The sequence below is a fragment of the Vitis vinifera genome, chromosome 16, assembly GCF_030704535.1.
Source record: "Vitis vinifera cultivar Pinot Noir 40024 chromosome 16, ASM3070453v1".
NCBI lineage: Eukaryota > Viridiplantae > Streptophyta > Magnoliopsida > Vitales > Vitaceae > Vitis > Vitis vinifera.
The window spans coordinates 13,610,266-13,754,444 of NC_081820.1; the positions used below are offsets into that span (position 1 = coordinate 13,610,266).

Here is a 144,179-nt window from a genome sequence, read left to right on the forward strand (position 1 = left end):
ACTGCTATTGTTTCAGTACTGATCCAAAATATGCTAGGCTCCTTTGCTACAAACCCAGCTGTGAATTGGAAGGATAAGGATTGTGCTATATTCTTGGTTGTCTCGCTTGCCACTAAGGAGGTTGGGGGTAATTCTGTCTTGACTAACCTAGCCAATGTTGAGAGTTTCTTTGGGTCAATTATTGTTCTAAGAGTTGGAAGAGTCAGAATGCGAATGGGTTCCTGATGCTCAGGACCAATTGCATAGACTGGATGGATCAGATTAATGTTGCATGCAGTATACACATGGCTTGGCAGACGTCATGGGCAATCAGTGCCCAGGTAGCATATGGTTTCATCACGCAAAACAGTCTCCTTCAGTTCAGCATTCAACTCCGAGTGTCCCTGCTCACGGAAAAGAAGAACTAGCTAAAGATTCTCTGGCTTTATTATCTATGCCTAGTAACGAAGTCGAAGACAGGATCTGCAATTCCTTTGAGCAGGACAATTCTTCCCAGGGCCACCTTCAATCTCAAGCTGTTGGCGAGAGTTGGCCTATAAATTATAATCAGTGGGTTGGAAACTAGAGGCAGATTGGAGAAGCTATAAATTTCAATCTGAAGAATCTCAATGTACAACAATTAGATTCTACAGTAGGACCTGGCAATGAGTCTTTGCGAGTGTCATTTGATCAAAACCATGCACATGTAATTCTGAGGCCTCAGTTCTCAAAGAGTTACAGTAGATACCAACAATTGAATTCAAATGACCTTATATTTGGGCACAAGAATCTGCAAACAAGCATTTCATCAAGCCCCAACAGCGAGTTATGCCATAACCTCATCAGAGACAGCCATCTAGGTTTAACGATGTTCAGTTGGAACAGCAGCACATCATGTTCAAACAGCTATAAGAACTTCAGAGGCAGCAGCAACTTCAGCGGCTGGGTGATACCAAGCAAAATAATTCTATAAACCAGCTGTCTACTCTTGCAAAACAGCGTGGTGCCCCCTCCATCTGTGCAAAGACTTCCAAACATACTGCCAAATGCACAAGAGCAAGGTCAGGCTGTGCAATAAATGGGTCTGGTTCCGCTACAGCTTGATGTATATTTGTAAGGTACTCTTATCACGGATGCATGAAGCAACGTGAGCCCCTATATCCATCTTCGAGGGATGTCTCATAATTCCACCAGTTTCTCGACCAATGATAGTGCTAGCCAATCGCAGAAGTCCCTAATGCAGCCATCTGCTTTCAGTAATCCCTTTCTAGGCATTGCTTCTCAGGAGCAGGCTTGCATGCCCGATGGAACTTTCATAGCCGAACATGGATTTCAGGGAAGGAATTTGTTTGGCCAAATTCCCATTCAAGATTTAAATAGTGGAGTTATGTCAGAAAAATTCCATCAAAGGAATGCATTAGTTCAGGAACTTAATGGGAAGCAGGAGTGAACATATTGGCCTTGGTTTACTAGCAGCAAGATAAATCCCCACATATGGAAAAGAATTCTAAAATGAGGCTACAGCTTCAGTGGACACGACAAAAGATAATTTGATTCAGAAAAAAACAATAAGAGAAGAAACAAGCAAATGCACAGTCCAGCTTGCAAAATTAGCTAGAAATGCAGTCATTGCAACCTGTGGACGAAACCTGAAGCTACTGGCAGTCAAAGGGGTAGTGGAATCAGGTCCGGTTTGCAGCAGGAAAACCTAGGGTTTTTCAAATGGGGCTTTGAATGGTGGGCTTGTTGGGAATAATATGTAACTGGTGAATGGACCCAGCATTTCTGAATGGTTATTTATCTGGCACACCGTATGGTAATTCATATGAACCTTTACTCTGACATCCACTATTTACCAGAAAGACCTGTCCCAAATCCGTCCAACAGAAGCTGAATCAGTTGAAACTTGAATCACCATATCCCTTTCCTCTGCCATGGCTACTGAGAGCGTGCTTAGAAGGTCACTGTTTTGGCTAGGAAATGCTAATCCCCGAGCTGTCAGATGTGAAGATGAAATACAGAGTAGCCTAAGCACCATTCTGGCTTCAGTTGACAGTAGAAGAGTTGTATACCAGCTTGCTCATGATGATGAGCAGCAAAATGTGGTTGAAAAATGGATGCACTTGTTTCGCACTTTGATTGATGAGAGAGGTCCATGGTCTACTAATCCTTTTCCAGATAGTGTTGTAAGACATTGGAAATTTGATAAGACAGAAGGTGCATGGCGGCGCAGACTGAAATTAAGACATAGTTACCATTTTGATGAAAAGCTTTGTCATCCTCCATCCACTTCCCCAAGCAAAGAAGCTACCGTTCCTATTAATGAAAGCAAATCTGGTTTAGGGGAACATATTCCAGAGCAAATGAAGCAGTTTCTACTGAAAATGGTGCATAGGATAACTGATGAGCCGACCTTAATGACCACTGAAAACAATGCTGACCTAAGTGGACAGAAGGCCTTTGTCTCGGTGGATCTTTTAGAGAGTCAGCACCCTGAACTGGTAAAAGACAATAGTGATCAGTTCAAGACAGGAGATTCTTCTTCCTCTCCACCAGAGACATAAGCTAGTGAGGTTCTTATGTCTGTTGCATGTGTTCTTTTAACACCGAAGCGAAAATTAGCTGGGTATTCAGCAGTCATGAAAAATCTCTTGCATTTCCTTGATGAATTTTCAGTAGAAGGAACTAGTAGACAACCTGATTTTTTTAAGAACTTGAATACTTCAAGCAATTCCGACCTGACCAGCCTGATCAATTGGGAGGAGTTCAAAAACGGAGGTTTCATAAGTGGCCCATAAATTCTGAATTTTGAATCTGAGAAAGGGATCATTAGCATAGATGCAAATTCATGAAAACAGGCTCCAAAAATAGCCAAAAGAAATATGAAGCAAGAGCCTGAATAATCGGTATCCATTTGATCTTCACGTTTTTGCTAGAAAGCCAATCCAAAATCACTTTAACATTCTGCATCTATAACCATACAACAGAAATGCCCATAAGAACAGTTGATCTTGTTGATTTAGATGCAATGGGCACATCATGCTTATTTCTGAGAATATGTCTGGATCTGCTAGAAAGAAACTCATCCTTCAAATCAGAAAACAGTTCCATCTAATTCAGACGATCATGGCTCTTCTCCCACCAAACTAGAGACAATGGGCAAATAAAACAGTTTCTGAAAAGTCTGTCCAGCCTAAGGAAGCTCACCTTCATCAGTTCATGGACATGAAAATGGCATCTAAAGACCTTGATATACCTCTTTTGTATCCAATTAACAGTTCAGGTAAGATTTGGTAGGACTTCAAGGAATAATAAGCATGAAAGAAGGGTTTTAGACTTGGAATTCTAGGCAAATAAAGAAATTGTTGACGAGCAAGGGAACTTTTCATCCACCAACGTGAAATATCTTTCGCATGGTTCTACTTATGAATGCCATTAAAGCTTTCTGGCATTGATATCTCAAATCTCTAGATTTTTTCCAAAGTTTTGATCTGATCTGCAGCTATCCGTGTTCACCTACAGAAGTTCAGATTGGCGGTTGACATTTAATATCATGGATCTTAACTAGACAAGGTGTTGGAATACGCTACAGAGTACACTGTATCAGTTTCTAGCCTGAGCTAAAACAGAATGTGGGCCACAACATATAGCCTAAAGATATCAGACTAAAGATGCAACCAAAACAAGGCTATTGATGGATACATGGAGCAATGAAGAGTTAAGGCTTGCCACTGCCGGTAACTCTAATGATGCTGCTGATTCTGAATCTAGGTTACAAAATTCAGATTTGAGGGTCAATATAGTGTTGCTCAGTTCGACAGAACATACCAGTAGGTTAACATCTGACCAACATGAATACGAATCAGTTGGCCCACTTTGCCTTGATCGCCCTCTTGTTGATGATCTCCAAGCAAATCAGAAGTGGCAGGTCCAGGTATCTGAAAGAATGGGATAACTTAGTGACGAGAGCAGGTGAAGAGCCTACAGATTGCCCGAATTTTTCCAAGATTGCTCACAGATATATTTCAGATTTTCAAGAATTCCTTCAACACTGTCGAGCTTATCAGGAAGCAGGAGGAATTGTAGCAACTTCAGACCCTTGCACAGAATGAACACCGACAATTTGTCCGAACTGAGATGACTCCCTAGAACTTGCAGAATTTGTACTCTCAATTGCAGTAGGAACAAAAAGTTCTACCTTCAGATATGGAATTGGACCTCAAAGATTGAAATAGGTGGTGATGTCCAAGCTTGACTTAGAGAATGAAGCAAAGGGGTTAGAGAATTATAAAATAAACTGCAGTTGGAAATTTCTGAATTGGCAGAAAGGTTAGAATCCACTCAATCCTTGCAAGTTCTGTTCTGGGATATCCAGAAATAGAAGAAATAAAGAAACTGAACCACAGCCTCAGACACAAAAATGAAGACTTGTCAAAGAAAATTGAGATATTACAAGCAGATCAGTGCACCGACGTAGAAGAGCTATTCTACCTATGGTGGCTTAATGCTCTTTAATGACATGAATTGAGGAATTAACAGCCCGGTGTTGGTTCATCTGATGCAAAGGACCCAAGCAATTCTCTTGAGTCCCAAGTTTGAGGAGGAAGTCAAGCTGTTAACTTTCGAATATGGGCATGTAGAAAGACTTGACGAGAAGGAAATCGACTTCATGGATTTTCATTGTGACCTAGGGTCATCTCCAGAAGCCGACTCCAGTTTCAGAGACTCATGTAGGGGAGTTTCAAGAAATTGGAAAGAGCTCGGGAACACAGGGATGCAAGGCACTTGAATGCATACAAGGAGAGTGGGAAGAGAAAATTCAAAGAGAATAATGGCAGCACCAACACCATCAGTAATGCAGTCTCAGTCACACTCAAAGGCCCCTCTCCAGCATGGTCGGCTTGATTCACTTATCCTCTTGATGTTTTTTTCTCTTCCTTATGAATTTACACATTTTTAATCTGGATTTCAAAATCTTTTCCATTAAATAACTCTTGTTTCCTTTAAAATCTCATCCTTAGGAGTTCATAGACATTAAAATCTAGATTTTTAATAAACTCTTTGCTGCCATTTCCCTTCCGGCAGGCCTTTTCATCATTTTCAACTAATTTTCACGGTTTTCTCGTTTTTTTCAAAGCATGAATAAACTTCATAATTCCAAACAATGGGATTCATAGAATCAATTCATGCAAAATCAATTAGGGCTTTCGTGAGAGCCCGACATCCATGATATTTTCTTCAATATTTTTTGTTTGATATTTAATTAATTGTGCTTCCTCTTTGTGATATATATGAGATTATTTTGAATCTGTTATTTGGCTAACTTCGTTTCCCATAGAGGAGTATTGGCTTGCTATCCAGGTACGCTCCTCCTCACCTATTTTCGAGAATTCTATAGACACATATGCTATTGGTGATTATATCCATACATGATATGATTCTTGGGTGTTCAAATATATGTTTGATTTGCTTAGATAAAACAAATGTTGTATCACATTTTCAAACTAACCTTCGATGTCTTTTGATAGCGCTTAAGAAGCGGTTCAGACACACACCCTGACTCTCTCTTATGATCAGATTTTCTTGGTTGACATGCTATTTTTTGAAGTCACCTAGCCTATTTAGGTATCCATGATCAACCATTTAATTGCCACATTTAGTCAGTAGAGACCTTTATGGGGCTTAGAGGGGTGCTACCTCCTAGAGGTACCTTTCCAATAGGTAACCTGATCCTCGAACCTAAACTCAGGTTTTTCAAAGACGTACTTTTTCCAAAACTATGGAGTCGTTTTTTTTAGGGTTTTACTTCTTATTTTATTTTCCCTTTTAAAAATAAAATAAAATAAGTAATGACTCCGACTTTTCCAAAAATTATTTTTTCACAAATAAAAGTGAGTCTCGTCGATCGAGTGGGGACGCACGTGAAAAATGTGGGTCCACAGGTATTCTCTTCAAAAAGGGAACTGAACGAACCCTTGAAGCCTACACAGATGCAGACTGTGTAGACTTGGTGGTAAACAAGAGGTCAACATCGGGATATTGCACTTTTGTTGGTGGAAACCTGGTCACTTGGAGGAGCAAGAAGTAAACTATGGTTATAAGGTCTACTGTTGAGTCTGAATTTAGAGCAATGGTACATGGTGTATGTGAGTTGTTATGATTGAAGATTATTCTTGATGATTTGAAGATTAGATGGGATGAACCAATGAGGCTTTACTATGACAACAAGTCAGCTATTAGCATCGCCTATAATCCAGTGCAATATGATCGGACGAAACATATTGAGGTTGACAAATGCTTTGTCAAAGAAAAACTAGATAGTGGCTTGATCTGCACACTTTACGTGCCTATAGGGGGTCAACTAGCAGATATTTTAACGAAAGGGCTAGCAAGTACCATATTCCAAGCAATCATGAGCAAGCTGGGAATGGAAAATATCTATTCACGAGCTTGAGGGGGAGTTGTGGAATTCCGGGTTTATGGATGATTGTAGGATGAAATTAGAAGATATTATAGGTTGTAATTAGAGATTTGCTAGCTGTAAATAGCTGTAGATTATTTTTCTATAGATAGAAGATAGTTTCCTCTCTTGTGGGATCTGATAGAGTTTTTTAAGGAATTATCAGGTTGTTGGTAATCTCCTATTTCCCTATAAATGTATATTTCTGCAGAGTAAATAATATGAAAGAAAATTCTCACAATTTTCTTCATGGTATCAGAGCAATTCCGCCTAGACCTATCACTTCTTTCTCGGTTTTAATCCAGAACCAATTTTCTGGGTGCCAACCAATTGTTTTTAGCAACAATTGGATGTGTTTGAGACCATGGATTGGGAGTGCCCAGGAGATGCTAGTCGATACAAAAGGATTATTGAAAAAGAAAGGGTCTTTAAGTTCCTATTGGGATTAGACAAATCCCTAGATGAAGTAAGAGGGAGAATCCTTGGAACCAAGCCTCTCCCTACTATTCGAGAAGCTTTCTCAAAGGTTAAAAGAGAAGAAAGCAGGAAGAAGCTAGTGATGGGAACAACGCCATTCTCCAATGTTCAGGAAGGATCAACACTCATCTCCCAAGGCTCCACAAACATTCAAGAAGGAACTGCCCTTGTTTCCCAAGGATCTACCTATGATGCAAGGTAGAAGGAAGACCATGGTGTGATCATTGCCGCAGACCAGGTCACATCACACCAAAGAAACATGTTGGAAAATACACGGGAAGCCCGCTGACTGGAAGTCAAACAAGGAGAAGGAGGCATGAGCATTTGTGGCAGACCCTGAAGGGAAAGAAAGAAGTACCAATGATTCTGCTCTCTTTAACAAAGAACAAGTAGAGTGGCTGCAAAAGATGTTTAGCCAAGGATCATCCACTAACCCCGTTATCTCAACCGGATCCGCTGCTCAGAGAGGTAACTTCCTAACTGCTTTACACACAAAAACTGAAGATTCATCAGGTTGGATCATCAATTCGGGTGCCTCCGACCACATGACAAGTGATATATCAGTACTCCATGATTGTAGCCCCTGCCATGAGAATTACAAAGATTTGGCTTCGGGGATGATGATTGGCAATGCTAAGGAAAGCAAAGGACTCTACTGGTTAGGGCAGTTGGAAAACAAGACTCTCAAGCACATCATATATCTTTCTCTACTCCTGATCCTAGGTTAAACCTGTCTTTAGATTCAAATAAAGAAAGTACCATCATGTTACTGCATTATCGCCTAGGACACCCAAATTTTATGTACTTATCAAAGATGTTTCCAGCACTATTTAAAAACAAAAATCCCAAACTTTTCCAATGTGAGATTTGCCAATTTTCTAAGCATTGTCGTAACACTTATCCATCCCAAAATTAAAAACCATCAAAACCTTTTTCCATTATTCATAGCGACATTTGGGGACCCTCTCGTGTTCACAATATCTCTGGGGCTAGATGGTTTGTTAGCCTTGTTGATGACCATACTCGAGTTACATGGGTATTTCTCATGAAGGAAAAATTAGAGGCAGGTTCTATCTTCAAATTCTTTCATTCCATGATTCAAACACAATTTCAAGCTAAGATCTAAGTGTTTAGAACAGACAATGCCAGGGAGTACTTTAATGTTATACTCGGAAATTATCTTCTAGAAAATGGGATTATTCACCAAAGTTCTTGCATTGATACCCCACAACAGAATGGGATAGAAAAAATCGACACCTTCTAGAGGTAGCTCGATCTATTAGGTTTACCACTCATGTCCCAAAACAATTCTGGGGAGAGGCTGTTTTAAATGCTACATACCTAATAAATAGGATGCCTTCTAGAGTCTTGAAATTTGATACTCATGCCAAACCCTTTCCAAAAACTTTCCTCTAAATCGGATTATAACGGATATACCTCTCAAGGTCTTTGGATGTTCTGCATATGTTCATCTCCCTCCGCATCAGCGAAGTAAACATGATCCCAAGTCTGTTAAGTGTATCTTTATCGGTTATTCCTCTTATCAAAAGGGGTATAAGTGCTATTGTCCTTCCACTCGGAAAACCTATAACACTATGGATGTGACCTTTCTTGAGAATGTACCTTTTTACACCAAAACTCATATTCAGGGGAAGAATCCAATCAATCAGCAAGCAGAATATTAGTTTTGGGATGTGCCCGTGCCTGACTTTGGGGTGCCATAACCTAATTTTTCCAGTGAACCATCTATGGCACTAGATGGACCACCATCAGAGTCACGTCAGATTCAAGGAGACAAGGAGTCCATTGGCAAAGAACTTCAAGTTTACTTAAGGCGTCAGAAGAACCCTAAACCGGTGGACCTACATCCTGAGCTTCCTCCTGTGCCTTATCAAACTGATGACCCGAAATCAAATCCCACCGGAGTCATTCAAGGTAATATTGATTCTCCTGTTATTACTGATGACATTGACTCTATGGATGATCTTAATAGGCCCGTGGCCCATAGAAAGGGAGTAAGATCTTGTACTCAGCATCCCATCTCAAAATTTGTGTCCTATGAGAAGCTATCTCCTAATCTTCGAGCTCTCATCACAAATCTGGAGAGTATTGCTCTCCCAAACTGCATACAAGAGGCCTTACAGCATCCTGAGTGGAGAAAGGCAGTGAATGAAGAAATACAAGCACTGCAGAAGAATGACACTTGGAAGATTACGAAATTACCGCAAGGAAAACGCCCCGTGGGTTGTAAGTGGGTCTTCAATGTCAAATACAGGGCAGATGGGAGGATAGACCGGTACAAGGCAAGGTTGGTGGCCAAAGGATTTACACAAACCTATGGGATTGATTTTCAAGAAACTTTTGCACCAGTTGCAAAGTTAAATACAATCCGAGTCTTGCTATCCTTGGCAGCCAACCTTGATAGGAATTTGCATCAACTAGACGTAAAAAACGCATTTCTCAATGGCGATCAAGAAGAAGTCTACATGGAGATTCCTCCAGGCCTAAAACTCTCCAGTAGCAACGACCTAGTCTGCAAACTTCAGAAATCACTCTATGGGCTTAAGCAATCCCCAAGAGCTTGGTTCGAGAGGTTTACTAAGGTGATTAAAGGAGAGGAATTTTCACAAGGGCAATCTGATCACACTCTTTTCATTAAGAGATTGCCTAGTGGCAAGATTGCAGTTCTTATAGTCTAGGTTGATGATATAATTGTTATCGGGAATGACGAAGAGGAAATTTCCCGACTTAAAACAGTTCTACGTAAAGAATTTGAGATTAAAGATCTAGGAACTTTGACGTATTTTCTTGGCATGGAGGCAGCAAGGTCAAACAAGGGTATCTTTGTATCACAACGAAAGTATACTCTTGAATTGTTAAAGAAAACAAGAATGCTTGGGATGCAAACCCTCTAATATTCCTATGGATCCATTAAACAAGATAGGCTCAAAAGAAGATATGGCTGCTGTCGACAAGGGAAAATATCAAAGACTAGTTGCTAGTACACACATACAAGAGAAAATTGAAGAACAACGAGAAATTTGACAGAATAGGGAATACGTAGGAAACTTACCCAAGACCTATTTCCAAATAAACTTCTCTCGTCCCCTATAAACCTGAAAATTCCACTTTTCTGCCTATAGAAGGTAGGGAAAAGAGCAAAAGATCAAATGTAACAACGAGAATCAGAAAATTACCACTTAAGTCAAAATAGCATTAAAAGCAAATCAAATTATTCAGATAGGAAACGAAAGAAACGAGCATTAGAAAACGCAACATGAAGCTCTGAAACAAACAAATAAATCAAAGGATCGAAAATTAAATCTCTAATACATATATGCAGTCAACAAACAACACCCAAAGATAAAAGACAAGAATGAAGAACAGTGCGAAATGGAGGATAATAGGGAAGACGAAATAAACATACTAGAGAAGTATCTCCGACGAATCTTCTCTTATCCCCGGAAAACCTGAAAAATTCCACCCTTACGCTGATAGATGGTAGCGAAAAGAGTAGAGATCAAATGTAAAAACGAGAAGAAGAAAATTACCTCTTGAGAAACAATGTCGTTGAATGGAATTAAAATTGTTTTCACACAAAAGTAAAGAAATTTCTAATAGACAACGGAACATCAACATTAGAAGAAAACAAAGAAATCAACATATTGAAAATTAATTTTGTTAGTACACACATACATTCGACATATAACACCCAAGCATACAAGAGAAAATTAAAGATCAGCGAGAAATTTGAGAGAATAGGCAATACGGAGGAAACTTACCCAGGACCTATTTCCAAATAAACCTTTCTTGTCCCCAGTAAACTTGAAAACTCCACTCTTACGCCTATAGGAGGTAGAGAAAAGAGCAGAGATCAAATGTAACAACGAGAATAAGAAAATTACCACTTAAGGCAAAATGTCATTAAAAGCTAATCAAATTACTCAGATACGAAACGAAAGAAACGAGCATTACAAAACGCAACATGAATCTCTGAAAGAAACAAATAAATCAAAGGATCGAAAATTAAATGTCTAATACATATATGCAGTCAACAAACAACACCCAAAGATAAAAGAAGAGAATGAAGAACAATGCGAAATGGAGTCATAGGGAAGACGAAATAAACATACTACAGAGGTATCTCCGACGAATCTTCTCTTGTCCGCGGGAAACCTGAAAAATTCCACCCTTACGTTTATAGATGGTAGCGAAAGGAGTAGAGATCAAATGTAAAAACGAGAGGAAGAAAATTACCTCGTAAGGAACAATGTCGTTGAATGGAATTAAAATTATTTTCACACGAAACTAAAGAAATTTCTAATAGACAACGGAACATCAACATTAGAAGAAAACAAAGAAATCAACATATTGAAAATTAATTTTGCTAGTACACACATACATTCGACATATAACACCCAAGCATACAAGAGAAAATTAAAGAACAGCGAGAAATTTGAGAGAATAGGAAATACGGAGGAAACTTACCCAAGACCTATTTCCAATCAAACTTCTCTTGTCCCCGATAAACCTTGAAATTCCACTCTTACGCCTAGAGAAGGTAGAGAAAAGAGTAGAGATCAAATGTAACAACGAGAATCAGAAAATTACCACTTAAGGCACAATGTCATTAAAAGCAAATAATATTATTCTGATACGAAACGAAAGAAACGAGCATTACAAAACGCAACATGAAGCTCAGAAACCAACAAATAGACCAAAGGATTGAAAATTAATTCTCTAATACATATTTGCAGTCAACAAACAACACCCAAAGATAAAACAGAAGAATGAAGAACAGTGCGAAATGGAGGATAATAGGAAAGACGAAATAAACATACTACAGAAGTATCTCCGACGAATCTTCTCTTCTCCCTGGGAAACCTGAAAAATTCCACCCTTACGCTGATAGATGGTAGCGAAAAGAGTAGAGATCAAATGTAAAAACGAGAAGAAGAAAATTCCCTCCTAAGGCAAAATGTCGTTGAACGAAAATCAACTTATTTTCACACGAAACTAAAGAAATGTGTAACAGACAACGGAACATAAACATCAGAAGAAAACCAAGAAATCAACAGACTGAAAATTAATTTTGCTAGTACACATATACATTCGACAAATAACACCCAAACATACAAGAGAAAATTGAAGAACAATGAGAAATTTGAGAGAATAGGGAATACGCAGGAAACTTACCTAGGACCTATATCCAAATAAACCTTTCTTGTCCCCAGTAAACCTGAAAATTCCTCTCTTATGCCTATAGGAGGCAGAGAAAAGAGCAGAGATCAAATTTAACAACGAGAATAAGAAAATTACCACTTAAGGCAAAATGTCATTAAAAGCGAATCAAATTATTCAGATACGAAACGAAAGAAATGAGCATTACAAAACGCAACATGAAGCTCTTAAACAAACAAATAAATCAAAGGATCGAAAATTAAATCTCTAATACATATATGCAGTCAACAAACAACACCCAAAGATAAAAGACAAGAATGAAGAACAGTGCGAAATGGAGGATAATAGGGAATACGAAATAAACATACTACAGAAGTATCTCTGACGAATCTTTTCTTCTCCCCGAGAAACCTAAAAAATTCCACCCTTACGTTGATAGATGGTACCGAAAAGAGTAGAGATCAAATGTAAAAACGAGAAGAAGAAAATTCCCTCCTAAGGCACAATGTCGTTGAATGGAATTAAAATTATTTTCACACGAAACTAAAGAAATTTCTAATAGACAACGAAACATCAACATTAGAAGAAAACAAAGAAATCAACATATCGAAAATTAACTTTCCTAATACACACATACATTCGACGTATAACACCCAAGTATACAAGAGAAAATTAAAGGACAGCGAGAAATTTGAGAGAATACGGAATACGGACGAAACTTACCCAAGACCTATTTCCAATCAAACGTCTCTTGTCCACGATAAACTTTGAAATTCCACTCTTACGCCTATAGAAAGTAGAGAAAAGAGCAGAGATCAAATGTAACAATGAGAATCAGAAAGTTACCACTTAAGGCACAAGGTCACAAAAAGCAAATAATATTATTCTGATACGAAACGAAATAAACGAGCATTACAAAACGCAACATGAAGCTTAGAAACCAACAAATAAATCAAAGGATTGAATATTAATTCTCTAATACATATTTGGAGTCAACAAACAACACCCAAAGATAAAACAGAAGAATGAAGAACAGTGCAAAATGGAGGACAATAGGGAATACGAAATAAACATACTAGAGAGGTATCTCCGACGAATCTTCTCTTGTCCCCGGGAAACCTGAAAAATTCCACCCTTACGTTTATAGATGGTAGCGAAAGGAGTAAAGATCAAATGTAAAAACCAGAAGAAGAAAATTACCTCTTCAGGAACAATGACGTTGAATGGAATTAAAATTATTTTCACACGAAACTAAAGAAATTTCTAATACACAACAGAACATCAACATTAGAAGAAACCAAAGAAATCAACATATTCAAAATTAATTTTCCTAGTTCACACATACATTCGACGTATAACACCCAAGCATACAAGGGAAAAGTAAAGAACAGCGAGAAATTTGAGAGAATAGGGAATACGGAGGAAACTTACCCAAGACCAATTTCCCATCAAACTTCTCTTGTCCCTGATAAACCTTGAAATTCCACTCTTACACCTATAGAAGGTAGAGAAAAGAGCATAGATAAAATGTAACAACGAGAATCAGAAAATTACAACTTAAGGCACAATCTCATTAAAAGCAAATAATATTATTCTGATACGAAACGAAAGAAACGAGCATTACAAAACACAACATGAAGCTCAGAAACCAACAAATAAATCAAATGATTGAAAATTAATTCTCTAATACATATTTGCAATCAACAAACAACACCCAAAGATAAAACAGAAGAATGAAGAACAGTGCGAAATGGAGGATAATAGGGAATCTCAAATAAACATACTACACAGGTATCTCCGACAAATCTTCTCTTGTCCCCGGGAAACCTGAAAAATTCCACCCTTACGTTTATAGATGGTAGCGAAAGGAGTAGACATCAAATGTAAAAACGAGAAGAAAAAATTACCTCTTAAGGAACAATGTCGTTGAATGGAATTAAAATTAATTTCACACATGCTAAAGAAATTTCTAATAGACAATGGAACATCAACATTAGAAGAAAACAAAGAAATCAAGATATTGAAAATTAATTTTCCTAGTACACACATACCTTCGACATATAAAACCCAAGCATACAAGAGAAAATTAAAGTACAGCGACAAATTTGAGAGAATACGGAATACGGACGAAACTTACCCAAGACCTATTTCCAATCAAACGTCTCTTGTCCACGATAAACCTTGAAATTCCACTCTTACGCCTATAGAAAGTAGAGAAAAGAGCAGAGATCAAATGTAACAACGAGAATCAGAAAATTACAACTTAAGGCACAATCTCATTAAAACCAAATAATATTATTCTGATACGAAACGAAAGAAACGATCATTACAAAACGCAACATGAAGTTCAAAATCCAACAAATAAATCAAAGGATTTAAAATTAATTCTTTAATACATATTTGCATTCAACAAACAACACCCAAATATAAAACAGAAGAATGAAGAACAGTGCGAAACGGAGGATAATAGGTAATCAGAAATAAACATACTACAGAGGTATCTTTGACAAATCTTCTCTTGTCCTCGGGAAACCTGAAAAATTCCACCCTTACGTTTGTAGATGGTAGCGAAAGGAGTAGAGATCAAATATAAAAACGAGAAGAAGAAAATTACCTCCTAAGGAACAATGTCGTTGAATGGAATTAAAATTATTTTCACATGAAACTAAAGAAATTTCTAATAGACAACGGAACATCAACATTAGAAGAAAACAAAGAAATCAACATACTGAAAACTAACTTTCCTAATAAACACAAATATTCGACATATAACACCCAAGCATACATGATAAAATTAAAGAAAAGCGAGAAATTTGAGAGAATAGGGAATACGGAAGAAACTTACCCAAGACCTATTTCACATCAAACTTCTCTCCTCCCCGATAAACCTTGAAATTCCACTCTTACGCCTATAGAAGGTAGAGAAAAGAGCAGAGATCAAATGTAACAACGAGAATAAGAAAATTACCACTTAAGGCACAAGGTCATTAAAAGCAAATAATATTATTCTGATACGAAACGAAAGAAACGAGCATTACAAAACGCAAAATGAAGCTCAAAAACCAACAAATAAACCAAAGGATTGCAAATTAATTCTCTAATACATATTTGCACACAACAAACAACACCCAAAGATAAAACAGAAGAATGAAGAACAGTGCGAAAGGGAGGATAATAGGGAATACGAAATAAACATACTACAGAGGTATCTCCGACGAAGCTTTTTTTGTCCCCGGGAAACTTGAAAAATTCCACCCTTACGTTTATAGATGGTAGCGAAAGGAGTAGAGATCAAATGTAAAAACGAGAAGAAGAAAATTACCTCTTAAGGAACAATGACGTTGAATGGAATTAAAATTATTTTCACACGAAACTAAGGAAATTTCTAATAGACAACGGAACATCAAGATTAGAAGAAAACCAAGAAATCAACATATTCAAAATTAATTTTCCTAGTCCACATATACATTCGACATATAACACCCAAGCATACAAGAGAAAATTAAATACCACCGAGAAATTTGAGAGAATAGGGAATACGGAGGAAACTTACCCAAGACCTATTTCCTAATAAACTTCTCTTGTCCCCGATAAACCTTGAAATTCCACTCTTACGCCTAGAGAAGGTATAGAAAAGAGTAGAGATCAAATGTAACAACGAAAATCAGAAAATTACCACTTAAGGCACAATGTCATTAAAAGCAAATAATATTATTCTGATACGAAATGAAAGAAACGAGCATTACAAAAAGCAACATGAAGCTCAGAAACCAACAAATAAACCAAAGGATTGAAAATTAATTCTCTAATACATATTTGCAGTCAACAAACAACACCCAAAGATAAAACAGAAGAATGAAGAACAGTGCAAAACGGAGGATAATAGGGAATCAGAAATAAGCATACTACAGAGGTATCTCCGACGAATCTTCTCTTGTCCCCGGGAAACCTAAAAAATTCCACCCTTATGTTTATAGATGGTAGTGAAAGGAGTAGAGGTCAAATGTAAAAACGAGAAGAAGAAAATTACCTCGTAAGGAACAATGTCGTTGAATGGAATTAAAATTATTTTCACACGAAACTAAATAAATTTCTAATAGACAATGGAACATCAACATTAGAAGAAAACAAAGAAATCAAGATATTGAAAATTAATTTTTCTAGTACATACATACCTTCGACATATAACACCCAAGCATACATGATAAAATTAAAGAACAACGAGAAATTTGAGAGAATAGGGAATACGGAGGAAACTTACCCAAGACCTATTTCCAATCAAACTTCTCTCGTCCCCGATAAACCTTGAAATTCCACTGTTACACCTATAGAAGGTAGAGAAAGGAGAAGAGATCGAATGTAACAACGAGAATAAAAAAATTACAACTTATGGCACAATCTCATTAAAACCAAATAATATTATTCTGATACGAAACGAAAGAAACGAGCATTACAAAACGCAACATGAAGCTTAGAAACAAACAAATAAATCAAAGGATTGGAAATTAATTCTCTAATACATATTTGCAGTCAACAAACAACACCCAAAGATAAAACAGAAGAATGAACAACAGTGTGAAATGGAGGAAAATAGGGAATCTCAAATAAACATACTACAGAGGTATCTCCGAGGAATCTTCTCTTGTCCCTCGGAAACCTGAAAAAGTCCACCATTACGTTTATAGATGGTAGGGAAAGGATTAGAGATCAAATGTAAAAATGAGAAGAAGAAAATTACCTCTTAAGGAACAATGTCGTTGAATGGAATTAAAATTATTTCAACACGAAACTAAAGAAATTTCTAATAGACAACGGAACATCAAGATTAGAAGAAAACCAAGAAATCAACATATTCAAAATTAATTTTCCTAGTCCACACATACATTCAACATATAACACCCAAGCATACAAGAGAAAATTAAATACCACCGAGAAATTTGAGAGAATAGGGAATACAGAGGAAACTTACCCAAGACCTATTTCCTATCAAACTTCTCTTGTCCCCGATAAACCTTGAAATTCCACTCTTACGCCTAGAGAAGGTATAGAAAAGAGTAGAGATCAAATGTAACAACGAAAATCAGAAAATTACCACTTAAGGCACAATGTCATTAAAAGTAAATAATATTATTCTGATACGAAATGAAATAAACGAGCATTACAAAACGCAACATGAAGCTCAGAAACCAACAAATAGACCAAAGGATTGAAAATTAATTCTCTAATACATATTTGCAGTCAACAAACAACACCCAAAGATAAAACAGAAGAATGAAGAACAGTGCGAAAGAGAGGATAATAGGGAATACGAAATAAACATACTACAGAAGTATCTCCGACGAATCTTCTCTTGTCCCCGGGAAACCTGAAAAATTCCACCCTTACGTTTATAGATGGTAGCGAAAGGAGTAGAGATCAAATGTAAAAACGAGAAGAAGAAAATTACCTCTTAAGGAACAATGTCGTTGAATGGAATTAAAATTATTTTCACACGAAACTAAAGAAATTTCTAATACACAACAGAACATCAACATTAGAAGAAAACAAAGAAATCAATATATTGAAAATTAATTTTCCTAGTACACACATACCTTTGACATATAACACCCAAGCATACAAGAGAAAATTAAAGTACAGCGAGAAATTTGAGAGAATAGGGAATACGGAGGAAACTTACCCAAGACTTATTTCCAATCAAACTTCTCTTGTCCCCGATAAATCTTGAAATTCCACTCTTACGCCTATAGAAGGTAGAGAAAAGAGCAGAGATCAAATGCAACAACGAGAATCAGAAAATTACAACTTAAGGCACAATCCCATTAAAAGCAAATAATATTATTCTGGTACGAAACGAAAGAAATGAGGATTACAAAACGCAACATGAAGCTCAGAAACCAACAAATAAATCAAAGGATTGAAAATTAATTCTCTAATATATATTTGCAGTCAACAAACAACACCCAAAGATAAAACAGAAGAATGAAGAACAGTGCAAAATGGAGGATAATAAAGAGTCCGATTTAACCGTTTACATGGGCAAAACCAAAACCTGGTTTGCTTGTAGCTGAAGAGACCCATGTTCGAGCATTTTATTGCCAGTGGCCGTTACTTGGCTTGCTTCATTTAACTGTTTACATGGGCAAAACCAAAACCTGGTGCAATTTTCCAGTCCATAGGTAGCTGTTTCATCTTCAATTTTTCACTTGCTGATGCCAATACTGTAGCAGTATCGTGACTTCAACCATTTCAAGTTTTAGTAAGACTTTATTTTGAAACCTCCAATTTGAGATTCTGAAGTACTCGCACTTCAGAACCCATGGCGAACAAATACAGCTTCAACTTGCGTTGCCTCTCACCTGCTCTTTTTCCTCTGTTTTCTCAATACCTCCGTCTTTCTATTTTCTTCTCCACCTTATGAAACTAAAGGTGATACTTTTGCCTATATCGTCTCGAAAGGAACATCAATCCTAATAAATGCAATTTTAAGAATCGACTCCTGTTTGGAGCTTTGCAATCTGCTGGTTGTCAAGAAAGTGTCCAATGGACTGCTCTGCTTCATTCTCTAAATCCAACTTAGACACCACTACCCGTTTCAATCTTTGAGGTCCAATTTCATATCCGCAGGTAGAACTTACTATTCTTACGGCAATTGAGAATGTAAATTCTGCAAGTTCTGGGGAGTCATCGCAGTTTGAACAAATTGCAAGTGTTCATTCTGTGCTTGAGTCTGAAGTTGCTCCAATGAAATCAATTCACAGTCACCCCTCTTTTCCATCTTTAAATTCCAAATTTTTAAACCACCATTACACCAATAACTATTGCCCAAATAAAATATAAACAACCTTAACCTAACAGAAGAGCACCAATCAAAAGCTCAATCTTCCATCAACACCTCCAAATCTTTTTCACTTTCATCAAATATTTTGACCTATAATTATTAAGTGATGATTAAAACTCTAGAATATTTAAATTTAAATAATTAAATTTTTAATAATCTTCACTCTCAATATAATGGAAGTTAGATAATAAGATACATTTAAGATGTGGGTATAACAACTATAGTAACCAGTAACCACTAAAATAGGGAGTACCAAGACAAACAATTCACAAATGTTGAAGATTTTTCACTAAAGTGAGAGACTAGGGAATATTTTGACTCAATTTGTAGCATGGCAAATTTTTGCATTCATAGAAAATAAAATCACAAATAAAATTAAATAAATCATTAATAATGCTAATAAAAACTAATAATCAAGCATCTCATATATCAGTGGAACTAAAGGGTAACCTATAAGGACTTTCACCTTGATTGTCATTGGAGCTTACATCCCCAATACAAAGCATAAATTGAAGAAATAATAAGTGAATAAAACTCGCATAATTTTACATAAACCTAAATTTAAATCGACATAACTCTTACAGTTGCTTCAAATCATAGAGATTATGGAGCTGGCCTTCAAGATGTGCACCACATATCATCCAAATTGTGCACATAGTTAAAAAGGACCTATGTTGCATTACATGAAAATGATGGTTCACCTAGAACATAAAGGAGGGAATTATTTTGAAATCTTAATCTATGGATCCCTAACATTTGATCTCCACTTCTCCAACTGTAGTGGGTGGTTCAGGTCCTTGTACAAGTCTTGAAAAGTTGCCAAGGCAGAAAGTAAAAAGGAGGGAATTATTTTGAAATCTTAATCTATGGTCAGGATCCGATGGCCCCACTTAATTATTTAAATTAGCTCTATTATGATTATAAGGCCATTAATCAGTCATTTTTATTTTTGATACAATATAGAACTTGATCACTTTTGGGCATTCATCCATTTTTGGTGGATTCATTATAGTTGCCCAAGATATTATGTTAGCTCCATTCGTATTGTACAATTGCCTAAAATATTTGAGTAGTAACTAATTTGGAGTCAAGAACGAATCATTATATATTTCCCTCTAAAAACCATAGAAAGCATAGAGCAATATTTCACTAGCAAAGAAAATTGAGGAAAAGAAAGAGGGAAAGAAAAGTCGATTCTCAACCATGTAATCTATGTCCTCTTGTTTTGGATAAATAAAAAACTAAACTCAACCAAACGTTAGGTCCAATTAGGTGGTTTTGCTTCTTAAGATCCCATAAATTTTCTTGGAGACCAAACAATTGGAATGAAGCATTACAATAACTAGTAATCACCATTTAGTTCAAATTATATCAATTTTCTGGGGAAAATTTTGAAAAAACAATGATAAGTAAAAAATCAACACTAAAAGTACTCGTACCAGTTTCTTAATCTATAAAAACAAAAGTTGGTTGAATAATTTTTTTTTTAACGGTCAAGAATCAATCTCCTAAACAACAAGAAGAAAAAAAAAATCAAATGATGACAAAAAAATCAAGGAAAAAAAATGGAGCTATAGTCCCGTGGATATATAATAGTGAAAGCTTGCAAAGTGAGGAATGACAAGAACACAATTACAATGAGAAATAACCGCAAGTGTCGTTTTGTCATTTCAAGAAGCAGAGCAGCCTGCGATCTAAAGCAGAGGAACATGAGCAAATTTTTTTCTTAGATACATGCAAAGAGAACAATCAAATCTAAAGAACATATAGATATCACGAACAAAACATACAACAACAATTGTTTGGTTGCCGAGAAAACCCATGAAAAGGAAAGGAAAGGAAAATCTTGAAAAAAAAAAAAAAGAAAAATGTATATGAAAAACCAATTAAATCTAAACAAGACAAAGATATCACGAAGATAACATATAATAGCAGTTATTCAATGAATATCAAATTTCAAAGGGTCATAGGAAAGAAACGAATCATGAAAGGTAACAACGGATACATGAACAAACAAAATGGGAGTGCAAGTGTACCTGAGCAACGAGTAATATACCTTTGTAGACGCTCAGTATAATTTCAGATCTGCTTTTCACAAGAGGTTCACCCAAGGCTTTAGGCCTTGCTTCTTTAATAGAAACTTTTTCTTTAGAAGCCCCACTGTTTGTACTGCCAATGCTCTTACCATTAGAAGCCAGCTCATCATCAATGCAACCAGTGGTTTCAATATCAGAGGGCCCTCTATCAGCTTCAGTTGAAGAAATATTATTTGCATAATCCATTTCAAGAGTCCAAGATGTCATGACATGCTCTGCAGCTGAATCCCAATCAATCACCATGTAAAGGTCATCCGACTCTTGAGCAGGAAAAAACTTCAAGCCTTTCTAGTGAAATTCTGGCGTGTCACTTTGAGGTTGAGTAACTCCTGCAATGTCTGCAACCATGCTTATGTCAGTCCCAAAGTGAGAATTTGATTGGTCATCGACTATTGACTGAGGTTGAATCATAAAAGAATCATCAACTAGAATGCTTTTCTTATTCTTCTCAGAGTGGAAAGAATCACCATCAAACATTTTGATGCCCATGCTTTTGTCAAACATTTTGATGCCCATGCTTTTGTCCCAATTGACTGGATCTCCAACCGGTCCACTCATATACTCAGCAACTAAAACAACAAGGTTTTGCACCAAATAACTACCTACAAAGACTTGAGGTTCTGATCTTGACTAAACAGCCATGGCCAGGGCCTCCTGTTCAAAGTTTTAACAGGTTAGCATCAGCAGCTCTATTGACCAAACCTGCTGCAATCAGGTAATGGTGTTCCTTGTAGATTGACAGCGAAAGGCATCCTTTGGTGAAGTTTGTAATCACCACCAATGTATGTCACAATTGAGCTACCAGCATCTGGGTGGGGCCGGCTCCTTTAACTCATTCACTAGTATGTGCTTGTGTGTGACCGGCTTCTACCTGTCTGAGTAAATATTGCTGTGTCAATTCCACTCATCCTTCCCTTAGAATCCAGGAGAGGATCTCTGCTGTTCCCAGGATTTATGGCTGCATCTGTTTGAATTCATCCACCAATTAGGACTCCGGTTTGGCTGCAAATATCTTAATTCCATCTCCAACTTCTTGATGATATCTTTTGAAGAGTACGGCAGGTCTCCATGAAACATAGCGATTGATTCACCTGCACTACCATCCATTGCAAGGCTCTTATAAGTAGTCAGCCAGTGTATTTCTTCTTCCCAACTTGGTTTTGGTTTGAAATGGGAGGGTGTGATCTTGTTCCAGCCCCACCACTATCATCCTTGGATGTGATATTAATCTGTCTTCCACACAAGCCACGATTTCTGACAAAGGAGTTCCCAGAATCTGATGGTATTGGCCCACATTTTCACCATAATTATGGTACCTGAAGGGATGAAAGAGGACATGCAGTTTGGACGCACAGAATGTCACCAAATGTTGACATGGCAGCAGTAGACTTGTCCTCGAATTTGCTCACTTGTACCTCCATCCATATAGATCCCTGTTTCAACATGTTTTCTCAAGGAGTAAATTCGCTTCCATGAGCAAGTCATTCATGCAGTAAACTTTGAGCACAACATGTGATATTAGAACTTTCATCTCCTTCTTTGATGCCACAAATTCAAGTAAGCACAAGCTATGAGATCACCAGTAATAGCGATGGGATCTAGTCTCACCGACAGATTCAGAGTTTCATTAGGATTGCAACCATCAGAAGGTGATTGCATGATCCAGAACATCCTCAAAGCTCTGTAACTTAGCCCAGATTTCCTAACTTCAGCACCTGAGAAAGAATATCTAGATCAATAGCTTCAACGATTTCTGGTTTCCATGCTTTGGTATACCATTGGAAACAGATTTTTCCAACCTTCAAGCTGCTTCTAGAAGTTGGGCCTGCTGAAATTACTCCATGTGCCTCTCACTGCCAGTAAAGTGTTCGGCCAACTTCTTGCATACAGATACCTTTTGAATTTGTGGCATACAAGATGAGTAGCTTTGCTCGCTACCAATGGCTTAGAAAACTGTGCACTCATCAAGCCAACCATTGTCATGACATCATCTCTGTCTTGCCCATGCAGACAAAAACTTTAAAGCTTTCTTGTTGAGGGCTAAATGGGCATGCTACGTAATTGCTGAAAATGAGGAGCATTTCAAACCCATCATGATGAATGGCATGAAAACGAATGCATTTCATGATACTCTGCACATCTGGACTATCAAAGGATGGAAGATCTCAAGACTCAGAAATGATGAAACTTGAAAGAAAGACCACTACCAACTGAGTAAAACAAACCTCCAGCCAGAGAAACAACAGCAAACCAGGTGGATGATGCATGGTCTTCAAGGTTGTAAGGGAACTCAACAAAAGTAGCTATTGCTTCAATTATCTTTTCAACCCAGTCCATTTGATCCAATGCATTCTTTGTCAAACACTAAACTCAATGAGTGCTCTTGAATCCAACCAAGAGTTCATGATAGAAGTGCATGGTATGAGTAAGTCTTGCTGGCGAGAGCAGGCCCAAAGCTAATGCAACATGAGATCTCACTTTTGGTTCCCTGCCCAATGCAGTTGGCTTGCATGATGTCTAAGATGCCCTGACCTTTCGTAGAAATTTCATCCTCACAGCACTTATTAAATTTGGCACCAATTGATAATGAAACAGCACTGTCAAAATTAGTGATGCCACTTCCCTTAACAGATGGAGCAGAACATGGTATGGTTTTCTCCCATGTAAGTTTCAGAACCATAAGCTCCTTTCACCCTGTGTTTTAATAATGCTACCTTGGGCGAAGGATAAGACATGAGACCATTTTCAATGCCAATCATTCAGATGACAACCTGCTACTTTTTGGAGCTGATGCTTCAGATAGAATCTCCTTTGACAAACCAACATTGGACACATCATTTTGAATTGCAGCAGCAGAAATATCAGAACCATTTAAACTTTTCTCAACTGGTCCGTTTTGAATGGTTTCCTTTTGTTTTCTTTGCTAGGGCAGTTGCAACCAAGTTCTGTATCTGGACAGCCTGATTGTCGTACCTTCTCACCAACATTTGGAACATCCTTCATACTCAAAAGCAGAACTGTGAAAATCTGATGACAGTATGCATGAGTAATTAGGTGTCTCCACTACTACTGTCAGGCTCCATTGCCTCCTCACTAGTCCCATAAAAGTTTCCCAATTTCTGGGATCCAGAATGTTTATTCTGTTTGCCCCGACCAGGATTTTCATGTATATCAGGTATGTTGTCCTCACTTTCAACAGAATCATCTCCTGCAAAATTTTAATGGAACTCCCTCCTCTGCCGACACACCCAATCTTGTCAAATGGGTGGAAAACTCTTATAATTAACTCCTCAGATCGTGATGCTCCATGACCAGAAACCATAGGAAGGTTGATGAATAAACTGGCCATGTACTGCCCATATCCAAATAACCCTGAAATGTTGGTACATGTATAGCTGCTAAGAAAATGGTGGCTGCATCTAGTAGCTTTGCCTCACAAAGTGTGGCCGATGTCTTTTGCAATGCACCAGCTGCAACGTGCCAAATCAGAGCTCTCCAGATGTTGTGTTCATTATCTTGGATGGTTACTGAATTAGTTACCTCAATAGTGTCGGGTGGTTCAACAACAGCAAATTTTCCAACGGAACTTTGGGAATCATCTTCACCATGTCTAACAAATTCTGAAGTTTGTTTTATGTTTATCTGACTTGCTTCTGCTTTATTCTCGCTCAGAATGATGTTGACTTCTGAAGTTTTCTCTGAAGGATTGGATGGTTCTGTTGACCTTCATTATCACTATTATTAGATGAGTGACCAACTGAATCCCCCATCAAATACTGAGCATTTGGAGGCATAGGCAGATTAAAATTTTGAGGCAGCAATTCATGCAAATGAATTATCCTCCATGTCAGTATGTTGGACAGATGCGTGTACCCTTGGATTAAAACTCCATGAAGAAAATTGATCCACTGGGACCTTTTCTGGTAATACAGACTTTGGAGATGAGGATAAACTTGAATTGTTAGAAATTTGTTCAATTGTTGATTTGGGCTGCACAACTGATGCAATGAGATCGCCAGATCCCTGGTTAAACATCCTTTCTGGCTCCAGAGTTGATTAAGTAAAAGCATCAGAACTCTGGTCACCACCAAAAAAACCCAGCTTATCAAGTGATCTTCCAGAAACAGAAATACTATGACCGTTAAAAGCAAGACAGCCAGGAATTTTATAATTTCCAAGAGACTGGAGGTTCAAACTATTGGGCTCCATCTCCGAATCCAGTTCAATACCATTTTCATGCTCATCAAGTTTGAAGCGTTCATTTCCATTATAATGGAATTCTTCATATTTCTTCCACTGAAATTAGAGCTGTTAAGAGCCTCTGACAAAGTGGAATTGCATTCATCCACCCTTGCCCTTACTGTCAAACGTTCAGGAAAAGGTTTGACAATCTTTGTTTCAGTAACCACATACCTCTCATTTTCAAGCAACCCAAACCCATTAGCTACTCTAGGAGGGACAACATAAAGCCTCTCTGGAAATGGTTTCAGTGCTCAACCAGGAACTTCATTCTGGGCTGTTAACATCAGGATGGGGACTCATGCATGGCTCCAGGACGTTTGCTCCATTAGTTAAGAGTCTAGCAGCGTGCCAGCATTGTAATGAATGAGAGCAGCAGTATGCCACACATTACTTTCTATTTGCTGAAGTCTGCTCGGACTCCCACCAACAGAAGATTGGCCATTTCGGACATTTCAAAAAATGCCCAACCTTGCAGAAATTCAGGGATTCTAGCAGAATAAGGAATCCGACTTCCACACATGTGGATGCGCCCTTCAAAGACATGCCCCCACCTAAAACCATCATTCACCATCAGCTGCAGTGTCTTCAGAACCAAAGGTGAATCCATCTGAATGCTAGAAGCTTTCACAGGTAAGTCAACCAGAGCACCATTGCCAGCAGGTGACTTTGAACTAGAAACTTCATCCACTTGGCTGGAAATGAGAGGATCAGAGCAAATGGTCTCCACATTATTTTTCAGGATTGAATTCTTTTCAATTGGTTGACTTGATTGCATCATGTTTTTAACAGAGCCAGAAGTTATCTCAGGCTCAAAAACAAGGACTACCAATGGAGGAGGGTCTTTGTTTTCTTGTCCTGCTGCGCAAGTGCCATCCATTGGTATGTATACTTAGCAATGGTAACACTAGACTGAACTGAAAATACAAAAAGACCAAATGTAGAATCCTTCGTCCTCTTCTTGTTTCGAAATTTGCTCTCTAAGATCACATGCCCAGACATCACAGGAGCTCTACGCCTTTGAGAATACCTTTACTTACAGAGTTTCCATCTTACTCAAAAACTCCTAAGGCTCTTTCCAATGAGATCACTGTCTCATTCAAATTTCCTGCAGTAGATATGATAAGATCCAGCGTATTATATGCTTCCTCTGGCAATGACACTTGGTAAAGCCAAATCAGCAGCTGAATTTAGGGTTCCCCATCAGATGGGACTTCAAAATATCCAAAACACTAGCTGACACATCCATGGTAATCCAATCTCCACCACAAAGAAAGCCTTCCTCTACAATGCCGACCAGAGAACAGAGCTGAACCCCAATGAAGTACCAGTTCAAGATCAAGATTCACTAAATCATTTGGATTATCAGGCTCTGTCAGTCTGATATGTGCCACCATTCACGGAGCCTTGCCAAGCAACTGATTTTCATATTCAACTGCACTAGCCTGAAAGTGGAAACGTGGATGGACTTAGTCTAGTTTTGTTTGTTTGTTCAGTTTAATAAGTCCATGAAGTGTTGATCTTTAGCTTTACTGCGGTAGCTGTGTTTTCCTAATTCTTACCATTGTTTGTTGTTCTTTTAGGCATTGTGAAACTATTATGTACAGTGGGAAATATCTGGAAAGAGGTTAAGCAGTTAAAAGCCCAAATCTTCCCTCTTATTCTTCTCTATTAAATTCAAATGTATCAAAGTCCACATAAGACGCCGAATATCCTGAGAGTGCATTTCTGAAACAATATCAGAGGGTCAACCATTTCTAGCTCTTGACTGTTATTCTCTTGCTCACTTGTCATAGAAACGGCTTTAGTCTCCAATAAATACCCAGATTGAGATCACACTTTTTGAGTCCCTACTATCGCTTGCCATTTCATTTAGGCATTATCTGCTGCTCTGGCACCCACAATCGATTTCTCCAAATGAGTTTCATTATCTTCCACCTTCTCTGGAAGATCTCCAACATGGATTCCCAACTCAGCAAGGAAATCTGGACATGGTCCAAACCCAATTTTCTCATTCTCTACCGAGCCATCATAAAATGGGCTCCACTGCACTTCCTTAACCCCAAACCGTCAGATGCACTATTCTTACTCACTGCGGAGTCTGACATAACTTTTTTTATCCCCAGTAACCATCATTATTTGAATCAACCACACTACCAAACCCAAACAAATTAGATGACTCCAAGCCACTCTCCTCTACGTGAGCACCTAAATGAGCTGCACCAGCATCCATACAACCAGCTTTCCCCTTCACCCTAAACCCAAATTAATCTCCTAGAAACAGGGAGGGGAACAAAGGTACCATTAACAAAAACAAATCATACGAGCCCATCAAACCAAAGCACCATATCATGAGTTATCAATGTGCTTAATAATGGTGAGGAAAGAAACCAAGACCATATTTAAAATGAGAATAGAAATATGATGTCCCAAGGTGCAGTGCAGTTGAAATTACATTAAATTTTTCCCACACTAAACCAAGGAAACAAGAGACATATAATCAGCATCAAGTTCACAAGCAACCTAGATATCAACATGATTCAGCATGCGGTCTCTACTACACAGGTATATGCAACAAATGATACCCAAAGGCAACCAAGAAGGAAGAAGAATAGTGATATGGAGGAGAACTAAGAGTCTATAGTGAACTTACCTGAGTAGTCTTCCTCCAAAGTAAAGATTGCTTCCTTCTCAATCTTCTTCAAAGACCAGCCATCCCTCCTTCCTCCTTCCAGCTCCTCTTCTGCTGGTTTCTTTTTTCTTCTTTTTTTTTTCTCTCCAAGGCTCCTCAAAAAAATCAATTTGAAAAAAAGCTTGGGTTTCCTTTTAGCATTTGAAAAGTTCTATGGAAACACTACTAAAAATTGTATTTGATCTTCAAATGCAACTTTTGGCATTTGAAAAGCTCTCCCAAATAGGGCTTAAGAATATCATCTTCTTAATCGCTATTTTTAATTAATAAAATATAAATATTTTTAATCCAAATTGCACAAGTCTAACATTTTACATGACTAATTCTAAATCTCTAAATTTCTAAATTTTTCCAAGATAAAAAGTATTCTCTCAACTTTTGCAAGATAAAATCTATAATCTTTTAAAAATGTAAAATTGCAATGAGGATTATTTTTAAAACATTACTATTAAAAGTTTTTGTATATGTCAATGCATTACAGTAAATATATACGTATGTATTTATAATATTACGTTTTCTTATCCCTAGTAAACAAATGGAAAGCTTCTCTATTAGTCTTTCACCAATCAATGCATTATAATTGCATAGCCTCTGTGGTAGAAAGCTTCCAAGGAAATAATATTATTACTCCCTAAGATATCTTTGTTGATGTGTTCTCTAGGATGCTCTGTTAGATTCCTAGTTGGTTATGTTGTTTTTCATTTTTTTATATCATTTTTCTTTTAATTAGTTTTAGGAATAGCTCATCCTTCCTTGTATTTTGCCATTTCTTATAAAAAAACTATAAAAAAAAAAGTGTGCATACAAAATAGTATATGACATTTATTCTTTACCAACACTAAATTTGCATGGGTACTCAACAAGAATCATTTTCTTATATAGACAACTAGAATATTAAATTTATATCATAAAATTTTCATTATCTTTTTCCTTTTTCTGCCTAATGCTTTGACTTTCTTTTCATGTGAATGAGGTATTAAGCAACATATAGAAGCATTTTAACCCCAACCTTATACCAAACAAAAAAGAAGTATTGAATAGATGTCTACCATGCAATATTAAAATGCAAATTCATAAAGATTACAATAATTTAAAGATTAAAAGTTAGTAATAACAATGCCATCCAGGCCAATTTTCAGTCCACATTTTGGGTTTGTTTGGAGAATTTGGAGTGAATTGATCACAATAGAATGAGTTACAAGTGTTGATCTGCAAAGAAAAAAATTCAAGGTTGTGATCTTAGTTGAAAGTCAAAATGTTCAACAATCCTTACCAATCAAAAGAGAACAATAAGGAGAAAGAGAAAGAAAAGAGTTCTTTTTTAAAAGGGAACATTAGAAAATATATTAATAGCACCTAAGAAATGATGCACCGAATACACACAATGTATACAATATGCGTTAAAAGGTAAGCTAAAACAAAAAAAGAAAAAAAAACAAAAACAAAAACAAAAAAAATGCTCTCTCCTTACATGAAAAGTGAAAACCGTATCTTACACAAAATAAAGAGCTAAAGACGACTCTTTTGCAATTTATTATTGTTTTGCTTTCCTACTAATTCTTAACTCCAATAAGAAGCAAACTATAATTTAACTACTGCTACTTATCACATGTTGCACACATACTGTGAAAGAGTTAGTGGGAGAGAAAGAGAGAAGAATTAATATAACAACAGAATAGTGGATGGAGAGAAGATATAGAAAGGAATGATACTGGAAGACAGCTTGAGTGATTCTAGAAGTTTTTTCTTTCTTATTCCAATTTGTTATTTTTTCCTTTCTATTTTCCCTTTTTCCTTTTGGTTTTTGCAACTGCAAACACATTCTTTAATCTTTCACTATCAATAACCATTTCCCTTCAAATAGCTACTACCATAACTTAGTAGCCCTACAATTGCTGTTGAGGATGTAGGAAAACCCTAAGATGATTGTCCACCATCAAATAGGTGGGTTAGGGATGCGATCTTTTAGGATTTAAGAAGAGGAGCAAGAACTTTTTTTTTTTTTGATAGGCGGAGCAAGAAATAAAATGTATGTCAATCAAGGAAAGTAAAAACAAATTATAAGAAAATAAGAAAAAAAGAAAAAAAAAAAGGAAACCTTTAAAGCCTCATTAAGGCCTTCTAGGAGTCTCACATAGAAGAAAAATAATGGAGTCAATAATAATAGCAATAATAATAATAATAAATCATTCATCTCATTTTACATCATTTAACGTTATTTATAAACTTAAGAAATCCCTAAAAATTGAATAAATTGTAAACATAACTTATGCAGTAATATATTGACATTTTAATTCCTTTCCTAAAACTATTAAATATTTTCCAAAAGATTAAAAGAAAATAAATTTGCAAAAAAAAAAAAAAAAACTAAAAACTTTATAAACTTCTTGTGATAAGAGTTGCTTCATAAACTTACTTTACTTTATTAAATTTTGTATAAATTCCTTGTACGGTGGAGGAGTTCAATCATATTTTGATCCAGTTTTCATAATTTTGGGGAGGACTACTCATCTTTCTCATGTTTCTATTTAACCATAATAAATACATCTTTTGTTTCAAATCAAAAAATTAAAACAAATAAAGAAGACTTCTAAATTCAAAAGAATCAAATACAAACTATAAGAAAAAATATTAATTTAGAAGCTTCTTTTAAGGAGAATTTTAAAACTACTAAATAATTATAATAAGAAAGAATCTAATCTCCAGAATTACCTAAATAGTCTTGATAGAATAATTTAAGATTTCTTTATTTTCTTTCATTCCTTTCTTGACTAGATTTTAGTTGGATATTCATTTGCATCAATTTTCTAATTCAATTTGTAGCCCTAAGTTACACTATACAAGCCTTCTTTCTTAAACCTAGGCACACCACAACTTACTCCAACCTCTCATAATTCATAGTCTAGATCCCTTCGTGTCAGCATTTAACTAACATTTTTTGCTACTTCCTTCAAAGTTGATAGTTCTAGGTCAATCTATTCATTTCACTACTAAACTTCCTTTGAGATTTAAGAAAGGTTGTTTTCTTCAATTAGGATGCATTTGGCAGCTCCAAAAGATATTCAACTTCATGACTATCTTTGGAGGGCTTTGGTAGGAAAAGATAGGTAGGCATTTGTGGAACTGTGCTTTTGCAACTATTATTTGGGTGATATAAGGAATGCAAGACAATTAAGGGGCTATGTTAGTATGTAGGATAGAATTTGAGCTCAACATATCTATGGTTTTCTAGACCAAAGAATTTATGTGAATTCTATTCAATCATGATTTTGGATTGCCACTTGTTCAAGAAGCCGAAAGAGAACTCCCTTTTTTAGAATGTTTACTTCTCACTGGGTAAGTTATAACTTGAACTTCCATGGTTGCTACCATTTTTAAGAATATATGGGTATTATAGAAATTATTAGAGATTGTATAGGGAATATGTTGAATATTGTAATAAGATCTATCAGTTACCCATGCGCATGCATAACCCATTTACCTATTGTTTGTCATACTTAGAACCTGCAGTCCTTTAAGTACATCTGCATTTATTCCACTGAATATACTCTATATCAACATAGGAGCTTTACTTCAGATATTAAATAAGTTGTCATTTAAGTTGACAAAACCTAAGTGGTTGTTGAAATCATAAAACTCACACCACAGGATCAGGAGCATCATACTGCCGGCACATTATCCAAGGCACACCTATGTTCTAAGAAAGAGCCATGTTGGCAGCCCACATGGCATATGGCTTTCCTCCATCTCCATAAATTCTTTTAGTGTGTCCATATTCATTTTCTACCTACAAGGAAAAGAGAATTGCTTATTGGAATCTCAACACCATAGCATATGGTCACAGAGTAACATGAAGGAAGCACAGTGATGGAAAGGAACTAGAATGTACCGAAATTGACTAGTGTTCAAAGACCAAACTAACATAAGTCAAAACAGTAAAACAAAAAAAAAACAAAAAAACCTGAAAAAATAAATAAATAAATAAAACAAAAGAAAAAAACTATAATATTTTAGAAGCCTAAAATGAAAGGCCGTAATTGTTTTCCACTAGCATCGTTGTCATAGATGCCTCCAAGTTTCAAACACCAAGATAAAAGTTCACTTTCAAACAATCATATCCCTACACAGGTACATATATGACATAATTATACGAAATAGTAAATCAAATTGAATTATGTAGATAACAATAATAATGATGAGAGTGATTGAAAAACAGTTCAAGTTGCACAATATGGCGAACGAGTTATCAGGATTTAATAGCAGCAAAACTCAAGTCTCCTGATGTGAAACATCAAATAAATGGTAAAAAGCATTTTTCCCTCAGAGAGAATAAAGTGTTGAACCAGTTACAAACCAGTTATATAGCTCCAATAGGTTGCTTTCATAGAACAGGACAGGAGTTCTTACATTGTCAAAATTATTCTTATGCTAAAAGGGCTCCATAAAACAAATCCTCAAAAAAGAGGGTAAACTTTGAAGTCAGGAACAAAATGAAATATGATCACAACATTTAGCCAGATAATCAATCTGTTAACTAGTTTGCTGCATGTTTATGAAATAAGGATATTTTGAAATTTTGTAGAAAAAAAGAGGTGAATAAATGGGAAGAATAGGACCCATTATTTAACAAAAATATTATATTGATTCATTGGTCCATATATGCACAGAAAAGGTTGGCTAATATAGGTATATGTGGTTTAATTTACTCATGTTATTCTAGATTGTCAAGAATTCCACTTCAACTAACACCAATCAGGAGCCATTCATCACTGTTCATGGGAAAGCAGGGAAGGACAGGCTATGCAAAATGCATTGCTATTTTCTCTTACAACTTCTTAGCTTCCTCATCACTAGCCACCATTTTTTGGGTTATTTAGCAGCATCATAACCCTAGGCCTAATGACTCTAGCCTAACCCTCTTAGTAATGCTCAACAAGCACCCAACAGTGATACTGCGAAAAGAGTTGGCACCACTGAGCCTCAATGAGGTTCTACAATTGCTATAAAAAATCAATTCATTGTTGCTATATAGAATTGTTATAAACAAATCAATTCATTGTTGCTATACCAAAAAGCACCTTCAATACACATTAATTCAAATTTCCCTAAGCATTGTCTGGAATATCTACCACAACACCTCCTTATTTGGTCACCTCAAAATTTCTTGCATGTGCCTATTTCTAATTTTACCCTTCCTTCTATTTTAACTTGCGCATTAAAATTCCGCATCCTTTATCCAATTCAAAACTTTCTTTTTCCAAATTTGATTCCTGTATTCAAGGATCTTCCTACTAACTAATTGACAAAGGATATACTTAGAACACCTTGGAAGTGCATCTTTTTTTCATCCTTGAACTTACAATTTTAAGGGGAACATAGTCCTGAGTCCCATCCACCATCCTCACTTTTACTAACAAAAAATTATTCTAAAGAAAAGGTACTAGTCTAAGGAACATTGTTGAAATTCTGTCATAGGAAATCTCCCGAATCTTAGGAAATCTCATTCTCTATGATTTTGCATCTTTCCTTGTACATACTCAATCCTAAGTGGTAGTGATCTTGTAAATATATAGTTGTCATTGACCTAGAATTATGCCTAGATGGAATATATAGTTTCCTTGAATATACTACCAGCTATTCGTCATCAATGAAAATCAATTCTCCACAAACATCAAGTCTCTTTTGATCATCAATCTTCATTATGAAACTGCCATGATTGGTAATCCTATACATCAGTTTCCAAATGCTCTTGTCAACTTGATGTATGGGTCCTATATGGATGGCTTTCCCATATCACTCTACAAGCACCACAAACTAATGCTGTGACTGGCAAAAGTCTGACAGAGCAAGCAGCTTCCAAGGAAAAATAAGCAAGTAAATATAAGAAGGCACTTTTCTGCATTTTGGAAAATCATAGAATTTGTTTTCAATGAAGTATAGTTTTCCTTGCTGAAAACATGGTACTCCTATAAGTTTTCTACAACCAATTTTCTCTATATAATTTTTCCTACTGAGGTGTGCAGAATTGTGGTAATTAAAGTTGCAAAATCAAAAGCCCCAGAATCATCTACATATAATTAGATGTCTTGATGTCAATGTGAAAACTTGTAAAAAAAGTTGACAAATTCCTCCAATTTTGTCAATAGATCTACTTAGTTTTCCAAAGAAGAAGATCAACCACACATTTTCCACCAAACTAGTTTCATATTAAGAGTTATACTTGCCTGCACCAAGATTATAGGACCTCCTTGAGATGCAAAAGCTTCTCTTTCTTCATTATGTTCACTACGAGTGTCATGAACTTCTGCATGTGATACTGAATCGCAACAAGCAGCAAAATCAATTAGAAAAAGACACACTTCATTTCGAAACACAAACATCCTTATCTAAAGATATTAAAAGGTAAGGTCCAAGCAACAAAATCAATTAGAAAAAGCCACACTTCATTTCGAAACAGAAGCACCATTATCTAAAGATATTAAAAGGTAAGGTTCTCAGAACCACATTTATGAATTTACTAAAAACCAGACATCTACGTTCCCGTCTACATACATTGAAGGGTTCGCTATTGGTCCAAAAGACAGTTCCAGGCATGTAATGCAACCAAACAAGAACCCCACTATATCATAGAACAACATTTTAATCTTTTTCCTTCCCCATGAAACAACCGGTTAAAATTCAAAGAGTTTCACAAAAGTTATATTCATTAAAACAATAATAGAAATGAGGGCGAACCTTCATTATTCTAAATATAAAAAATACAATATGTAGATGTTGTCTACACACCTGAAATTCCATTCTGCTACAACAAATGGACCAAAACGGAGAATCAAATACATCCCATCTTGCTGAACAATCTTCACAAACTTGAGAAGATCGTACCATCCCCCAAAGTAATACTAAAAGTTTTCAAATTACAAGGGAAAATAATTCAAATCAATTTAATCATCAAATATTGAAACAGAGGAACATCAAGTTTAAGCATCACTAAATACATTTACTCTCACTCACATTGCCTGGAGAAAGTTCATGGCCATTCCAAAACACATATGTTTCAATCACATCGATCCCTCCTTCCTTAGCTGTTTTAACCAGTCCCGACCACATCTACTCCATTTCATATGTATAAAAGATAAAACAACAATTATGAACAAAAACTGCAAATGTTATTCACAAATGACAATCTTAGAGAGAACAATCCAACAATGATTCAGTCATGTGGGAATCAAGTCATGAATACTTTTCTTGCTTTAAAAAGAAAATAATCCTAAAATTTTCCTCCAAAATACCAAACCCAACGGTACATTTCTCATCCAAAATGGGCAAAACAAAAAATATTAAATAAAAAGAAACAGGAATGATTGGTTGCTCAGAAAACACAAAATGCAATATTCACCTTAAGACTTCCCTCTAAAATGTAGGCAATACAATAATCTTATATATGCATTTTAGAAAAATCAAAGAAGCAAACACTTACTTACAATTGGTAGCTCTACAAAATTAATAGGAAACAAGCAATTAGGCATTGTTATGACTACCATTTTGAAAATAATTTTCTCACATTAGGAAGCAAATATTGTTATTCCAATATGTATCACATAAATTAAGAGGCAAACAAATACCACCAGGTTTGGTTACCGAGAAAATGGATGAATTCCCATTCAAATATCCAAAATGAGCATTATTAAAAATCAAAGAAACAAAAAGAGCATTGTTATAAAAATCAAAGAAATAGAGAAAAACAAACCATTAGGCATTGTTACCATTGCTATCATTCCAAAAACAAGATATGCATCTTTTGCCAAATTCTCCATCACTATCCTTGAGGAGCTAAGTCCTTTTCAAAGAAGAAGTGTGGTAGTCCATGTCCTTTGTGCAGCCAAGGCTTGTTGACACTATTGTAGAAAGTTGTTTTCATCTAGCTTCACTGCAAGTGGATGACTGAAAGTTCCAAAGAATTGGACTCCATGTGCAAAAGGAAGGTTAAAGAAGGTAGAGGAAGAAGAGGATTCAGACATTTTTTTTTCAAGCTGTGATACCAAATCAGAAAACTGGTAGGGAAAGGAAACTATAAAGAACAGTGAAAAAGAAATTAGTTAAAGCTTTGTTTCTTCTTCTCTGGATTCATGTTTACATACAGTTAATTTTATGTCTAACAGAAGGAATAACAAACTAACAAACTCAGTTATTTTATAACTAAAATCCTATTACCTAAATGGTAATACACTAACACAACTTAATTAGTTGTTAACAACTAAAAAGCCTACAAAGGCCTGAAACTAATTGAATATTTAAAAGCTTAAGCCCTAGGCCCCCAACAGCCTTGAGGATATAGTTTCTAGATTCTAAGCCTCAAAAAGGTGAAGCTTAAGCTGCAATTAAATCATAGTAAAGCTATAGCCTCAAGGCTAATTTACATTGCCTCACCTTGAGGCAATCCTCAACACGTAAGCCTCAATAGCAATTTTAAACACTGATTATATCAAATAGAGAATTTGTAATTATGGTCCAATAACACCATTTTTATAAGAAAAAAATAGTACTATGGCACACTAATTTTGAGACCTACAAATAGACAAGAAACAATCATGAGACAAAGAAGCAACATCAGAATATACAAACAAGAATAAGAAGTAGGATCATCTTTATAAAGTCTAACATTTTATCTTTTCACTGGAGTGTCAAGAAAAACAAATGTGCTAACTACAATGCTATGCAAGAAAGTGGAATCATCCCTGTATGCAAATACATTTCCAAATACCATGTCCAGATACTGTGTCATTATTGCTAAAATCATGACAATATAAGTAGGTAGCTAAAGAAAGGCCAAGGGAGTGGATGTTATACCATGTCTTTATATGGCTCTCTGGCACAACTATGTCACCACCAAGAAGATGTTATACCTTCTTCTTCATTGTGCAAAGACTCGGGTTCTTTGAAATCTTCTTTTCTTCCTTTTGGGGTGTCTTAGATTCTTTCTTGTTCAGTGAAGGAAACTTTTTTTGGGTGGCAAGGATTGTTTGTGGGTAAAGCTCATAAAAAGGCTTGGCAAGCGGCCCCCTTATGTATATTTTGGATAGTTTAGAAGCAAAGGAAAGGAATTTGTTAGAGTTTGGTAATGAGGAGCTTTCGCTCCAAAGATTGAAATTTTCTTTTGTATGTAACCTATGGTCTTGGGTTAGGGTGTCTATAGATTTGAGTCATTTTTCACTTGTAAGCTTCATTAATTGATTACGCTCTAAGTAAGGGCAAGTGATGTTTTTTGTTTCTATCCCTCCCCCTCTTGTTTGAGCCTTTTGGCTTCTTTTGTATACTTCCTGTATACTCTAAGGGCACTATTTTTGGTGTCCCCTCCCTTCTTTATATACACTTTTCCTTATCTATAAAATATATATAGATAAGGAAAAGTATATATATATATGAATAATAAGGAAAGTGAGTGATTAATCATGCATCCTCACTATGTGAGATCTTTAGAGCTTATTACAATTATAATAAGTCATAAAAGTGTTTTTGATGCTTTTGACTACGTTTTGAGGTAGCAAATTAATGTTGCTAATTTGATATATTTTTTTATAGAAAAGAAATAATTTATCCTTATGGGGAAATTGGACAAGCAATTAATTTGAATCTAAAAGATATAAAGCTCCAAAGGAAGACTATCGAAGTTACATTGACAAAAGCAATATAATTTATCAATTGTGAACAATCAATCAAAGTTTTTGGGCATCTCAAAAGGTAACCCAAAACTTCTTCCATCGGTATTGTTTATCCTGGTTACTATATTTATAGCAAATATACATAAATTGAAACTCTTGCCAGAAATATGTTTGGATTTTGTGTGAGGATGCAAAGGAAATTATGTATTATTCACATTGTAATTCACATTTTGTTTGAAATTAACTTTACTCTTTTACTTAAAAGAAAGAAAAAGATAAATTTATCAACTTGAAATCACAAGAAACTATTAAATAATATATGGGATTAATAACTATAACTAGCACAAAAAAAATAGTGACATACCAAGGAAGTTCAAAGGTTAAAAGGAGAAAGGAATCACCTATTGTGAAGGACCTAGTCACAAATTAATTGGCTCACCATAGAGCAATACATGCTCACATGACTTTATAGCTCTTCGAAGCTCCTTAAGATGTCCACATTTTGGAAGCCTAGCTAAACCTGAAAGGCAATGGAGAAATAATTAAGTTTTGGAATGGGAGTGCTAAAATGTGGTTTGATGTAATAATGTTTTTTCTTGTACTGATTTTTAACACGAGGAGTTAATACTTAGAGCAAGAATTGTAGATAGCTCTTCATATTCATCAATTAGTGCATTATAATCGTAAGTAGTAGTGATGAATGGTCCACCAGATGTGCGACCAAAATTTGTACCACCATGATCCTAAACCAAAACAAAAAATGTAAAATAAGGTCATGCACAGAAATTGATAAAAAGGATCCTACAAATTATATTTAAATAGCATGCGGAGTGAACAATAAGGTAAAGTGGAAAGTGTGACAAGTAAATAAAAATTATTTTAAATACCATGTAGTAATTCACTTTCCAGAAGAAACGAGCAATAGAAAAAACAATATCTTCACGTGGTCCGTGAGGATCCGGTGCCCCAAATGTTTTAAACCTAAAAAAGATGAAGTGGTAACTTTATGTGGCTACAAAGGACATAGCATAACCAGCTAAGCTTGTGTTTACCATATGAGGTCAAAAAGGAAATAACATAACAGGCTCATATTCATTAGATGTATTCAATAGCCTTTGGTGCACAAATAGAGAGAGGAAAAAAATAGGATAAAGACCGAAAGTAAACAACTTTGGTTTGAAAATAAAATCCACAAAATAGTATGAAAGTTGATGTATATGTATATAATCCTTAAGATGCAAGACTTTCTTGGATATGGACAAGATCACAAGAAACACAATTAAATTCATGATGCCAAAGTTAAAGTGCTTAGGCCTAATAGTGGTGGAGAATAGACATATGGCAGTTTTTTTGTATTTTATTGAACATGGAATTATCTATCAATCAAATGAATGACGGTAAAGGAACAAAACCACCATTCAGTGGACGTTACTAAGACATCGATGTTCTCTATGCAAGTTATTGGAGGCATGTTGGGGTGATGCAATTCTTATAGTAGCTTACCTTCTCAATTAAATGCCTTCATGGGAATTGAATCTTATGGCCCCTAGAAAGTCCTATATGTTTTTCCCATTTGTTTCAAATACCCCAACAGTGTTTTTTGTTAGTTTTTTTTTTTTTTTTTTTTTCGGTTTACAATGGTCAATGTAGAACTTGATCCTATAGCATTAAAGCATGTCTTTTAGTTCAAATATTTATATTCAAGAGAGGTTGCAAGAGAACAAATGTCTCTTTCACCTTAGTTGGTACCTCACATTTGGCAAGAACTTGAAAAGCAGGAAAGATCCACGGGGCAAGGGAGGATGCAAGAGGCAACAAATGAAGAAGACAGCTGGATGTGAAAGGGTGTCTACTATGAAGCACAAAGTGATGGATCCCACAAAAAGCCTCAAGACCAAACTAGTGACTAAGGGCTTACCTCATTGAGTATCAAGAAACCTTTACCCTCAAGGCATCTTTAATCTATTCCTGAGGAATGAAATGAAAGGAAGCCATTCCCCTTTTTTATATTCTAATGTTTATTTTTGGAAATGGAATCAGGAAACTTGTGGGTGCCACCTAATTTCAAGGAAACTCATTCTTTCAAAATGGAGAATGGGTGTCCTCGAAGCCCCTAGATGGACATTGGATTTCCTTGACATATAAAATAATCAAATTTTTAAATAAGAGTTTTCATATATTAAATAATGTAAATTCATGCACCAAATACATACTTTAATTTCTTTAGTTTCATCTTTGGTGGGAGGATTCCTCATTCTTTCTATTGCACTTCTTTTTCTATCAATATATACATGTGTTGTTTCCTATCAAAAAAAAAAATACATACTTTAATTTCTTGGTGGTAAATGAAGACCAGTTATATAAACTGCTTAACTATTTTTTTTTCCAAATTGGGGGCATTTATACATTTAATTAGTCACACTCTAGCACCTAAAGATAAATTACTTAAAAATAGTTTTGTAATTATTTATTTGATTTGATTTGATTTGATTTATATAAATATTAATAACTATTTATCAAATTCAAAGATTGTAAAGAAGATTAAAACCTTATTTGGGATAGTGTTTAATGGTAAAAGACATAGAAGTAAAAGTAATCACTACCCCAATATGATTGAATTGTAGTTTAAAAACTATATTTTAAAAATGCTTTTTTATGAATAAGAATAATTATGACATTTTTAAGAATTTTTACTAAGTAAAAATTTACTTTACAAATCAATTTGAAGAAAAGCTTGGGTTTCCTTGCTTCTTCGAAACACAAATAAATCATGTTTGGAAGTGTGTAGCCTATGGTTGAAAGTTCTATGGAAACACTGCTAAAAATTGTATTTGATCTTCAAATGCAACTTTTAGCATTTGAAAAGCTCTCCCAAATATGGCTTAAGAATATCTTCTTAATCACTATTTTTAATCAATAAAATATAAATATTTTTAATCCAAATTACATAAGTCTAACATTTTACATGACTAATTCTAAATCTCTAAATTTTTCCAAGATAAAAAGCATTCTCTCAACTTTTGCAAGATAAAATCTATAATCTTTTAAAAATGTAAAATTGCAATGAGGATTATTTTTAAAACATTACTATTAGAAGTTTTTGTATATATCAATGCATTATAGTAAATATATACGTATGTATTTATAATATTATGTTTTCTTATCGCTAGTAAGCATATCGAAGGCTTCTCTATTAGTTTTTCACCAATCAATGCATTATAATTGCATAGCCTTTATGGTAGACAGCTTCCTAGGAAATAATATTATTACTCCCTGAGATATTTTTGTTGATGTGCTCTCTAGGATGCTCTGTTAGATTCCTAGTTGGCTATGTTGTTTTTCATTTTTTATATCATTTTTCTTTTAATTAGTTTTAGGAATAGCTTATCATTCCCTGTATTTTTCTATTTCTTATAAAAAAAACTAAAAAAAAATGTGTGCATACAAAATAGTATATGACATTTATTCGTTACCAACACTAAATTTGCATGGGTACTCAACAAGAATCATTTTCTTATATAGATAACTAGAATATTAAATTTATATCATAAATTTTTCATTATCTTTTTCCTTTTTCTGCCTAATGCTTTGACTTTCTTTTCATGTGAACGTGGTATTAAGCAACATATAGAAGCATTTTAACCCCAACCTTATACCAAACAAAAAAGAAGTATTGAATAGATGTCTACCATGCAATATTAAAATGCAATTTCATAAAGATTACAATAATTTAAAGATAGAAAGTTAGCTATAACAATACCATCCAGGCCAATTTTCAGTCCACGTTTTGGGCTTGTTTGGAGAATTTGGTGTGAATTGGTCACAAGTGTTGATCTGCAAAGAAAAAAATTCAACGTTGTGATCTGAGTTGAAAGTCAAAATTTTCAGCAATCCTTACCAATCAAAAGAGAACAATAAGGAGAAAGAAAAAGGAAAGAGTTCTTTTTTAAAGGGAACATTAGAAAATATATTAATAGCACCTAAGAAAGGAAGCACCCAATACACACAATGTATACAATATGCATTAAAAGGTAAGCTAAAACAAAAAAACAAAAAAAATGCTCTCCTTACATGAAAAGTGAAAACCGTATCTTACACAGAATAAAGAGCTAAAGATAGCTCTTTTGCAATTTGTTATTGTTTTGTTTTCCTACTGATTCTTAACTCCAATAAGAAGCAAACTGTAATTTAACTGCTACTACTTATCACATGTTGCACACATACTGTGAAAGAGTTAGTGGGAGAGAAAGAGGGAGAGAGGGAAGACTTAATATAACAACGGAATAGTGGATTGAGAGAAGATATAAAAAGGAATGATACTGGAAGACAACTAGAGTGATTCTAGAAGTTTTTTCTTTCTTCTCCCAATTTGTTATTTTTTCCTTTCTATTTTCTTTCTTTTTTTCCTTTTGGTTTTTGCAATTACAAACGCATTCTTTAATCTCTCACAATCAATAACCATTTCCCTTCAAATAGTTGCTACCATAACTTAGTAGCCCTACAATTACTGTTGAGGATGTAGGAAAACCCTAAGATGATAGTCCACCATCAAATAGGTGGGCTAGGGATTCGATCTTTTAGGATTTAAGAAGAGGAGCAAGAAATTTTTATTTTTTTATTTTTGATAGGTGGAGCAAGAAATAAAATGTATGTCAATCAGGGAAAGTAAAAATAAAATATAAGAAAATAAGAAAGGGAGAATTATCTTTTGAGGATAGATGGGCCCCCAAATTAACAAAAGATCCATATAACTCTTCAAATTGAGTTGAAGGATATGAAAAAGTAACGGACAAATATACCCTTTAAGAACACATATAAAATATTTTATAAAATTAAGTTAAATAATTTTTTTTCAATAATTTTTTTTTCAAAAATACTAAATTAAATAAAAGTAGTTTTCAAAAATATTAAATTAAATAATTTTTTTTTCAAAAATATTAAATTAAATTTTTTTTTCAAAAATATTAAATTAATTTTTTTTTTCAAAAATATTAAATTAATTTTTTTTTCAAAAATATTAAATTAAATTAAAGTATTTAAAAAAAATATTAAATTAAATTAAAGTATTTAAAAAAATATTAAATTAAATATTTTTTTAAATATTAAATTAAATAAATTTATTTTTAAAAAATATTAAATTAAATAAATTTATTTTAAAAAAATATTAAATTAAATAAAAGTATTTTAAAAAATATTAAATTACATAATGGTATTTTTAAAAAATATTAAATTAAATAAAAATATTTTTTAAAAATATTAATTTTTTTTCTCAAAATCAACAAAGGGCATTTTTGGAAATACTGAAGGATAATATCCTTCAACTCAATTTTCATACTTTCATTGGGTCTTGGGCTCAATTTGAAGAGTTACATGGACCTTTTGTTAATTTGGGGGCCCATCTACCCCCAAAACATAATTCTCCCAATAAGAAATAAAGAAAAAAAATTAGGAAACCTTTAGAGTCTCATTAAGGCCTTCTAGGAGTCTCACATAGAAGAAAAATAATGGAGTCAAACATAATAATGATAATAATAATAATAATAAATCATTCATCTTATTTTACATGAAGCCCCTCCATTCAATAAGGGTCTCTCTAGCCGAAGATGGGAGGACCCAAAACACTCCAAAAAGGGCGAACAAAAACTCCCATAAAGCTCTTGCCTTGGAGCAATGTATAAGAATATGATCAATTGATTCCTCTTCCTCACAGCACAGAAAACATCTGTTAGCAACAACCCACCCCCTCTTTTTAAGCTGATCCATAGTAAGCACCTTACCCCAAGAAGCCTCCCAAGCGAAAAAACTCACTTTGGAAGGCACACTAGGGTTCCATATCAAACCATGAGGGAAAAGACCAGCTCTTCTTGAAGATAGATCATTATAGAGTGATTTAACTGAAAGAATCCCATTCGAAGTCACTTTCCACATCATTCTATCTTCCATAAGAGGACTAAGACTTGCACCTCGGATTGTCAAAAGAAGCCTCTCCACCTCCTCCACCTCCCAATCATTGAAGGGCCTAGAAAATCTAGGACTCCAAGCCCCTTCCACTCCCGAAGTGTCCCAAAACTCCTCTACCCAAGCCTCCTTAGAGGAAGCAAAAGCATACAAGGAGGGAAAAGAATTGCATAAGGCAAGGTTCCCCCACCATATATCTTTCCAAAATTTTGCCCTTCTACCATTCCCCACTTAAAAAGCGACTCAATGCTGCCATGAAAGAAGTAATCTTGATCATTAGTGTAATTTTAATTTTGTTCTGCACTAATCAAACTTCTTCTATGCTCCATTTGGCTGCTGAGAAGGTCAGAAATAAATGTTACAATAGCACTTTCATTCCCACGAAGATCCAAAAACTCTTTTCTTTTCCTTCATCTTCTCAGGAAACCAAACAGAGGATTAGTTTTTTAATAATGAAATTGTATGTGGCAAAACAACTAATTCGTACTGAAACATTTGCAGCAGGAACAATGGCAAATATCCATGAGATTGATCCTACTAATGTCAAGTTATTAAACTAGGAGGTTAATGAGAGCTTGTCAAATTAATTGATGATATGTACTTTAAAGCATATTAAACTTTTGTAAGTTGGTTAATAATTACTGAGTGATGTTTGATTTAAAGGTTCAATGCACCAGATAGCCCTTACAAAGCATTACAATGACTCATTTTTCATTGAAAAATGCAGGGCACTAAAAGTAATTTTTTGTTTTGCACCCTATCCACACTATGAAATGGCAGATTCTCATTTCTGGATGACTGAAACTGAAGATAAAACGTGCTAGAAGGTTGCCATGGTATTGTTTCCTCTTCCCACCGAAGTTGGTGATCTTTGACTTCAGAATTTGAAGACAAGAATTGACAGATCCCCCTTACCCACCAACCAAAGTGAAAGAAGAGAACAGCTTCATCCCACAGGGCAATAATTGAAACACTATTCACTAAGTATCTACTTGGAAATCACATTTTCTCGTCTGCCAAACAGCACGAGTGCTCAAGAGGTCCCCGCCAAGTGGAAGCTAGGAGACCAACTCATTGAGTGTGGGGACCATTGCTCCTATGATCATTGTTGCCTCTCGTCATGCACATTGTCTAAACGGGTAGGCAACAATCCTTGTAGCACAACCTTGGCAGCAGACTTTTATACAGAATGGGCTGCTCCTTTGGTGTCTAGGTGGCAAATAGGTAGACATCCTAAGTACTGATAGTGGAACAATCACATGCAAACCCCTTTAATTTTTCCAAATAGACTTTCCTAGAAAAGGAATCATAGAAATCACAACAAAATTTGAGATGAGATTTCTTGCAACCTAGATGCCCACATGTGGAACAATGAAGAACTTTCTTCCATCGTGACCTCTTATCCAAACAAGGTATAGAATGGTCCATAGGTTTAATAGCACCATTAAACAATATAGTTGGCCCATGGCTATTTCCATATGACCTATCCAGAATCTCACCTTCATCTTTCTTAAATCACTTGATATCACATACTACAGCTCGTGCTAGTTTACCATTGATAGATTCTCTCTCTAACTTTCATTTTCTCCAAATTTCAGGTCAGGCAAGCCACTAAATGTGAACTCTAATACTAAATGATGGTGAATTTAACCAAATTAAGGGACTAAAACAAGTTAGAGTTTCCCCATACATGGTGAAGTCTATGAACAGGAAAAAACTCATTTTCGGATGAAGAGTCTAGGGATAAACGCGAGGGTCAGAAGGTAGTGCAGTTGAAGATGGCCATGCATGGCCAATTATTTTTGCGTGTATTTTACATGCAACATTAAAGTCAATGTCTAGTGATCCTCCTTGCATTTACAATTCTTGTCAATGGTCTTCGGGCATCCAATCACCAAAGCCTCCTAGAGCTTTCTAGCAAGAAGGCAAGCAATTGTGCTTGACTCAACTCCAACAATGACAACAAACCCCATCCAAACCTATATTCTCTAATTGGCTTTTGACCTTATTTCCAAATTACTCCGTTGACCATCAAAAACCTTCTTTCAAGACCCACCAGTCCAATTGGATTGTTCTCTTCCATATTTGGGTTCTCTTAAAGGAATTTCAAAGCATCCAATGTATTTAGGTGATCCAAAGGCCAAACAATGACACTTATATCTTAACCATCAAGAACTACAAGTCGATCATGTGATAGACGGACCAATAAAAATCTTTGAATTCATCAACTAAGTTCTCGACAACATTCGGGGATTGGACTTTGGGGCAAAACCCAATGACAATATCCCTAAAACTGATCACAAATTTTAGCTTCTAAAAGTTATTCCTTTTTTCAAACACCCCTTTGTAACACAAGAATGCTATGCTGATAGTATCTAGGAACAATCATGAATGATTGGCCATAATACTAAAGAGTTCAAATGATTTCCATGCTTCTCCATTCATTGCAGCCTCGGATATGATTGCATTCCATCTTGAACGTGTTTCCTTTTTCATAAACATCAAACAGATTCTTCACTGGACTTATGAATCTATAACCACACACTAAAGCACAACCCTCTTCTCTCAATCACAATAGAGTACAAACTAGACAATCAAAGTAAACCCCAAAGGCATGACCAAAAATAAGGACGCAGATGGAGATACCAAATATGGAGATGGATGATCTCAAAACAGAGTATGACCAAGAGAACAGATAAACAAAAGACTCATTAAATGGAAACCCATTTCATGCTGAAATCAATGGGTTCCGAGACCAGTGGCACATGAAAGATTCAACGCAAATATTGAAACAAGATCAATATTAAATTCTCATTTGCAAGAGCAAACAACATTTTAGACCCAAACCAAAAAGAGAATAACAAAACGGTATCATAGGTTCACCATCAATCAATAGAATACTCAGAATTGTGCAAGAAAGCAAAGCACAGTCATATGAAAATAAGAAAGGTACAAGTTTTCAATGGTGACCACATAGTTCTGAAAGGCGCGCCTAGGCTCGGGGCGGCGCGACGCCACCCTCCGGCGCCTCGCCTGAAGAGAGGCGACGCCCCTTCACGAAGGCGCCGCTTAGGCGCGCAAGGCACTATCCTCCAGCAAGGCGCGAGGCGGTCGCCCGAGTCGCCTCCGACGGCCCGACCAGGTACGCCCCTCCTTCTCCTTCTGCTTCTTCTTCTTCTTCTTCTTCTTCTTCTTCTTCTTCTTCCAGTCGGGTTGCAGAGACCGCAGCAGCCCTAGGTTTTTTTTTAGTTTTTTTTTTTATTTTATGGGCCCAAAACGACGCCGTTTGAGCACTGTGCACTTAAGTGAACAGTGACCAAAACGACGTCGTTTTGGTCACTGTGCACTTAAGTGCACAGTTCTCAAAACGGCGTCGTTTTGGAGCCTGTTCATTTAAGTGAACAGGGACCAAAACAACGTCGTTTTGGACCCTGTTCTTTAAAAAATAAAAACTCCTTCCATCCAGCCCCCTTTTCTGCTCTTTTTCAACCCGAGACCACTGCCATTTTTTGCCCTAGCCTCTTCCGTGCTGGAGAAGTGAAGAAGAAGAAGAAAAAGAAGAAGAAAAATAGGGGGAAAATAGGAGAAAAATAAAGGGGAAATAGTCACGTACCTTCCGGACCTCGGTATTTTTCTTTTTTCTTCACTTTTCTGCATTTTTTTCCATTCTTACCTCATAACTCTCATTGGTAATTTTTTTTTTTTAAATATAAATATTATATTTTGAGTTTTTGACATGAAAATTTAACAAAATAAAAATAAATAAATAAAAAGCACTCATGCATATTTGTTGTTAATGTGACATTTAATAATGTGATATGCATTTTTTTTTCAATTTTTTTTCTTAATTTAATTATAATTATTTTATTGTGGAGTATAGATAATTTGTTTGCAAGATGGATAATGAGAGTGAGACTCAAGTGGACTCTAGTGCAAGTGGAAGAAGAGATCCGGGTGGAAATATGGTCGTTTGGTTAATGAAAAAGATTTGAACACCATCATATGCATTTTTTGTGATAAAGTAACCAAAGGAGGCATCTATAGACACAAACAACATCTTGTTGGTGGATATAGAAATGCTAAAAAGTGTAGAAAATGTCCGGAACATGTTAGAGAAGAAATGGAAGAGTATATGACTTCCAAGAAAAATCAAAAAGAGCAAATGAATATGGGGAGCGAATATGTTAATGAAGATTTGTTTGGTTTGGAAGATGAAGATATTGGTGAGGAGATTAATAGTAGAACGAATATCACCAACATTTCTAGTGGAGGTAGTAACCGAGGAGGAAGTGGTGGTAGGACGTTTTCTTCAAAAAAACCAAGACAAAAAGGTCCTATGGATCATTTTTTCACTCCTAATGCAGAGATGGTTGTTCAAAATCAAAGGAGTGGAAAGATGAATCAAACTACCATCAATGATGCCTACAAAAAGGAAGCAAGAGAAAGAGCTTGCACACTTATCACAAGATGGATGTATGAGGCCGCTATTCCATTTAATGCAGTCACATATCCGAGTTTCCAACCAATGATTGAGGCTATTGGCCAATATGGTGTGGGTATGAAGGGACCAACTTTTCATGAGGTAAGAGTTACTAACCTTAAGAAAGAATTGGCTCTCACAAAAGATTTGATGAAAGATCATATGGTGGAATGGGGGAAAAATGGATGTTCACTTATGTCGGATGGATGGACCGATAGGAAAGAGAGAACTTTGGTGAACTTTTTGGTTAATTGTTCAAAGGGAACCATGTTCATGCAATCCATTGATGCTTCTTCAATGATTAAGACGGGAGAAAAGATGTTTGAGTTACTTGACAAATGGGTAGAGCAAGTTGGTGAAGAGAATGTTATTCAAGTTATAACAGATAATCACTCAAGTTATGTGATGGCAGGTAATAAATACTATTTCTTGAATTTTTATTTTCTTTTAAAATTTGAATTATCTATCTTGAGAACTTATGTAAATTTATTATCTACAATTTCATATAGGGAGGTTGTTAGAATTAAAGCGTCCACATTTGTATTGGACACCATGTGCTGCACATTGCCTTGACTTGATGTTGGAAGATATTGGAAAGCTACCAAACATCAAGAGGACATTGGAGGGGGCTATATCACTAAATGGGTATATTTATAATCGCTCAGGGCTACTCAACATGATGAGGCGGTTTATTGGACAAAGGGAATTGCTTAGGCCTGCTAAGACTCGGTTTGCAACTGCTTTCATCACATTATCGCGATTGCATGAACAAAAAAACAATTTGAGGAAGATGTTTACAAGCTCAGATTGGTCAGATAGTAAATGGGCAAAAGAGTAGAAGGGGAAAACTATAGCCAACATAGTTCTAATGCCTTCATTTTGGAACACTATTGTGTTTTGCTTAAAGGTTTCGGGTCCCCTAGTTCGTGTGCTTCGTTTGGTTGATGGTGAAAAAAAAGCTCCTATGGGATACATCTATGAGGCCATGAATAGAGCTAAGGATGCAATTGTGAGAAGTTTTAATGGAAATGAAGAGAAGTACAAAGAAATCTTCAACATCATTGATAAGAGGTGGGAGATTCAGCTTCATCGGCCTTTGCATGCAGCAGGGTACTTTTTGAACCCGGAATTCTTCTATGATAAGCCAGAAATAGAGCATGATGCCGAGATTATGAGTGATTTGTATAAATGCATCTTAAGGCTAACAAGAGACCCTGCTAAGCAAGAAAAAGTTGTGGCCGAAGTGAGTTTGTTCACAAATGCCCAAGGACTATTCGGGAATGAGTTAGCTGTTAGGACAAGAAAGACTAGAGCACCAGGTTAGTTATTTAAATGATTAGATTGTATTTTTGCTAAAATAGGTGAATTGTTTCACTAAATTGTTAATATCTATACTACAGCTGAATGGTGGGCTGCATATGGAGCTTCAGCTCCAAATTTGCAAAAGTTTGCAATGAAAGTCCTCAACTTAACATGCAGTGCATCAGGTTGTGAACGGAATTGGAGCATCTTTGAGAATGTGAGTGACCAAATCCAAAATAATTACAAGTAATAGTCTAATAGAGTCTTGAATGTAACTTAAAAGTTAAAATTTTAAAATATATTTATGAGCTTATGAATTTTTGCAGATTCATAGCAAGAGGAGAAATAGGTTAGATCATCAACGCTTGAATGATTTGGTGTACATCAAGTATAATCGAGCCTTGAAGAGAAAATACAATGAACGTAACACCATTGACCCAATTTCCTTGAAAGATATAGATGATAGCAATGAATGGTTAATAGGGAGAATGGAAGATGAGGATTCTCATGGAGGTGCACAAGATGATTTTGTATTTGATGATGACAATTTGACATGGGGTGATGTTGCTAGAGCTGCTGGAGCTGAGGAGGCCAGGTTTGATACTAGAGCTAGAGCTAGAGCAAGCTCAAGCATAATACCACCAACAAGGGGGATAGCTTCAAGTTCTAGAACTTTGCCTTCTTATTCACTAATAGATGAAGATGAAGATGGAGACATGGTTGATTCAGTAGATGAAGAAGATGGGGAAGGCTACAAATGTGGTGATGGAAATGATAATAATGATGATTTTGTTGATTTAGAGGAGGAGTGATGATTGCTTGTTGTGGACAAATTTGTGATTTAAGTGTTTTTTAATGATGTTTTTGAATTGTGGACAAATTTCATGTTTTGGACCTTTAGGTTTGGAAACTTTGGATTTGGATATGTATTAGGCAATTAGCAATATGGATTTGGATTTGTTTTTATGCTTGGAGTTCTTTATTTTTATGTTTTTTGTTTATTAAATTGAAGTTTTGGATGATATTTGATGATTTATGTGTTTAGGACAAATAAATGATTGTTAAATTTGATTATATTATATAAAAATATATATGTAAATTAGGGTGCGCCTCACTTCACTAAAGCCCGCGCCTTAGATGCGCCTTGCGCCTCAGGCTCCAGGACTACTTTGCGCCTTGGTGCGCCTTGAGCCTTTTAAAACTATGGGTGACCATACCTAAAGAACCTCCCTTCAAGCAATAATCTCCTTAGCTTCTAGTACTCTTCCTTCTCTAAGCCCGACCTCATCCCCCTTAGCTTTTCCTCTCTCTATGAAAGGTAAGCTTCTCTTTTTTATTCTCAATTCCAAAAAAAAAAAAAAACAAACAAACCTCTAGACTATTGACCTTATTTTCTCTTAAAAAGTTTTGACCTTGATTCTCCTTTCCAAAACATGCAGCCTATTTCCGCATGCAAAATAGAAGAGAATAAATATAAGTTAGAAATCACATAATTGAGAAATAATAAAATAAATAATAATAATAATAAAACATAAGATAATAAAATAAAATAAATAAACAAACAAACAAATAAGTAAAACATACAAAAATACAAATGTCATGTATGTAACAGAAAGAGACAAGATATTCAACGAATGAAATAGCAGTAACACAGTAGATATACCCAGTAGTCACACATAGTAGTCACCGTCGCAGAGCAATTTGGACAGAAGCAAAAAAATGGGTAGATAAAGAATTACATAAATAGCAGTGACAATCTTAAAATTCATCAGCAGGCTTTAGAAAACCTTAAAACCTGAATAAAACTATAAAAAAAGAAGCCTAACCAATATAGTAACTTGTTATGACTCTTATTTATTTCCTAAACCTCTAAATAATAAGATTAAAATAAATTAGTAACTTTTTGTCTAAAATTTGAAACTTAACTTTATAAAAACTTCTTGTAATAAGAGTTTCTAAGAAGAAGACTTCTAGATTTTTAAGTAAACTCAAATAGAAACTTCAGAAAAAAAAAATGTTTTAGAAAATAGAAAGTTTAGAAATGTAGAAACTTCTTTTAAGGAGAAATTTCCAATAATAAAACTTCTCAAATTCTAAATGCAACTCAAACACTAATTATTAACCAATTATGACTCTAGATAGCCGCATTAGCGGTAAAAAATCACATTTTGATGGAGGAAGGACTTGAAATACATAATAGTTTGAGGTTGTAAGCAAGATTAATATACATAAACCTTAATTCTTTATTGCAACACTCATCAGACCAAGATTAATCCACACAAATCCAGAACAGTCAAATCAAATCCAAGCAATTCGATTCCCAAATGCAACACCCACAACAACAAGATTCTCTAACATAATTCGAGAAGAATCAAATCAAACACAAAGAATATACAAATAATATGCAGTAAAGAAATTTATTGCTCACTTACTCCAGCCTTCTGAAGAGCACATCAAGACCAGACCACAAGACAATCACCGGCATAGAAATGACAGCTTCAATTCTAACCTCATCAGCTTCATCCTGGAGACCCAAATCCAACACTTCAAGAATGCTTTCAGTTTTTAAGCTAGGACCAATTTTGGACTGAACTTGGACCGAGAGGCATTTTGTTCTCCAGGGAGGATTAGATTCAGTGAGCATAAAAGAATGGGTAAATGGAAGCTTTAGCAATATATTCACAAAATCTGCACCATCCCCATTATTTCTGAAAAGAGTATTCTCTGTGGATAGAGGACCTAAATCATAAAATATAATAATAAGATATAGCTGATGCAAGTCATAAGTGATGGAATGGCAGCAGATACAGTAAAGTGAAAAACTTCCAAAAGACGAAAATCTACAATCTAATTGCTAGGCAGATTACAAGCTAAATTCATGTTCACTAAGTTATAACCTGAAATGTTATGGCTATTGTGTGTGTCCCTCTCAAAGAATATTCAATTAGTTGAACAAGGCAACACCTTGAAGAATTAAAAATATTTGTTGAATGCATAATGCATCAGCAATAAGTAAAGAAACAGTATATGGCTATTGCATGCATATCTAATCAGTTATGCTCCCTTCATCGTGATAAAAACTGAAATAATGATCAGAATGGTACTATTGCTATTAGATGAGGCATATACCTATGATCATAATGTTGGTATAATATACTAATATTTTTGCATAACAAGAAATGAAAAGGCCTGATTAATTGGCATATTTACCAATTTAGCATTGCTCTTATACGCTGCTTTCCTATTAGCATAATATGGGATGAATAGCCTTGCAAAATTATCTTATTCCTCACAATGCAGCATCCAAAAAAATAAAGGAAGTCACAATGCAGCACCCAACGGTACATTTCTCATCCAAAATGGGCACAACAGAAATTAAAACAAAAAATAATAAATAAAAAGAAACAGGAATGATTGGTTGCTGAGAAAACACAAAATGCAATATTCACCTTAAGACTTCCTCTAAAATGTAGGCAATACAATAATCCTATATATGCATTTTAGAAAAATAAAATCAGCAAACACTTACTTACAATTGGTAGCTCTACAAAATTAACAGGAAACAAACAATTAGGCATTGTTATGACTACCATTTTGAAAATAATTTTCTCATATTAGGAAGCAAATATTGTTATTCCAAAATGTATCACATAAATTAAGAGACAAACAAATACCACCAGGTTTGGTTACCGAGAAAATGGATGAATTCCCATTGAAATATCCAAAATGAGCATTATTAAAAATCAAAGAAACAAAAAGAGCATAGTTAAAAAATCAAAGAAATAGAGAAAAACAAACCATTAGGCATTGCTACCATTGCTGTCATTCCAAAATACGTCTTGCTTGGAAGCAAATATTACCATTCATAAATGGGCATTCTTGAAATAAAGACACATGCATGATCATCAGAACAACTATAAACAAAGCAGAAAAAATAAAAGAACACGTCAAGAATCTCACATAGAGTGCCTCGGTGAGCTCGGACCCCCCGAATCCCCTGCGGCCAGGCATTGCGTCGATGGCCGGAACGAACGCGAGGGTTAGGTTTAGAGTTAGGGTTTCTCCTGACGGGCAGAGGGCCGCGGTTGGGTGGGATCCCTAGATCGGGAGGGTCGTCAGCCGGAGGAAACATCTCTTATCACAGCTTGAGGTTCGAAACGATACGGTGGTAGGGCTTTTTCTTGGAAATGACGTGAGATTTTCTCGGTAAAATGCGAGAAACAGATGCGAAACACAGCAGGAAAAATAAAAGAACACGTCAAGAATCTCCCATAGAGCGCCTCGGTGAGCTCGGACCCCCCGAATCCCCTGCGGCCGGGCATTGCGTCGATGGCCGGAACGAACGCGAGGGTTAGGTTTAGAGTTAGGGTTTCTCCTGACGGGCAGAGGGCCACGGTTGGGTGGGATCCCTAGATCGGGAGGGTCGTCAGCCGGAGGAAACATCTCTTATCACAGCTTGATGTTCGAAACGATACGGTGGTAGGGCTTTTTCTAGGAAATGACGTGAGATTTTCTCGGGAAAATGCGAGAAACTGATTCGAAAGCATGAGTTAGAATGAAAGTAGAGAATAAGGTTGTCTCTCAAATCTCCTTTATATGTGATTCGTTTTCCAGTTTTATTGAGCGTTTCTTCGACGTTGTGCTGAATAGAGCCTGCTACTAACGTCCGCATGAGTGCCAACTTCACTTCCGACAATAAATTTACATTTTTACCCTGAAAATTACCATAAAGGCACGGTGAGAGGTGATAATGGCCAAAAAATTCCTAAATTTGCATTAAAATCAGACACATTTGTGAACCAAATTTATCCAAGGTTTTAAAAAAATCATATACCATAAACAGGTGAGAAGACTATCATTTTATTACATAGGTAATCAAATACATTTCTTTTATTTAATATTATTTATATTATAGCTAATAACTATGACAAAATTGTTCTCTTTTATTTTTATTATTAGTTAGTACTATGAAATTTTAGTATAATTTTTATTTTTTTGATTTTTTTTTTACAATTGCGATAAATTTTCAAAACTTGAAGAAAGTAAAAAAAAATGAAATTAACAAATAAATAGGATAAGAAATGATATTTGATGAAATTTTAAATTAATTCTGGTTAAAGACATTTAATTCAACCTCAAGAGAGGTGAGTGAAATTCACTTTATAATGCAAATTTACTTTTTAGTTTTATTTAAAATTTATAACATTATTTTTATCTAATTTTTTTTGTGGTATTTGAAATGCAATTATTTTTTATGTTTTAAAAATTAAATTTACATTTTATAGGAATTCGGTTTAATTTTAAAAAATCTATTACTATATATAAGATTTTATTTTTATTTTTTTGAAATTTGATGATATAATACATAAGATGTTTTTATGGGAAATTTGAGTGGGGACATTACTAGATCTACCATACCTTGTCTAACTATATATAATTTGGCTTTGGGGTGTTTCAGACACTTCTTCATGAGTACATCCAATGCCACCTTCAATAGATGTTTTTTGACCATCGGAATCAATAAGTGTCTATTGCACATTATTTGTATCAAAAGGTGCATCATCTTCATTTACATCTTGATACCAACTCGACGATTATCCTTCATCAGTGCCATAGTGTGAAGACATAAAACTAGTCCTTAATACATTCATATCACAATGGTAGGATGCAACAAGTCTATATACATGACTTTGTGCATCCTGTATTTGATGTCAAGTTGCCTCCATGTGAGCAAAAACAACTTAAGTTAAACAAAATTAAAGGACATTAAATTGCATATATTTGGACTTGGGACTTAGTTAAATAGAAGTTGCTATTTATAATCATTAGGTGTGAAGGATTACATCAAAGTCTTAGTTGTGTCAATTGGTTCACCAACTAGAGGACCCTCATTTCCTTCCGTCCTATCTTTCTCCACTGATGTGTTAACCAACTATCATTGCAAAACATGTAAATTGTCATCCCAGTAATCCAATTGCAATGTTCATTAACTATCTTAACATAACCAACAACCAATTATACCTCAACTTTACCAAATATTTCATCATATACTTATAAATAAGACAAATAGTCACCTATAGAAACCTCAAACACCCATTAACCCAAATACTTTCCTTCCTCCTATGTTCATGTATAGATTGAATAAGAAATTCTAATACAAATTATCTCCAATTTATGTTCCCAATTAACTACTCTCGAGTTGTATACCATAATGTGTGACTACCTTTCAAATGAAAAGTGGGAGCCAATAAGGTTGCACACGAGAATATCAAGAAGAGCAAATTAAATTTATCAATATCATCAATGTCAACCGTCATTGCCTCTATATCCTTCAAAGTCGACATTGGACTAGGTTTAACAATTGCCTCTTCAACAATTAACTTCGTTTTGATATGTGGAATTCCCATCATGATCCCTACATCATGAGATGTCAAAGGGATCGTCTCCCCCCTAAATAACTCAAGTTGAATAAGCAATGTTCATGTCGCTCAACAACTAAGAACATAAATCAAAATTCAACTCCTTACAACCTAATTGCAATAACCCCTTGAAACCAAGTTATCTTGTCACATCCTTCTTTACATCACAGAGTAATTGTATTCTAGAAAGGAACTACACCCAAAACAATGAGAAAATCTTGCCATAATATCACTCCAATAAATAACCATAGTTCATTAGTAAAAACATCAAATGTTAAAGACATGTCAATGTGAATAGAATGTTCTGATATGCAATCATCATAATTTTGAAACATATATGACATACATTTACAAAGAAATGGGAAACATTTTGTTTTTAAATGAAAATCATTGAGATAGGTTAGGTCCAACCTCTCAATTATATGGTTGCCATGGGGGTTAGCCTATTAATTATAGGGGTCACCCACTATGATGCACACTGCCCACATCAAAAACACACAATCTACATTTCAAATGGTCAACCTCTAAATCATAGGGTAGGCCTCTATTTTATGTACTACCCAAATCAAATCAATGTTTAGTTTATATTATTACAATTTAGAAATGATATGATTTTTTTTATTTATAATTTAACACAAATTTGACCAGATTCATTAATATTACACTTAATCTAATGTTTAAAAATGTATGTCACCAAATTAACTTTGCCTAAAGTTGAACAATTTTTAAATAAATATGATAACTTTTATTTTTATAACTAATCTTTAGCCTTAATCTTTACTATTATGTACATAACAAAATAAAATCAAGATGTTTGAATATTTATTTTTTCATCAATTTCAACTTTAATTAAATATTGTGATAATATTATTGAATCAACTGAATTTATTTTAAAAATAATTTAAATTATTTTAGATTAATAGAACATTTTTTATCAACTAAAAATTATAGTTTTTAATTCCTTAAAGCCTAAAGGCTCTATTAACTTGAGAGCTTAGAAAAAGAAGCAAGAGAGAGAAAATAGGAGAAAGCTTGGTGAAGAAAGGCTTCTTTATTCAAAGATTCAACCGATCAAAGTAAGGAAATGCATATTTTAAATTAGAACTAAAAAGTCCAAAGCATCCTAGTTTAATAGATTAGTTCTTAAAGGTGTAATTTGGAACTTGTGTGTTGAATTTGAATTATTAGAGCTAGTGTGTGATTAGTGTTGATCATTCTTTAGAAAGTTTACAAGCTCAAGTTATATGCTCAGAATAAGATTAACTTAGACTAAGTTAATTATCTACCTCTAAACATTTAATAAAATTTATTAACCTTAAAATCTAGTAAGTTAAATGAAGACATAAATCAAGAAAATCCATTTAAAAAATCAAAAGAACATTTGTGTATTTCTCAATCTCTACATTCATAATTTTCTTCTATTTCTCCATTTCTATACTTTTCACATTATATTCCTTGCAAGCAACAAGGATTGTTTAGTAAAACAACAAGTCCAAAAAAACCTGGGCATTTACAAACAACATATATGCAAGCTAAGAATAACATTCATGTATATTATAAATTCTATTATATCCACAAATAATACAAATATGATCAAACCATTTGTTAGCCCAAGGGTTCTCCTAATCAGGTTTTGATGATAACAAACCGTGGTTAAGTGACTAATTGCTTTAAATTGTTAAGAATCTCAGGTATAATCTCAAGGACCAAACGAATACGTGGTAAAGACCATTTGGAAGACTTGTGATCATAGGAAATGAATGTAAGATGATAGCATGAGTGCACTTAGGATGTTCATACATTTTCATGCATCTTAGAAAACTCGGTTTATTCTTTAAAACTTGATTTTCTTTAAAACCCGAGTTTTATCAAATATACCTTAGGCAAATTGACTCAAAATTGACATATTAACTCTCCTAAAGACCTTGCCTAAGTATTGGAAAAGAAAGAAATAAAAAAGGATAGGTTTTCAGGGCCAAAAGGCTCATCCGGTCGAGGCTATGGCAAACCGGCTCAACCGGTTGGGGAACCGGTCGAGGTCCGGTCGAGGGAGACAAAAACTTTCTCTCTCTCCCAGTAGCTTCCTCTTCCCGGTCGAGCCTCACCCTTTGTCCGGTCGAGGTCCGGTCGATGTCCGGTCGAAGTCCGGTCGAGGCAACGGTAACCTGCTATGCATTAAATGCTCCAACGGCTAGTGATCCGGTCGACCCTTTGGTCGTCCGGTCGAGGCTACTTTCTGCTGTTTTTGTCTCCCGAGCTTAGAAACCTATATATTGAGAGCTCCTCTTCATTTATGACCAAGAGAACCATTGCATTCAAAGCCTACCTACCTGTTCTTGATCTAAAAAGCTCTCATCTTCCTTCTTAGTGCATTAAAACCATCAATTGCATATTCTTAGTGCACTCTTGTAATTCATCCTAGCCTTCTCTTGTACTTGAGCCTTCATTAAGCTAGGTTGAGTGTTTCATCCTTGTGTAAACTGAGTGTGAAAGCCTTCAAGTGGTTCAAATCTTGAAGAGATTGTGTAAGAGCCCATTGGAGCCGGAATCCAAGTGTAAGATGATTGAAAGCTTGATTGTAGCTTCAAGCTAGTGGAACCCTCACTCGGTTAGGAGATTGAGGAGAGTGGACGTAGGCAAGGGAGTGCCGAACCACTATAAATTTGAGTTTGAATTCTCTACCTTTATCTCTTTCCTTTATTTATTTTGTGCATATATTGTTGTGTGGAAAAAGATTTTGAAAAACCCAATTCACCCCCCCTTTTGGGTATTTTCCTTAATTATTCATAGCCTTTGTTTTATCACCATTATTTCATTCAAGAAAAAAAAAATCCTATTTAGGTTATCCACAAATACAATTTCCAAAACATTTTGTTTAACCAAATTTGGCCAAAACAAATCCAACCTACCCATATTTCATTCAAACAACTAATATACCATCTAGGTTGTCCAAAAATATCAGTTTAAACACATTTTCCTTCTCTAACCCATCCCATAAAAAAAATAAAAAATCCAATTGTGTCTTTCAACTCATTCAAACTCATATGACTTGGGATTCTCACTTGTATTGAAATATCGGTAGTGGAAAATGAGAGGACAAGGTTAGTGGGATGAGTCCTAAGTAGTCCTTGGATGAAGATAGTTACGAAAATGAACACATTCACATTCTTAAAGGGTTGACACACAAAAAAAATGAAAAAAAAATCACAAAATAAAACAAAAAGATTCCCATGCTCTATAGGTCATCGCCTTTCTACACACATTCAAGTTCGACACCCAAAAACCGGTGAAGCTAGCTACTGGTAGTCTCCGGCTCTGGAACTACTTTAAGGTTGAAAAGCTCCTCTTTCCCACTGGTTTCATCCTTTTTAACACACCACAATTTCTTCCTTTTTCTTAAGGCTTTTTTAGGATTGACAATTAAGCTCTTGTTTAGGGCTAATGGGTTGTGTTGAAATGAGGAGATAACAAATTTTTTTATGGCTTCTTTGGGGTTGTGACAGGTTGATGGGTTGTGGCTGTGAACGAAGGAGAAATGAATTGGGTTTTTAGAGTTAGGGTTTGGTTGGAGAAAGAAAACAACTTTGGGGTAAATCTCAAAATTTGTTTTGTTCTTTTTTGGAATTTTTTTCCCCTTCATGTATGGTTGCATAAATTTCCTAACAATAATTATGTTCAAATGCCATAACCCAAATTAGGGTCAACCCCTTGATCCAAGGGTTGACCTCTATTATGCCCACTAGTCACATATAAGCAAAACAATATTCATGTTTGAGGGCTAACCTTTGCAACTAAGAGCTACTATTTTGCCTAATTCCCACATCAATTCAAGCTTGCTTTACTATCATTGTTTTATTTTATTCTTCAATTAAACCCTCATTCATTAGAAAATGAAAACTTTTATGAATAAAAGAATTTAAAGCATACTTCCAATAAAACCCACAAATAATCCCATTTTTAATTTATATTCATCTACTCATGAATAAACATGAATTGTTTTCTCATGCATTAAATTCATCAATTAATGACTAAAAAATTATTCAACGACTTGATTTGGATCAACAACATCAACCCATTAAATAAACATACAAATACTTGGAGACAAAAGCAAGACAACACAAAATAGTTGAATGAATATTGTGTTTCAGTTAAATTACAATACATGTTCATGGATGTGAAGGAGGTAAGACATCGTGTATCAGAGCTTTTAGCATTTTTAATGGGTCCCAAACATGAATTTGTTCCTATTTACCCCAATAGCAAAACTCATCCTATCTTAAACCAAAAACCCACCTAGAATAATTGTGATAGAACAACATGGATATAAAAACTAGATTAACCCGAGAAACAAACATAATTCCCCTTCTATACAATTGCAAAAGTAATCAAAGGATTCCCAAAGAAAATAAAAAATAAAAGTAAAATCCAATAAATGCCACAAATACAAATTAATATGACATAAATAATTTCTTAATTTATGTTAAAATACTATTTCCAAGATACAATTTTTCCTTACAACGATTTTCACAAAAACTACATTATTCAATTACGGTTTTAAATTAATTTTTTAAAAAGAATTAATAGTAATAATAATTATGTGACTTCCACATGATAACCAAAAGACTATTTTAAACATAATGTCAAACATGATTCTCTAAAAGTAAAAATAAAAATTGCTCTGTCACCACTTATAACCGAATAGGATATAAATTTACTACATTAGAAATTAAACAGAAAAATAAAAATAAAAATAAAAGTTGCATGTCAGGGCTAAGGCTCCTGGAAGGTAATATTTATATGACAAAACAACCCTACACTTCCAGCTAACTTATCTTTCAGTATAAGAGAAATATTCGTATAAAAAAGGAAAAATCAAATTCTGAAACCTCCTCCAATAACCCCTCGGCCTCTTCTACTTCAATATTAGAAGTAAAAAAAAAAAATCATTTTATTTTTATTACTAGTAATTGCTCTGCTCTGCTGTGTATAGTAATTAATCAACAGAGTGACCCTAAATCAATAATTCATTTACATTTGAGAGACATCTCTAGCCAAAAGGGGTTTCTCTAAAATGAAAAATGCTTTATGATATTCCTACAAACCTATGCGCTCCTCATTGGCAGTGCCAACTGCCGAGCAGATGCAATGAGTCTCGCCTTTTTGATAAAACCAAACCTTCACTTAGCAGGATTGGGCACTCAAGTTTCTTATGTCTGGGGATCATGCAAATACCTATGCATTTCCTTTCAATTGCTTTTCGTCTGGATTGTTCCTTTGGAAGACAACATCACCTTGCTCTATATGCTCGAATATTTGTCATTTTTTTTCAGATATCTGACAAACACCGCATACAACCACAGTTCCTAGCAGATTTTCTGAGGATTGAGTGTCTCAGGAAGAGGAGCGGAAATACATTTGTCCTGATCTACCATGACGGAAGTCAGCATCTGGCGCCTTCTTTGTTCCTGGGCTTTTCGTCTCTTGGTTTCAAGGATGAAGAGAAGAGCAGTAATGTCAGCAGGGCTCACTCCACCCACTCTACTTGCTTGACCAATGGTTTGTGGCCGGATCTGAGAGCATGCAAACCAAATATTTCAATGGACCAGTCACGTGAGATTTCCAAGTACTAAAATATGAAATTATTGCAGACTTACAAGTTCAAACCAATGCATCAGTTCCCAACAGTTACAGGCATAATCTAGAGTAATCTTGCTGATCTTTGTTTTTTTCTTTTTTGTTTGTGACCAAAAAGAATTAGAGGGAAGATGCTTCTGCACAGGACAGTGAAAACTCTTACCACTCTCAATTTACCTTCTGTGTGATTATGACTCTCTTAAGTCTGAAGCGAGGAAACAATAATCGGAAGGGATGTGATACTGCTAGAAAACAAAAATAATGGGAAAAACCTAACAAAAGTGAAGTCAATCAGCTGTATAGTTCTGTCACCCCCTTTATGCTATAGCTCTAATATATACATACTTGCAATGCAAATTCATCTTATTAAAATAAGAAACAACCAATCAATTGAATGGAAATGAGATGTATACAGAAGAATGAGATATATTTCCAAGATTTGATTAAGAGATAAAAGGAATGGGATAATTCCCACAAATCATCCTTGGAAAAAAGAAGCAGCTCAAGAGTGGATATTCAAAACCCCAAAGAAGATGCAACTTTCAGGCCCTTTAGTAATGGGAACAATTCCTCTTCAGTGACTAGATTGACCTAGCTGGAGTCGAGAAGATATGGATGGTTTCTCCTAATGATAATCTTTAGTCGTTCTTCCACCATCCCCAATGCCTATCTAAACATGGATTTTTTAAGGAGAAGGCATTAAAATTCACTTTTAAGGCTGCTAACAGCTAGGCTCACTTACAATTTCAAGCACGCTTTACTCTCAATTCTTAAAATTTTGCATTCAGTTGAGAAACCCACATCAAATGGAAAGGAAAGAGTGATATCTGAAAGATAGGCATTGTTAGTAATAAGGAAGAAGGAAGAATAATTTATCAAGCACTAGCTTCTCCAACTTTGTTTGCAACTAAGACAAGCCTTGATCCAGTCATTTTTTGCACAAAATGATGGATGAACAGATTGCTCATGTAGAATTTGAAATTACAGGTTGTTGCATGTAGTTTGTCAAGGACATGACGTCAACTGACAGTATCAGAGGAGTAGGTGATATATATAATAAATGTAGGAGATTTAGGACTACAGAAGTATCACAATAAAGTGTGTCAAGTTCAGATTCAATAAGATGAATAGAAACGAACTGTTTAGTCATAACAAAGGTTAGAAGATACTAACTGAATTGTTTAAATTGTCTTTGGTACCTCTATTCGAAGGTGATAACGGGGAAGATGTTGGATAAAAAACTAGAGCTTGATGGTTAAAAGGGAAACATGCTCAAGATGTTTCATGAGAATTGACAATAAAAATAAAAATAAAAAGAAAACTCACCTAGTGGTTGGTTATGCAGAAGAGGGCTGAGAAGTAAAGAAATAATTTTCATAAATTAAGCAAAGATGAGACAAAGATGAGAAAGGTGGATCAACAGAAAGGTTCATTACAAGTAGAGATAAGCAATAGCTTTTTCTTTTTCTTATAACCTAAAACCACTTTATTATAAACATAAATGACTCAAAAGTATATAATACCCAAAAAAAAATCTAATTGTACAAGTAATGTCTCTTCATTCCATTAACATTTAACATAAAAAGGATTAATGAATTTTCTCCATTTGCACTAATAGAAGATACTGACAATATTTATAAAATATTTTCTTGTCCATATTGCATGATGAAAATTATATATACTACATACCTTGGATAGTTTCTCATGAGCCTCAAGACAAAGTTGTCATTGCATAGTAATCCAAGTCCTCTCTAGTAGTGGTCTGTGTTGCTGATAAGCCATCTACAAATACAATAAGGAAAAATCTATGACAGATTAAACAGACAAGTATATGCCCAGAAATTTAGACATGACAAATTATTCCAAATAGGAAATGAAAGGCAATAAGTCACAAAATATGGATCATTCACCTGCTGAAGCTGGCTCTGCTGCCGCATAATAAAGCCCTCATACTTGATATCAATGTTCACACATTCTTTCTCTATTTTGGACAGAAGTTCATTTCCAAAACCATGTTTATCCAGAACTTTATATTGTACATGCGGTTTCTTAAGAATACTCTCCAGAGTTGAGGAGTCCTACACTGGCTGACCAGACAAATGAGTAACATCAGCAACCAAATCTCCCCCTGAAAATTAAATAAACCACAATAGGCAACTTGGATTTCCACAATATATCTCCAAGCTCAAGACATCCTAACTTATTTTCTTCTAATAAATAAACTATCCCAAGTTCAATGTTTTTTATTTTTTATTTTTTATTTTTTTTTTATTTTTTTTTTTCTCTAACAAGAAAAAATTCATGATAGTAAATAAGTGCCAAAAAATAGGGTGCCAACACAAGTTTATAGTAAGTACACAAAATTTGTTTATAGATGAGAAGAAAGAAAAATAAAAGAAGAGACCACCCTACTAACATAATCCTAAAGAATCAATGAAATCTAGCAAGACAAGGAGCCAGCTCCAAGTGACTCTCTAGACCAACAAAAAAGAGCATAAATAAAAAAGTCTTTAAGTTATTGATCCAAACAGCCCAAATGATTGAAAGATCTACAATTGTGCTCCTGCCAAATGGTCCAAAATAGATATAAAGGGGTTGTCCTCCAAACCTTGCTATACTTCTTTCTAACAAAACTCTCATGCCAACACAATAATATCTCCCTCCTAGATTGGAAAAGCATCCAGGAGATACCAAAAATAGAGAATATAAGATGCTGAAGGACCCTAGGTGTGCCACAATGAATGAGAATATGATGATCAATTCTTCCTCACTCTCACACAAACAACCTAACCCGCTAGCATGTGTCCTATCATTTTATGTAGTTTTATATGTAGCATCTTTTCCCAATTAGCCTCCTGAGAAAAGGAACTCGCTTTTGTAGGAGTGCATGAAACACAAACTAGCTTGGGAGGAAAAGAACCTCTCTTCTTAGTCTTCAAAGAGCAGCATAAATATTTGATTCAGAACTTCCTGTTCTTGATACAACCCATATCATCTTATCCTCACCATCCCTATGCACCACCACCTCTTGAATCCTCAAGGAATAGCTCTAAAGTATCAAACTCCCAATCATGAAACTATCTCAAACAAGATAAATTCCAAGGCCCCTACCACTAGAATTATCCCAACTATCAACTACCTAAGCTTCCTTACAATTGCAATGGCGACCAAGGAGGGGGAAGGAGACAATCAGCTAAGAAACACTATACTATCATCATGGCAAAATTGAACTCCTTCCATCACCCACAACTAAGTTAGTCCTTACCTCAAACACATCTATCCTAATCACTTTCTATTGAGTGAGAGAAAAAAATGTGCCTTACACAACGAGAAAAGTGTATAGAACATGTATATAGACTTTAACAAAAAAAAAAAGAAGACTAATCTACCCTTTACCAAATAACTGCTAATGACTTTTTAACATTTAAAGTTTCAATAAACACATCACCTGTTGTAAGGAGTTATCACTTTCTTTCTCACCACAATTTCTCTGATAAAATGATAGTCTACTTCCATATGTTTGGTTCTTCCATGAAACATTGAATTACTAGCACTATGAATAGCAATCTGATTATCACAATACATAATCATGGGCTTTTCAAGAGAAAATCCAAGCTCCTGTAACAGGTTCTAAATCCACATTAACTCACACACTGGATGTGCCATGGCCCTGTATTCTGATTCACCACTAAATATAGCCACTACATTATGTTGTTTACTCCTCCATATAAACAGATTACTACAAATGAACGGACTCATTATTCTAATAGGAAAAATAATGTCAAGTCTGGTGACTGTCAAATAAATGAGCTTGCCCACTAGACTTTGATATCTTCTTTTATCTGAAAACAAAGTTATCATCTCCATTAAGATTCTTGTTTTGCTCCATAGGAGTGTCAGTTGGCTTTACTCCTAAAATGTCAATTTTACTAAGCAAGTCCAATACATACTTCATTTGGGACAAAACAATCTCACCTCTAGCACGTGAACTTAGCCTAGGAACTAATGCAATAGCCTAAGATCCTTTGTCTAAAAGATTTTTTTCAAGTAAACCTTCACTTCTTCAATACTTGTAACATCACCAAAGACAATAATATCATCCATGTATATAATCGGTACTACCATGCTTGTTCCTCTTGAGAACAAATACTGAGTTGTCAAAATTTCATCTTCTAAAACTAAATGATAGAAGAATAGGACTGGATTTATCAAACCAAGCTTTAGGAGATTGCTTTAATCCATAAATAATTTTATTTAGTTTGCAAACTCTAACTCCTGACTCCCCCTTAATAACAAAACCAAGTAGTTGCTCCACATAGACTTTTGTGTAAATTTGAATATATATATGTATAACCTTCCATGACTAAGCCCTTAGGACTCTCCATAGGGAACCAAACCTCAAGATGCTAACTGCACCCACAACTATAATGTTCCTAAATTACAATAAAAATCAAGGAGAAAATCTATTCAAAAGAATAACAAAAAAAAAAAAAAAAAAGATAAACTAGGAACCTATCTAAATATAGTCAATCAATTAACCTAGAATCAAGGAAGTAAATTTGGTAAGAAAATAAAAATTTAAAGGTTGACCTTTCATAGCTTCCTGACTCAAATACATTCTTCATATCTAGTTGATGTAGTCTCCACCCAAAATTAATAACTAAGAAAATCATAATACTTATTGAATTAAGATGAGCAATAAGAGAGAGTCTCAAAATGACCCACCATAAATTTAAGTATACCCCTTAGCAACTAACTGAGCCTTCAACTGTTTTATAGTCTCACCTGGATGAGATTTAATAGTGAAAACCCAGTGGCAGCCTACAACATCCTATCCTTGAGGCAAATCAACAAGCTCCATCTACCTTTGTTTAGGAGAGCATACATCACTTCTTCCATGACCTTTCAATGCAGTATGATTAAAAGTTTCTCGATAAGAATTAAGGATAGAAATAGAAGACAAGGCATGACCAAAACACTGAAAGGTGGGGAAAAGGTTATCTAAAGATACATAATGAGTAGGAGGATATTGAGTGCAATAGAGAGGTTTGCCTCATCGGGAATTGAGGAAATGAAAATAGGTGGTGGTATAGGATCATCCATTGACGAGCTCAAAAAAAGTAGAGATTGAGTTTGAATTGCTTCACTATCTCTAGGCAATCTTTTTTGTTGATATATTTGTAGTGGTTTGTTAGTCTTTAGATACGAAAGTATCAATAACAACAGAAAGAGGAATGGACTTGTTTTGTTCTAAGCCGCACTTCAGCTTCTGCCCTTGCAACAGCAGCTCTCTCACGTGCTTCCTTCTCTCTTGCTTCAGTATTTGCCCTTTCCCTAGCCTCTGCAGCAGCCTTTTCTGCTCTTTCCTTTGCCTCTGCTGCTGCCCTTTCACTAGCTTCAGCTTGCGCTCTGTGAACTGCAGCTCTTTCTGCACACTCTCATGTTTCAGCATTTACCTTCTCAACAGCAGCCCTTTCAGCCTTTAGGCAAGCTTCAGCAGCCGCTTTTTCACGTGCTTCCTTAGTAGCCCTTTCCACAGCTTGTCTGGCCTTTTCCCTTTCCCTCTCAATCTCCCTTGCTTGCTCCCTCTCCTTCTCAAGTCTCCTCTGTTCTCTCTCTTTTTCCTCCCTTTTCCCTTGCTCTCTCAAGTCTCCTTTGCTCCCCTCTTCCTCTTCTCTTTCCCTCTCTTGCCGCTCACGTTCTAATCTCTCCTGTTTTTCTCTGATTGCTCTCTCCTGAGCATCCTGCATTGCTTTCTCATCTCTATCCAACTGGCCAGCTTCTTTACTTCTAGAAGCTTTTGCACTTTCTCTCTCCCTTACTCCCTTTGCATGCCTAAACTTAGCGTCAGCTCTATCCATGGCCTCCTTCATAGCAGCAGCAGATGCAGCAGCAACCGAGTTTGTCTCAAATTCATCACCATAAAGACCCTCTGCATGGCCATCAACATTATTCCGAGTCCTACCCATGGAAAAATCTTCAAGTTCATCGATTTGAGACACAGCCGAGCTCTTCATTGTTCCACGGGTCAATTAGGACTTTGAGAATACTGAGAAGAATTAGCAAAGGAAGAAAACTCATTAACCTTCTTTCTTGCATTATTGGAACCAAGAGAACCTGTTTCTGCCCTTGAAACTTGAGTTGGTCTTGGAGGAGGGGGTCTTGAAGGTGGTGGAGCACTGGTGGGTTGTGTAAAGAGAGGGATATCTGATACAGTGAGCCACACATCATCAGATGAAGACAAATTCTCTTCAGATCTAGGAGACATCTCTCCCTGGGAATTTGTTTCATTAGGACTAGCATTTACATGTGAAGGTGGAGAAGGCGTCTAACTGAAACATTTATGAGAATCTGTGGAAACTGTAGGAATGTCAAACAAGGTTTGATGAGATTCCCAATAATTTTCAGCAGGCATCTTCTTTTGAGAGTGGCTATCCTGACCCTCAACCGAGGATTTTTCAATTGGTTCCTTAGTAGCAAAAGTTTAGTCTCACTTGTTGGTTCTGTGCTCCAAGGACTCCTATTATTTCCCCTCTTATTCATCTTAGATGGAAATGCAGATTTTCCAAGGCCCTCCAAGGGGATCTAAATCATTAAATGCTCCCCCAATAACAGCAGATGAACCATCAACTCTGGTGCTTCCAGAATTACCGAGCTTACTAATTTCCTCTAATGGATCAGTAAACAGCATCAAGGATGAAACAGCAGGGGTTGAAGTTGATTCTAAAACTACAAACGGATCTTCAATCACATTGGAGGTTGTTTCAGTGGCATTAACAGTTGATTTTGGTGCCCAATTGACGTCCATTGTTGGCCTGTGCAAAGAGTAACATTGTGGTAAAATGCCAATCCACTGAAATTTATCACAGGTGAGATTATTTATTTTAACTGAGCATGGAAAGAATATATGCAATTCATTGACAAATAGGGAAAAAAAAAGCACTACATAACAATAATACTGCATTCATCCATGTAAAATAAATCAGCATCATGGTATTTGGGGTGCACATAGGGTTATCAATGAGATAGAAAACCATTAGCATTACTTTGATTCAAAACAAAAAACAACAAACAAAAAAAAAAAAAAAAAAAAAAAAACACAAACCAGAAAAATATAAACACCAAAAACCCACAAAAAAAGGTCATGCCTCTCAAGATTCATGAATACTGTCCCTTTTTCTTGGTTTCCTATTCTTTTGCAATTTTTTTTTTTTTTATAAGTAAAAGGATATGCATTAAAAGAGAGGCGGAACGCCACAAAGCATACAGGGAGTATACAAGGCAGGTAGGGCCTCAAAAAACAAAGACAAAAAGAATCACCTCTCTTAAGTGGATGCTGTTGTTTCATTTTACAAGGACTTTGTGGAGTCACTCTATGAGCTACTTGGAGGAAGCGTATCTGTGACAGGCAAGGAACTGGTTGCTACTTTGTGTTATATGTGCGAACTGAAATCACTGAGGCTGCAATGGAGTTAGGACCAGAAAAATGAGTGAATCGCAGTGGAGATTTTGGGATGAACCGATACCAGAAATCAAGCTGAGTAGAAGTAAACCATGAAACCTGGGGGTAGATGCTGGTTTGGTGTTGAGAAGAAAACTTTTGAGATTAACATAGAAGAGCAGAAAGGGAGAGTGCGTGGGAAAATCTGTGAGAGAGGCCCTAAGTCTTCTTCATGGATAAGATTTGGAGGAAAAAGTCTATCTTTGTTGCTTGAAGGGGTTGAGTCATGCTGTGAGCTACAGGAAAGTACTCCTTTCAAGAAGTTTTGGTCGGAAGGGGATAGGAACTATAGTCTGGAACTGCGAAGCAACAAAGCAGGGAGATTCCTATTTTGCGTTGTAAGGGATGTGGAGAACAAAAGATTCTCCCTGGCTTTTCCAGAAGGTGGGGGGCTCGTTGGAGGCTGGAATCTGCTCGTCAGTAAACTGAAAAGCTTGGGTGTATCTCCCTTTCAGTGGAAAGGTGCTCCACCTCAAGCTCTGCCTAACAGAGGTGTGGACAGAGCCCCCACCCCCCTTCGGGCTTGTCCCGCGCCCCGCGATGCCGTCTGGTTAGAAGCTGATAAAGAATCTCTCGTTAGAAATGAGGAAATGCTGGGTAGGTGTCTGATAGGCCTTTGGAAGGGAAACTCGGACCGCCTCCCTGATCTCGGTACCTTCGGGACATGGGCGAAAAATACCTGGCTCCTAGAAGGGAATCTCTGGCTGTCTAACATGAGGGAAAACCTCTTGTTTTTGGAATTTGAGTTTGCGGACGAAGCTGAGAGGGTGCTTAATTTAGGGGAGAAAAGCTTTAGAGGAAGAAACTTCCACCTCGAAAAATGGAAGCCTTCAGTGGGCTGCCTTAAGGAAGACAACGGGGATACGCGCCTTGTATGGGTCAAAATTTTAGGTCTCCCTCTGCACCTTTGGGGAAGAAGCCTCTTCAAGAGGTTTGGGGACTCTTGTGGAAGATTCGTGGCTGTGGATGAAAACACAGCCGAGCGTCGGAATCTCAAGTGGGCCAGAATCCTCATCGAAACCAGAGACTGGCATCACCCAAGTTCTCTGCAGGTGGTCGCCGGCTCCTCTTGTTTCACTCTGCAGCTCTGGTGGGAAGAAGAACCCCGCATCTCCACTGTGCTCCCTTCCCATGGACCCGGTGCTTGGAAGCGCAAGGATGACGAAGTGTCCCACTCACGCGCCGAGGGGAGCGTGGGCTTTCCGCCCTCTTCCTCAGCCCTTTCGCAGCCTGAAAAGCTGCCCCCGCAGCCTGAAAAGCCGCCTCCGCAGCCTGAAAAGCTGCCTCCACAGCCTGAAAAGCTATCTCCGCCGGCTTTGGGGAGAGATGACGCATCAGACAAGTCGAAGTCAACTGCCCACCAGGCCCTTGCCTGCGATTTGGATTTGGGCCTAGGTCTGGACTCCTCGGCCCACCCGGACCTGGCCCGCCCCATTGGGCCGGGGTTAGGGAAGGCCCATTCTCTGGGAAACACTTATATACCCCTTGGCCCAGCTTCTTCCAGTGACTTAGGGCTGGGAACCCCTACCAGCTCCCCGCGCCAGAGGAGAGGACCCCCCGCTGAGAGCCCCCAGTTGGAAGCGCCGTCCCATTTGGAAGCAACGTCGGCAAATGACCTCCCTCCCACTGCCGAAGGCCGCAATCTTCAAGGTATGCTCTTGCCCCCTCCACCCCCCTTGAGTGGGATGCCTTCTTCTCCTTCTTCTACTCCATTCTTGGTTACGGGATCCGAGAGGGAAAGGGAATGCTCTGGACAGACGGGTCCGACGTCAAGTGAAGAGACACCGATTCCTCTGTCCTTGATGCTTAGAGATGGGTCGACAGTGGTCCTGAGGCCCGACCCCCCAAACTTTGCGGCGAAGCAGAAGGACCGCACAGATATCTCCCCGCGCGAAGAAGTATGGTCAGAGGAGGAGATTTCCAATCTCTTCCATTTTAGCAAAGTCTTGGGAATGTCTGTCGAAGGACACGAGGTTGAAATTCTGAATTTACTTGAGAAATTGAAACTGAGGACGGGAAATAGCACCCTTTGCAAGCGACGAAAGAAGAAAAAATCTTGCACCACCCGCTTCGAAAGAGAGTTGAAAAGGTTGGAATGCTCTGTTCGTTACGGGGAGACTTCAGGGTTAGCCAAAAAGTCCGGCCACAATTCCTGGGATTTGGTTCCAGTTGACTAATGAGAATTAAAATTCTCTGTTGGAATGTTCGCGGGCTTAATGACTCAGAGAAAAGAAAGTTGATCAAGGGCGTGGTAAGGAACCAAAAACCAGATTTGGTTTGCCTTTTGGAGACGAAGGTGAAAGAGATGTCTCAGCAATTGGTCAACAGTGTGGGTATTGGAAGATTTCTTAATTGGGCCTCTGTAGATGCTAGGGGTACGGCAGGAGGTCTCCTGCTCCTCTGGGACAACAGAGTTTTGGAGAACCTGGAGGTAGAAAGGGGGGGGTACTCTATCTCTATCCGTTTCAGAAACTGTGCCGATGGTTTCAGTTGGATTTTTTCTGGGGTATATGGGCCGGTGATTAGCAGTGAAAAGGAGGATTTTTGGGAGGAACTTAGTGCCATCCGTGGCCTCTGGGGGGACCCCTGGTGCTTAGGAGGGGACTTCAATGCTGTTAGATTCCCAGAGGAAAGAAGGAACTCCCTTAGGATCACAACTGAAATGAGAAGATTCTCAGAGGTTATAGGGGAATTGGGGCTAAAGGATCTCCCTCTGGCTGGAGGCCCTTTCACTTGGATAGGGGGTTTGAACTCTCAAGCTGCCTCTAGATTGGACCGTTTTCTGTTTTCGGACCAGTGGGAAGACCACTTCTCCGCCATCACCCAAGCTGCTCTCCCTCGTTTGATTTCTGACCATAGTCCTATAGTCCTTCAAGCTGGAGGATTCTCCTCAGGCAAAAGCCCTTTCCGGTTTGAAAATATGTGGCTAAAAATCGATGGTTTCCAAGACCTAGTCCGAAGTTGGTGGAATGGGTACTCTGTTGAAGGTTCTAGTAGCCACTGCATTGCCGAGAAGCTCAAAGCGCTCAAGAAGGACTTGAAGAACTGGAACAAGGAGGTGATAGGTAATGTCTCTCTCAATAGAGCAGAAGCCTTCTCTCGCCTGCAGCGATGGGAGACCAGGGAGAACGACAGCCCCCTTACTGCTAGTGAAGTAGAGGCTAAAAATCTGGCTCTTGAGGACTACAAGAAATGGGCTCTGTTGGAAGAAACTTCTTGGAGACAGAAGTCAAGAGAAATTTGGCTAAAAGAAGGCGACAAGAACACCAAATACTTCCACAAAATGGCCAATGCTAGGGCAAGGAAGAACTTCCTGTCTAAAATTAGAATAAATGAGGTCACTCTCTCTTCTAGTGATGACTTAAAAGAAGGCGTTTGTAGGGCCTATAAATCCCTCCTCTCAGAACCAAGGGATTGGAGGCCTAATATCAATGGCCTTAACTTCAAGGAGCTGGGAGAAGGCTTGGCCAGTAGCCTAGAAGTTGTGTTTTCTGAGGAGGAAATCTATGCAGCCCTAAGCAGCTGCTGTGGCGACAAAGCTCCAGGCCCGGACGGCTTTACAATGGCCTTTTGGTTGTGTTGCTGGGATGTTGTTAAATCAGAAATCTTGGAGCTCTTCAGAGAGTTTCACCTCCATGGGACCTTCCAGAGAAGTTTGAACTCCACGTTTCTTTTGCTCATTCCCAAAAAGGAAGGGGCTGAAGACCTAAGAGATTTCAGACCAATCAGCCTGGTAGGGAGTGTATACAAACTACTAGCCAAAGTCCTTGCTAATAGGCTGAAATCAGTGATGGGAGAGGTGATTTCTGATTCGCAGCAAGCTTTCGTCCATGGGAGACAGATTTTAGACGCTGTTCTTATTGCCAATGAAGCCCTTGATTCTAGATTAAAAGACAACGTGCCGGGCCTCCTCCTTAAATTGGACATTGAGAAGGCCTTTGACCATGTAAATTGGAACTCCCTCATAGATGTGATGTCTAGAATGGGATTTGGGCACAAATGGATCAATTGGATGAAATGGTGTTGGTCCACGGCCACATTCTCAATCCTCATCAATGGGTGCCCCACGGGCTTCTTCCGTAGTTCTAGGGGATTGAGGCAAGGCGACCCTCTCTCCCCCTACCTCTTTCTTTTTGCCATGGAAGCTCTTAGCCAACTGCTGTCACGTGCAAGAAATGAGGGCTTTTTTTCAGGATTCAAAGTGGGAGGAAGAGGTAGAGAGGGGCTGATCGTTTCCCATCTCCTATTCGCCGATGATACCTTAATCTTCTGCGACGCCGATGCAGTTCAGTTACAATACCTTAGCTGGACCTTCATGTGGTTTGAGGCGATTTCAGGGTTAAAAGTCAATCTGAGCAAGTTTGAGGCCATCCCAGTGGGGGAGTGCCCCCCCATGGAATCCCTCGTCTCAATTTTGGGATGTAAGATTGGATGTTTACCTACTTCCTACCTGGGTCTTCCCCTTGGAGCCCCCTACAAATCCACTAGTGTGTGGGATGCAGTGGAAGAAAGATTCAGGAAAAGATTGTCTCTCTGGAAAAGGCAATACCTTTCCAAAGGTGGTCGTCTAACCTTATTAAAAAGCACCCTCTCTAGCCTCCCAACCTACTTTCTCTCTCTCTTTGTGATCCCTAAGAGAGTTTGTGCAAGACTCGAAAAAATCCAAAGGGATTTCTTATGGGGAGGGGGCGCTTTAGAAAACAAACCTCACTTGGTGTGTTGGAAGGTTATTTGTGCCGCTAAAAAGGATGGAGGCTTGGGCATACGCAACCTAGCTATTTTTAATAAGGCCCTTCTTGGTAAGTGGTTGTGGAGATTTGCCAATGAGAACAAGCCCCTTTGGAAGCAAATTATCTCTAGTAAATATGACCTTCAAGATGGGGGATGTTGCTCAAAAGGTGTTAGAGATCGTTATGGGGTGGGTGTTTGGAAGGCCATCAGAAACGGTTGGGAAAACTTTCGATCTCACTCCCGCTTCCTTGTAGGGGATGGCACCAGAGTGAAGTTTTGGAAGGACTTGTGGTGTGAAAATCAGTCTCTGGAAGAAGCTTTTCCCATTTTATTTAATCTCTCAGTCAACAAAGAAGGCTTGGTTGCTGAGGCCTGGGAGGAAGACGGAGCTGGGGGAAGCTGGGGACCTCGTTTCAACAGACACCTCAATGATTGGGAGGTGGGGGAAGTGGAAAACTTATTAAGCAAGCTTCATCCTTTGGCTATTAGAAGAGGTGTGGATGACTCGCTCAGGTGGAAAGCAAATAAGAATGGGACCTTTTCTGTTAAGTGTTTTTACAGCTCACTCTCAATGGGCATCAACCACCCCTTCCCAGCTAGTACTATCTGGAAGTCTTGGGCTCCAACCAGGGCTAGTTTCTTTGGTTGGGAGGCGGCTTGGAACAGACTACTCACCATTGATCGCCTAAAGAGATTTGGTTGGAACATCCCCAACAGGTGCTTCTTGTGTAAAAATGAGGAGGAGTCTATTGATCACCTTCTCCTGTTTTGTGAGAAGGCCAGAATGTTATGGTATCTAACCTTCTCCCTTTTTGGGGTGCAATGGGTGATGCACTCCTCTGTGAAAAGGAATCTCCTGGGATGGTATGGATCTTTTGTGGGCAAGAAAAGGGAGAAAGCATGGAAAACTGCCCCCTTTTGCCTAATGTGGACTATTTGGAAAGAAATGAATAGAAGAGCCTTCGATGATGTGGAAAGAAATGATCAAGATATCAAATCCATTTTTTTGTACACTTTTGTGAATTGGGCTAGGGTATATATTAAGGATCATACTTTATCGTTGTTTGATTTTGTAAATTGGTTAGCCACCAAGTAAGGGTCAGAACCTTTTGTTTCTTGATCCTTTGTATCTTGGTATACTTCGTGTATACTCTCTTTAGCCTTTTGGCTTTTAATGAATTTCCTTTATCTATCAAAAAAAAAAAAGTGGATGCTACCTACTCCAGGAAGCCTATAAGGGAGAAAACCTCCTCACCTAAATACAATTTGGCCCAACTCCACAAATTACAGATAAAAAAATTCTTTAACTACTGAATATTCAACACACCCCACCTAAAAGCTAATCTATTCCTCTCCTTCCACACCGTCCAAAAAATACACAACGGAATGGCGTCCCAAATCTTTTTCCTTTGCAATTTTCCCATCTTCCCTTCATATAAAGTGACCAGAAGTCCTAATAATCAAAAGATATTCAAAGAACTCAAAGTTAGGGAAAAGCAAATGACGTGCTAAAGGATGCATGGAAGCTTACAAAGGAAAAACACCAAAAACACTAGTTATGAGGGAAACAGTGATGAAGAAAGAAGAAACAAAAACAAGACTTCTCATTCATCTCACATGAAATGTGTACAAGTCTTTCTAAAGTCATATCACTTTATCCATTCCAACTCAACTTGCATGTTTCCTTGGCATTTTGTTTAGTCATCTTCTGTTAGTTCAGGTTTTTTTTAAAACCAGAAGTAAACATTTTTATTATTATAAAATGAGTATACAGAAGGATGGGAAATCCTTCTCTCATACAACAATCCACTAATATCTGATTAAAAGCAAGAATTATTTTGTACCCAAGAAAGTAAAGGTAATTGTACAACTGAAGTGCTTATAATCACAAAACTCAACACTTAAGGGGTATAAAACAAACCCTAGCCACAACCAAGATGTTTTCTTTAAAGGCCCAATAATTTAGATTTTTCTAATGCCACCCTTCTAGCTTTGCTATCTTCTAAGGAAAGCAACCATTCCCTCTCCTTTTCATCCCAATAATTGGTCTGATCCAACACATAAGCCTTGTGGGCCACTACATTTTCGAATACTCCCTTATTCCAAGCTATAGAGTCCTCCTTTAACACTATCAACTCTAAACCTAAAACGAAGCTACGAGGATCCAGTAAACCGATACCCTTCCCACCAACCCTTCACCATATCTTTGAATCATTCCACCTTAAGCCACATGTTTTCAAATCTAAAAGAGGGCATTCCCATTCTCACCCCCATCTCTCTAGCAAGATAAGGGAGTGATCAAACACTAGCTACAGCCATAGGAGTTGCAATGTATTTGAGAATTGATATTCCCAATCACTTGTGATTAGGAAACAACCAATTCTAGACAGCAATTGCCAATTCAGTCCTCCACATCATATGAAAAAGCTCCTTGTCAAGGGGAGATCAACCAAGGATAATTCCTTTATAACTTAGGAGAAACATTTCATGGTCTAGGAGATTCTGACACAATTCTTTCTCTTTTCTAGGATTTTGACCACATTGAAATTCCCTCAATACACCAAGGATCTTCCCATAACCCCTTCATGGAGCCCAACTTCTCCTAAAAATTTTCGAGTTCTATCCCAATCCTACAACCATAACTTCCGAAAAACCAAGTGAACTTTTCCTCACAACATTTGAACTAAAAAAAGATTGAATAAGAACTATTTCCATCTCAAGTAGCTCCAACACTCTATCCTAAAAGGCCACCACTCTCCAGCTACTCCCATTGCCTTTAGGGCACCCACACTCCAAGAACCTACCCACCCCTATGCTTCTAACCAAGGCTATCAACATAGCTTCCACCTTTGTCTCTTGTAGGCACACCAAATCAACATTTTGAGGATGAAACAAAGATTTAATAACCTTCCTCTTCTCCTCATTCTTAACCACTCTAGCATTCCAATACAAGATCCTTAACTTCATTGAGAAACTATAGATAAATCATAATCCATCTTGTTTTCCTTGAGCTTCCTCATTGAAGACTCATATCATAGAGCATTCCAATTTTCTCGACACTCTTTCTCTAACACAAAACTCATATTATGTTTATATCTCCATCAAGAACTAGAATCATCAACAAATAGTTCAAGATAGATACTTCTATGAAATATTGAAATGTACGTAACAAAAATAAAAAGAACCATTGCTAAGGACGGCATGATAGTTGGAGATACCTTCCTAAAAAAAGAAAATCATCATGGAGGTAATCTTTCAATTGAATAGAAAGAAGGAATTGAGGGTAGATGGCATTCATCATGACTTTCTATCAAAGATTGTTAGGAGAACATCTAAAAGACGATATACTAAGAGTCTCTTAAGAGTTCCGAGTTCCATTCGTAGAAGTTCCAAATTCAAGCTTTAACTTTCTTTTCATAGCAATTGTTCAGATTAACAAAAGAATATATGGAGTTAAGGGCTTTAGAACCATTAGCCTAAACACAAAATATACAAGATTATCACCCTACAGGTTTGGCTCCAAAAGCAAAGAGTTGGGATGGAGATGTGGGAGGTTCAGGGTTCTAGTCTTGATAGGGAGAAAAAAGAAAAGAAAAAACTCAAGATGGATGCAAGAGTAGTTCATACTTCATATGCATTCTCAACTTGATATAATCCATAACATTATTGCTCCAACTTATAGCCCCTTTGTTAAGTGTGTTTCACATATAGAGTTATAGCCTAATGAAATTCTTAATCAAAATTCCAATCCAAGGGTGAGGAGCAATAATAAAGGTTGGTTTTAAGAAAGCCTATGATCATGTTGATTAAGATTTTATGACCCACAAATTAACTAGGTAAGCTTCGTTTTTATATGGCAAACTATTAAGTGGATGCTTGTCCATGGAGAGCTTTGCTACTATAACCAATTAGAGGATGAAGGGGTGAATGAACACCTCCATGATCAATGAGAAGATCTTTAGTTTGGAGATCAAACTTCATTCCCTTACTCCACCATCTTTTAAGGTAGGGAAAATTCAACATTTTGCTCCTTTTCCCAACAATTCATAGTTGTTGAATTTTAACTTTATCAAATATCTAGATGATATGAGAAATGAAGGATTTCCCCATTCAACTTCATACAAATAGCATGCAATGCCTTCCAAAATCACTTCAAAACATAAATTACCATATATTACTAAATAAAACATCACAACCACCCAAAATTCAATGTTAATATGCTGCAGCTGTCAAGATGATGGAGCACATCCACAATATGCACGAAGCAAATACAAAATATGATTAAGTGGATACAAAAAGTACCCAAATTTAGGTAAAATATGCAACTAAGAACAAATCACATGGAAAACAGTATCTATGACTTGGGAGACTACTTCCACCAAAAGATAGCAAATCATCGAATCTAGTAAATTAAACAAACCCATATAGCTAATGTGCTTCTGATATCAAACCAATTGAGAATTGACCCAAAACATACAAGAGCAAGCATAAATCTGATTTCAGCACAAGCAGCTTAATCGATGCAGTATCCAAATTTGGGCAAAAACCTGCAGTTGAGAACCACATAGCAAACAATACCTAGTACTTGAGAGACTACTCTCAAGTAATTTGCACAAATGTATGCTTCAACTATCAAACCAATTGAGCATCTACCCAACACTTGAAAAGCAAACAACGATCCAATTTCACCATTATCGGCCAAATTGATGCAAAAGGATCCATATTCGGGCCAAAAAAAATTGCAATTGAGAACAAACCCACATAGAAATCAATACCTATTACTTGGAAGACTAATCCGACCAAACCCATGAAGCAAATCATCAAATCCAGACCCAACATCCTCGACATTTCCGGATCTCTTCGACTCCGGATCCTTCCTCCCAAAACCCCCAAGAAGATCATCAAACGCATCGTTTTGCTTCTGCTTCGATCCCGAACCATCGAAAACACATCGTAGTTCACCGAACCCGAGGTATTAAGCCCCGGCACCCCATCGAAAATATCATAATCATAAACCGGCTTATCGTAAACAGGCAACGACGTTGCTTTGGCCCCGACCCGGTGATTCGCGTGTAACTCCAAATGGGTCATTTAATCAAAAACATTTATAAAACCTATGACCTCATACTAATGTAGTAAAGCTACTATAGTATAGTGGCTCTAGGGTCGAACTCTGGGATGGGTTTTCATTCTACCAGTGATGTATTCAAAATTAGAAATTGTATTTAATGATTTCCTTAATCAAAAACTTAAAGTTTAAAAGAAAATAAAATTTGTTTTGAAAGTGTTTGAAACTAAACTAACATAAACTAATTAAAAATGGAAGAAAGAAAGTCTCCCGGAGCTAAGGGTTGCTAGGATCAAGTTCAGAATAGAAAGTGACTTCAAGAGCTTTAAAATGGTATATAGCATGTAAAAATTGGACTTCGGAAAGTGCTCCAAAAGTGCGAAAGAAGACTGCAGCTGCTACATTTTGATTTTTCTTCACTTTGCTTCTCTTTGGTTTTCTCCTTTGCTTGACTTGTTTTAACGATCCAAAAAGCTATCAAAACATTAAAACTAGCCACAAATATGATTAGAAGATATTGCTAGGTCCTTAACATGCCAATTGGACTAAAGATGGAGAACTACTACACAAAAGTGCTTAAAACATAATGCATTAAAGGTGTAAAATAGCACTTTTTGGGTAGTAATCACCCGGATGACCCACCAAAAATCGAATCGAAATTGACTGATGACGATGGCGCTCCACGGCCATCGGATGAAGAGGAGAAGAGCGAATCGGAGTCGTCCGGAGCGGCGTTCCAAGGCGATCTGGTGGGTCCGCGGGAACTGGGCTTGGAGGAGGACATTGGGGCCGATTTGGATTGGGATTTGTATCCGAAATCGGGCGCTAAAAGGCCTGAGGAGTCATTCATGGTTGGTGAATTTGGGAAATTTTAGAGATGGTTGGGGGCAAAATTGGGATCCAAAAAAAAAGTGAACGGAGGTGGTTGTGGTGGCGATGGTGGCTAGGGAGGGAGGAGCATGGAGGAGGAATAGATCTGAAAGAGTTTTTAGAGAGAGAAAGTCTTTTTTAGAGAGAGAGTTGGCCAGGCGCCTGGGCTTTGTCTGCTGGTGGCCATTTGAAGGTCACTTGCTTTTTTATTATTTATTTATTTATTTTGCAACGACCCTCTTTTTTTTTCTTTAAAAAAAAAAAAGTGAGATGAAATGTTGTTTTTTTTTTTTAATAAATAGCAAGAAAACATGAATAACTATTTTTAGAAATAATTCTAAAAAAAATAGCTTTTAAAATTAAAATATTTTTAAAAATTTTTATATCTCAATTTTTATTTTTAATTATTATATATATTTATACAATTATTTTTTAAAATAATTCTAAAAAATAAGTGAAAATAACTAAAAGATGTTGTCTAAAGACATTTTATTTTCTCTTCTTGATAATAAGAAAAAAAAATTGATTATCCAATGTATTTTAAAATTTTCTTATTCCTAAAAAAAATTGTACTAAAATAAATGTAATAATAATTTTTATAAAATAAAAAAAATAGATTTTTTTATTATATGGATATAAATGTTTTAAAAATACAAATCTACCTATTTCTTAAATTAGTATTAATTGTCTTACAATTATTAATTTTTGTAGATCAAATTGTAATTTATGCATGTATAGAAATTTAATTCACGCAAATATGTTTTGATGTTTGAAACCATATATAGATAGAGAGAACTCCACATCATATCAAAATTAAACCATATTTAAAAATATTTTTGAAATATCAAATAAATTATTAAATGTTTCGATATAAATAAATAATAATTGAAAGTTTATATCTTGATTTATGATACTGTTCACAGGATGGAGGATAAATAATACTTATATGACCTGAAAATCAAATTTTCAGCTTTTATTTTTCCTTCATTCAATGTTTAGAGTTTTCAATAAAATTTGCATTTGTAAATATCATAGATTAATTGAGCATAGAGCAAAATTAACTAATTATGAAAAATCAAGTATGTAGATTTATGTGGACCTGGACATCCCCTATTGCACAAGTCTACAACATAGTACATGCATACTCCTTAGTAAACATGTCACTGACATGAAGGAATGCAGTCAACCATCACGAATAAACTTGAACAAGATCCGAGTTTTGTAAGTGTTAGAAATATGTAAAGATAATAGTTATAAATTATAAAGTGAAAGACATTTAATAACACAAACCAATAGATATATTTAAAGATGAAAAATCTTAGTAACTTAGATGAATATAGGAAATTGCACTAAAAGAGACATGAGCACTTAAGCATTCTTCAAGATCGTTAGGAGGCTTGTGTGCTATTTGAGGACATTGCATTCTATTTAAAATTTCTTTTTGTAATTTTAATTTTCATGTCTAAGAAATTAAAAGTTCATTATACACCTTACATTTGTCATTATCCTTCGTACAACTCAACGATACTTACTTGAATAGTTTCGATAATAAATCAACAATGATCTTTGTATCTACAAGGTTATAGTAAAACTTAAGAAGTATGTAGAATTAAATCCAATAATGCATGGACAAAATTGTTAATTTAAGCTAACTTAAATAGCGTACTAACAATCTTCCCTTTTGACAAATTTGTGATAAAATAACGATTACATAAACTCTAATACTCTCAAATAAAATTTATATATCACTCAATAATGCTCAAGTTTAAAGACAAGCAACCAACCAATGATCTTTAATTATCCAACTTTAAATCTTGAAAAATCCTAGAAACTTGTAACTTGCATATACTTAAATAACATTTTTTGTTAAAAGTAGTGTAAGAGAAAAATAGATAAATCTTACTATAAAGAGTAAAAGTCACAATTCATATAGAAAACAATTAAATACTATCAAGAAATTCAATTTAAAAATCATCAATAAGATATCAATACAATCCTTTCACATTATCAAGAATTTCAATTAAATATTAATAACAAAAATGACAAAAACAAAGAAAGGAAGAAAGACTAATATATGTATAAAGAAGTGAAAATATAGTTTTATAGGCAAAAAAAAGGACATGGGCATTATAAGTAGTATTGAAAGCATTGCTTAGAGCGCTTAAGCTACGTTAAAGTTAGGAGGGTGTTGAATGCAACTTCAGTAGTGCTTCAAGGAATCCTTGTTGCTTCTAAGCCTAATTCACATGTTCTTTCAACTTTTTGAATGCTTGAATTGTCCTTTAGATTTTTGAAATATCCTACTTAATGTAAATTCCCACAAAATTCATTTAGAACTCCTGAAAAATAAAATTTTGAACATGAAAGACATATTCACATGCAAATAGCTTTAAGTGTGTTGTCGACACTCAAAAATGATTAATCATAACTAATTAAAGTAAAACTAAGAGTTTCAATTCATATCATGCAAATTATTCACAAAAATAATCTAGAGAAGAAAATTAATGGCAAATTAGAATATAAAACTTTTCAAAACTTAATAAGATACAAAAACAATAATATCAACTAAAAGTGATTGATATCAAGGCAATCAACTATCTAATCATATTGACCTAATTTACACAATCAATTTGTTCATTAAAACATGCCAAATTTTGAATTAATCTTACTTTCGTTCAATTTGAACATAATTTTTCAGATTCTTTTTAAAACTACAAGACGTTGATCTTTAAAATATAGCTTTAATTACTCTATTTGATTCATATAATTTTGACAATATTAAACTTTTGTTTTGACAGCAATTTATTTTAAAGTGGAGGCTAGATGCTACAAATGCAAAAAATTACCTTTCAAATGCTAGTCTTTGCATTAGGAGATTTTTCCAATTTTTCCAAATTTTCAAGCAATGACTTTCACTCTTAATTTAAAGGTATATAATATTGACTTGACCAATGTAGCTTTTTCACTTGAAAATTTCAATTTGTAAACTATATTAAACAAAATAGGTATGATGCTCATGAATTCCTTGAATCTAAAACTTCAAATAAATTTCCAAACTTAGATTTCCTTTTAATTAGAAACCAAAAGTCGTATAGATTAGTCGTATCAAATTCTCCATTTACCTTGTTTTCAAATCTAAAAGGAAATTAAAGAGTTTTTAAGGATAATAGATAGAAGAAGAAACATTCCGATGAATACGAAAATTTTGCAATGATTCAAATCATTTATGAAAACCATAATAAATCAAGTATATAACAAGCATAAATCAAACCATAAACAAGGAGTTGGCTCTAGGATTGTAATGCACTCTCTCTTCCTAAATCAATGATCTTAAACCAAACATATAATACTACCCTAAGGAATAACCAAGAACACTCCCTTGAAATTCAAGACCTATACTTAATGAAGATAACTAGTATATTAATAATGAAATCATACGGAAAAAATAAAAGTAGCAAAACCCAAAGGACTAAAATCAATGTAATACTAAAAAAATGACGAAACACTAAGATAAGATCTTATGTTATGGGAAAAAAATGTGCTTTGAAGAACACAAGGTTCCTTAAAATTTCCCAGGAAATGAAATCCTAATAGAAACTAAAGGAATGAAATTAGTGTTAGGATAACACTTAGATTATAGGTGTATGCAAAGTTTTTCCCAAGGATTTCTAGATCTAATAAACGGAAGCAAATAGAACAATAAAAACTTAAGATCTAGAGTTAAAATGTTATACTTATAATATGGATGTTTTCAAATTAATTATAATAGATAAAGAGGTATCGAGGATCTCAGAGATTAATAGATATTCAACCCGATAGCTCTCTTTCTTAGATCTTAGCACATAAAAAGGCAAAATCCCCTATAAAAGGGTGGAGACTGGGATTCATCTCTAGGAGATTAAGAGCCAGTTTGGTAGTGATTTTAGAAAGCGCTTCTAATATTTTTAACACTTTAAATTTTTTATCATTTTAGTGTTAGAAATGCTAGAAATGTTTTATAGAATCACTACTAAACACACTCTAATGTCAAGGATAAGAGTGTGAAACCTTAAACCCATAATAAGGTTTATCTGGACTTCCTTATTTTGGGCTTATGTCACTTGATCCAACCTACTAGATCCTATGGATCCATATACATTATGTAGTGCATAGTAAGTCCTTTAGAGACGATTAATCTTTATAGTTAGGAATATGATTTAGTCATTAAAAGAGTCAAAACAAGGTTTCTTCAGGAAACCTTAAGTTATAATTTTTGCATTGTCTCAAATACACTTTTGTATAATGATTTATTAGAATCAAACAATTTTTATATCTTTAGACACTAGACTTTAGGTTCATTTATATTCAAAAAGCTCGATGTCTTTTGATGTTTAGATTTCAAGTCCACGTTACTCCTCATTTCATCAACGAGTCTTGCTTGTCTGTATTACTTTTTCCATTTTACCATTTATTTCTATGTCAGCATTCTTGCATAATTATCCTTCAGAAACATTAATATATCATATTGACTCATATATATAAAAAAAAATTAAAGAAATTTCATATCGTTATTTTTTAATTAACTTCCTCTATTTAACAGGAAGAAAATTTGTCTTATCAAAATAATAATATGCATAACAAGTCATATTACCTTTAAGGTGTATGGATGTTTAAACACTTACTATGTAAAAACTTATGGTTTTATGATATATGTCTATATGACTTATAATGAGTTAATGCGTTATTATTTACCTTGGGGATCATGTTCGACATATCAAATTCTTCTGAATATGATACATTGTAAAGTATCATTCACATAGAATTTAATACCATTAATGACATAATCTTCTCTCTTTAAGGGGTCGCAATCAAGTTTACTTGATGCATATTAACATCATCTATTATATATGATGTACAATATATAAGACAAATATCTTGGAATAAGTTTACTTGAAATAAGCACACAATTAATACATATGATATATGCATGTATTAATTTTTTGTCCATACTATAAAATTGACAATTTTAGAAGTTTTAAATTTGAATACATATGATATAGTAACAAGACAATCAAATCAAATTTGAAGCATAACAAATTAAGAATTTCAATAATTCTATTCAAAAACAAAAATTTCACATGATTCCTTCATAACTTTCCATTATGAAAATATATCAAATTCATATAGTTAGAGCTTCGTATTGATAATGCGTTGTAAAATAAAATACTCAAAAAAAAAATGAGAATGTTTATAAAAAAATAGAATTATAGGAAAGAAAACTAATAAATATTTTATTAGAGGTCTCCTCTTGTCACAAATTTTCATATTTTACAACTATGTATATGTTTTATATAAGATTTTTTTATCTTTCAAATTATAAAAATGATTATTATTATTATTTTTTTAAAAACTAAGAAATATATTTAAAAGAAAACTTATATTAAATTTTTTTAAAATATATAATAGTAAAAAAAAATTAATTGCAATTGTGAATCGAATTGCTTGAATTTGATTTGACTATTCTGGATTTGTGTGGATTAATCTTGATATGATGAGTGTTGCGATAAAGAATTGAGGGTTATGTATATTTTTTTGATAGGTAAAAAGGGAGAAGGGGTGTTATGTATATTAATCTTGATCTGTTTCGGCTGCTGCAATTGGGATTGAATTCTTCGTGTTTGACTTGATTCATCTTGATTTATGTTAGAGAATCTTGTTGTTGTGGGTGTTGCAATTGAGAATTGAATTGCTTGGATTTGATTTGTTTGCATTTTGATTTGATTATGCTACTAAATCTTTATTACTGAAAGAATTATACTTTCATATAAGACTGCTTTTGTTCAATTCCACGCCAATTATATGTTCTAATTAGGAAAACACTTTCCCTAAGTTTGCTTTTTAAGTTTATATCAAGGAACTCTTGATTTCAGGTTGTCATAACTCCAACTCTGTGAAGCTCAAGTACTCGTATAGTCAACCTAGGTGCAGATGCATTCAGAGCAATCCATTTTAGATTACGATCACAGTGAATGTGGTAATGAATTAAATCCTCAAGGTCCATTTGAGATACCCTAGTACCACACTCTCCTCCTCTTCCACCAAACCACCTTAAAGCTTCAGAATTTCCTCCCTCAACATATTAGGCTAGACAACATGACCTAACCTCTATTGATCTTTCCTTTCTCTCTATGTATCCTTGGACTCTCTTGCTTACAATCTCAAACTATCATGTATTTCAAGTCCTTCTTCCATCAAAATGTGATTTTTTACCTCTAATGTGGCTATCTAGAATCATAATTGGTTAATAATCAGTGTTTGAGTTGCATTTAGAATTTGAGAAGTTTTGTTATTGGAAATTTCTCCTTAAAAGAAGTTTCTACATTTCTAAACTTTCTATTTTCTTAATTTTTTTTTTCTGAAGCTTCTATTTAAGTTTACTTAAAAATCTAGAAGTCTTCTTCGTTAGAAACTCTTATTACAAGAAGATTTCATAAAGTTAAGTTTCAAATTTTAGACAAAAAGTTACTGTTTTATTTTAATCTTATTATTTAGAGGTTTATGAGTTTTAGGAAATAAATAAGATTTATAACAAGTTACTATATTGGTTAGGTTTCTTTTTTCATAGGTTTATTCAAGTTGTTAGGTTTTCTAAAGCCTGCTGATGAATTTTAAGATTGTCACTGCTATTTATGTAATTCTTTATCTATCTATTTTTTTGCTTCTGTCCAAATTGCTCTGCAACTATGACTACTATGTGTGACAATGTTTAGGCAGTTGTGTTCATCGAGTGTGGACCAGTGGGAGTCATTATAAAATAAATAACAGTTGTCATAACGCTATTTGGTTATTGTTCTCAATTTCTAGTTTTTAAAAACAAAGTGAAATGGAGAACAACTTTTAGAAAACAAGTAAAAGTTGTTTTCATCAGTTTTTAAAAACAATAGAAAAACACATATACTCTATTATTTCTCTTCTACATAGAATTATTTTTCATTTTTTTTTGCAAGGCAAATTAACTTTCGATTAAACAAGATTTATTGTGTTGGATTTGTTAACAACTCAATTAATTTTTAAAAATAATTTAAAACTTAAATAATAAACTCATTAATACCATAAATTTATTAATATAATAAAATATCTTTTTTCTTACATATATAATAAAATAGTATATTTTCTACTAAAAACATAATTTATGATTTTGTTATAATATTACTATTTATGTTTTACTAAAAACTATATATTTTCTAATTTATTTTTAATTAAAAAATTATTTTCATTTTCAATAAGACTTCAATTAAATTTGATTAATTAATATTATATAAATTGAATTTAAAATATTTTTACAAAATAAAAATAAATTTAATTTTTTTATCCGAACAAGTCTTTTTATTTTTTATTTTTTAAATCGTTTTATAACAATAACTTATCAAATATCCTTAATTTTATAAAACATTAAAAAACTTTTTTTTTATTCTTTAACATTAAAAAAGTTTCTAAAAAAAAACATAAGAAATCATGATCAAACAAAAATGTTTAAAAATTAATTAAAATACTTAATTGACTTGTATTAAAAATGAATACTAAAATTATTTTTATCTTATATAAATTTTTGTTTCACTACAATAAAAAAAATTGTTTCATAATTTAAAAAAAATATTTATCTTTAACTTATATATATAATTGTGAATTTAATTTTTATTTTTTAATAAGACTTAACTTGAATTTAATGTCATATTATTATAAATTAATTTTATAAAATAAAAGTAATACATTATTTTTAAAAATAATACAAATTCTTTCATCCAAACAAACTTTTTGTTTTTTTTGTTTTAAAATACTATTTTTTTTAAACATCTGGCCAAACACTAGTTTTTAAAAAATTCTAAAAACCTATTTTTTGTTCTCTATTTAAAAAAAAAATTACAAAACAGTCCCTATGTTTTTGCAATTATTCTGTGCTTGGATGAGACTTGGATTGCTATCACACATGCGCTCCGGGTGAGATGGAGACATGCATTCAGCATGACGATGAGACTTAAAAAGAATACATTTTCTTCCGGGACATGACATGACGCTTTCGAGAAAAGTCTCATGTGAGGGAGCATCACCACAGGCCATGCAAGGAAGCTATGCCAGTCACCTTTTTGAATTGCCAGGCATTCGTGAGGCCGTTTGTGGGGAAGTCTCCAGAAGAGGAATCTTTCTGTTGAGGGAGCATGCACACCACACCGGGAATGGAGTAACAACTGTAGTTCCAGAGACTTTTGAGGCTGAAAAAAGGAGACTTCATCACCCACGGAGAAACTCTTTCTGGCATTCTTGGAAAGAAGACTTCATCACAGACATAGAGTCTTTTTGGGCATTTTTTGGAGGAGGGTTCATCAGCGACATAGGGAGTCACTTTTTGGGTGTTTTATGGAGGAGCGCAAATTCTAATTGAAAAAGGCAAGTTCATAACTGCCGGAGTAGTTCACCACTGTTGAAAATTGCTGGTTCGTCTATGGAGTTCATCATTGCTGGAGTAGTTCACCACCGTTGAAGCTCGCTAGTTCGTTTATAAAGAGTCATCACCACCATTAGAGTTCATTGTCATCGGAGCACAATATTCATCACGGCCATTGCAGTCCACCGTCAGTGAGAAAGGATATCAGACACCCATTTTTGGAGCTTCAGGATCTTCATATTCGAGGATGAAATCGCCATTTTCCTTTGGATATCCATTTTTCTGAGGGAACAAGAGATCACACATGCCTCATTATTCTTTTCTGGTTTCCGCGAACATCACAGGAGATTTTTCTACCATTTCAAATCAGCACTCACCATTCTTCACCCTCATCTTGTCAAGAGATCACCATTCTTATTATCCTTTTTTCTACAGTCTTTTTAACTTTTCTTTTTTCCGTTTGGTTGCCTAGAAAATCCAGATTTTCCTACCCTTCAGTTTCTAGGAAATCACAAACTTGTAAGTACATTCTCGCCTTTCAAATGGGTGTTTCCAAGATTCCTGCTCCCTTTTTTTTCTTTTTCTTTTTCTTTTCCTTCCTTTGATTTTTCAGCAACCAAATAGATCATAAATGGAAACTGTTCCACAACTAGGATTGTTCACCCAGTAGGTCATTAACGGAAACTGTTTAGTTAAGAGGAAGGATTTTTGTCACGATTTCCCTGGAACCCCAATTTCTATTTGGTTGCCTAGAAAAAACAAGGAAAGACAGAAATTGACTACCTGAACTTTGGATGTTGCTTTTGCTTCGTAGGGTATTGGATCATCAGAAGATTCTAAAAAAGAAAAAGTATAAAACCAAATATTGGCTGTCAAGGTACATATCAACTCTTATTCTTATCTAACTCCTTTTCTTTTGCTCTGTTTTGAATCGTGATCAAACTTTTCGTCTCCATAAATTTAGGGAAAATTGAAAGCAACTTCAAGTTGAGTTGTAGGAGATCAAAAAAATCTGAAGAGTGGTACATTTTACATTGTTTCTATAATGAGAAATTTTATATTCTCATATATTAATTGGATGCTTTGTTTTTGAAACATTAGGCTTAAGTTTCGAGGTTTATTATGAGAATGAGAGCGTTAACGTTGGTTCCCGTGATTCTGTTGGTACTAGTAGCACGTAAGTATGGTTTGATGTTTATCATTTGGTTTTCAACAATAAGTTTTTGTTGATGGCTATCTCAGAATTCAATGTTATGTTTTCAAATTTTTTAGTAGAACCATGAGAGAGACCCTAATCCCAACAAGATGTGTGATTTTACTAACTTTTGAATTAGTAATGTATAGATTTCAGACAAAACAGAGGAAATGAAAGGAAAATGAAAATTTGAGTCTCATGTTTTATGTTTTTGTTCATTGAAAATTGGAAAAAAAAAACCCACCTTACCTAATTGGTTTTGTAAAGCTCAGCTCAGTCCAGAGCTTATTTGATTGGGTTCTAAGATAGTGTAGGTGAAGAATGGAGGTTAGAATTCTTGAATCTTAGGTTTTACATTTTCTGGTACCCAAGAGAACAAAAGCCTTCCTTAGGTATCCCTATTATGGCTATTTTTCTTGGAAGAGAAGACTCTTTTTGTTAACTTGTGTTCTTTTAACTGTTATCTTTTTTATCTACAGGAGGAAATCTATGCAGTTCAACAAAGGGACTGTTCCGAGCAATTCAAGCGTGTCAAAAGTTATTTCAATTGCTCATCTTCTTCAGCATTTGTTGATTGTGGTGGTTGTTTGGTAAGGTTTGCAATATGATGCTTTTGAAGTCTTTATTCATTTTATTTTCCTTCTAATAAATTCATATAATTATAAATACATTGTTACCATAATCTATACTATTTAAAAAGCTATGAAAAAAATATATTTCTTTACATTATTGAATTAATAACTGTATATCCCAAAATTTGTCTCAAGTTTATTTTTACATTAATTTTGAGTCAAATTGTATCATTAAAATTTAGATTCAATTACATTTGAATGTTTCAACCCACTTATACCTTTTTAAAATTAAATTTTTATTTATTTATTTATATTTTGTATTTTATATTTAATTTTTTAAGATATGTCTTTTCTAAATAAGGAGTTATGCAATTTTTTCTTTATTTATTTTTCCTATTAAAATGAGTGACAATTTCAATTTAAAAAGAAAAGTCAAATTTTTATAAATAAAAAAACAAGTTTCACTATTCGAGTGGGATGATAGCGAAAAACACAAGGCCACACTAAGGTGGTGTTTATTTTTTTACTTAATTATAAATATAACCTTAACGTTTAATAGTGTTAAATATTAAGTTGTTTATTTTTATAATATTTTATTTCTATTAAGTATTAAAAAGTAAAGAAAAACCTATGTTATTTTTTCTATTTAGAAAAAACTACGTATTTTAGCTTTTTCTATTTAGTAAAAAGTTTATAATAAGTTATGAAAAAGATAGAAAAACAAACAACCTAAATTCTAAAAACAAATTGTTTTTAGCAAAAAGCCAAAAAAACAAACACCACATAAGTTTGTAGCATAAACTACTGTTGTTTATTATAAGAAAGAAGGAATTGGTGTTTAGTAGGAGGAGAAACATGCATTGGAATAAGTATAAGAGGTAGAAATCTGTTAAAGGAAAAGACAACAATTACTCAATTAGAAATGGTGAAGCTTAACTAACAAAGAGTAACTGAGTAACAATTCCAAGTTGGTTTTGGTAATTCATTTATTTCTCAAAGTTTGAGCAAAGGTAACTTTAAGGGACATAAATTTGAGCACGCAACAGCGTAACATCCTCCCTCCTTCTTCCCACTCTCTAATATTGCTTGCACCCTATTATGTGTTCAGTAAAATGCCAAAGTGGTGTTATTAGGGCAAAATATTTGCATCCTCTGTTCTCATCCTTTTTTATCTTTTGCCTGCATCCATGAAGTACTGACAATTTTCCTGTTGTTTAATAGGGTATAATGGGAACAAATATAAGTCAAGGTGCTAGTGTTTGTAATACTTCAAGGAGAGGTACTTTGCTATTTTTCAGAAATTTTATTTTCATTTTTTTTTCTGATTAAATGGTGCATTATATGCTCCTTATTCTAGAGAACAGCAAGTGCAAAAAAATTGAAGGTCTCTTCTAATAACCAAATGACCAAGGTTAGGGCCGTGAATCTGTTAATAATGCTCGAAGGTATTCTTCATTATTTTTCTCATATTTATAGAATTTTAGTTTAGTACTGGAATCTTTTAATGATGTTAACCGAATACGGAACCTACTTTGTGGTTTTTCTTATACCTACAAAAATGCTAATCAATGAGTTTTTTCTGGGCAACCAAACAGAAATGAGGGTTCCGGGGAAATCGTGACAAAAATTCTTCCTCTTAACTAAATAGTTTTTGTTAATGACCTACTGGGTTAGCGATCTTAGTTGAGGAACTCCAATAAACCTAAATCAGCCCATCCATTCAAATGCACAAGAACTCCAAATGTAACCAAAATTCAAACAAATTTATTACCTTTCGATGCACTTCAAGCTGTGTCAAACTCAGAGAAACAATCACCAACACTCCAAGAATGCAAAAACTTGCACTTATCCCCATAACTACAATTTCCTTGAAGCCAATAATTACAAAGCTTCTCAATCTTCCTAAATACTCTATTGCTCGCGCCACTACCTTGAGCTCTATTGCCTGCACCACCGTCATGAACTCGCCCCCATGTAGGATTAAAATTAGGACTTCTTCATGCACCAGAAAAGCTGCGATAGTCATGTACTCCTTGATTTGGCCGTTTGGACGATGATCCATTGCTTATGAATGGTTGGTGTTGTTGGGGAGGAGGACCTGGTAATTCTCTGGGTAGGTACGGACAGGGGAACTTGTTGCACCTGCCTGCCCTCCAATGGTAACAAACCTTTTGTTGTTTGCCACTATCATTCGAAGCTCCAAGTCGTTGAAACACTCGTTTGTTACCATGCTCGTCAACATCCATAGCTAAAGAAGATCAAAACAGAGATTAAATGTAGAGCTTTGCTTTGAAACTGAACTGAACTGAAATCTTTATCTTTATACCGAAAACAGGGAATTAGGGTATCTCGAAATAGCAATTCAAGAATTTGACCATGGGTTCCAACAGTTATCTCGAAATACCTGAACTGTGCCAACACAGACACTTGATGTCAGAGAACATTCTTCCTTTTATTTTTTATTATTTATTTATTGTTTTTACATTATATATATTATTATAAATAATATATAAAAATAATCTAAAATTATTTAGATTATTGTTATAATTTTTTAGAATTAACTTAGTTTTTATCATGATATAAGGTAACTTTGTAAGATGTTTGAAAATTAATTTAAAATTTAAAAATTTTAATATCCGATAATGATTTGAACCAAATTTTGTTTGTCATTCTTAAATAATTTTAAAGTTCATTTACGTGAGTTTTGTGATTTTTTTAATCAATAATTTAAGTTAAATATGAAATAAAATAATTTAAATTAAATTTAGAAGTTTTCTTATATAAAAAACGTATAGTTTCACAATAAATGATCTCTTTTAAATAAAATAATACACAAATGTATAAATGTATAAAAATATATGATATAAATAACTCTTATTATAATTATCTAAAATAAATATAAAGATTTGATCTTACTATTTTAAATGGAAAAAACTTATGAATTATTTTTTACTATATTCAATAAGATAATTTAAATTAAATTTGAGAATTTTCTATATAATTTTTTTATTATAAATTATCTCCTTTAAATAATTTTTCTTTTAAATCAAATAATATATAAATGTATAAATGTATAACAAAATATGATATAAATAACTCTTATTATTATTATTATTATTATTATTATTATTATTATTATTATTATTATATATAACAATATGAGATTATTTAAATTATTTTTTTATTTTTTAGAATTAGCTTAGTTTTTAATTTAATTTTTATTCTAATCATATATATTAATTAATAATTTACTAAGGTAAAATGTTTGAAAATTAATTTTAATTGTTAATTTTTAGTAAGTGGTAATGATTTGGATATGTTTTTCAATTAATCGTAATTTTCATTTTTATCATATATGTATAGTCAATAATTTATTAAGATAGGTTTGTACCATATCAATAATAATTTAATGTTTGAAATTAATTTTAATGTACTAATGATTTATATCAAATTTCCTTATTATTCCTAAACAATTTTAAAAGTCATGTAGGTCAATGAGATCATTTAAATTCAATTTGAAAGTTTTCTATGTATATGTATTTTTTATTGTTTTCCCTTGATAAATTATAGTCATCAAATAGCTTTTAACATTTTAAAATTAACTAAAATAATATAAATAACTTTTTATCATAATTATATTTTCTAACTTATGCTCTTTTTAAGGTAATACTAAAAATATCTTTTTTCAAAATTCTAAGAGTAAAATAATTAAATACAAATAAATATAAGTATTGATAAATATTTTAGTATAAACTTAGAATTATTATAAATTTGAAATTTATTTATTTATAAAATAATGTGAATCATGAACAAATCTAACACAATAAGAAAATACAATACAATCAATTCTTTGCAAAATCTATCCACAAAAAACTAATGTTGTTAGTTTTATGAGAGTAAGAAAAGAAAAGACCAAAAAAGAAATATTTTAAAGTTAATTTGAAATTAATTTATTTATAAAATAAGGAGAATTATGAATAAATTCAATGCCATCCTCGAGAAAATACAAATATAATATGATTCTCTACGAAATCAATTCATAAAAAATAATATTGATATTTAGAAAGAAGAGGTTATAGAGGAGGTAATCATAGTCCTAGAGAAAGACATAGATAACATTTATCCATTGTTCAAGATGGAACTAATCATAGTTCATATATTTATTTTGAATAATCATCTAGATTTGCAGGTTTTAACTAATTACTACAAATAATTTTTTTTAGAATCATAATTTATTAAGTAGTAGTTATTTTCATTGTAGCCCATCCTATTCTTGTGGGTTGGTAAAGATAACAATTTTAAAAAATAATTAATAATTGTGAATAGTTGAATTTATTATTTTAGATAAAAAATAGTTGTGCGATTTATTTTATTTTCAAAATTCTTACACTTCTATAAGTTATTGTTTTAAAACTTGCAAGAAGCTAAATAACTAAAGGATTAAAAATAAATGATAGTGAAGTTTAATACACAACTTTTCATGAATGAGCATAATATCAATCCTTCCATCTTAATTCTTATTTATGATATTATTAATTTCTTCTTAACTTTCCAAATCAATTCATACTTTCTCGAAGTACACTCCATAATAAACATTATCCAAATCTCTTCCTCTACCTTCACATTTAACTCATCAATTTTGAATTCATTCAATGTACGCATTAAATCATTAAATTCTGATTTGGAGTTTATATTTAGAATAAAATATATATTTTTAAAGGTCAATGAAAATACATGTTCTAGAATTAATTAGTTAATGAAAAATAATAAGGAAAAATAATGCTCAATTGAAATATTTTAAAAAAGAAATATAAGTGATTTTCTTTTGAGAGAATTATGTTTTGGACCCAGTTGGGCCCAAAAATTAAGATTTGACCCATAAAAGTTGCATAATTGATGAAAATGATATAAAATGTGAAGAAACTAATATACCCTTCAAAACTATTTTGAGTATTTTCTACCAAAATGTTTGACAAACATTTTTATCTTAATTTTTTTTAATAATTATTATGAAAATTATTATTTTTAGAAAACTATTTTTTTTTAAAATATGTTCTAAAAATATATCATTTAAAAAAAAAATAATTTTGGCATATTTTTAGTTATTTTTTATATACACAATTTTTAAAATATAAATTTTCCAAGATGTTTGATTTTTAAATAATAATAATAATAATTTATTTTTATTTCTTTTGGAAAAGGGTGTATTTTTTTCCAAATCACTAAATTAAATTAAATTTTATTGAGGTTTACAAAAGAAATAAAATTTAAACTAATGTTTTTCCACTCTCTTTTTTTCATAGTCGATAAAGATCATTTTTGGAAAGATAAAAAATTCATATTATTCTTCTAGGTCTTGGACCTAAATGGTGAACTTATATGAACCAATGGGTCCAACTAGGTCCAAAACACAATTGTACATTTTCTTTTGTCATTTTAATTAATAGAAACAAAAAGATACTCACATGATATCATGAGTAAAAGCTATTCAATTTTTTTTAGTTAATATTTTTCATTCTTATTTGTTTATAAAAGATAAGACTACTAATTACATTAGATTCATTGAAAAAACAAAAAAAATAAGATTTAGATATTTGCCTATATTTGACTTTATAAAATTTGTTGAGAAAAGTATTTTATTTTCCTATTTTTAAAATGTATGCATAAGATGTTTTATAATTATTTAATAAATCTTTCTAAAAAAGTCATAAAAGAACTAAATTATAAGGATAAATATGAGTCTAATTCTATCACTCAAACACTAAACTTAATGTCATTAAAATGAAATTATCCTTTTTTTTTGTCTAAATGATTTTAAAAAAATTCTATTACCATGGATTAAAAGGAATAAAATAAAAGTATATCCAAAAAAAATGATAGGGACTTGTTGTCCACTATTAAATAACATATCATTTAAATAATTATAGGTATTAGTAATTACATGATTAAACCTAAAAATCTTAAAATCAAATAAAAGATAACCCACTACTAAAAAATATATACATTTTAGAATTTTTTTTTCTATTGGACTTTAGAAAATTTCAATATGTAACTAATAAACTTTGTAGATTTTTTTTAAATAACTAAATATAAATCACTTGATAACGATAATTTTTATTTAAAGTAATCTACATAACATGAAGATATAAATCTATTGTCATAATTGAAACTTTGGCAAAAATCTCAAAACATTGATAAAATATCAAATATTTAAATAAATTTTAATTCTATTAACAATTAAATAATATACATAGTTTAAATAATTATGTAGTTATTCGTAAATTAGTAATTCCAAACATTTAAAAAATCTTGAAATGATAACCTACCACTAAATAAGGTATTTAATAAAAAATTATTTTATTAGAATTTATTTTCTATGTATATATTAGGATTTAAATAAATTTAACTATATAAACATTAAAAAAAATAAAAATAAAAATGAACAAATATTTTATAAAATTTATTTGGTATTCATACTTTTATAATTTTTTTTTATTAAATTTATCATTTTCACACAAATTTAGTCTGAGGGATAAACTTGCAATGTTTGGTTTATTAACTTTTCAAAATTCTTAAATAAATAAAAACAAATAATTATTTATAAATTTGATATTGAACACTATCACAACTACTTTGACAATTTTTACCATATATTTTTTCAACTAGACTATTGTTAATTTAAAAGGAAAAGATGGCAGATAATAAAACATATAAAAAAATTTAGAATTAAATAAAAGCAAAAAACATATTAATAAAAAAAAAAGAAAAAAGAAAGCAAGTCTATCTACAATAATATTGAGGAAAATTAGCAAACCTTGAAAAGAAAAAAAGTAGAATATTCTTCAACTGAAATTTAGTATACTAATATAATAACCATAATAATCTACTGTAATTTAACATACTAATACACTAATCATGTACTACAATTTAACGTACTAATATAATAACCATCTCATGATAGAGACCCTTTTAAATATAAAACAAAACAAAATATATATGATTGAGAGACTTGAGAAAAAAAGGAAAAAAAATCAATAAAATGTTGACATTGTTAAAAAAATGATAGGAGTCACACTTAGAGTTTTTTTTCAAATAGTTTTAATTCCACTCCATTTTTCAAATATTTTTAATCACAAATTCTCTTTGATTTTCAAATAATATTTTGTTTTCCTTTATTTTTTTTAACAAGCATGGAGACGATTTTCATAATTCCAAAACAATGATATTTACAAATGAACAATTCAAAACTCACAAATGAAAAATATAAGCATAGCTTCTCTTGCATGAAAAAGAAAAACACACAACAATCACATGTATAGTTTAGACTAAAGAAGAGAATATAAATAATTGTTATTGTTAGATGAGAGCAATTGAAAAGTCATTGTAGATGTATTAATGGATATGAATGGAAAAATCATTATAAATGAATCAATGTCAATATGCATAAACAGGGATGAATGAGGTTTTTTTAGATTTTTTGAGGTTTTTTTATTTTATTTTTTTTAATTGAAGAGGAAATATAAAATAAATTGATAATGATTGAGGTTTTTATTCTTTAATAGGAAATACAAAATAAATTAAGTCATCTAGCAAGTGAGAGGAAAGGGAACAAATTTTCAACCCAAAAACATATTTCTATTTGTGAGATTCTAGTTGTAATAACTCTAATGTTCCTTATCTGCTGAGATGGGGTGGGAATGAGGAGGTTCCAGGTTTGATTCCAATAAAAAGAAAAGGAAGGGAAAAAAAGCCTATAAAAGAAATCAATGTTTTCAAGTTGCCTACCATTGGAGGCTTAAATCGGCATCAAAGCACAAGGTAAAAAATAGTACATCCAAAACTGGGCATGCTTACACTATATACAATACCCGAACATATCAAGGTAGCTGCAATAGAAAATAGAGAAAATTTGCACTATGGACAAATCATCTTAGCTCAAATGTAACTCTTGATCACTTAAAACAACTAATAAAGCTTGAAAACAAATTATACACAGATAACCTCTTCAAATTTTGTCTTCCCAATAACAATAGTTCCCTTTGAATTTCTCCTTAGCTTTTTCTAGGTGATATGACTGGAACTTCAGAATTGGATTGATTAACAGATGGGTCAGTAGAATGTGTAGAAATACCAACATTTTGTTTAAAGGGTTATGCTTGTATTCAGGTTTGTCTTCCTCCCTCCAAAATGCTCCGAACCATCAACCATCAGAATTGGAACTTCAACTCTGCTTTTAGATACTCCTGTTGTGCCCATGAGTAATTGATTTCTTCAGTGAGCTTTGCATTCCTCTCTTGCCACTTGCTTATCATTTCCATCTCCCTTAATCCAGCTTTTTATATGAATTGCATCAGCATGGAGAACCACATCACAGACTCCAAAGCAAACACTCCTCATATTGATAACTTGAGTATACAAATCATGATATTTTGGATATAAGTCCATCTCAGGTATCATTGCTTTGACTTCAGAAAAGTAGGGCACGTCATCATCACTTCTGGAAATAGGAATGACAACGGGGTGGGTTTGGGACAGGGCACCCCTATCCCATTCCCATCCCAAAATATGAAACTATTTTCCATCCCCGTCCCAAACCCGAGTCGGGGCAGGGTAAGAGTTCCCATTCCCGTTTTCAAATCAAAACTATAATCCCATCTCCATCCTTGTCTCACCTCGTTTGGCAAATGCAAATCTTAAATCCGTAATGAAATTTAGTTCCCAAAGAGAAATTATCACTTAAGATGCAACAAATTTCAATCAATTTGAAAGAAAAAAAAAACCCATTTTTTTTTATCACAATGAACCCACAAGATTCAACTTGATATCCGAAACATTTAGATCAAATAGCAACAACCCATGTTAATACAAACACCAAAAACCAATTTTTGATGACACCCATAAACGTCTCTACAGAAAAAACTCAAATTACAAATCATATAATGATTCATTTCGCAGCCGAGAAAAAAACCCATAAAAGAAATAAAACCAAGAAAAACACATTTGGAATTATAATAATGGGTGTCATAGGATTCCAAATCAATGAGAACGACCGGGGAAAAAACTCACATACAGGTGGAGTGAAGAGTAGAGGCCATGAAAACTCTATGAGATCTGGCACAATGAGATTGAGGAGGGTTGTGGAATGGGGAGATGAAGGAGGTGAGGAGCTTGAGAGCCATTGCCATGGGTGTGATTTTGGTTGAGCTCTGCCTTTGTGAGAAAAATCGACTCCACAAAGGCCCAGAGTGAGAAAGAGAAACAGAGAAGAATGTCTCTGCATTTGAGAAGATGAGAGAACCCTGAAAATGAATAGAAATATTTATAGGGGGTTTTATTGGTATACTCCCATACTTGTCCTAATAGGGGTGGGGCGGGTAACCTCAAAAACCCGTGAAGTTGCCATCCCTATCCGGAAACCTCTTGATGAGACATTAAGGAGTTTACTATTGGTTCCAGAAAATTCATTTTGGTGGAACCTGATTCTGTATGTAAAAATAAATGCTCTCTATATGTACCTAGAACTTTTTTTTCCCCTGATTTGACATTTAGAACCCTTTCCTCAGACGTTTTATCTATGACAGTTTGGAGTCGTATGAGCTGATTATTTTGAATGAAATCCTCTTTTGCCACTTTCTCTCCAATTTTCAGAAACTTAGGGTTCACGCCATTAACATTTCAAATCACAGACTTTGGGTAAATCTTAGGTAGCAACATAAAGGCGAAGAACCTTGTGGCATTGTGCTCTAGCAACCCAAATATCACAAGGAAAACTTGGAGAACCTTGTTCTTCTCTGTTTTGATATATTCTAAGTAATTTGTGTGAACAACACCAACCACACGATTAAATTTATCATTCCAATGCTTTCCATAATGGTACCAGTTTAGGTGTTCTGGTTATTCCAGGATTGCAATATCATTTCCATCCATTAAATATACAAGATTTGGCTGCAAGCTGAATCTTTTTCCTAAACTGACTTTTAGAGAGGCTTCAGCCTGGAAATGGTCCCAGCTTGTGGGATCATCCCACCTAAGCTCAAACTCCATCCAAATTCATTTTCTAGGGAATCAGACACAGAAACAGCCCATTGTAGATATTTGGGACCTGAATTTTTCATCTCGATCCAACCTGTAATTCTAATGGTGTCATCAAGATCTGACTCAAGCATGATAGTAAATGATCCAACAGAGACCATTCCTCCATGTTTGCGCCAATGATGGGATCAGATGCTGCTACAAATGTCTTAGGAGCTTTACGAAGTTTCAAAATGCCTACTGGCATTGTAAAGGCTCCAAGCCTGAATTGTTGACTTAATGGTCTAGGCACTTGGTGAAGACCCATAAGAGAGGGGTATTGTTCCTCCTGAAAGTTGACAGAACTTGTCCAAAAGTACTGAAGCCCTTATTCCATCAATGCAAGGCTCTATTCCCAGTTCAGAAGCAAACTGAGCTAAATGAGCAACAAGATTTGATTTTCTAACCATTAAGCCAATGACACTGCCATTATGTTGATTCAAATTTGGTGGCCCAAAAGATGAAAACAGTAAGACCCTTTCCCTGGTAAGAAGAATCTGTAGCAACTCCAACGTTCATGATTGCCCCATTCATGAACAGAGCATCAAGTGTAGCTTCTGGCTCAGTTGAGACTGTGACTCGGCATGCAGCAGGTGACCATGCATATGTGTACACCTGTAGGTGGAAAGATGCCAAGAAAACTGGGTAGCCTGCCCTTTCTTCTTTAACATAGATAAAATGATGGTCAACAATAATGAGCAGTACTTTGTTACAATTATAAACTCTTATTCGAAGAGAACTTGAATAATTAATTCCATCAATTCCATAAAGACTTTTTCTAGTGGAGAACTCATAGCTGAACAAGCATTCAAAAAGTTTCCAAGAACAGCTGCAATGCCATATCCAGATTCATGTCTTAGAAAACGAAAGTCCCAGTAAATTCACGAGGAATCTGTACACATAACTTGTCATGATTTCCCAGGTAATCCCCAACCAGATTCTTATTCAACCCAACAGTGTACTTGAAAAAGCAAGCCACACTTTGTGGGTCAAGTTTACCTAGCAAGAGATGAGTTCCTTGGAGAAACTCTAGCCTTTTCTTCAGGTCTCCGTTAAAATGATCAACTCCAATCATCAGTCTTCTTTTAATATACTTCTTCCGACAAACCAATGGAACTCAAATACTAGGATCACTATAATTATCACACTTCACCATCCAGAAGGGGGTATATTCCTCGAGATTTACAGTAAACTTTCTGAACCAAATGATCCATTGCCCACCCTCGCGGCCATTCCCCTAATTACAGCAATATAGCCATTCAAAGCAAGAATATGCATAGCAGACAAAGGGTAGTTCATAGGAAATGTATTCTTTGACAACAAATTAGCAGAATCTTCAAACACATTGCTGTAAGCCTTACCATCTAAGTTGGCATACATCTTTGTCATGAAACTTTTCTACCTGCAAAAGTCAACTAGAGCCTCCATAGAAACTTCTTGCTGCTGACATGAAGCACCATATCTGCTTTGAGCAAGTCACAGGATTACACAGAAAAAGAAAGCCTCAAGTTGTAGTTTAAGCTTGACCCACACACCGATCCCTAATAGAGTTGTCATTTTGTGGACCCGCATTTTTCATGCGTGTTCCCACTCGATGGCGTGACTTGTTTTTTATAGTGAAAATTTTATTTTTGAAAAAACTTGGGCCCCAACAAAGGCCCATATTTATTTGCATGAATTAATTCCACAAAATCCATTTTTGTAATGATCATGGAGGAAGTATCATAGAAATATGAATAAATTCCATTATTTTCGGAATTGGAGAATGTATTCATGCTCATAAAAATTGAGAAAGATAAAAGAAATTATTTAAAAACCAAGAAAAATAAGAAAATGCATGCCAGAAGAAAATTTTGCAGCAAATAAATTTATTAAAAACGGATTTTATTAATTTGAAAATATCTAAGGATGAAATTTAAAATCTGGGAATATTTCAGTTGAAAATGGATTTGAAAATTCAATTCAAAATTATAAATTCCCAAAGAAAGAAGCATCTGGAAGAGGAGAGTTTGCATGTGGGACCTCTCAATACAAGTGGCATGTGTGGGGCAAATGGATTTGGAGAGTTGTCTTTTGTCACCATTTTCTTGTAGCTATCTTGCTGAGAAATCACTCTCTGAGCTGTGGTATTGGAGTGGAACCCACAAGCCAATATCTAGTGCAGTCAATAATCAGCTTGAAGAAATTTAGAGTCACTTCCCACTGCATCTCCAGTAGAGCCAACATGTAGGAAGTGATGGACATCCCAACAAAATGTGATAAGAACATGAGTGCCTTGGTCAAATTATATCTTATTTCTGAATCTGAATTGTGATGACCAGAGAATGATTGTTGTCTAGAACTTGGAGAGTTTCTCATCTGATGGAACCAAACTGAAGACATCCTCCTCTGTACATCCTTCTTCAGCCTTAAAGGTACCCCTCACTTAAGGCCAAGGAGCTTTTGTGTCCAAGGAAAAACCAAAGCTCCACAACCATGAGGGGTGCATTGGATAAACTTCTATTCCAGTACTTGTGGTGAACTGTGGTTGCACCGGTGTGGAATCCATAATGGGATATACTGCATGAGAGCATGGACATCTTATCTGTTTCGACATCTCAAGAGCCATAAGCTTTGTTATATCATTCTCTGCTTCTCCAGCACCAAGGAACAAAAATTTGTGATTAGCCAAAGTACCACCAAATAGCTTCAGTGCAGCAACAAGCCCTGAGAGAACCACATATGTCGTTCCCTGTATATCACCATTGGGGACGAGATGAGTTGTGTTGTATCTTGCAAGCAGCTCAAAAGCATTATGGTTTGCATAATCTTCAAACCGTGTAACTTTTTCTCCATAGTTCTGCTTGACAACAGACATGAACTCGTGCAGAAATTCAGAGTATTCCTTTCCAGGAAGAATGTCCAGAAAGTAGACAATTAAGAAACAGACAGCTTCATGTTGAATAACCTTGTTATGATACTTCAGATTGAAAGTATGACCAACTTTATCGAAAACCAAGTTGTAGGTTTCTTTCTATTGAACCAAGAGTTGCATCCATCTTGTTAGAACCTGAAACTGAAATGTCCAGATTTGATGCCAAAGCAAATTCCAAGGTACACCAGGCTTTTCTGGTTTCTACAGATTAACTTTAGTGCGGTTCATCAGAACTCAAATTATCATTCTCAAGCTAATGACCAACTTTTTTTTATTTTCAGGAACTATTGTGCTTGACAAAGCTGCTTGATCTTCTTGAACTTTCTCACTTGTAGTGTTGCTTCAAAAACAAGCTTGATCTTCTAGGACTTTTGCATTTAGTACATTGCCTGAGATAGAAACTTTCATCTCCTCATTAGTTTTAGTCTCCTGCTTCGCTAGATATTCAACAACTAGACTAGAGGTGGCCACATTAGTTTGTTCAGAAGACATATTTACTGATTGGCAGATGGGGATGGAGTAAACTGCTCACTCGGTGCTACAGGTTTTGCAGAACCAGTTCGTGACATACCTGGTACAACAACTGGATAGGTGGAAAATGATGTAGTTGGTGGACCAGCACACTTGTAGTGTACATTAGGATGAGCTCCCACCAAATTCTTGTTTTGCATCTTCTTTTCAGCAATCCCCATTAGGTTTTTCAAATGTGAGTAGAGGGTGCTTTTGGAATATAATCTTTTACTTGGTTTTCTGCCATAAACCAAGAAAAGTGTATTTTCACTACTTCTGCTCGCACTGCTGAGAGAGATTACTTCTATACTCACTCCCACATCAACTCCACAAGATTTTTGCCCACATAACTGAAGTTTCTGAAGGTTCATGCTTGCTCAAATGAATTCTTCGGAAGGGAACTTTGAGTAAATGTCCAAATGGTTCATGAGTAACCCTCATGTATTCTTTGGAACCCCTTAGAAAACGTTGCTCAAAGGATGGAATAGATTTAGAGTCAGTACCATAGGATCAGCTGTGTGCTTCCTTTTAAACCTGTACGAAATGGTTCACCATACGATTGTCAAAATCCACTCCAAGATGGGTGTCTCTAGCAGTGGCCTTCACTTCAAAATACATCAAGATGGGTGACTTTTGAACCTTGCTGCTCAATAATTTGAATATTCCAGTCCCTAACTGATTGAGAATTAAAAAGTAAATTTGAGTTCGCTTCTGAAGCATGATTATCTGTAGGAAATCCAACATCTGAATCATCACTGCAAAATGCCCCATAGTCATAAAGATCACTGCCAGCATAACCACTGCTTTCACTTAATTTGCCACTGAGTGCACATTTAAGATCATCTTCTACGTCAGGATCGACTTCATTTTCTGCATCATGGCAACCATTATCTGTCATGTCTATACTTTCATCATCTATTGAAACTTCACTCCCACCGTTTTCAATCCGAGAATCTGCTGAAATAGAGCACCTGTGTAGATTGTCATCATAAAAAATGTTCTCATACTCCTCCAAAAGAGTAGTAATGATGGCTTGATCATTATTAGCAACATTTGTAGCAGCAAGAAGCTGGGCAGAGTTATCACCATTCATGTCAAAGTCATCATCCCGCTATGTTTTGTCAAGCACCAACTCTGAAAAGATTCCAATGCTCTGAACCTCCAACAGAAGTCTTTCATTTAGGGACATGCTTTTGTAGTGAAATTCTGAACAAGCAATGCTAAGCATTAAATCCTTCTGAAAATGAGCCACTTGAGCTACCATCATCCACCTTTGCATGGGATGTACTCGTCAAGGAGGATTCTAATAGGACTCCCTTAATCAATTCAAAGCTTAAGAAGGCAATCAACTGCAGTGCCAGTCGTCGTTCTTCCTCTCTGTTGTCCTTTGAGGGATCATCTTCACCATTGAGACCTTTAGTTTCCTGATGTGGGCGGTTGGGAGGGGAATCAGACAAAAGGCCTGCAGGTCTCAGAGTTTCTTCAATCTCAGGATCAGTAGAAAGTTCATTAGTAGTTGGTTCTGATCTATTGATAGATTCAGCAAGAGGCAAAGGATCTGATTCAATGGCTCTTCTAGATTTGCTGCTATCTGAACCTGATTCCATGACTAGTAGATTTGTTGCCAGTTGAACGATGTAATGGCTCCTGGGAACATAAATTCATGTATACTAGCCTGCTGTTTGATCTATTGGCAACCTCTCTTTCAACGCGTTGCTAATTAAAATGGCACCTTGATCTTTCAGTTCATTTTTAGCCGAGTTTAACTTGGCAAGACACTGTTTTGTTGCAATACAGGCTGCTAAAGTAGAAGCAGCTTCAACTGTAACATCATTTCCAGTCATTTCCAAAACTTCAAGTGAAGGAGTAGACTCCTTGAGAGCATTGACAATAGTTTTTGCCCCCCTCATCCTCCAAGGTACTTGCTAAATGAAGGTGAGCATCAATGATTTTTCAAGCAGATGAGGCAATATCTCTTCAACAATGCGATCATCTAGTGTCCTTTCTTCATCTGACTTAAACTCATATTCTCTAGAAAGAATCCGCAATACAAACAAAGCTCCATATACCCACTGATCATGCAAATTATGCTTTATCCTGTCCAAAAGCCTAGCCCACTGCTCAACTTTTCCAACAATGAAACTGAATGAGGCCAAAACTTGACCAAATCAAAAGAAAAGACAAATTGACATTGACTGGGCAAAGGAGAAGAGATAACCTGTTCTGCATGGTTATAATTTGAGAGACCATGACTTTTCTTAGAGATTTCTAAACCAGATGAAGTATTCTCTCCACAGATCTCCCTTGTACAAGTTCCTCAAGCTTTACCCACTGATCATGCAAATTATGCTTTACCCAGTCCAAAAGCCTAGTCCACTGCTCAACTTTTCCAACAATGAAACTGAATGAGGCCAAGACTTGGCCAAATCAAAGGAAAAGACAAATTGTAATTGACTGGGCAAAGGAGAAGAGATAACCTATTCTGCATGGTTATAATTTGAGAGACCATGACTTTTCTCAGAGATTTCTAAATGAGATGAAGTCCTCTCTCCACAGATCTCCCTTGTACAAGTTCCTCGAGCTTTAGGCTTGCTTACATTATCTTCAGTCTGTGTCAAAGCATCAATTGCTCCAACGCTCTTATAAATCTTGTGCTCAGTCAAGCTTAGAGAGCCATCCCAAGAAGATTCTTTCGCAACTCTGGACCTTGGAATCTGTGTACACAGAGGGTACTTCCAGCAGCATCAGCAAAAGACACTGTCATTGCCAATGACTCCTCTGTAGAAGATGAGACTAGCATCCTATCCACAGAATCCATGAAAGGATCATTATCTCCTTTAGAACTACAAGAATCTCTTGTAATTGATTCAATTTGTTGTTTATCTCTAGAAGGACTGATGTCACTTCGTTCTTGGCTTACATTTAAAGTTTGGCATGCTAAAACCTTGTAGTTCTAAGATCCCACAACATAACTTTTACATCATAGGATGAAGAAAGCAAATGAAACCATGATTTATTGTGCCACTTGCAAGTCGAAATCCATGAAGTGCATGATGAGAACTGAAAGACAGGAGTCAAAGTTCGCGGTTTGTGAAGATCCCATATCCTAAGAATGGTGTCTGAGCCACTGGCAGCAATGAGAGCAGAACTTTCACCTTCAACATCAAGGTAGTTGAAGACCTTCCCACAAAACAAGTTCTATGAATCCTTGTTCGCCTCAATGCCCCATTTTCTAACAAAATGGTCTCATGATGCTGAATAAATTGTTTCATCTTAAGGTCAAACCACTGATGATACAGTTTGTATGCCCAACAATGGTAGATACAACCTCTCCCTCTTCGGACACAAATGGAACCAAGGACTTTTGTTGCTCTAGGCTAAAGTTGACTTTCAATATATATTTGTATATTTCTGCTCAACAAAAAACTTATTTTTCCTCTGTTGATCACTGATATTACCCCTTGAAGAATACCTGAAGTACCACCTTAAACTAGAAGAAGAGCAAACAACAAGCCCACAACACAGTCCTGCAGAATAAGAGTGTTAAATGTAACCTGACCATGAAGAGCACTGATACTATTTCTTTCCATAAAAAATTTCCAAAACCACTGTTGTTGAAGACATGGAGAAGAATGCACCAACAAGTACCCCCTCAGAAGGTTTTCCAAGACCATGATATGAGTGCCTAACAACCCTTTCACTTTCTTCAGGATGCATTACCACCTCATTCTCCAAGCTGCTGCAATTTTCAATGCTCAATCTTTGAGGCTGGGGAGGGGTTTAGGCAGGCATGTTGTAGTATTTTATATTGAAAACTTGGAAGCTCCCTTGGGTTCTGGATCCAAATTTCCCATGTCTCAACCACTTGACTAGGCTTTGGCATGGGTCATTTATGGGCAGCAAACAGGAGAGTGTCGGAACAAGAACTATTCATTTTATAACTCTTCCTTGGATGGATAGTTTCGTTTTGCACAGTCTCAATTTCCAAGGCATCCAACTCCCAATCCAAAACTTGACAGAGATCCATGACAACACTTTCATGAACCTTTTTCCACAAGTAAGCATAGAATATTTGAAGAAATGATATTTTATGGGTTACTTACAAAACTTTCGAGCAACATAAAAATAATGCAACTGTATTGGTCTTGCAAAGCATGATAAACCAAAGAATTGTTTGACCAAGTTAAAAAGATAATTGGAAATGCTTGAAACTTCAGCCCGATGCCCAAGAACACCAATATGTACCTCGATTTCAAACAACTGATGACATTTATGCCTATGATGAATTGCTGCTGTGACTTTGTAATTCATTTCAACAATAAACATAAACACTCTATCTGGGGCATCATTCCATACTCCCTAGTCATGCTGACAAAGAACCTGTGCTCCTCATTTATCAACCCCATGTGGTTATGAGTATGCAAGATGTAACTCCATGCTGAATGGAACCACCAAAGAAATTCCCCTGTTCTATAAGCATCAACCATAGTATAATTCACAATCTGGCCAGAGGAGTGCCCCTTAATGCTTTTACAAAAAGCCAGATGAACACAGGATGGCCTGTGTAAGTTGAAGCTCAAAACAGATTCGTCCATTGTAAGATACTCTGGAGCCTGTCCTAGTTCATAAGAGGAAATATTAGGTTGCTCATTTCAATTAAACCAACACTTTCCATGCTTCCAGAAATTCTAGCATCATGTAGGAAATTCGGCTCAAGGAACTTGGAAGAGCAACCTAATCCACAAAAGATTTTTGGGATTGAGAGAGTGACTTCTTCAATTCCAAAGTCCTCCTTGTCCCAACTGCCCATGAAGTGTGGCTTGTCTCAGTTATAAGTTCGGTATACCCATGCTCTACTGCAAATTACCATAGATTTCACAGGCATAGAGGTTACATAAAAAAAGGATCCTTGTCATCAGAATCAACATCCTTAACATTTGAATTGCTTGATATGATCAGCTTTCCATCAAAGCTACCATTTTCTGCTTCATTTGAAAGGTTACGGAGTTGTGTAGCAATTTCAGAATCGGTGCTTTTCAAGCTGATTATCAGCTATGCCACATTTCCTGGTAGTCAACATTCATCTACAAAATAGTTACTTGATTTCCAGAAGCTACAGCCACAAGTTCACTTCTCAGGGAGACAAACAAGGATACCCATCTCGTCATTCTATTTGGACGCCTATGGTCACTCCATGAAGAAATAGCCAACATGGACTTATCATTGTCTGGAAGAGTTGCTGCAGACTCAAAGTATTCAAAGAAATCATTGGCAATTTTGATGTCGTTTTAAGTGTGATTACTCAGCTGAAATTAATTTTGTAAAACAACTCATCCAATGTCCATTTGCAATGACACACATCTCTTGTAGTATGCAGTCATTTTCCCAGACCTTTGAGTCTCCACTGGTTCATTATCCAAGAGCTGCATATATGTTATCAGATCATAACTCAAGGCCTTGCTTTTAACACTTGGATCTGCTCCATGTATGAACTGTGTGCCATGGTGACATAGGTTAACACCCTCACAATCAAAACCAACGACCCATTTCTTTTCGAGGGAGGGCTCTAGGAATTCAATTGGAAGTTGAGATGGAAGGATGACAGTGTGGATAGGGACTAATGACAAGAGGACTTTATGATCCATAGCTCTATTGCAGCTCCAAGCATTTGATGCATCCGACTCTCTTTCACTCTCTGTTTCTAATATTTGAACTGAAGACTGATACAAACCATAGCTGCTTCGGATATACTCATCAACAATACCAAATCATCTATTCTGGGCAATCCGCCTGGCATAATTCTCAGTGAAAATAGGTCCCTTTTTCAGTCTCCTATAATAAATGGTCTCCCAAGGCCACAAGCGAGCGGAACCAAAGCACCTTCTACAGATAAATGCTTTTTATTGTCTTCTGAGTGTTCCAGGCCATAGTATTTCAAAATCTTGAAAATCTCCTCCAAGGACATGCATATTGGGTTACCAGCAAAGGAACCAGGCATAGCTTCTGAATCAGGCTTCTTGGTTCAGTGACCTTAAAGAATTCTTCCATTTCAGCACCAGAAACTGTAGATGCTCCAACTGATCGTAAATTCTTATAGAATTCGTTCAGCATAAGGTAAAAGCTCTGAGTCAGAGTAGATGTGTATGAGTGATCTGAGTCTACGGTTACATGAAAAACCTCCAAAATCTTCCATCCATTCTAAACCAAACTGATACACCAAAGGCAACTGTGTCTTGTACAGAATGCTACAAGCAGTAAGCTTATTACTCATAAAAGTAATTGGGCTTGCTGAGCGGGTTGTGACAACTACTTAAGTAACTATGGCCGGAAAGATTGAAACAAAAGCTTCAGTTACTAGACCAAGTGAACATCTCAATTTGACCAAATGTGTCTACCAGAACCTAACCAAGCTGATCTGTATTTTACAATCATAATTCCCCTTTAGGAGGATCCAAATTACATACTTTAACGACAGAGTATAGCACTAGCCTCAAGGAGCTGCAAGTTTGCTATCATAGGATGCTCTTGCTTTGAGTAGTTCTGGGCAATATCATTGAGAATTTCAACTTGTTCAGCAAATGAGTTGTTTCCTGTTGCCCTATATGCCTGACCAATTGGCCCAACGCTTTCTGCATACATCACCAGACTAATGATCTAGAAGAGATTATCCCAGTTCATATCTTCCATGCAGTAAGTATCCAAGCTAGAAGGTGCATTCAGCAGGCGATAATTATTGACATCAACCCATTCATCAGCTCATGCATTTTTCTTTGAAAATTGCGTCTGTGTTTTCCCCATTTGTTTGCAGGCTTTTTGTTCTTTCTTGTTATGTGTTGGTATTATTTGTTGATCTGTGTTATTTTTTGTGTGCATTTGTGTTTTGTTTTTTGTTTGTGATTTCTTTGATTTTGGGTGAGAAGAACTTGATTTCCGTTTGGTAGCATTTTTCCATGGAATGTTATTTTCCTTTTCTCGTCTTTTCATTTAATCTCGGATTCTTAGGCCACAATTTATAACCGTATAACTTCATTTTTTCAGGTTATTCGAGAGCAGGTGAAGTGTATGAAGAAATAGTTTTTTGGTAAGTTTCATTCGAATACCCGCATATCACATCGCTCGTTATGTTTGTTATGTTTGGGTATTATTTTTTGACTTTATGTATGCGTTATAGAATTTATTTAGAATATTTTGATTTCTGTCTTTGGTTGTGGGTTTTATGTGTGGCTTTTTATTTATCATTTATTTGATATTTTTTGAGAAGCATTTGATTTCCTTTGAACTGTTTTTTTCCATGGGATGGTATTTTGATTTTCTCGTCTTTTCATCTGATCTCGGTGTCTTATCCCACCATTAATAAGCATATAAGTGGATTTTTCAGGATTCTCGGGAGCAGGAGAAGTGTGTGAGGAAAGTCTTCTGAGATGAGTTTTCTTCGTATTCCCTGTTCGTTCATATATCGCATTGTTCGATATATCTGTTATGGTTGGGTATGATTTGTTGACTTGATCTATGCATTATTGAATTCATTTCGAATATGCTCATTATGTTTTGGTTTGTGCGCTTTACGTGTCATTTTTTATTTCTCATTTCTTTCTTTGTGGGTGAGAATATTTTAATTTCCTTTTCTGGTCTTTTCATGTGATCTCGGTTTCTTTGGCAAGCATTTCTAAGCATATCACTAGATTTTTCAGGTTTCTCGGAAGCAAGAGAAGTTTATGAGGAAGTACTTCTTATCTAAGTTTACTTCGTATTCCCTTTTGTTTGTTATATCGCAATTTTCATTATCTCTGTTATGTGTTGGTATTATTTGTTGATTTGTGTTATTTTTTGTGCGCATTTGTGTTTTGTTTTTTGTTTGTGATTTCTTTGATTTTGGGTGAGAAAAACTTGATTTCCTTTTGGTAGCATTTTGCCATGGAATGTTATTGTGCTTTTCTCGTCTTTTCATTTAATGTTGGTTTCTTTGTCCATAATTTATAACCGTATAACTTCATTTTTTCAGGTTAATCGGGACCAGTCTTTTGTTTAGTTCCTGGGTTTTTACTATGTTTTTATCCATACTCTCTATTTCGCTTTTCATATGATCTTCTATGTCAAAATTACTAATGTAATTCTTCACATTGTTACCATCTATCATCCATACCTCTGTATCTAAAAGTTCATTTAACTTAGAGTTCTTTCTAATTACCTCTTGCGTAAGTGTGGAACATATCATTAAATAAAAGTTTCTCTCATTAACCTCTAAGGCAGATTTTCATTTTCCTTAATAGTTTGAAAATTCCATGTCTTTTCATATGACTGCATTGTATGCTAGATTTAGTCTTTGCCAAGGGTCTCTTACTTGGTAGCTTCCTTCTATTCTTGTATGTATATCTTGCTGTGTAGGAGCTGTAAGATCTCTCTCAGTAAATTTTCTGGACTAACATGGATGGTATTATGAAGAGCCTAGTTCATGTTTGTAAGTGTTATCTTATTGCTCTTTGGCTTGCGACCACTTAATTAAACTCATCATTGTTCTAGCCTTTTGAAGGAATAATGATTTCGTGAAATGAGTGGGATGTTATTCTAATGCTTATCAGTGTTTTAGCTTTTTTTTTTTTTTTTGTGATTAATGACTTAATGGAGTGATGGGTTATTGTATGTTTATTAGTACTTATCAATTGGGCAAGTGCAACCCTTGATCCAGATAACAGTTCAGTTCATATGGTGATCTTGTGATCTTTGTGAAAAGGTGTGCATTTTTTAGTGTGATTTCTTTGACTTTGAGTTATGTGATTGATATTTTTTCCATAGTAATTATTTTAGTACATATGTTTTATATTGCTTTTGGTTGGGGATATGATTGATGATTACAGTTTTTCTTGCTTATATATAGCTTACTTGAAGCACCTGCAACATAAGCTAAAGTTAGAAGTTTATTTTGAAACAACCTGCATCCTAAAATATTTGGTATAGTATATGTAGTGTCAAAATGACAGCCATATTGCCAAGTGGAAACCAAGATGAAATGGTTAGTCAAGTACCTATGTATAGATATGAAATTTGTACTCTATTTGGTATATCTTGTAATCAATTTCTTGATTTTAGGATGTATTTTAGTTGATTTTATGGACTAAGTTGTATTTTGTAAAAATGTTAGCCAAATATGAGGGAAAATTTTGAAGCCAATGCTTCTTCTAATATTTTATAAATTTTAATGAGAATAAATGAAAAAAATAATATATGTTTGAAAACAAACAGAAAATTTCTTTGCAAGTTTTCATCTTTGATCTTAGAGTAGAGTGATTTATCAATTCCGATCAAGCATTTGGCTTAATCTTGTTTATTAATTCTAGGATTAGCAATGTTGAGTAACTCTGCTATGTTGGTTTAGTGGCTCTAGATGCACATCATTCCCTATACCTTGTTGTTTCGCCTATTTCAAGTTTGCACTCATGAAAGAAAGGGAGGTCCATGGATCGATACATGGGTTGAGATGAAAGCAAAGTTGGAAGAAAAGTTTTTGCATGTTGACTATTGATTACTACCAAAAAGTGCTATTTTGTAAACCTAATTATAATGGTTTTAAGTACCTTTGAGTAGTAATCATATTCATTTAACCCAATTAATTCATTAAGGTCCTTAGTAATTAGTTTTAACCATTTTGTGGCAAGTTTATATGTTTTTATCAGCTTATGAATCAATTCAAGCATGCCAAATGATGGAGGAGCTACTTGGACAAGTTATGGCAAAGCTTTTGGAAGCTCAAATTCATGAAGAACCAAGCTTTGGAGCTCTATAGCCCTTTGCTAAAGTCGTTCAAAGTATGCAAGGAAAGAACAAAGGAGAGAGGAAAAACAGAGTGAAGAAAACAGAGGACAGCAGCTGCAGTCTTCTTGCACACTTTTGGAGCACTTCCCGAAGTCCATTTTGTACATGCTATATACCATTTCAAAGTTCAGGAAGTCAAGAATCCAATGCTTCAAACGGTGTGCAATTTGGAGTTGAAACCAAGGAGTTACAGCCATTGCAAGCAGATCACTCCAAGCTGAAGGAAGCATTTTGCAAAGTGTTGCGAAATCACCCTTTTGTTGCGAAATGATTTCGCAGCCTTTTTGTACAGTGTTGTGGATTTCCTCCTGAAGTTGCCCGATATATGCCACACGTTGGAAGCTGAGAACCTCAAGATGAAAGACCACTTCGCAGCATTGCGAAATCAGCCGTTTGCTGCGAAGTGATTTCGCAACCCTTCTTGAGTGCCTGCAAAATCTCGCAGACACCATTTTCTCTTGCGAAATGGTCCCTGGAGCATCCCAATATTTGTGCACCGACTCTTTTAGATCTTTTCTTCAGATATTTTTGTATAAATTTCCATTTTCTCCTTGTATTCAGCCACTCATGTAATTCCTTAGCTAGGAAGTATCCAAGGAAGGGTAAATTACCTTCCTATATAAACTCTCTTGTAAACACTAAAAAGAAGACTCTCAGAGAGATGTATGTAATATAGAATCAACGAACAGAGCACTTGCTCTGTTTTTCATATATATTCTTGTTTTCTCGTTAGTTTTCTTTCTAGCCAACCAAACTCTGAGGATTTTTCCTCAGAAGATGAGAAGCTAAGCTTTTTGTCTCTTGGAGTGAAGAAAGCCGGGTAAGTTTCCACATGCATAATTTGGAAGTTTTGTTGTTTTAATTTTTAATGAAGAGAAAGTGTGACCCATTAATGGTTTTTATCTTTTTAGTTAACTTGAAACGCCTTTAAATCACTTGGGCCAACACTTGGTAAGGCAAGTGATCTCCGTCCATGGAGATTCACTAGTTTATCTCTTGCTAGCCTTTGGTTGGTGGTTTGAAGGTAGGATTTTCTAGAATAGCCAACACTTGGTAAGCTTTTGGACTCCAAGGAGACATCCATTAGTTATCTCTTGCGAGCTTTTGACGGGTAATCCAAGGTTAAAAATCACCTTGAATGGCAAGTGCTAGGTGAGAGGTATGAGCCATTGCAAGGTGCATCAGTGAGAGGGATTTAGTGTTTGAACCCATTAATGGGAAGCATCTGTACAACACCGGTTGGAGAAGGAACTATATGTTAATTCTCTAATGCGAGGAAAAGAAACAAGTGACCGGAACTCTCCTTTTTGTATGAGGAACCTGAGCCTAGTGATCTGAACTCCAAGAAACATTTTTCTTTGTAAGTAAAATCAGTTACTATTTTTGGTTAGTTTAATACCAAACCTTTTTTCATTCAAACATCTTTGTGTTTTCTTTTAAAGCTAACCTTGAAATGAAAAGGCACCAATTCAACTTTGAATTAATATCATTTGTGAAGTGAAAACCCATCCCAGTGAACGATCCTAGAGCCACTATGCTATAGTAGCTTTGTCTTTGCTACCCTAGTAAATGGTGTAATAGGTTATAAATTTTGTTGATTACTCCCTCAATCAAGGAGCACCAGCTAGACACGAATCAGCTGAGACACCAATTGGGCACGAATCAAATGGCGCCGTTGCCGGGGAATCGAACCCCGAATCAAATGGTGCCGTTGCCACTGCCACTGCTAGGGACGAATCAAATGGCGCCGTTGCCGGGGATCGAACCCCGAATCAGATGGTGCCATTGCCACTTCTGCTGCTAGGGACGAATCAAATGGCGCCGTTGCCGGGGATGGTGCCACTTTACAGTGATATCACCTTTTCAGAGTACTTGCATGTTGACTATGACTAGGTGTTGTTTTGGAAATTCCATCACCCACACAAATGCAAGACCAAAGTGTGTGTGCTTATAACATAGTACATGAGCAATCCTAAGATCTTGTGAGAGTACATAAGTCAATTTCGACTTACCTTTGGAAGGCCCATAATTTGTTTGGAGAGTTCCCCTTCATCTCCCAATTAATTAATGGCTTACCTCAATTGGAGTACTTTCTAATTACTTCCTACTACTTGGTTTCTTTAGGGAGGTATAACTCAAGATACCTTCATTACAACAATCTTAGTGACAAAAAAACTTCTTAGATGACCATAATTCTTTAACCAAGAGATCTCAGTTGCATTATGACAAGTTGGCACAATGCCATCAATGCATACCAATGCATTCTCTACATCACATGATACAGAGGCCAAAATGAGATTAACATCCAAAGACCATGAAAAAAGTATGGAATTTTTCTTCCAAAGGTACTAGTCTCATGATACTCTGCCATAAGTTTGTATAAACCTCACTGATTTCTTTCACTTAAGCAAAAAAACCAGGTCTCAAGTTCATCATCATCATGTATCTTCTTCTTCTTTTTGAATTAGCATCACTTAATTCATTGGTTTCCTCAAATAAGGTAGTTAAAGGGAATTGGAGACATTTTGAAGAACTAAAATAGAAGATACAAAAAAAAAAAAATTGATGTCTATGAGACAGTGTAGCATATAATATAGAAATAGAAGTAACAATGTTGGATACACAGAAAAATGTCTTGCTAGAAAAACCCATAGGACATGGTGCAGTTTAAGCGATGCATTATACAAAAAATTGAGTTTATAGAGAATATAACTAAGTGTTAATGGTCTAAAGCCCAATTTGTGCCCATGAAGGTCAGCCTTTGTCCAGGAATTTCATGAAATGAGTCCATGCAACACACAAACTGTACCATGATCCGTAACAGTGCAGCCTTCACTAATTTGGCATCCATCCAATTCAAAACTTGAATTGAAGAGCTAAATTTCTTGAATCAACAAAGGAATCTTGAATTCTTTGACTCCACGAATGAATTCTTGGTTCCCAAGCATGATATGTGTATCCGACAAGGATCCATACCTATGTTGTATTGTGTTGACCTAGGTAGGTGATCAAGTTAGAGAGTCGAATTCTCCTAGTTTATTGAGAGAAATAACAAGCATATGCTGGTCACACTCCTATGATTTTGTAACTCGAAACATTAACTCAAGTGGTCTCATTTAAGTATTCCTAACTAGAAATACTAAAATTTTGCAATTTGATATTTTCTAAGTGAACTTTTAATGCATAGCCTAAATAATTATATTTTGTGTTATAAACAAAAGTTAGTATCTAGGTGATCATGATATAAAAAAAAAAGGGTATAATGTCCCATGAAATTCTAAATTATTTTAGTCAATCTTAGACAAACTAAAGCGATAGCATGTCTATAGGACAATGCATAGAATCTTTAAGACATGCAAGAGAGGTTATCTATTGGTAACACAATTGAGGAGCAATTGACAAATGCAACTAAAGACAAGCAAATTTTTACTGCCTGTTCTGCATATTCTAAATTTATTCGAAGATGTCTATTTTGATGGGATTTAGTCATAGTGGAGCTCTATTAGTAAAACTATGTCACACAATTAAGGAATTAATATTTACCAATATTATAGTGGAATGGAAATCTCTTATGTTGATCCACATTTATGCAGTCTTTGCATGTTATATTGCTTATGCATAATTCACTTTTTTATTCGTAACTCACCTTTCGCCACCTGTTGCCAAACTTCAATGAGTGTTGGTGGGATAATATTATTTAATTTGGACATTCTTCTATGCAATTGGTTTTGTTAGCTTCTTGCTCCTTTGTGCTCTCTTTGTGATTTGATATGTTTATAGAATTTGAACATTAAGTTTCTCCTTTAAAATTAAATCCTATTATTGATAACTACATACCTGACCCTTCTTCCATAAGATTTATGATTGCCAATTCAATTGTGTACCTTTCACATTCCTTTTCAAATGTGAGGGTCATCAACACCTTTAGGGCTTTTCTTAGTGAACTTCCTTTTAAAAAAATCTTTTAGCTTAGTTTCTCTTCACACCTTCTACCCTAGCCAAATTAATCTAGAACTCAAAAGCTTAGTGTAAGATTAAGGCTTTTGCATGGACTATGGATAATAAGAAGGTTGACACCAATGATATGCTTCAAATGAGGAGACTTTACAAAGCTCTTAATCTAAACCAGTGTGCTATGTACTTAGGGAATAGTGTATCAGTTGATTATCATCTCTTTCTTTGTTGCCTATGGCATCGAGACTTAGGTAAAGATTGTTTGGACTTTCCAAGAGTTTTTGGGTACCTTCTAAAGGCATAACAAATATGTTGGTAATTTTTACCAAGGTTTTGGTAGTGAACCTAAAGAAAGAGTTCTTTGGTAAGCGGCTAGCTTATCTTTGATAAGATTTTTATGGTTGGAGAGAAATGTTAGGATCTTTGAAGACAAATGAAAACTTCTGGAGGTTTATTTGGGATTTGGTTTACTTCATCTCATCTTTATGGCCATTGGTAATTGATTCCTCTCTAGGTGTTTATTTTATACCCTCTATTGCTAGATTAGAATAATGTTCACTCCAAGAGATTAAACACTAAATCTATGTGTGAGTGGTTACCTCTTATAGTAGGTTTGGTAAAATTAAATTTTCATGAATGTTTTCTATATAACCTAGAACAATTAGGTATAGGAGGTGTGATAAAAATTCATTCGGGTATAGTAGTGAGAGGTGATACTATCATTGATCCATCCAAGTACTTCATCATTCGAGAGGTGATACTATCATTGACCGAGAGCAATCATCATGGTGTTGATCGAACAATCATCCTAGTGTTGATACCTCCCTGACCTAAAAAAAAGGGGAAAGGGAGTGGGATTTTATATATTCTAATTCTATTCTTGTGTCAGAATTTTAATAGAAAACGTAATACTTTTAATAATTAAATAATTTCTAAAAATATGATATGACAAGGTAATCCTATACTAGAAAACATTTACTAAATAATTAAATGTATTTAGTGAATATTTGGAAGCAAAAACATGTATGGGTTGACTAATTTATTATTATATGGAATTATTAGTAGATTAATGTATCTTGCACATTCTACACGACTAGATATAACATTTTCTAAAAACTTGCTTGCAAGATGTAATTTTACACCAATTCAAAGACATGGGAATGAGTTTAAACACTTGCTATGTTATGTTCATATAACAACACGCTTTACTTTATTGGAAAAGATCAAAATCTCAGTCTCTAAATAAAAGATGACCTAGTTGAGTTTAATTTCTAAAAGGTTCATCATTACTATGCATTTTCATGCAAATCACATCACAATGCTCTATATCCATTCTTCATTATTCTTTCCTGAAATATCAAATAAGTGGAATTCAATCCAACATGGAATTACTAAAATCTTGAAGTAAAAATAATGCAATTTTTTTCTAAAACAACAAGATTTTCATTGAAAAACTCAAAATGTAGCTTCCATATCCAAGATCTGGCAAGAAATGGGCAAAATTCGAACCATCCACTTACCTTTTATAAAATTCGGGAAAACTGAATCGAATAAAAAATAAAATCATAGTTTTTTTTTTGTGGACTTAGGTGTTCAAATAAAGTTTTTTTCTTGAATAAAAAAAATTCATTATAATTATAAAAAAGAATTTCATAAATAATAATAATAAATAATTTAGTAAATTATTAAGTACTAGGTCCTTTTTTCTTGTTTTTAGTCCAACAAAGTAAATGCAAATAGTAAAGAAAAAAACAAGAAAAAAAGAATTATGAAATAATAAGAACTCACATGAGAGTCTGGCATTAGAAGAAAACAAGCGCCTAGCACATGAAAGTCCCAATTAATATGAAATACAAAACACTCATTCATATCCCACAAGTACCTAGTCTTTTGAAACAAAATATAGGTCCTAGGTTCCAGTAATCTTCCAAAAAAAATATGATGATCCATTATTGAAGGCATTGCTAGAAGGAAGAACAGGCACACGCTTTGGGGCAAAAACAAGATTTTTGGGGCAAAATAACCCTTTTATAAAAATAAAGGTAAGGTTTAATCCTTTTACCAAACTTATGTTCAAAATACAACAAATAAAAGATATTAATTAATTTATTTGTGTTTTGACAAATTTATCTTTATTTAAATAATAGTATGCTCTTAAGTTTTCATATATAGATTTTTTTTTTTTTTAAAGCACATGTTTATAATTTTATGCAAAACAAAATACTATTATTTGTACACACACAACACAAATGACTTGACGATACATTTCAAAATTAGTTAATGAAATTAATTAGAAAAATCTACTACAAAATGTAATTTTTAGTAGTTTCATCAAAGTCACAAAAAATACCCACTAAACATTTATATAGTGGGGAAAAAAAAACACTTCACTAACTGTAGTAGGTATAACTTAAATTAATAAATTACATAATTTTATATCTTAAAAATATAATAAACTAAATATATTAAACTAATAAATTTTATAATTTTATACCTAAATATATTAAACTAATAAATTTTATAATTTTATACCTTATTTATATATCATATAACTTTATTATTTTAAGATTATTAATTTATTGATAAATAAAATATTTATTTATTATTATATTTATCAATTTATCTTTATTGAAGTAATAGTAGATTCTTAAGTTTAAATATATAATTTTTTTTATTATTAAAGTATACATTTTTAATTTCAACAATAATTTATAATTTAATATTTTTTAATTAAATTTTAAAATAAGAAAAAAAAAAATAACTGAAGCCTCAATTGACAATTGAGGCTTCAATTAAAAAAAATGAAGTCTCAATTGTCCATTGTGACTTCTGTTCAAAAATGAAGTCTCAATTGAGATTTTACTTAAATTTTGATATATATATATATATATATTTATAAAAGGGTTATTTTGCCCCAAAACTCTTACAACATATGAATGTGACAATAGTTTAAAGAGAAAAAAAAAAGATAAGAAAAGGCATGTAGTCTCAAAAGCTTCTCAACATAGCACTACCATAATTTACACCATTGAAGGTACCTCTCAGCCCACATGTTTACAGTTGCAAGCATAAAAAGCAAGAGAGTGATACCTTTCTAGCTTTCTTTGCTCAACAAAAACCTATATAGGAACTAGTTGCTCTAGGACAAACCTCAACCCCTATTGGGTTTTTGACCAACAGTACATGCAAAAGCTTCAACTCTGGGAGCAATGGACAAGCAGCCATGGAAGTGGTGACACAGCAACACTTAAGCAACTACATAATAATCAATTCTCTCATAAAACTAAAGTGGTTCATCAATCAAGATAACAAGAGCATACCTTGGTTTCCCATATGATTCATTGGTCTACTTCACAGTCTAGTAAAGTGGTGTTTGTTTTTTGGCTAAATAGAAAAAAACTAAAATATTTGACATTATCTATTCCGCTAAAAGTGGCACAAATTTTGTGAAAGTCCTATAATGTAAGCAAAACAATAAGAAAAATAATGCGAAACAAAATTTTATTAAAATTTATACATTGTGGGATACAATCTTTATGATAATATTCTTTTACAAAATAATATATCTCTCGGATTCTTTCACCTTGATCATAATTTGGAAAACGATGATGAAATTATTTATTTGATTTTAGAGATCTATCGAGGGTCATAAGTGGCTTGTTCTTGAATGAACTTGTTGAAAGGCGAAGAGTGCATGTAGTACTTCCGTCATTTCTTGAACTTATTTTCTAAAGCATTTTCTTCTTTGTGAAGCTTCCTTTCCCATGTAGAGTCGTTTTTGCCAATCTGAAAAAGTCTCCTTATTAAAGAAAGTTACCTTGATTTATAGTTAAAATTAAGGAATTAAATTTTGGATTTCCCCAAGATTTTGTTGTTTAATTCAAAGACTATTATTCTTTGGTTTTAACAACTTATCTCTTCATTAAGGAAATTTGTTAACAAGAGAATATTTATTTATTTATTCTCTTTTTATTTATTTTTATTCTCATTTCACTTCAGGAATATTTGTTCCCTTTAAAAACTTTGTTTTTTTTTTTAATTATCTCTTTTTTTTTTCTGGAGAGATTTTGATTTTATTATATTTAAAACTAAATTTTATAGTAGTATTCCAAATTTTATCATGTGTCACATTTTTTATGCATGTCACATGTCAAATGTGTATATAACCTATCACTTGTCGAGCCCAAATTTTATGGAACTGGGAGTCACATTTTTTGAAGACTAATTTAATGATAATTTATTTCATTAAAAATTTTTATATGCATATATTTCAATCAATTATTGAAACCCTACAAAATTAGATATCTTTTGGTAAACAAAAGTAACTACAATTTTTATAAGTGAAAAATCAAATAATTTTTTTTCCTAATATATAAGCAAAACAAAAATGTCACTATTCCCAAAGTCATGTGAAACTGAGTCATTAACAATTTCTTACTGGATCTTTTGCTTGACTAGTTTTTTTCATCAGAACCTTTAGATTTCTTTTGCAGATTGCTTAATCTCTTTACTCTGTTGCGAAAAGAGAAAACCTAGAAGATAATGTTCTAATTGAATTCAATCTCTAAATAAAATGTCATATTTGAGTTTAACTTCTATATGGTTCATCATTACTAAGCATTTGCATGCAAATTACATCACGATGTTATATCTATACCTCATTCATCTTTCTTAAGATATCAAATAACTGGAATCCAAAGCAGCACGGAATTATTGAAAAATGATGCAGGTTTGAACTATCCAACTTTTAGCGTAGCCTAATACCCCATACGTAAGTGAAGCTACATTTAAAATGTTCGTGGAAGGGAGGAGTCCGGAGCCTCGTAATTGATTCAAAAGAATGACTAGAGTCATACACCTCGAAACTTGGGGACACCCAACTAGTGGATGGGGTATATATCCGCTCCTTGATCTTCATCACCAGGAGCAAAGGCTTCGACGCTTCAAACTCATGAACGTGGGAAAACTTCACAGTGGAATAAGAGAGATCAGCCATATAGATGCTCGATGAAATCCCTATGTCTCCCTTTGATATGTCCAATTTCCACTCATCATAAGCTAGATATTTCTCAACCCATTCTCCTCCCACCATATACAGTTTTGATCCATCTATATAGAAACCCATCCCACATGGCAAATTTTCCTCTCCAAAATTGATTACTTTATCCATCGGTAATTGAGTCATATCAAGAGGAGCTGTTTGGAATCCACTGCTTAGCAACTTCTTTGTGTTAATCGATAGGATGCAATGGTAAGAATACAAGTACATACGAGGACCACCCAATTCTTCACCTTCCATCTCGTCTGCAACCACCTAGGTCTCCTACTTCCAAACCAAACGACGTTTATTGGGTTTATAAAATTTGATAAAAGATATTTTTGTACAGTGAAGTGTAGGAGAAATCATATAAAGTGTACTATTTAAAAATATGAATGAATTGAGAAACTTTGGGAAGAATTCATGGAAAGTATATTTTGGAAAAAATAATTCTTAAATCATGCATTAGAATAGTAACTTTAAGCATTCTTTCAAAACCACCCTTCAGCAATAAAGGTGGGTTGTCACCTAACAAAGCAAAACTATTTATCATGATACGAGTCTTCCTATGTTTTTTTCTTTTAGAAGTCAACCCACTCCATTCCACTTCTCTTTACTAAAACTATTTTAAAATTTTGATTTTCCTTTTTTAAAATAATTCTCATATTTTTTTTCCCAATTTTTGAAAATCTACTAAATTAAAAAGTAAAATTTATTTTTTAAAAGTACAATTCATTTATTCATTAGGTTTTTTTCATATTCTTTATTAAAATTTTATTTTAGCATCATGTGCAATTATTAATGCATTAAAATAAATTAGTTTTAATATAAAAATATATTCACCCTTAATAATTAATAATCTAATAAATAAATAAATACTAATATTTTAAATGATATTGATTTGAAATATATATAGATAATCTTTTATTTTGTTTCCTATTCATAATATTTTTATATTTATAATATTTAGAATTTTCATATTATAGATCTCATTTTTTATATTTTTATTTTTAAAATTTTTTTATATAATTTTAAAAAATAAAAAATAAACAATATCCACATGTGTTGGAACTAAATTTTTTGTTTTTTTAAATGAAAAAAAAAATAAAAATATAAAAAATATTAACTTACCTTTAATTTCATTCAACAAAAAATTATTAATGGTCATTCTTCAAAAGTATTTAATTTTAAAAACAATATTTGAGGATAGTTAAAATTAAAATTTTAAAAGTGTTTGCATTAAATTTTTTAATATAAATTCACAATTCTCATCGTATTATATTGATATTTAAAAAGAAAAGCTAATGTTTTTTTATTAAATATGTAAAAAAAAACACACACACACACACACACACATTTTTGTTTAATTAAAAATTTAAACCATTAAAATTATTTTTATTTTTAATAAATAATGTTTTTATAAAGTACATTATGTGCATTTTTTGACATATTATTTAATAATCATTGCCAAAGTCATAATAATGACAATAAAAAACTAAATAGGTTAATATATTTTATTATATATAGTGATAATTTTAGTTACTTATATTGTTACTTTTAGTTTTAGGTAAAAACAATGTTATTATCTCTAGTTGTATATTTGATATAGAGGTTAAAGTGGTGATGAGTGTGTAGACCCCCTCTCAAGAGCCGAAGACTTGTAGTTTTTTTAAGGGTTTTTTTATAGCATTGGAAGGGAGCATTCTGGAGGAGCTGGCAACACCCGAGAAGTGTGGGGGGACCCCTCTCCATGCATGGGACCAGTTGCAAGAGACATGGACGACCATGCTGGTGGTCAGAGGTGCCATGCTTGCTGAGTGGAGCAATAGTGGAGCTGGTAGTGGCTTGCTGAGAAAGGGAGAAATAGAAAAGGAGCTTACAAAGGAGAAGGAGGCTAAGAGAAATGGGGGGATGTTTTCTGGAGTGAAGAGAGACAACATTGTGAGGAGAGCAGATGGGAGCTAGCAAGAGAAAAACAGAGAGGAAAAGAGCGAGTAGAAGGCAAGTTGTTTGATCTTCGCTTGAGGATTCAGGTATGGCGATTATGAGCACTTTCACTCTGTATTTTCTTTATTTTCCTCGTTTGACATCGTCGTGCTTAGACATGGTTTGATGGGTTTGTTAAGATATGTGCTTCGCTTTGTCTTTTCTCTGGTTTTCTCTGTTTTCTCCCTGATTCTTTCCCAATTGGTGTCTCAGCTGATTCATGTCCAGCTGGTGCTCTTTGATTGAGGGAGTAATCAACAAAATTTATAACCTATATCACCATGCATTAGGATAGCTTTAGCTAATATAGCATAGTGGCTCTAGGATCGTTCTCTGGGAAGGGTTTTCAACTCACAACTGATACCAATTCAAAGTTAAATTGGTGCTTTTTCATTTCAAGGTTAGCTTAAGAAATAAAACACAAACTTTGGTTAAACGAGGTTTTGTTTCAAGCTAACTAAAAAGAAAGTAATGGAAATTACTTATAAAGAAAAACATTCCTTGGAGGTTTGGGTTCACAGGGGAGGTTCCTCATGCAAAAACAGAGCTCCGGTAATTTGGTTCATTTCCTCGCATTAGAGAATTAACATATAGTCAATTCTCTAACCGGTGTTGTACAGATGTATCCTTTAAATGGATTTCAACTCTAATTCCCTCTCACTGATGCAACTTGCCTTGTAATGGTTCGTGCCTCTCACCTAGCATTTGCCATTCAAGGTGATCTTTAACTTTGGACTTCCCTTCTCAAGCTCGCAAGAGATAACTAATGGATGTCTCCTTGGAGTCCAAAAGTTTACCAAGTGTAGGCAATTCTAGAAAATCCTACTTTCAAGTCACTTCCCAAAAGCTCGCAAGAGGTAAACTAGTGCATCTCCATGGACGGAGATCACTTGCCTTACCAAGTGTTGGCTCAAGTGAATTGAAGGTGTTTTAAGTTAACTAAAAACATAGAAATCATTAAAGGATCACACTTTCTCTTCATTAATGGCTGAAACCACAAAGCTATAAATTCTTGCACTTAGAACCTTTCCCGGCAACCTTAGCTCCAAGGAACTAAAAGTCTAGCCACTCATTCTCTGAGGAAACTTCCTCAGAGCTTGTTTGGCTAGTAAGAAAAATTAAATGAATATAAACAATCAAAACAAGTAGGTAAGGTAGAGCAAAGGCTCTGTATTTTACTTCCTTGCAAAACTGTACAAAGGATGCGTCTGAGAACAAGCTCCCCGCTCTCCTTTCTTAAAGAAAATTACAAACTATATATATGAGGTTATTCACCCTTTGTTCTTACTTAAAGACTAATGAATCCTATAATAGGTGGGTTACAAGGAGAGTTTGGGGATTTAGACATCAAATGTCTAAAGCAAAATATCTCAAAAAGTCGGTCGGAAATATCGGGAAGCTTCAGGAGAAATTCCGTTGCACTATGCAAAATGGAGACTTGGTCGTTAGTATTATCAGAGTTTGCTTTTTGATTGTGGGCGGAAATGGATCCGACGAATCGTGAGTGTCTGACGAGCCAAGCTGTCTGGGGAATCTGAATTGTCGGCTGCAGATGCTCTCCGGGTAAGCGCTATCAGAGGATCCGGACATGTTTGACTGGACAGAATTCCGAATGTGAGATATCCGAAGAAGGTGAAACGTCAGCCGGACAGAATTCTTCCCTTGGTGGAATGAGCTATGCCCCGCGTCGCAAGGGGGACCGTCTGCGTGTGCAAGGTGTAGGGACCCCTCCCCCTGATGACACGGAGCGCGCATTGCTATCCGGAGTAACTCCATCCGGATTCCCCAAGAGGACACGTGGCACTCTCCCCTATCCGGACTCCCTCAGGGAGAAGCACACGACACTCGTGAACATCATACCCCGGACGATAGCATATCCTATCCGGATATGTTGTCCGAATCATTGACTAAAGTGAGCAAGCCTTGCTACGTCATTCCGACAGCCTGCCACAGCCCACGTTCCGCCGCCCTTCGATGGCGTGTCCGGACGCCCTGTCCGGACATCTTTTGCAGGGAAGACTGAACCAGAACTCAATCTGGATTGAAAGCGTGCGTCCACTTGGCAGCTATGTGGATCACTGGGACGCAAGGCATCAACACAAAGGAGAGAGAGCCACGTGGCATTTTTTTAGGGAGGACCCCACACTCCTCGCATTCCGAATTTGCTTATGGCAAAGGACTTCAAAGCTTCGGTTCTTCATGTATTTGAGCTTTCCATTTCTTTGCCATGGATTCCAAAGAACTCTCCTCAATCTCGAATTGTTTTGGTGATAAAAAAGCTATCAAAACACCAAAACTTAACACAATTTTATTAGAATTGATTGCAAGGGTCCTTAATATGTTAATTGGGTTAAAAGGTGATAACTACTACTCAAAAGTGTTTAAAAGAGTTAATTACAAGCTATGAAATAACACTTTTTGAGTAGTAATCACTCCCTCAAATGACTGGGGTATGGTTTTGCTTTCTTCGAGTTTGATGTTTGATTAAATACCTAAAAGCTTACTGCTCATTCCACCAGCTGACATTTTTTTCATCACTCATGAAACGAGGTTGTGCCTGATAATTTCTTGAGTCTCTTATCTTTGCTCTGTTTTAGCTATTTCATCCCTTGTGCTTTTATGCTCGCATGTGCTTAACTGTGAATGGCTTTGGACTGTGTATCATTCTTTGAGAAAACTTTGGCCGCACCTAATCTGGAAGATAATGGTCACTTGAATGTATTTGGACTGAAAATAAGGGTTTGGATTGGCATGGTCATTGGTTTTCATATGAGCCCGTGTTCAGGACTGTGAGAGAGGAGATTTGGGTCTGGCTACAAACTCCTACAAAGGAAAGAGGGTAAGGAAAACTATGGGAAAGGAGTGTTCTCGAAGGAAATATAGTGTATCATTCACAAATATGCCTGAAAGGTAATGAGCCGAGAAGTTTGGGACGGTTGAAACGGAGATGGTGAGAATGTTTGTGAAAATGAGAAGAAAGAGCAGTTCTATGACGTGGCGGCAAGTATATCAAGCTTCAAGCGACTTCCACATTTGTTGCCGAGCTGCACGATCTTCAACTTTGATGAAATGCTTATGTTCAAGACCTCGTTCTCCATTTTGCAGTAGCATGTCATGTGTTCAAATGGGAAAATCAAGGTTGCATGGTCTGTGAAAGCGAGGAGGAATCAGCGGGCAGAGGGGGAGCACTGCCTAAGTTGTTGTATCCAGTGAGAACTTACAGCTGGTCTTAGTTAAGATGATCATAACTGTTGTAATTCCGGGAAGCAACCTCTACATACCCATCAAGCCATCCCACTAAACCCTTTCCTCTCTCTAAACCTAACCATACCCACGAACCCACTTATCTCTCTATAAGTTTGCTTACCCCAATGCCTTATTCTCCACAGTTGATATACCTTATGTCACAACATCCATTGTCAATTGTTTGCACCTCCCCCATGCCATCTCTCCACTGTTCTTACCTACTAGACTTCACCACCCTCCATGACACCCAACAAGCCCATCCTCCAAGTCCCATGCACAGGGAGACCCTCATATCCTCTCACCCTCATATCCATCACCTTCCTCTTCATCAAGATCTCCGTCCAGTGACGGAGATGGCGGTGAGAACAGCAGCGCCGGCCATGGCAGCGGCGGCGCGAGCTCCAGCAGAAGCAGCAGCCCCCACCTCCATTTCCCCGTTTCATCCCGGCGTCATCAATATGCAAGCCATAACCTTCACCGCCAGCCTGCTACGTTAGTCATCCCTTAGTTATTTTAAAAATGAGGTGGCAGCTCCCTTGGGTCTTCATGGTAGACATTTGGCTAGTGGGCTTTGTTGGTGGGCTTCCAAAGCCCAAGTTGTAGGTTTAGATTAGTTCTTATGGGCCTTAAGCCCCATCCTCCAAGTTTGGGCCAAGTATACAGCCCTCTCAAGTCCTTTTTCTAATGTTACAAATATGTTTTTCCTAGGAAGTTTTTAAAATCAGCTATACAAAATATCATTTTCGATATAACTTCCTAAAATTTAATTTTAAATTTGGTTTGCAAAATTTTGATTCTCGAAAATTCAATCCCGAAAATTCCCCTATGCAATTTCACTCGTTTAAAAATTATGATTGTTAATTATTATTATTTCATATGTATCGATTTATCATCTTTTAAAAAAAAATCTCATTCATTAAAGTTTAATCCTTTAAAAATTCCATGTTTTAATTTAAATTTTCAATTCTAAAAATTTCACAATTCGTTTAAATCTCATTTTCATCAACTAGAATTATCCTCCTATATTTATCCATTTAAATTCTAATCCTTCAAAAATTCCATGTTTTAATTTAAATTTTCAATTCTAGAAATTTCACAATTCGTTTAAATCTCATTTTCATCAACTAGAATTATCCTCCTATATTTATCCATTTAAATTCTAATCCTTCAAAAATTCCATGTTTTAATTTAAATTTTCAATTCTAAAAATTCCACAATTCGTTTAAATCTCATTTTCGTCAACTAGAATTATCCTCTTATATTTGTCAATTTAAATTCTAATCTTTCAAAAATCTCATGTCTTAATTTAATTTTTCAACCCTAAAAATTCCACAATTCGTATAAATCTTATTTTCATCAATTAGAATTATCCTCCCATATTTATCTAGTTATTTAAAGTCTAACCCTTAAAAAAATTCCATGTTTTAATTTGATTTTTCAATTCTAACAATTCCACTATTCGTCTAAATGTCATTTTCTTTAATTAGAATTAGTATCCTATATTTATCTACTTATTTAAAATCCAACCCTTCAGAAATCCGATGTCCTAACTTAATTTTCAAACCCTACAAATTCCACTATTTTTTATTATTCGTTTAAAATTTTGTTTCTGTTAAGTAGCATTATTATTCCATATTTACCTATTTATTCTAATCGTTAAAGTTCAATTCTTCAGAACCCGACTTCTAAATCTAATTTCCCATCTTAAAAGCTCCACCGTCCCTATATCGCCGTTTAACGTTTATTCTCGTTATCAATGTTATCCCATCCACTTACTTATTCAGTTATTCATATACCAAAGATCTCGTCCCTAAATATTTTCTTAAATTTTCAATCTATGAGTTTAATCTCCAATCTCTAAAAATTCCATCTCTCACAATTATTTACCTGATCTTTATCATTTCACCATCGTCACCATCCCATTCATTTACTTATTCACTCATCCGCTTATCCACTTGTTTAAAATCCCGAACTCTCAAATCATTTTTCAAATTTCCAACCTCGTTCAAATTCAATTTCTAAAATTCTCGTTCTCACATTTAGTTTCTAAAAGTCTAATCTTCAAATAAACTCTAAAATTTCAATTTTCAAATAACCTTCGAGACTCCAATTTTTCAAATAAATTTCAAAAAATCCGATTTTCTCTCAAATAGATTCAATTCCATTCGGGGCCTCAAACAATCTTCTGCTCCTCTTGATTTTAATAAGCATGAACGAATTTTTCATAATTCTGAAATAATGGAAGCCTGTGACGTTAAGTCATGCAAAAATAAACGGGCTTTGGTGGGAGCCCAACATGGGTGACTTTATGATTGATGGATTCATTGATTGTTTGATTTAATTATCATACATGATTGATTTATCCTACTCTCTAATATGCATGAGATTATTCCTAAATTGTGCACTAACCCTCTCTATTGATAGCGCATGGTGGCTCATTACCCAGGTATGTACCCATTTTCCCCCTAATCATTGTCTATGCATGTCCCGATCCTTATATGTGCATGACCATTCAGGATATTCACTAATTTACTCATCGATTGCCGCGTCAGCTTCATTTTATTAGTAGAGACCTGACTTTAGGGACTTAGAGGGGTGTTACAGTCTTTATCGTACCTTCCCGATAAGTAACCTGACCCCCGAGCCCGATCCGGTTTTTCGTAGATCACCTTTTCCAATATAAGGAGTCACACTTAGAGTTTTCTTTCTTATTTTGCTTACCCTTTTAAAATAAAACAAAAATAAGCGGCGGCTCCAAGTCAATTCTTTTTAATAAATAAAATAATTTTAAATCAAAATTGAGCTCCCCATCGAGTGGAAAACGCATGAGCCGAAATGCGGGGTCCACAGAGTGATAAATAGGGTAATACATTATGTTATTTATAGTAATATTTTTAGTTACTAACATTGTTACTTTTAAATACAAATAATGTTACTATTGTTCATGACATGTTTGAAGTAGATGAATCAATGAAATGTTGCTTGGTCTTCACTGGGAACTTGAGTAAAGAGTAGTTGTTTTGAGGATTTTCTAGAATTTGAAAGCCAGAACCCCTTTCTTTATCTTTATTTGGTGTAACTACTTGAGCCGGACGAGATGAAACTTTGACGTCCGATTTTGAAGGGGGGATATCCTATAGGATCCTATCCCAATTTTTCTTTTTCTAGGCAGGTTGAAGTAGTAATGGGTGATATGACAACTATATACATAAGGTTTAATTAAATGTGTATGTCAAATTGTCTTATATAGGTGACAACCCACTCTCAATTGATTGATGGGTATTATTAGAAAGTTACTATTTTAGTGCATGATTTGGGGATTATTTTCCCTAAAGTATACCATGAAACCCAATTTTTAAGGTTCCCAATTCATTCATATTTTTTAAACAATACACTTTTACATGATTTTATGTAGAGTTTATACATCACATTTTCAAAAGAGGAAGTCTTTTTTTCAAATTTATGTTATGGATGACCATTTTAGTCAAGTAACTCAAAAAGTTTGAGGGTAAGCTATTTTTTCAAATATAAGTATTATCTTCTACTTTTAATCAAATATTAACTTTTTATTTCAAAAGTAGTTTTTATTTTAAGTATTTTCTATGAAAGTGCTTTATCTCAAAATGTTTTTAGAAGAATCACCTATTAGTATTTTCTTTTTTCATAAAACATTACATGTAATTTTTTAAAAAAGATTTGTAAAAGTATATCATAAATTTTATTAAATACTTAATTTTTTTCAAAATAAAAATTATATTAAAAACATTTCTTAGAATAATTGTGAGACATGGGTTTGGGAGGTTTTTACTCAAAGTGTTTTCAATAAAAATATTTTTTTATAATTTTTTTAAGAGAATCACTAAGTAAATGTTACTAAAAAAAGCTAATAAATAATATATCAGATTTTTGAAAATATTTTTCAAATTTTATCAAACGCCCTATTACAAAAAAAAAAAAAGAAAAAAAGAAAAAAAAAAAGAAGCTTTTTAAGCTAAAAGGTTCATTAAAATCACTCCTGAAATGATTAATCAAGCAAATATAAAAATATTACACAGCTAAAAGGACTTTTAATCTAAACATAGTTTTACTTTTAAGGTGTCTTTTTTTACTTTAAATTACTTAGAGGCTGAAACATGGACGTACCAAGTATTGTCTAATTAATTAAATGGGTGACCTGCATGAGTTTGTTCGAACTTTTTGACATATCCTTGACTGACCTCAGTCATGTAAAAGAATCTTCACAATTGTAGATAACAATATCGAGTTAATCATAATTCAATTAACAAAGTCATTAAGTTCTGTAATTTTTTAATATTTTTTTAAAATTTTATGGTTTTATTGGGTAATTTAATTAAGGGTATGGGTAAATCCTCTATTTTATACATAACACATATTTTTATTATTATTTTTTCTCATGTTCTTTTTTAACAGATATTTAGGATCATTTTTTTACTTAGTTTTTCATCGTTCCTTAGTAGTCTATGTCTATTCGGTTTATTATTAATTTTTGAATTATATTTTGAAGACCATTAAAGGATTATTTTGGGTTTGTGGATGATTATAAAGGATTTTTTTTTTCTTTTATCTAGACTTTGTGTTTTTAGGGTTTTTAGAGCCCTTCTAGGCAGCTTGGTTGGGCTAAGGACACATGTCCTCATCCTGGCCGTCATTTCCTTTATTTTTTTTTTATGGTTGTTTTTGGCCTTTTGTGATGGCTCAAGAGAGCAGAAAGGAGAGTGGGAGAATCTTTGTAAGAGAGTAGGGTGGAAGTTAGAGCAGAGGATGTTGGTTTGAGATAAGAAGTAAGAAAAGTTGCGGGTTATAGGTGTGGTGAGAGAGCTAGCTGTGAGCAGAGGAGGTGAGCCTACTGATTTTCTTAGGTTTTAGAGAGAGTGGGTTGAGTGGAGATTTTGGAGGAAAATGAGAGGGAAAAGAATGAAAAAATGAGGTGAGGGTTTTTCGGGAAAGGGGACCAGAAGGATTCAACAGAGAGTTTTTTGGGTTTAGAAAGGTGCAAAATAGCGCGAGAAAGAAAGGCAGAGGGGTTAGAGAGTAGAGGTGTGTGTTGGTGTCTTGGGAGAGCTGTGAGTAGAGGAGGTGAACCTGCTAATTTTCCTGGGATTTAGAGAGAGCAAGCTTAGTGGAGATTTTGGACTGTGAGAAAGAAAAAAAAAAGTAGGGCAAAAAAGGGGGCATTTTTTAGTTGATGAGATTTGTCCAGAGAGAATGAGCTAGGCAGAGCAAAAGAATAAAACTGAGAAGAGTGAAAGTTTACAAAGCAAAGATGTGAGTGGTTTGAGAGAGTTTTTCTAGATCTGTTTTTAGGAAAGAGGAGTTGATCTGAGGAGGAAGAAAATAGTGCGGGAAGCCAGACGAACTATTGTTGTGGAGGGAAGCTAGAGTAGGTGATTACTACTCAAAATGTGCTATTTCATAGCTTGTAATTAACTCTTTTAAACAATTTTGAGTAGTAGTTATTGCCTTTTAACCCAATTAACATATTAAGGACCTTTGCAAGCACTTTTAATCAATATGTGTTAAGTTTTAGTGTTTTGATAGCTTTTTGATCACCAAAGCAATCCGAGATTGAGGAGAGTTATGTGGAATCTTTGGCAAAGCAATTTGAAGCTCAGAAACATGAAGAACTAAAGCTTTGAAGTCCCTTGCTGCCATGAGTAAATCCGGAATGTAAGGAGAAGAAGCAAAGAGAAATCTGTCATGAAGCATATTCTTGATGACAGTCATGTCAGCCACTTTTGGAGCACTTCCTGAAGTCCAATTTATGCATGCTATATGTCATTTCGAAGCTCAGGAAGTCAACAATCCAATGCTTTAAACAGTGCGCAATTTGGAGTTGAAATGAAGGAGTTACATCCATTGCAAGCCGTTCACTCCAAGCTGAAGGAAGAATTTTGCACAGCGCTGCGAAATCACCCTTTTGTTGCGAGATGATTTCGCAGCCTTTTTGTACAGTGCTGTGTTTCCCCCCTGAAGTTTCCCGTCATGATGGAAGCCGAATACCACAAGTTGAAAGACCACTTCACAGCGTTGCGAAATCAGCCGTTTGCTGCGAAGTGATTTCGCAGCCCTTTTTGTGCCTCTGCGAAATCTCGTAGACCTCGTTTGCACTTGCGGAATGATCCCTAGTGCTTCCCGATATTTGCTACTGACATTGGGAGATATTTTTCATCAGATTTTTGTTGTCTAAACCCAAAATTCTCCTTGAAAGCCACCAATTATAAGATTCCTTAGCTTTTAAGTTAGTAAAAAGAGTAAATATCCATGTAATAATTAGTATTTGTTTTTGTTGATATAAATAGCTCTCGAGAGCCTGTTCTCAGAGGAACCCTTTTGTAAAAGTTTGAAAGCAAGTAAAATTTAGGACTTTTGTTTTGCCTTATCTTCTCACTTTGTATTTTTCATTTTTTCTAAGTTATGCACTCTCTGAGGAAGTTTCCCAGAGAATGAGTAACTAAACCTTTAGTTCCTTGGAGCTAAGGTTGCCGGGAAAGGTTCCAAGTGCAAGAATGCAAAGCTTTGTGGTTTCAGCCATGAATGAAGAGGAAGTGAAATCCTTTAGTGATTTCTATGTTTTTAGTTAACTTGAAACACCTTAGAGTCACCTGGGCCAACACTTGGTAAGGCAAGTGATCTCCAACCATGGAGATGCACTAGTTTACCCATTGCGAGCCTCTGGGAGGTGACTTATAGGTAGGATTTTCTGGAATTGCCAACACTTGGTAAGCTTTTAGACTCCAAGGAGACATCCATTAGTTATCTCTTGCGAGCTTGAGAAGGGAAGTCCAAGGTTAAAGATCACCTTGAATGGTTAAGGCTTAGTGAGAGGCTCGAACCGTTGCAAGTTGCATCAGTGAGAGAATTAAAGCTGAAATCTAATTAAAGGATGTATCTGTATAACACCGGTTAGAGAATTGACTATATGTTGATTCTCTAACGCGAGGAAATGAACCAACTGACCTGAGCTATGTCTTTTGCATGAGGAACCTCCCCAGTGAACCTGACCCTCCAAGGAATGTTTTTCTTCCTAAGTAATTTCCATCTCTTGCTTTGTAGTCATTTTAAATCTAAATCTTTACCAATCAAAGTTTTTGTTTTATTTCTTGAGCTAACCTTGAAATGAAAAAGTACCAATTCACTTTGAATTGGTATCATTTGTAATTTGGAAACCCTTCCCAGTGAACGATCCTAGAGCCGCTATACTATAGTAGCTTTTTCTTTGCTACCCTAGTATATGGTGTAATAGGTTATAAATTTTGTTGATTACTCCCTCAATCAAGGAGCACCAGCTGGACACGAATCAGCTGAGACACCAATTGGGCACGAATCAAATGGCGCCGTTTCCGGGGAAGGTGTCAAGTTTATAGTGAGACCATTTCAGAGCACTTGTGATTTTCATCACAAGTTTGGTAACGTTTCTTTCATTTTACTAATTCTCATTCTTTCTTTACTAATTCATAATCCAAATTTATCTTTTAAATTCAGCTTAGTTTAATTTTGTTGTTGTAGCCCTGTTTCCTTTTGTTGTCCTTTATTTTCATTTTAGTTATAGATAGATACTAGTTGTGTATGCCAAGTTGGATACGAGACAATGGAGGAAGGCTTGTTAAACGTGATACACCTCATAACAAGGAATTGGAATTGAGCTTGAATATCATGGAAGCTACACCTAAAGATCAGCATAGTCACCAAGGTCGTCAAGACAATCTCAATGAATTCAGATCAATGAGGGACCGTATGCATCCACCTCGTATGAGTGCACCATCATGTATAGTGCCCCCTACAGAGCAGCTAGTGATCAGACCGTATCTTGTTCCACTTCTACCAACTTTCCATGGGATGGAAAGTGAGAATCCCTATGCACACATCAAGGAATTTGAAGATGTTTGTAATACATTCCAAGAGGGAGGAGCTTCAATTGATTTGATGAGGCTTAAGTTATTTCCTTTTACTTTAAAGGATAAGGCCAAATTTTGGCTTAATTCTTTAAGGCCAAGGAGTATCCGTACTTGGACTAACTTACAAGCTGAATTCCTCAAGAAATTTTTTCCCACTCATAGAACAAATGGCTTGAAAAGGCAAATTTCAAATTTCTCAGCTAAAGAGAATGAGAAATTCTATGAGTGTTGGGAAAGATACATGGAAGCTATAAATGCTTGCCCTCACCATGGCTTTGATACTTGGCTATTGGTGAGCTATTTTTATGATGGGATGTCTTCCTCAATGAAGCAACTCCTCGAGACAATGTGTGGAGGAGATTTCATGAGCAAAAATCCGGAGAAAGCTATGGATTTCTTGAACTATGTAGCTGAAGTTTCAAGGGGATGGGATGAACCAACCAAAGGAGAAGTGGGGAAGATGAAGTCTCAACTGGGTGCTTTTAATGCTAAGGCTGGGATGTATACCTTGAAAGAAGATGATGATATGAAAGCAAAATTGGCAGCTGTGACAAGAAGATAGGAGGAGCTGGAACTGAAAAAAGTGCATGAAGTGCAAGCTGTTGCTGAAACACCAGTGCAAGTAAAGCTTTGTCCTAATTGTCAATCATATGAACATTTGGTGGAGGAATGCCCTGCAATTTCAGCTGAAAGGGAAATGTTTAGAGATCAAGCAAATATTGTTGGACAATTCAAGCCCAATAACAATGCGCCTTATGGAAATACTTACAACTCAAGTTGGAGGAATCATCCAAATTTCTCATGGAAGGCCAGAGCAACTCAGTACCAACAGCCGGATCAACCATCTCAACAATCTTCAAGTCTTGAACAAGCAATAGCAAATCTCAGCAAGGTAGTGGGAGATTTTTTTGGAAACCAAGAAGTCATCAATGCTCAACTCAATCAAAGAATTGACAGAGTGGAGAGTACTTTGAATAAAAGGATGGATGGAATGCAAAATGATATATCCCAAAAGTTTGATAATCTCCAATACTCAATTTCAAGGCTCACAAATTTGAACACAGTGCAAGAAAAGGGAAGATTTCCTTCTCAACCCCACCAAAACCCCAAGGGTGTCCATGAAGTGGAAAGTCTTGAGGGAGAATCATCACAGATGAAAGATGTCAAAGCCTTGATCACTTTAAGGAGTGGTAAAAAAATTGAGAAGCCAACACCCAAGCCATATGTTGAGAAAGAAGAAGAGATAAAGAAAGGGGAGGAAATGGAAAACAAAGAGAGTGAGATCAGTGAAAAGAAGAAGGACTATGATTCAACAATGAATGCAATTCCAGAGAAGGAGCTTCAAAAAGAAGAAATGCTGAAGAAATCAACTTCTCCTCCTTTTCCTCAAGCATTGCATGGGAAAAAGGGGATTAGAAATGCATCTGAAATTCTTGAAGTATTGAGACAAGTGAAAGTCAATATCCCATTGCTGGATATGATTAAACAAGTTCCAACATATGCAAAGTTCCTAAAGGACTTATATACTATTAAAAGAGGGTTGACTGTAAATAAGAAAGCCTTCTTGACTGAGCAAGTAAGTGCAATCTTACAATGTAAGTCTCCATTGAAGTACAAAGATCCGGGAAGTCCTACCATTTCAGTCATGATTGGAGGAAAGGTAGTGGAGAAAGCTTTGTTAGACTTGGGAGCAAGTGTGAATTTGCTTTCATACTCTGTCTACAAGCAATTGGGACTTGGTGAGTTGAAGCCAACGACAATCACTCTATCTCTAGTAGATAGATCAGTAAAAATTCCAAGGGGGGTAATTGAGGATGTCTTGGTTCAAGTTGATAATTTCTACTATTCGGTAGATTTTATTGTTCTTGATACAGACCCTACTGTAAAGGAAGCTAATTTAGTTCCTATCATCCTTGGAAGGTCATTCCTTGCTACCTCAAATGCAATCATAACTGTAGGAATGGGCTTATGCAACTCACTTTTGGCAACATGACACTTGATCTCAATATCTTCTATATGTCTAAAAAGCAAACCACTCCGGAAGAAGAAGAGGGTCCAGAAGAGGTGTGCATTATTGACACTCTAGTAGAGGAGCACTGTAATCAGAATATGCAGGACAAGCTGAATGAAAGTCTTGTGGATTTTGAGGAAGGTTTGTCTGAACCCCCTAATGTGCTTGCTACTCTACAAAGTTGGAGAAGGATAGAAGAGATTCTACCTTTGTTCAATAAAGAAGAAGAGGCAGTTGTTGAAAAAGAGACTCCAAAACTCAATCTGAAGCCTCTACCCGGTGAGCTGAAATATACATACCTTGAAGAAAATAATCAATGTCCTGTCGTAATATCTTCATCTCTGACCAATCATCAAGAGAAGTCGCTAATGGAAGTTCTCAAGAGGTGCAAGAAGGCAATAGGATGGCAAATATCCGACTTGAAAGGCATTAGTCCTTTAGTTTGCACGCATCATATATATATAGAGGAGGAAGCAAAGCCAATTCGTCAACTTCAAAGAAGATTGAATCCTCATTTATAAGAGGTGGTGCGAGCTGAGGTGCTGAAGCTACTTCAAGCAGGCATTATTTACCCTATATCTGATAGCCCTTGGGTGAGTCCTACTCAAGTGGTACAAAAGAAGTCAGGGATTACTGTGGTTCAAAACGAAAAAGGGGAAGAAATTACTACACGCCGCACTTCAGGTTGGAGGGTGTGTATTGACTATAGAAAGTTGAATACTGTAACCAGGAAAGATCATTTTCCATTGCCATTTATTGACCAAGTACTGGAAAGAGTCTCTGGCCATCCGTTCTATTGTTTCTTGGACGGGTATTCAGGGTATTTTCAGATTGAAATTGATGTGGAAGATCAGGAAAAGACCACTTTTACATGTCCATTTGGAACATATGCTTACAGAAGAATGCCTTTTGGTTTATGCAATGCACCTGTAACATTTCAAAGATGTACGTTGAGTATTTTCAGTGATATGGTGGAGCGGATTATGGAGGTTTTCATGGATGACATCACCGTATATGGAGGTACATTTGAGGAATGCTTAATCAATTTGGAAGCGGTTCTTCACAGATGCATTGAAAAAGACTTGGTGCTCAACTGGGAGAAATGCCATTTTATGGTACGTCAAGGAATTGTCCTTAGCCATATTATCTCCGAAAAAGGCATTGAAGTTGATAAAGCAAAGGTGGAGCTTATTGTCAAATTACCATCCCCAACAACTGTGAAAGGAGTAAGACAGTTCCTTGGCCATGCAGGGTTCTATAAGAGGTTTATAAAAGGTTTTTCAAGTCTTTCAAAACCTCTTTGTGAGCTGTTAGCTAAGGATGCTAAGTTTATATGGGATGAAAGATGTCAAAATAGCTTTGATCAACTGAAGAAATTTTTAACAACAACTCCAATAGTGAGAACCCCTAACTGGCAACTACCCTTTGAACTGATGTGTGATGCCAGTGACTTTGCTATAGGAGCTGTGCTTGGCCAAAGAGAAGATGGGAAGCCCTATGTGATCTACTATGCAAGCAAAACACTGAATGAAGCTCAAAGGAACTACACAACTACAGAGAAAGAAATGTTAGCTGTGGTATTCGCCTTGGACAAATTTCGTGCTTATTTAGTAGGGTCTTTCATCATTGTTTTCACTGACCATTCAGCCTTGAAGTATTTATTGACAAAGCAAGATGCAAAAGCAAGGTTGATTAGATGGATTCTTTTGTTACAAGAATTCGATCTCCAAATCAAAGATAAGAAAGGAGTGGAGAATGTGGTAGCTGACCATCTTTCAAGGTTAGTTATAGCACATAATTCCTATTCCTTGCCTATTAATGATTACTTTCCTGAGGAATCACTCATGTTCCTAGTAAAAACTCCTTGGTATGCTCATATTGCTAATTATCTAGTTACTGGTGAAATTCTAAGTGAGTGGAATGCACAGGACAGGAAGCACTTCTTTTCAAAAATTCATGCTTATTATTGGGAAGAGCCCTTCCTTTTTAAGTATTGTGCAGATCAGATCATAAGAAAGTGTGTCCCTGAAGATGAGCAACAAGGGATTCTAAACCATTGTCACGAGAATGCATGTGGAGGTCACTTTGCCTCTCAGAAAACATCCATGAAGGTGTTGCAATCAGGGTTTACTTGGCCATCTCTTTTCAAAGACGCCCACATCATGTGTAGAAGTTGTGATAGATGCCAAAGGCTTGGAAAGTTAACAAAAAGCAATCAAATGCCTATGAACCCCATTCTAATAGTTGAGCTATTTGATGTATGGGGCATTGACTTCATGGGGCCTTTCCCAACGTCTTTTGGTAATTCTTACATTTTGGTGGGGGTGGATTATGTTTCTAAATGGGTTGAGGCCATCCCCTGTAAACAAAATGATCACAGGGTGGTTCTCAAATTTCTTAAAGAGAACATTTTCTCGAGATTTGGGGTGCCCAAAGCCATAATCAGTGATGGAGGCGCTCATTTTTGCAACAAACCTTTTGAAGCTCTATTATCCAAGTATGGAATGAAGCATAAGGTAGCTACACCTTATCATCCTCAGACTTCCAGGCAAGTTGAGCTAGCTAACAGGGAAATAAAGAACATATTGATGAAAGTGGTGAATTCAAGCAGAAAAGATTAGTCTATTAGGCTTCATGATTCATTATGGGCATATAGAATAGCTTATAAGACTATTCTTGGCATGTCTCCCTATCGTCTTGTCTATGGCAAAGCATGTCATCTCCCTGTGGAAGTTGAATACAAAGCTTGGTGGGCAATAAAGAAGTTGAACATGGACTTGATCAGAGCCGGAGCAAAGAGGTGTCTAGACCTTAATGAGATGGAGGAATTAAGAAATGATGCTTATATCAATTCCAAAGTTGCAAAACATAGGATGAAGAAGTGGCATGATCAACTAATCTCCAACAAAGAATTTCAGAAAGGACAAAGAGTTTTACTTTATGACACAAGACTCCATATCTTTCCTGGAAAGCTCAAGTCAAGGTGGATACGGCCGTTCATTATTCACCAAGTATATGTCAATGGAGTGGTGGAATTATTGAATTCCAATGGCAAAGATACCTTTAGAGTTAATGGATATCGTCTCAAGCCATTCATGGAGCCATTCAAACCAGAAAAGGAGGAAATCAACCTCCTTGAGCCACAAAAAGCCTGAGCAAATAAGGGTTTGATGGACTTGGTTTTACCACAGTCCAAAATTTTTGTAAATTTTGTAAATTTCAAAGTTTTTTCCATACTTTTCATTTTAATTTTTTGATCTTAAAGTATTTTTTATATGTAATTTAATGTTTTTGGATGATCAAAATCAGGAGGAATTGCAAAGAAATTGAAAGGAAGAAATCGGAGCGAAATCGGACCAAAAACAGAGCAAAACAGAGTGAAAATAGAGCAAAAATAGGGGTCTGCGAGATTTCGCAGCCTCTGCGAAATTAGCACTTCGCTGCGAAACCATTTCGCAACTTAAACGAAGCCGCTGCGAAATCAACATGTCTCTGCGAAAGCGGTCATCCTTTGCGAAATCATTTCGCAACTCATTTGACTCCTCTGCGAAAATTTTCGCAGTTGCGAAACCAAGTTTGCAACACGAGTGCCACTTCGCAGAACAGGAGCCCCCATTTCGAAGCTGCGAATTGGCTGCGAAGCTACAAAGCGTGAAAATACCCGTTTTCGCAGTCAAAGCTCCATTCCGCAGGGTATTTCGCAGCTGCGAAACCAAGTTTGGCACACGAGTGTCATTTCGCAGCACAGTGACATCCATTTCGAAGCTGCGAAGTGGGCTGCGAGAACAACTTTTTGCTGCGAAATCGACGTTCTTCTGCGAAACTCAAAATGACTTTTAATATTCCGTTATTTTTATATATACTGGTCAGTTGAGTTTCAAAAGGATTTCAAAAGGAGGGAACGCCATAGCAGCCGTCTGTTCATCTCCTTCCCCGAGCCCGACGACGCGCGAACCTCCGGTCATCTTCTCCGGTCATCACTTCTGGCCAAATCTCGACAGTCCGATATGGCGCGAACAAGAGGAGCCAAATCTTCATCTCCTTCCAGCCGTAAACGAGTTCCGCGAGAGGTACCTGTTCAAAGCCCCACCTCTGAACCTCCGCGACCAGAAGCTGTTTCCCCTCCGGCGAAGCCCGCGCCTAAAAATCCTCTGGCGAGGCGTTATCTCACTAGGTCAGGGGGTCGGCCCCTGCAAAAGAGGGCCAGGGTTGAAAGCTCAGAGCCCATAGACTTAACAGAGCAGTCCCCGGTTCCCTCACCAGAGCCCTCTCCAGCGCCATCTCCGGTGCCATCTCCGGCGCCGCCAGCACAGCCTCAGGAGCTCCAGCCGCCACTTTCTGAACCCCAAATTCCATTTGGGGTAGCTCCTGAAGTGATAATTAGGCGTCCGATGCTTACTCAGCCGCCAATAGAAGGGAATTTGGACTGCAGAGCGCGGCCATTCCACTCTGAGCTGTGTTTTGACACAGCCACCTTCCAATTGAGGTCAGAGCTTGCGGATTCTTTTCGCCTATTGCATAGATATCATATGGAGCAGCTGCTGGCCCCTAGAGACTTCTTCTACCCCAGGGTAGCCATGGATTTTTATCAGTCCATGACTACCAAACAGGTCAGAGATCCTACTTTAATCCATTTTACTATAGATGGTCGGCATGACATTTTGGGAGCTCGCCATATAGCAGAGGCCCTGCATCTACCATACGAGCCAACTCATTTTGAGGATTTCAGAGTATGGACTAGTCCCACTGAGCTGGAGATGGTACATATCTTGTCTAGAGGGGCTTCCACACGTCCACATCTGTTGAGGGGGGAACTTCCTCCAAGCATGTTTCTTATTGATGCATTTTTGCGTCATAACATCTACCCACTCTAGCATTGGACTCAGAGGAGAGGAGTTCTTTTGGAGGCCCTGTTCAAGATTTCTGAGGGATACTTCTTTGGCCCTCACCACCTAATTATGGCTGCCCTTCTCTATTTTGAAGAGAAGGTGCATAAGAAGAAGCTACAGAGAGCTGATGTCATTCCACTTCTCTTTCCACGGCTGCTATGCCAGATTCTGGAGCATTTGGGGTATCCATCAGATCCTCAGTTGGAGCGCAAACGTATTTTCCGAGAGGTCTTTACTCTCGACAAATGGAACAATATGACAACATATAGAGTTGAGCAGCCAGGGCAGCCACAGCCAGTTGCAATACCAGCTGCCAGGAGAGCATCTCCACGTCATATACCTGAGGGTATACCCATTGCCTCTCCTGCCATATCCAGAGCCCCTCCAGTCACTCCAGCCTCATCATAGCCATCTTCTTCAGTTGAGCCAAGGATGGCCATTCCCATTTCTGAGTATAGGGAGTTATGTCGATCACTGCAGACTCTCACTGCATATCAGAGTAGCCTTGCTCAGGAGATGGTAGCTATTCGAGCATGCCAGGAGCAGATGTTGACCACCCAGGCTCAGCACACTGCCATCCTGAGGCAGCTACAACATCATTTCGATCTTCCATTAGCTGCTGAGCACTCCACCCCCACCACTGCAGTGCCACACTCGCAGGCCACAGAGCCTCAGGCCCCTCCTGAAAAAGCTACTGAAGAGACAGAGCCATCTGCCTAAGCCATTAGTTCCAGCACCATCTACCCATCTCATCATATATATCTACTACATATTTCCTTTATGTATTTCATTTTTTTCTTTCTCTTAGTCTTTTATGAAATCCCATTAATTTGGTATCATATATGGGATTGCTTGTATTGCCTTCTTTTTCATTGTACTAAAATGAATTCAAAGTAATACAAGTCTAGCATTTTTTGTTAACTCTTAGCATTAATTTATTCTTATTTCCTTTTCTCACATCTTTTATTCTTTTTGAAACATGTGGTTTCTCCAATCAGTATTCGAAATTGATATCACTCAGGAGGTACCACTTCTTCCCTTTAATTGCAATCACCCATATCACATTGAGGACAATGCTCAGTTCGGTTGGGGGGAGAAATGAGGAAGAAAGTATGCTAAGTTAAAGGAAGTATGCTAAGTTATTTTGATAATGCAATTATGTTGATAAATTAGTTATAATCTTTTACAGTCCACTTTAATCTCCATGGATTTTGAGGAAAAATTTTCAAATTAAAACAGGAGAAACTGAACTGTTGCTTTTCACTTGACTTAGAGTATGGATTATGCTTACTAAAGTGGTTCAATTGTTGAAGCTTCTATTGAAATCGAGTTTAGTTCTTCCACTTTAAGCTATTCACACACTGTGCACAATAGGTTCCGAGTATAAGATGAAAAACTATTTCCCTCTTGACTTAGGAAAATTTTGGGACTTGGTACCTTTGACCTCAGTTGATAAAGTTGAGACACCTTATGAAAGGCCAATGAGCCTTTGAAATAAAGAAAGAAAAATGTTTGCTTGCCTTGAAACCCGAGCAAGGTTTGAGGGGTATATGGTGAAAAATCTTTAAAACCTGGTGCCCTAAGCCTTAATTGGTTGGGAGTCACCGACCTCAATGCTCGTTACAAGGGTGGATAGGTGGAGTTAGCATATGGTAGGTGCTTGGGTATTAAATCAATCATTCTCAAAAGTCCGGGGTAAAATCCGAGGAGTTAGTGGTTGAAAGATCCTCAAAGCTTGATGCCCTAAACCTTAATTGGTTGGGAGTCATCGATGGATCCCCGTTACATGGATAATTCAGAAAGAATACCCCTTAAGCCTTGTACCTTCTAAAAAAAAAAAAAAAAGTGTATTCTCTGCCTATTGAATTTGGTCAGTTTGCTAAGTGTTGAAAAGAGATAGGTTGGGGGGGAGAGATTAGTTTAGCATACTATATTCGGAAGCTAAGGAATCATACACTTAGATTTTTGTGGAAGAATAAAGTTTGGTTCTTTGGAAGTGAAAATGATTTTAAAACTTCAATTTGCATAATGCATTCCCTTGATCAATAGTGTTTAGCAAAG

The 144,179-nt window shown here is 35.2% G+C and overlaps 1 protein-coding gene, 1 long non-coding RNA gene and 1 pseudogene across 2 annotated transcripts; 2 read left to right on the plus strand and 1 right to left on the minus strand.

The window, feature by feature from the left end:
* Positions 1 to 48,357: 48,357 nt before the first annotated feature.
* Positions 48,358 to 61,410, plus strand: LOC104882034 (uncharacterized). The gene is made up of 5 exons (XM_059743362.1): positions 48,358 to 48,471; positions 48,569 to 49,378; positions 49,460 to 49,578; positions 49,688 to 50,152; positions 61,111 to 61,410. The coding sequence occupies exons 2-5, from the start codon at positions 48,928 to 48,930 to the stop codon at positions 61,408 to 61,410; spliced, it is 1,335 nt and encodes a 444-aa protein (XP_059599345.1). The 5' UTR covers positions 48,358 to 48,471; positions 48,569 to 48,927.
* LOC100246573 (auxilin-related protein 2-like) lies at positions 60,711 to 78,737 on the minus strand (annotated as a pseudogene).
* An 8,929-nt stretch (positions 78,738 to 87,666) lies between these two features.
* Positions 87,667 to 91,754, plus strand: LOC104882031 (uncharacterized). The gene is made up of 3 exons (XR_002032116.2): positions 87,667 to 89,183; positions 89,681 to 89,791; positions 90,995 to 91,754. It is a non-coding gene; the product is annotated as an uncharacterized LOC104882031 (long non-coding RNA).
* Positions 91,755 to 144,179: the final 52,425 nt, after the last annotated feature.

What these genes read in the sequence shown, in the direction of transcription:
- LOC104882034 (XM_059743362.1), top strand. Translation starts at nt 48,928, where the DNA reads ATGCCTTCATTTTGGAACACTATTGTGTTTTGCTTAAAGGTTTCGGGT. An exon ending in AAGAAAGACTAGAGCACCAG is followed by an intron (nt 49,379 to 49,459) that starts GTTAGTTATTTA and finishes TCTATACTACAG; the next exon opens with CTGAATGGTGGGCTGCATAT. An exon ending in ATTGGAGCATCTTTGAGAAT is followed by an intron (nt 49,579 to 49,687) that starts GTGAGTGACCAA and finishes GAATTTTTGCAG; the next exon opens with ATTCATAGCAAGAGGAGAAA.